At 38.6% G+C, this 108,771-nt stretch overlaps 3 protein-coding genes across 9 annotated transcripts in view; 2 read left to right on the top strand and 1 right to left on the bottom strand.

The window, feature by feature from the left end:
• Positions 1-10,059, bottom strand: part of CD274 (CD274 molecule) — a 20,953-nt gene extending 10,894 nt beyond the window's left edge. Inside the window, exons 1-3 of one of the 2 annotated variants that reach the window (XM_045772531.2) lie at positions 10,001-10,059; positions 4,593-4,658; positions 3,931-4,272 (exon numbers count right to left, since the gene is read on the bottom strand). In XM_045772531.2, the coding sequence (XP_045628487.1) occupies positions 3,931-4,272; positions 4,593-4,644 (394 nt within the window). In that variant the 5' untranslated portion in view covers positions 4,645-4,658; positions 10,001-10,059. The other variant, XM_045772530.2, reaches the window with a different exon arrangement.
• A 14,243-nt stretch (positions 10,060-24,302) lies between these two features.
• Positions 24,303-75,489, top strand: PLGRKT (plasminogen receptor with a C-terminal lysine). 6 transcript variants are annotated; one of them, XM_045772473.2, is made up of 8 exons: positions 24,303-24,433; positions 25,478-25,605; positions 26,778-27,044; positions 27,126-27,199; positions 27,433-27,519; positions 70,407-70,537; positions 71,105-71,214; positions 75,101-75,489. In XM_045772473.2, exons 3-8 carry the CDS (start codon positions 26,945-26,947, stop codon positions 75,220-75,222), a joined length of 624 nt encoding a protein of 207 aa, XP_045628429.1. In that variant the 5' UTR covers positions 24,303-24,433; positions 25,478-25,605; positions 26,778-26,944; the 3' UTR covers positions 75,223-75,489. The 6 variants fall into 6 exon arrangements, with proteins under 6 accessions (XP_045628429.1, XP_087715019.1, XP_045628432.1 ...); XM_087858893.1 differs by having other exon boundaries at positions 26,786-27,044; XM_045772472.2 differs by lacking the exon at positions 24,303-24,433 and adding an exon at positions 24,559-24,695.
• Positions 75,490-92,327: 16,838 nt separating this feature from the next.
• On the top strand, positions 92,328-97,149 carry LOC123776475 (prorelaxin). The gene is made up of 2 exons (XM_045772477.2): positions 92,328-92,675; positions 96,706-97,149. Exons 1-2 carry the CDS (start codon positions 92,342-92,344, stop codon positions 97,035-97,037), a joined length of 666 nt encoding a protein of 221 aa, XP_045628433.2. The 5' UTR covers positions 92,328-92,341; the 3' UTR covers positions 97,038-97,149.
• The last annotated feature ends 11,622 nt before the right edge of the window (positions 97,150-108,771 follow it).

A 108,771-nucleotide genomic window follows, 5' to 3' on the forward strand; every position in this document is an offset into this window, starting at 1 on the left:
GAAACGAAACAAATTAAGCATAGCAGAAAAAGAGAGAGAGAGAGAGAGGCAAACCAAGAGAACAAGCTGATGGTTACCAGAGGGGGGATGGGTGGAGGGCTGGGTTAAATAGGTGATGGGGATTAAGAAGGGCACTTGTGATGAGCATTGGCTGTTGTATGAAGTGCTGAATCCCTAAATTATACACCTGAAACTAAAAACAAAAACTCAAGATTGTCAAGAGCATCCACCTCTGTTAACAATGAATTTCACCTTGAACTATTAGCTAATGACAGTGAATCATCATAATTAGCAAGGCATTAAAATATGATTAAATTTTTATTTCTACCTTTAAAAGTTTCTATCTTTATACCTTTGTCAAATGTACAATGCTTTAAGTTGAACCATATGAAGTTAGTGATGTTCAACTTCTTTTACCTTTTAAAAATGTCGATTCTTTACGCTACGTCCTTTACATTAGCACAAGTATATCTTTTCTAAGTATACACACACACACACAAATACATGCATATTAGCTAACCTGTTTTACTGATGGAGTAGGTTATCAAAAACATTTGCAGACTCCTGTTTTACTAGATAGAGAGCACATGTGCTAATCCAATGGTCACATCAAGACCAAGAAAAGCTCACTGTAATTTTGAAGTCAATATACAACTTCATACACACTCTGGAGGTATAAATACAGGGAGTGAAACCTGATTGTTGAGGGCACAGATTTCAGAACTAGATTACCTGAGCTCAGAACCTGGCTTTACCACTTAATGGCTGAGTGAGCTCAGGTAAATTACTTAATTTCTTTGGGCCTCAATTTCCTCCTTCATAAAATGAGAATAACACCACACACATCATTGAATCTAAGATGCCATCTATTGAAAGACACACTTAGACACAGAGATAGCAAAAGGTGAAAACATACATCTTAGACATAATGCAGCCCCTACCCCGTAGAGTCATTTGAGGATTAAATGAGTTAGTAGAGGCAAAATGCTTAGGACAGGGTCTGGCACATAGTAAGTACTACCTAAGTGTTAATTACTACTATGATAACTACTGGAGCAGCTCCTTCTCTTCTTCTTACAACTACCACTTAAGTGTACTCATGTAATATTCTTCAGAAAGTACTGATAGTTCCTCATGAACAGACTTGGAAATAAGTTTTTACATATTCAAACCTGTTCATGTTTCAAAATTTTTAGCCCTATCCTATTTGAGGAAATATTTCATTCATTCATTCATTTAACAAATATTTTTTGTGTGCTCTTGTCAAATTCCTGTATACCAAGTCCTAGGGATAGAGCAGTGAATAAAACAGAACAGAATCTCTACCTTTGTGGAGTATATTCAAGAAAGAGGAGAGTGATAATAAACAAAGCGGGTGCGTTTATATGTGTTAGATGAGGCTGAATAGGTTACACGATACAGTAGATGGGGAGGAATGCTATAGAAAAAAATCTAAAGGCTGGCTGGTGAATTGGGGAGAGACGGGGTTGGTGGGGAATGAGAGCAGTGAATCTGGTTCATATGAACGAATTAGCATTATCAGGATAACTATGTAATACTTTGTTCTTTCAGTTGCCTAATCCCATTTAAGGTCTTTAAAGTATAAATGGTATTTGATTTTCCTTGCAATTAGGTTCGATGATTAAGGAAAAACAGCATTCCCAATTGGAAGTCAGATGCCTGAGAGTATGGTATTTAAACTGGTAAACATGAAAGGTGCAATAATACCCAGAGTGATAATAATAATTGAGTTAATCCAAAACTAAAGTCTTAACACATTTCAGTTTTGAAATGCTTCACCTATAAAATCCCATGGTGAGTAAACTCCCTCTGGGGAAGCTGTGTTACCACATGTTTGCAGTGATGGGAAGAGAAGTGTTACTGTGAAATCATTTGCATATAGAGGTGACTCAGGAATTGTACTTCCTTGAGTTGTGAAGCTCATGCAAGAGGACCATTTCTATTGGTGACGCTACCTCAGTGCAAGTGAAGCTTGGTGGTTGGCTTGCTCTCAGTGTAGCTCAACTCAACACCCAAGACCACTGTGTGCAAATGGCCACAAGATGGACTGGGACTAGGATGCCAGTAATTTATAATATAAATTAGTAATTTATAATATAAAATGGAATGGTCAAGACAAATCAGATCCTCAAATCTGGCTGGTCATCTGCTTTGCTCTATCAGGAATCCCTTCTCGGAAAAAACCTTGAGTGCCAAAAGGTTTCCTACTGCGTTTCCTAGATCAACAAAGGACATTACAGAGCCCAGAGGACCTGAAAAGACATCCTTCCTTGTTATAGGATAGCTGTCCTACTCTCTGCATACTCCCTAAAGGCTGATGACAGACCCTCTCTCCTGGAAGCAGAGACTTACACTCTATACTTCCTTTCACCTGACTGCCAGGCTTACATTCTTCCTGCCCAGCCCAGATCCAGCACTACTGGCTGTTCACGGGGCTAAGTGTTGATAATTTCTTTAATGCCATGAAACACAGTCAGTGGGTGATATTTGCTGATGGACTGAAGAAAGGTTGAAAATCCCAACTTGGGATCCCACCAGCTTGCTTTCATAAATACCACTGTTCTGGAGAAGTATATGGCAAAATATAATGAAAATTAAATCTACTTCCCAAGACAAGTGACATCTTCTTCACAACAGTAACATTAATTGATCCAGAATCAGAAACCCAGTAATGTGCCATAAAAATAGATGCATTTTTCCCAATGGCTATATAATTTGGACTGAGTTTACAATTATCATTTATCCCTTTATGATAAATGTAAACTTCTTCTACTTGTAATATTGATCTTCAGATTGAAGCTAGTTAGGCCAGGAATGGAAAGAACAAGGAGTGATGACTGCACTCTGGTCACATACGAAAAGGTCATCATGTAAACAAAAGAAGCAGGCATATAATCTCAAAACTATGACTAGAGAGGGCAGATATCAGCTCGGTATCAGAAAATAATTTCAAAAGGCTATGGAAGGGAGGTCCAAGTGACCGGGTGTCAGTGTGGAAAGTATGTGAGCAGAAGATCCCTTAAGGGGATTTCTGTTCTTGGGAGTCTGGATTAGTTGCTCTTACTTGGGATCCTTTCATCTCTCAATTCTATGAATCTTAACAGTGAAAGTAGAGGGGGTCAGCTAAGGTGTTTTCCTTTTTTATCTAGTGGCAACACATAACTTCGAACGCAGGTGACCTGATGACATATTTGTGGGTCAGTACCCGGGAATTTGATACTCACAGTTCCTCTACAACACTCCAAGATAACAGCAGTGTAGATTTTCAAGATGAATATATGCCCAGTGAGCATAGGTAATACTGTCTCTAAAGAATAGTTTCCTTTACGTTTGATAATATTTTTTGCCTTTATATATTGACTTCAAGGCTTTTTGAATGTGCACCTCACAGTGGGGTTTGTTTTTACTATATTAATTTGGAGTTGACATAGAGATGCATAAAGGAAGGAAAATGATGGCAGACTTAATAAAATTTTTAAAAAATTATACTTGAATAAAAAAATTCCTGGAGGGACACACAAATAGTGGCTACTATCTTGACATGCCATGGAAGATGGCAGTGACGGGAGAAGAACACTTTTGCAATTCATGTTACTCCCTTCCGTGGTGTCTGAATGATTTGTAAGTACATGTATCACTTTCATAATAGTAAAAAAGTAAAGACTAGAAATTTATTTTTAGGAGAACCGAACATACTGTGGAACATGGCCCCACCATGTCCAGCTCTGGATCTCCAGGGACTGCCAAATAGGAACTGTTTGAGAAATGCTCATTGGAGGTGTGTGTGAATGAATGAATGAGTAGATTGTCACTGTGGAGAGCAAGGTAGACTTCCAAGAAGGAAAAGTGCTCAGCGCTGGGGTATGGTTTTCATAAAGATTGGTCCTCTTCACCTGTATGCATTCTTACCATGAACTTTCAAAGTAATCCGCTTGTAGTCAGCACCGCCATAGCCGATCAAGCAGCAGTAAACCCCTGCATCCTGCAACTTCACGTCTGTGATCTGAAGTGCGGCCTTCCCCAAGAACAGCTGGTCCTTTAGCAGCTGGGCCCTCTGGCTGTAGCTGCTGTGCTGAACTTGCAGGTCTTCTTTCCCGTTCACAAACTGAATAATTTTCTTATCCTCCATTTCCCAGTAGACGATTAGTGCAAGCAGGTTTAACTGTTTCTCTATCGGGAACTTGCACTCCATAGTCACATTGCCGCCAGACTCCACCACATACAGGTCTTTGGAAACCGTGATCGTAAATGCTGAAGAGAGAGACAACCAATTTTCAGAAGATGGGAAACTCCTCAAAAAATTTACAGATAGTTTCAGTTATTATCCCTGGGAAATGGATAATAGGTAATGGATAAATAGATAATGGGTTAATTTTCTTTCTTTCAGTTTGACCATGTTCCCTATAGCTTTGTCCAATGAAATGGGTTTATGAGATACAGATGGAAAAACAGAATGTTCTCTCTACAAAAAAAAAAAAAAATCACATCCACTTTAAATAATTATTGTAGTTTTTAACTTATGGTTAAAATATTTAAAATATAGAACCTAATGAAAGGGTCTGGTGTCTTACCTTTCAGCAAATGGCAGTAGGCCATGAATGCAAAGACACTAAATATCTTCATCTTTCTGGAGTGACCTAATTATGGAAAACACAAAAAGAAAAATACTTTACTCAATAACTGAACACCCAGACATTATGGGTCTTGGCAGTTCTAAATGAAATAGTCTTCTGATAATCAGAAAAATGACTGATTTGTAATGGGGAAATGCAGCATGGAATTGAGAAGTTTAATACCTTTACTTAATATCCCACAGTCCTATAAAGCCAAATGGAAAAAAGTTACTATGATGACAATCTTTAAATGTAATTATAAGGCCTGAAAAAAACTTATAATGAACACTCGAAAGAGGCCAAGAAGAAAATATTGCACTAAAATCCTCTCAACTATTTCATGTTTTTTTTCTGCAGAACATATCTAGAAATCCAAACCTGCCCTGTGCAAAATTTCAAAGCAAAGACAACCTGACTTCCACATCTCCCACCTTTTAATGCTTTTTCTTCCACCCTCGCTCCTGAATACTTTCATCCTATCCTTAACTACTCAAGCCTTCCATATCACTATCCCAACTATGCTACTTTTCTCACAGGTGCCATCCTTCAGAAATCTCCTCTTCGGTCCTTGGCTTATTCCAAGCTATAAATCCTATTCTCTCAATAAACTGATTCCATTAGTAGCAGGAATGAGAAGGAGAAACAGTTGAATTTGACCAATTCATACTAAGATGTGAATGACTTACAGCCACTGTTAGGGGTATCTGCCTAGATTCTATTCTTCATTTTGTCATTCTGCTTGAAATTCTACTAATTCTTTAATTCAGCAAATATTGATTGAGCACCTTTCCTGTCCCAGACACTGTTTTAGGTACTAGGAATACAGCCATGAACAAGAAAGAAAAATCACTCTCATTTTGGACCTTATATACAAGTAGGGTAATAAAGAAAGAAGATTTATACTGCATTTCAGCAAATTTGTTTCTTTTTTAAAATATTTTATTTATTTATTTGACAGGGAGAGAGAGAGAGCACAAGCAGGGGAAGTGGCAGGCTGAGGGAGGGGGAGAAGTAGGCTCCCCGCTGAGCAGGGAGCCTGATGTGGGGCTCGATCCCAGGACCCTGGGACCTGATCATGACCTGAGCCAAAGGCAGATGCTTAACGACTGAGCCACCCAGGCGGGCCAAATTTGTTTCTTTATTAATACATTTTCCCTCTTGTGTTCTACATATATTTACACACTTCAAGAAGTCAGTTTTCCTCTTCTCTTTGACCTCTTTTATGCATACAAAAACTCACCAATGATCAATTAATCTATGCTACACATATCTAAGAAGATTTATGCTCCTAATATATAAATAGCTCCTAAAAATCAATTAGAAAACCACACACAACCTAACAGAAAATGAGCAAAAGTTTCTAGCATACAGTTCAGAGAGTAAGAAATACAAACAACACCTACACATTGGAAAGGATGCTCAATCTCAACAATTTTTAAAAAATATAAGTTTAAAACATTAGGTACTATTTTTCACTTATTAGCTTAACCAAAAGAGTCCTAATATTTAATGTTTGTAAGGATATGAACAAATGGGTTTTCTCACTCACTGACGGTAAGGATGTGAAGTTATATAACATTTTTTGGAAGGCAATTTGGTAATCTCCATTAAAATTTGAAATGTATATGACACATGAGCTTTCACTTCCTCTCTTAGAAATGTATCTTACAAAAACAAAAACATACACATAAACAATACATGTGAAGTGATGACATTGCCAATCCTAGCCACAAACTGGGAATATTCCAGATAGTCTAACTAGTTAAATAAATGTTGTTACAGTCCTACAGTGTAATACCACTGAGGACAGAATTGTATTGATTTTGCAAAGATGTTGGGAGATGAGATGGTTAATGATTTCTTTGGTGTTTTTCTGTGTCTACATTTTCAAAGAAATGGATATGTTTTCCTCTTATTAGAAAAAAATAAAAAACAAATTTGGTGAACCATTTCACCTTGCTAAGCTGCAGAACGTTCGGGACACAGAGTAGTAGAATGGAAAGAACCTCAGAAACTCACACATCAGTGTTGAGGTGGAATAATAATATTTGTTTATTTTTATCTTTTTCTTCATTATTTAAATAACATAAACACAATATAGAAAATGAGAAAAGATGGAAAAATCACCCACTATTCCATTACTTTAACCCAGGAAACATTTGCTAATGCCTAGAAATATTTTTAGGGGGCGCCTGGGTGGCTCAGTCGTTAAGCGTCTGCCTTTGGCTCAGGGCATGATTCCAGAGTCCTGGGATCGAGCCCCACATCAGGCTCCTCTGCTGGGAGCCTGCTTCTTCCTCTCCCACTCCCCCTGCTTGTGTTCCCTCTCTCTCTGGCTGTCTCTCTCTCTCTCTGTCAAATAAATAAATAAATAAAAATCTTTAAAAAAAAAAAAGAAAGAAATATTTTTAGTTGTCGAAATGCAGTAGGGTGGGGGTGAGGATTGCTACTTCTGGTGGTAAAGGCCAGGAATGCCACTGCTAAGCATCCTACAATGTGCAGGACGGCCGCCACAGCAGAAATGTATCTAGACTTAGTTGTCAATAGTGCCAAGGTTGAGAAACCCTGCAACCACTGTGAGCATTCCAGTATACACTTTTCTTCTAGTCTTCCCCCTACGAATCTTTGTAAAAACAATTATAACCTTATCATACATTTAACATTCATTTTTAATTTAATATTACAATATGTTTTCCATTTTACTGAATGATATTCATAAGTATTTTGGTGTTCCCATAATGTTTAGTTCCCTTATTGTTAGGTTTAAGATTGTTTCCACTTTTAAAAATATCATACATATTTGTGTATTCAGCAAATACTTGTTAAGTGCCTACTGTGTGCCAGGCCCTGAGGACAGATTTTCCCAAGTGGAATTGTTGATCAAGGAGAAAGAACATCTTCCTGATACGTGTGGATAATTGGTACCAGTTACACTGTATCTTTACTGGGTATGGTTTTAAAAATAGTTTTTCTAATTTGATTATTAAAAAGTTACAATTTGAATTTTTCATGGGTTTGTTATTTTGGTTCTTTTGTGAATTATTTCGTCATTTTCTGGCCTGTTTATCTTACTAGTTTCCTATCAATCTGTATGAACCCTTCATGTTCATAAATACATGTATGGGTAAAAATAAAAAACAATAAAGTAAAATAAGTCATTACTCTCTTGTTAGTGTTAGGCGCATAATTCCTATCTCTCTCCTTTCTCTCATGTGGGCCCGTGAGAACATGAAGATTGTTGAAATGAGAAAGCCACCCCCCTGACCTTTCCTTGGGCAAGAGTTGATTACACCATAGTTATAAAACACTGTAATATTATAAACAGAAATACACTTATTGGGCAAAAGAAAACTTAAGATATCCCTAACTCCAAGCAAAGTACTACTGAATAAAACAAAGGGAAGTAAAATCCACTCATGGGTTAAAACTAGTTTTGCCAATGTTAATGGCATACTCTGGTGTAGTTCCTATCCTTTAAATGAATTTGGTTGAAAATTTTAGGGGTCATAAAAGTTTATTGGAAGCTGATGGGTTAGAGCTGATATTTACATAATTCCTCATGATGCCACCTTTTGCCAAGGTTTCCTTCCCTTGCAGTACAGCTGTCATTAGTGTGGGGACAAAAACAAAGGACAGAGACCACGTGAATAACCATGGTCTTAGATCTCTAAACTCCACATCAGGGCAGTTGGTCTAAGAGAACACTGACATCTTCAAGTAAGAAACTATGATGGTAGATCTGGATTCCCAGACAAGAGCACTCAAAGAGCAAAGAAATGTGAACTAGGGAAGAAATGATGGTTCATTCAGGACGAGGAAGCAGGTTTGTCCCTGGGGAACTCAGTATAACACTATGGAACTTCTCTATCTCCCAGGGGTAGTAAGGGTAGGAGGAAAAGACAGGAAAAGAATTCAAGCTTCTTTTCTCAAAAGTAGGAGCAAGGAGTGTCTTGATAGCTGTTGGTTTAGGGTTTCCTTTGACTTTTCTCTGATATATATATAAACTATAATTTGATTTTCAAAAAAAAAACAAAAACCCTCCTAGAGTTTGACAATGTATCTCCAAGATGAAAACCCACCCCATTAATACATCAAGAGAGTTGATCTATTATACCCAACTAAACCCTGTACCCAAACTCCTTCCCCTCAGTCACCTTGAAACATTCTTGTATGTTTCCCAGATCGCTTCAAATGCCCACACTATCTCTGTGGCTTCCTTTAAGACTACACTCTAACTACTGTCCTGTAACCTCTACCTACTCTATTCCACTGAAAAAGGCTGATTCTTTTTTTCTTTAGACTATCATAGTTCTTAAAAACTGCAGGTAACTGTCAATGTAAACTGGCTCTTTCTTGAAGGTGATTTTCAATTTGCATCAAAAGGCCTTTAAAATATTCAGACTCTTTGCCTAAGTAGTTGAAAGAGTTTATCTGAAGGATACAATTAGTAATGTCCCAGAGATTTACAAGCAATGATGTTCACTGAATGGCTAAGACACTTAACCACTGTAAATAATCATGGGGTATTAATTTTGTACCATGGAATGCAGCCATTAAAAATATACGTATCACATTTTAGAAGACCATTTAATCCATAGAGGGGTGCCTGGGTGGCTCAGTTGGTTGGTTAAGTGTCTGCCTTCAGTTTAGGTCATGATCTCAGGGTCCTGAGATCAAGTGCCACATCAGGCTCTCTGCTCAGTGGGGAGTCTGCTTCTCCCTCACACTCTTCCTCTGTGCTCTCCCTTTCTCTCAAATAAATAAAATCTTTAAAAAAATAATCTATAGAAAAATCACACAAGGTATTTTTTTTAGGTGCAAACAAGGTGAAACAATGATACCCGAAGTGCTCCCTGTATTATAAGACAAAGATTATGGTCTTCCACCTTCAGGACTCCTGTAGGTCCTCAGAGCAGATAGAGCAAAGAGCTCGGGTTGGGGTGTCCAGGCTCTTACTTACAGCAGGAGGGAGCCTTAGGATATGCTGCAGGTGAGATGACTTACTCAGAGCATACTGCTAGGGAGCAGCTGAGGGTGGACAAGGATCCAGGTGACAGACCTCCAGCCTAGGAATTTCCCTCTAGACCCAGCTACCCACCTCAGGAACATATTAATGAACGGGCAGAAACATACTTACAAAACTGATATTAAGCAAAACTGAATTCCCTTCTTCCGCGAAAGACCAAACGTCTTAGCTGTTCCTATTAGCCTATATAGGGACCAGCTCTCCTGCCGCGTCAAACCATCGCGCTTTCCCCGGCCCTTCTCTTCTCTCCATACCATAGAAAAGGTCTTCAGACCAGCTGCTTTTCAAAGTGCCATCCTAGACGGCCAGAGGCACCTCTGCAGGGAAGGACGCTCCCTACCTGCTGGCGGGGGACCGGCGGCGGCGCGGAGGCTCAGCACTCTGTGTCGGGGCTGCCGGGGCAGCGGCCAGGGGAGCACGCTAATGACCCGGCGAGGGGCGGGGCTAAGGGTCCCGCCCACCTTCCCGCCCCCGCCCACCTCCCGCCCACCTCCCGCCCGCGCTCAACCCGCGCTTGGGTTTAGTTACTTCCCTCCTCCCGCCCAGCTTTAAAGTGGGGGGAATTAGCGGATTCTGCAGTCTTGGAAAAAATAAGAAATAAATGAAACCGAAGGTGAAACTTACCATTTTGGTTTCTTGTAAATCAGCTTTTAAAAAGGAAAGCTTCAACGATTAAAGCAAACAGTATCTCATATGTTTATTTATTTGAGAGAGAGGGAGAGCAGGGGGAGCAGCAGAGGGAGAAGCAGGCTGCCCGCTGAGCAGGGAGCCCTACCTGGCACTTGATCCCAGGACCCTGAGATCACGACCGGAGCCAAAGGCAGACACTTAACTGACTGAGCTACCCAGGCTCCCCCAACGTCTCCTAGTTTTAAAACAAAAGTTTAAAACAAACCAACTTCCTACGTTGTAAAGTAAACTACCATAAGGATTTCAGATAATTGAGACCTTAAATTCTGCCAGCAGGTTCCCCCCTCTGATAAAAAGCTTTTTCAAGATGAAGGAACATCTTGACATAACTTGATATAATTCTACCCATATATACAAAATATAATGACAGGTCCACATGGCTTTGGTTTTTATTCTAGAAAGTAGGTGTATCTATAATAGGAAATGTATTTTTAATACGTGGATTTTGAGGACTTCCTCAAAGTTCCTCGACATAATGAAACTTCAATTGGTTTGTCATTAAAGAACTTCCTATCACCAGTTATACCTTTTAAGAACGCTCTGGATCCCTGCTATCTTGCCATCTTTGGGATCCAGATTAGGTTAGCACATTTCAGGTGAAGATTAAGAAAACCCTTCCAGGGATAACTCCAGATCAATGGATGAGCCCAGGCAGAAACCACGTGACTCACACGGAAGGTGATGGCATAACTTACTTAAGCATTCCCCACTGTTGGACTTCTAGGTGCTTCCCTCTGTTTCTCCTTCCTTCTCCTTCTCCTCCTTTCTTTCTCCTTCCTTCTTCTCCTCCTTCTCTCTTTCTTTCTAATTTAAATTGACAAACTAAACTTTTCATTGTTTGACTTTCCTGCTTATTCATTTCAGCTACAATTCAAAATACTGCATAATGCAAATGAATATTGAGATGTCCATTGGCTTGGTTATGGCATTTGCCTCCCAAATCAGAATTTTCACATTCTCAGAATATCATATATTTTTATTTTTTTTAACTTGGAAAAATACTGAGGATGATACTGCCTTAAAAATCTGGTAGAGAGTATGAAATTCTCTTTAGCCTCAATAAAGTTGTAATAAACTTGGATTCAGCTGAGATGCTCCCTCTTTCAAATCTCTCTCTCTCTCTTTTTAACGATTTTATTTATTGATTTGAGAAGAGGGAGAGAGCACGAGCCAGAGGGAGTGACAGAGGGAGATGGAGACTGCTGAGTGGGGCTTGATCCAGGACCCCTGGGATCATGACCTGAGCCGAAGGCAGTTGCTTAACTGACTGAACCACCCAGGTGCCCCTCAAACCTCTTTTTAAGGCCACAGAGTGGAACGCAATAGTGTTATCTCAACTTCAGTCCCTCTGATATTTTCTATTTAATCTTTCATTTTTCTAAAAATGATAATCAAGACCCAGGACATAGATTTCATGACCTGGGAGTGTAGTCATGACCATCAAGTCAGAAAAAGCTGGCTCTAGAGACACCTGCCACTGACCAGCGGAGTTATCCTGAGCAACAAATTTACTGAGTAGGACTAAGTAATATCCTCTTAGAAGGCCTCTATGATCTATGAATAATGTTTAAAACTGAGTGAGTGTTTAGTTTTATGTTTGTTTTACCAATGCAATGTCCGGAATCTACATAATGATCAACAGAGAAGGCAGACAGTGAATGGAATTTGCCTTTCTTTGAAGTTGATGATGGTAATGGAAGGTATTTACTCAGCTTGCTGCTTTACATATTTGATTTACATATTAGTAATCTGATGATTGCTGATTTTGTTCATCTTACCCACCTGTTTGCACCATTCAGCCATTCATTTTCCCATATAGTTTATCAAGCTTCTTAACAAAGTTTTTGATATCCTCTGGAGATAGAAAAACAGGATGTGTTTAGAAAAAAAGAGATCTTATCAATTCAAAAAATATATGAAAATCTGTATGTAACTACACTGAAATTAAAATAAAAAAAACCTTAAAAAATACGAAAATCAAAACAATCCTGATTTTGCGATTTGGGCAAAGTCGATGGAGAAGTGCTAAGATAGGAGAGGACCAGTGGGAAGCTGGAGGTAGAGAATGAGATGCCCAGATCTTTACCACTGCTGTCTCCTATTCATGCCCCCTTTCCCTGTTCATTTTTAGAGGAAAAAACTCATCATTGCTGATGGGCTATTTCTCAAAGTTGCTGTTTCTGAGGTTCACCTGAATCACGGTTGTTGAGTTGGGGTAGGTGTTTAAATACAGAAGCCAGGTTTCTGCCCAAGACCTGTTGAATCCAGTTCTCTGGGGCCGGTCCTGGGAGTCTACATTTCAACACCACCCCTGGGTGGCTCATGTGCACACTAAAGCTTTAAAAACTGATGATATAATGTTTAAGGGAAAATTGAGCAAGAGTTCTTTGCAGGTGTAGTCATAACTCCCCTTCCTCTATCTAATTTTGTTAATTGGTATCAATACCACCCTTCACTCTACCTCTGCTTATCCCACTTCCACTTTTGCCCCTAAATTGAGAAATGATCTTTGTCCTGATCTTAAAAGGAGGATAGACTCCAGGTTCTTACAACTGAGCTTGAAATGCTGTTAGCCATTTCCTGAAGAAGGAGCAATTTCCTGAAAAAGGAGCAATTTCCAGTTAACTTTCTTAATCATCAAAAACAGGGTAAAATGAATATACTTTAAAAATATCAACACATTTTGTTTGCATTGAATGTTTAAAAATGCATTTTATTACTATATGTAAAGACAATATCCAGATTTGTCTCTATGTTCTATTTTTGATGGTGTCGGACTGTAAACCGCTGCCCTATGTCATGCCCATTTCTCTCTCTGTGTCCCCATCCAACTCCTACCTTCTGTTGGTTCCACCTTCACCTTCTATTCACAATCTGTACATTTGGGCCAAACAGATTTCATGTTCATGGAAAACCCTTTCCCAGGTTATACAATGCAAGTGTTTAAAATATAGGAGTAATTTACATGCATGGATGGCCAGAGAGTAACAGCTGTCATTACGTGACACCCACGCTCAGATGCTTCTCTCACTTGCACTGTATTTGTCTCCTTCCTTCCTGTCCTGAGCTCTGAGGAAGAGCTGGCTAAGTGAAGAGCTCTAGCCTTCAAAGGGCACTCCCATGCCATGGGTACTTTAAAACAAAGATGAGACCTCCAACAACTCATCCAGAGAGGAGACCTCCCCTGTCCTCAGGAATTCATAAACCCAGACATAAATAATTGTGACTTGAAAAAATGCTGTGGAGCTTTGGGATTCTATGGTAAATAATTTAATTCTAAGGAATCTCAATAAATGAACTGAAAATAAAATTTACAGTTGAGAGATACCCTTTTAGAGGATACTAGGAAATATTTTATTGACTTAATATCCTAGAACTAAATAACCTAAGTGAACGCTGTACAAATGAAACAGCCCCTTCGAGTCATTTCACTTGATTTAAGGATATGATCTAGTTCAAATGTCTCTTGTGGAATTGCCTCCAGAAGTATTATTTTATATTCACACTTAGATTTAAACTGAGAACAATATGAGTCTTAAATGTCTAAAAGTCTTTGAAGCTCTTCCTCTGAAGAAATAACTGATTTTTGCTTTCTGGTTTAAGTAAGGGGTCATTCAAAGATTAAGCTATTTAAAGGTTATTAGTCACATCCAAATTACTGGATTGAGAACCTTCTTAATCTGCCACTCATGACTGCAGACTCATCATAAAAGAATGAGAAGTAGTTTTGCTTTCCCCACCTTTTACTGAAAGGACATTTAGGCCTTTCTGTTTCAAGAGAGAGGTCAGGAAGATAAGCAGTTTCGCCAAAACGCAATGAAGGTTGGCCCAGGTTTGGTTTAGAAAAGGTAGTCCTAGTTTTGCTTCTGGTGTAGTAGGGCTGGTATCTGTCATCCTGTATTTCACAGACTCCAATAATTCTGGAGATAACCCTCACTGGATTGATTTTGGTAAGGGGGATAATTAATGCCTGCTGTAAGTAACCACAAACAACTTAACCCAGTTAGCTCATCATTTTTCATGTGTTTATGGAGGGCAAGGGGAAGACGGGGAGTTGGCATGGGGGAGAATAAATTCTAACGTTGAAATGCTTCTTCCGAGGTTTACTTAGAAGGAATCAGTGGGACTATACCAGGCCAAGTGCTGCAGCACTTCCCAGGGCTGCTTGTCATAGGAGGAGGAGAAAAAGAATTAAGACTGAGGTCTGGGTATGGTTTTTTGCTGTCCTTGGGTAGCACAAACATATGTTCTGCCCTTCTTGTGAAGAGCTGAAAAGGAGAGGGAGTAGATAATAAAGTGGATCATTTTATCCATCAGAGTTCAGAGATTGTTCTCAATTTTTTTAAAAAAGGCATTCATGCTGAATTTCTCAGGGGTGCAGGAGGCTGAGAGTCACAGGTGGAGAACAGGGTCATGTGAGCTGCATGAGGAGGAAGTTAACAGGGCTGTAGTCTAGTGGTACAGAGACCTCATAGTTGAGAAGGAAGAGAAATATAATAGCTACTGTAGTGGAAAAAATTGGGTAAGAGAGAAATACCTAGAGAAGGTTTTTGAGTCTGTTAAATATGCTGTGCCAAGCATTTGTAGGGACTTCTTAAGAAAGCTTAAGTATTATTTTTCAATATTTCAGGTGTCAGTTTATGTTTCCTTAGAAAGCTATTACATGCTTGGACTGAACTATGTGAAGCCTCAGCTTTATTCACGTTGCACTCCGAAATATAATTGCCCCCCTGCTCAAAAAAGCTTCCCTTGACTTTGTTGCCCCTTAAATTACGGTTATCTCTGATTACTCCATTTCAGTGGCAAACCACAGCAAACTATACCATCATTTTTCAACTATCAAATTAACAAAACAAAATGCAATAATTATAGTAAAGATTAATATAGTAATAGTAAAACATATAGCATTTTTTACATGTTAGACGGTGTCTTGGTAATTGACATATATTAGCACATTTAAATTTTATCCTATGACGATGGTACTGTTATTGTCCCTATTTTAGAGATGTGGATACTGAGGCATAGCGCTTAAGTAACTTGTTTAAGCTTTCACAGTCAGGAAGTGGCACAGCCAAGATTCAAACCCACGCATTCTGGCTCCAGTGTCTATGCTCTTAATTACTATACAAGTGTGCAGTGAGATTGGTATCCTTATTCACTGCCAGTGGCACTGTGTATTTATTCAGCCTCAAAAAGTGAAATACAGAGTCACCATATGACCCAGTAATTCCACTCCTACATTTATACCCAAGAACTGAAAACATGTACAAAACCATACACACAGGTGTTCATAGCAGCATTACTCATAATAACAGAAAGTGGGGATAATATAAATGTCCATCAATTTTGAATGGATAAACAAAATGTGGTTTTTATTATTTTTTATTTGTATTTTTTATCCGTATGTTTGAATATTATTCAGCCATAGAAAGGAATGAAGTACTGATAATGCCACAACTTGGATGGACCCTGAAAACCTTATACTATGTGGAAGAAGCCAGACGCAAAAGACCAACATATTGTATGACTCCATTTATGTGAAATGTCTAAATAGGCAAATCTGTTGAGAAAGGAAGCAGATTAGAGGTTGCCAGGGGCTGGGGGAAGTGGGAGAAGGTACAACGTTCACTGATGTTCTGCTGGTTCAAATCGTGCCTGAGCTACAAGCATACTCCACGATTGAAGTGTTAGGTTCAGATTTAGACTGTGTTCCCCACAGCATGGGGAACCATTCCAGAATAGCTTAATACTGAAAAGCTTCTAGCCTCAGCTCACACTGTGCAACTATTTGCCCTCCTTCACAGACTGAGAGGTTCTTGGCTAAACCTAGTTCCAGGTTAATGGACAAAATCACACTCCTTTTGAAACCGTCTCTGTTAAAAGGAAATACTACTATGCATATCTTGAATTTTCAAAAACTTCATTTTTTAAAAAACTACTTTATGGTGTACAAGGAAATACTGGATAATTTTATTGTCCCAAGGGAGAGGACTTTCACTGAGTTCATGATTTTACATCAATTCTCTCCAACATATTTATACTACTTAAACCAATATTTACAATCAACATGCTAAAAAGTTATATATATGACGTTGGTCATCACAGTGTTATTGACAGTAGCGAAAAAAAATCCAACAATGAAAATTGTATACATACTTGCAGAAATTCATACACCTTTTAAAAATGGGACATATGAATGCTATGTAACAACATGAAAATCATTATGCTATAATGCAAAATGATTAAAAGCCCCTAATTTGTGTGTTAAAATGTACACACATTCACAAATTCATAGTTAGAAATAATGCACATACCCATTAAATTTATATGTCATTTGATACTGAAATAAATTTCCTTTAATCCTCTTACTCCACATTCTATTAAGTATGTTCAAAATCTATACCTAGATTTTTCTCAGTTCCCAAGGTGTATATTCTTATGGTCATTTTTCACTTATATTTTAAAATTATGAATGATACCATACATACAAGAATATAATGTAGGTATACAGTTTAAATGGTCAGGGCTGAGAACATCAAGGCAAGCCTAGAAGGTTGGTTTGGTGTTTGTTCACAGGCTCAGCCTGGAGGTGATTAGACAACTTCTCCACTGATGTGGTGGTCAGCTAGGACTAAGGGCAGGGATGGACCTTCCTCAAAGCTAGAGCCTGCTAAAGTACATGCTATTCTCCCAAGTCATTTAGTAGCAAAGAACACAGCATCAATAGTTTCTCAAGCATTTTCTCCATGAGGCTAGCTAGGAGAGAGGCTTGACATACTCAAGATGGAAACTGCTGGTGAGAGTGAGAAGAAACAGGTATTTCTCAGAGCAGTGGGGGAGAAAGATGGTTTTGTACAAAAACAAAATTAGTAACACTGGTCAAATCTGCTCTTTTTCATTTCCTGCCTTAACCTTTTTGCCACTTCAGAGAGGAGGAGACTGAGGCTCCAACACATTGAATAAACTATGTCTGTGTTTAGGGGTGCCGAGGTGGCACAGTCAGTTAAGAGTATGACTCTTGGTTTTAGCTCAGATTCCTGAGATGGAGCCCCTGGTTGGGCTCTGTGCTCAGCGTAGAGTCCGCTTAAGTCTCTCTTCCCCTCAATAGTTCATTTTCGCCTCTGTTTCCCTTGCCTTTGGTGATGTGTCTAGAAGAAGCTGCTGTGGCCAAGGTCAAAGAGATTGCTGCCTGTGTTCACCTTAAGGTTTTTGATGGATTCCTATCTCACATTTCGGTCTTTCATCCATTTTGAGTCTATTTTTGTGTATGGTGTAAGGAAATGGTCCAGTTTCATTCTTCTGCATGTGACTGTCCAATTTTCCCAACACCACTTGTTGAAGAGACATTTTTCCATTGGCTATTCTTTCCTGCTTTGTCCACGATTTGTTGACCATAGAGTTGAGGGTCCACTTCTGGGCTCTCTATTCTGTTCCACTGATCTATATGTCTGTTTTTATGCTAGTACCATACTGTCTTAATGATTACAGCTTTGTAATATAGCTTGAAGTTGGGAATTGTGATGCCACCAGCTTTGGCTTTCTTTTTCAACATTCCTTTGGCTATTTGGGGTCTTTTCTGGTTCCATACATATTTTAGGATTATTTGTTCCAGCTCTGTGAAAAAAGTTGATAGTATTTTGATAGGGATTGCATTGAGATTGCTCTAGGTAGCATATTTGTTCTTCCAATCCATGAGCATGGAACATTTTTCCCTTTCTTTGTGTCTTCTTCAATTTCTTCCTTTAGTATTCTATAGTTTTCTGTGTACAGATCCTTTGCCTCTTGGGTTAGATTTATTCCTAGGTACCTTATGGTTTTGGGTGCAATTGTAAATGGAATCAACTCCTTAATTTCTCTTTCTTCTGTCTCGTTGTTGGTGTATAGAAATGCAACTGATTTCTGTGCATTGATTTTATATCCTGTCACTTTACTGAATTCCTGTATGAGTTCTAGCAGTTTTGGGGTGTAGTCTTTTGAGTTTTCCACATAAAGTATCACACCATCTGCAAAGAGTGAGAGTTTGACTTCTTTGTCCATTCAGATGCCTTTTATTTCTTTTTGTTGTCTAATTGCTGAGGCTAAGATTTCCAGTACTAAGTTGAACAGCAGTGGTGATAGTGGACATCACTGCTGTGTTCCTGACCTTAAGGGAAAAGCTCTCAGTTTTTTCCCATTGAGAATGATATTCGCTGTGGGTTTTTCACAGATGGCTTTTATGATATTGAGGTATGTACCCTCTATCCCAACACTGTGAAGAGTTTTAATCAAGAAAGGGTGCTGTACTTTGTCAAATACTTTTTTTTGCATCTATTGAGAGAATCATATGGTTCTTGTCCTTTCTTTGATTAATGTAGTGTATCATATTGATTGATTTGCGGATATTGAACCAACCTTGCAGCCCAGGAATAAATCCCCCTTTGTCCTGGTGAATAATCCTTTTAATGTACTGTTGGATCCTATTGACTAGTATTTTGGTGAGAATTTTTGCATCCATGTTCATAGGGATATTGGTCTGTAATTCTCCTTTTTGGTGGGATCCTTGTCTGGTTTTGGGATCAAGGTAATGCTGGCCTCATAAAAAGAGTTTGGAAGTTTTCCTTCCATTTCTATTTTTTGGAACAGCTTCAGAAGAATAGGTATTAATTCTTCTTTAAATGTTTGGTAGAATTCCCTTGGGAAGCCATCTGGCCCTGGGCTCTTGTTTATTGGAAGATTTTTGGTTACTGCTTCAATTTCCTTGCTCGTTATGGGTCTATTCAGGTTTTCTATTTCTTCCTGGTTCAGTTTTGGTAGTTTATACGTTTCTAGGAATGCATCCATTTCTTCCAGATTGTCTAATTTGTTGGCATATATTTGCTCGCAATATGTTCTTATAATTGTTTGTATTTCTTCGGTGTTGGTTGTGATCTTTCCTCTTTCATTCATGATTTTATTTATTTGGGTCCTTTCTCTATTCTTTTGTATAAGTCTGGCCAGGAGTCTATCAATCTTATTAATTCTTTCAAAGAACCAGCTCCTAGTTTCATTGATCTGTTCTACTGTTCTTTTGGTTTCTATTTCTTTGACTTCTGCTCTGAGCTTTATTATTTCTCTTCTCCTGCTGGGTTTGGGCTTTATTTGCTGTTCTTTCTCCAGCTCCTTTAGGTGTAGGGTTAGGTTGTGTATTTGAGATCTTTCTTGTTTCTTGAGAAACGCTTGTAGTGCTACATACACCAAGATAAAAAGCTTTTGCACAGCTAAGGAAACAGTCAACAAAATCAAAAGACAACCAACAGAATGGGAGAAGATATTTGTAAATAACATATCAGATAAAGGGCTAGTATCCAAAATCTATAAAGAACTTATCAAACTCAACACCTAAAGAACAATCCAATCAAGAAATGGACAGAAGACATGAACAGACATTTCTGCAAAGAAGACATCCAAATGGCCGACAGACACATGAACAAGTGCTCGATGTCACTCAGCATCAGGGAAATACAAATCAAAACCACAATGAAATACTACCTCACACCAGTCAGAATGGCTAAAATTAACAAGTCAGGAAACGACAGACGTTGGCAAGGATGCAGAGAAAGGGGAACCCTCCTACACTGTTGGTGGGAATGCAAGCTGGTGCAGCCACTCTAGAAAACAGTATGGAGGTTCCTCAAGAAGTTGAAAATAGAGCTACCCTATGACCCAGCAATTGCAGTACTGGGCATTTACCCCAAAGATACAAATGCAGTGATCCAAAGGGGCACCTGCACCCCAAATGTTTATAGCAGCAATGTCCACAATAGCCAAACTATGGAAAGAGCCCAGATGTCCATTGACAGATGAATGGATAAAGAAGATGTGTTATATATACACAATGGAATATTACACAGTCATCAAAAAATGAAATTTTGTCATTTGCAACAATGTGGATGGAACTAGAGGGTATTATGCTAAGCGAAATAAGTCAGTCAGAGAAAGACAATTATCATATGATCTCACTGATATGTTAAATTTAAGAGACAAAGCAGAGGATTGTAGGTGAAGAGAGGAAAAAACAAAGCAAGACAAAACCTGAGAGGAAGACAAACCATAAGAGATTCTTAATCTCAGGAAACAAACTGAGGGTTACTGGAGGGGAGGGGGGTGGGAGGATGGGGTGGCTGGGTGATGGACACTGGGGAGGGTATGTGTTGTGGTGAGCACTGTGTGCTGTGTAAGACTGATGAATCAGACCTGTACTCCTGAAACAAATAATACATTATATGTTAATAATAAAAAAGAAAAAGAAGAATCAATAATGGACAGTAAATTAGTGGATTAAAGTATAAGAAACAGGATATTGCATTTTTTAAGTATTTCTCCATAAGAATTTTATTAATTCCAAAGAGAAAAATAGTAACTTTACACTGAAAAAGCCCAGAAGACTTAATGTCTTAATCAAGTCATTAATATTAACATCACCTGTAATGAGACACATCTTCATTGTGCACCTCCTGATATGATGCACTGAGAAGGGCATCAATTACTTTTAGGGTAGTTTAGTCAAAAGATACATAACTTTAATCATGAAGAAATAATAGACTAACCCAAACCAAGGGACATTCTACAAAATAACTGGCTAATACTCAACAATGTCAAGGTAAGAAAGACTGAGGAACTGTTACAAATTGGAAAAGACTGAGAAAACATGACAAATAAATGAAATCTGAGATTCCAGATTGAAACCTGGAATCAGGAAAAGAATGCTAGTGGGTAATTCCAATAGATCAGTTGGTTGTATTCAGTCAATGTTGATTAAATTGTTTCAATAATTACTATCTAAAACATTTTCTGTAAGTCTAAAATAATTTCAAAATGAAGAGTTGATAAAAGATAATCACATATTAAAAAAAGACTCTCTTCCCCTCTCCCTCTGCCCCTCCCCATCCATGTGTTCACTCTCTTTTTCTCCCAAATAAATAAATAAATAAATCTTTGAACTGTGTTTAGATTCAAACAGAAAAAAAAGTCCACCTTCAACATTAAACCTATTCTGTAAATAGAAAAACCATTAAAATGTTTATAACTGTGAAAACTCTCAAAAAAGTGGGTTTAGAGGGAACATACCTTTTTTTTTTTAAAGATTTTATTTATTTATTTGACAGAGATAGAGACAGCCAGCGAGAGAGGGAACACAAGCAGGGGGAGTGGGAGAGGAAGAAGCAGGCTCATAGTGGAGGAGCCAGATGTGGGGCTCAATCCCATAATGCCAGAATCACGCCCTGAGCCGAAGGCAGACACTTAACTGCTGTGCCACCCAGGCGCCCCTAGAGGGAACATACCTTAACATAATAAAGGCCATATATTAAAAACCCACAGCTAACACTATACTCAGTAGTGAAAAACTGAGAACTTCTCTAAGATCAGGAATAAGTCTAGAATGCATGCTCTTGCCACTTTTATTCACACAGTACTGGAAGTCCTAGCCACAGCAATCAGACAAGAAAAAGAAATAATAAGCTTCCAAGTTCGTAAGGAAGACGTTAACTGTCACGATTTGCAGATGACATGATACTTTACATAGTAAACCCTAAGGACCACAAAAAACTATTAGAACTAATAAATTCAGTAAAGTTTCAGGATACAAAGTTAACATACAGAAATCAGTTGCATTTTTATACATTAATAAGTATCAGAAAGAGAAAATAAGAAACCAATTCCATTTATAATTGTACCAAAAAGAATAAAACTAGTAATAAACTTAACCAAGGAGATGAAAGACCTACACTCTGAAAACTATAAATCACTTATGAAAGAAACTGAAGACAACACAAACAAATGGAAAGATATTCCATACTCATGGATTGGAAGAATTAATATTGTTAAAATGTCCATACTACCCAAAGCAGACTACAAATGCAATATAATCCCTATCAAAATATTAACAGTATTTTACACAAAACTAGAACAAATTAATATTAAGATTTGTAAGGAACCACAAAAGAAAAGGCCCTGAAAAGCCAAAGCAATCTTGAGAAAGAAGAACAAAGCTGGAGGTATCACAATCCCAGATATCAAGATATACTTCAAAACTGTAGTATAAGTAGTAACAGTATGGAACTGCACAAGAATAGACCCACAGATCAATGGAACAGGATAGAGAGCCCAGAAATAAACTCACATTTATATGGGAAATCAATCTACTACAAAGGAGGCAAGAATATACAATGCGGAAATGAAAATCTCTTCAATAAATGGTGTTGGGAAACTGGATAGCAACGTGCAAAAGAATGAAACTGAGCCACTTTCTTACACCATACACAAAAATAAACTCAAAATCGATTACAGACCTAAGTGTGAGACATGAAATCCTAAAACTCCTAGAAGAAAACATAGGCAGTGATTTCTTTGACATCTGCCTTAACAACATTTTCTTACATATGTCTCCTCAGGCAAGGGAAACAAAAGCAGACATAAAATATTGGGACTACACCAAAATTAAAAGCTTTTGCACAGCAAAGGAAACCATCAACAAAATAAAAAGGCAACCTACCGAATGGGAGAAGATATTTGCAAATGATACTTCTAATAAGGGTGTAATATCCAAAATATATAAAGAATTTATGCAATTCAACACAAAAAAAATAAATAATCCAATTAAAAAATAGGCAAATGACCTGTATAGACATTTTTTCCGAAATAGATATACAGATGGCCAATACACACGTGAAAAGACACTCAATATCACTAATCAAAGGGAATGCAATGGAATGCAAATCAAAAACACAATGAGATATCACCTTACACCTGTAAGAATGGCTAGAATCAAAAACACAAGAAATAACAAGCCTTTGCAAGAATGTGGAGAAAAAGGAACTGCTATACACTGTTGGTGGGAAGGCAAACTGGTGCAGCCACAGTGATAAACAGTACGGAGGTTCCTCAAAAAAATTAAAATTAGAATTACCATATGATCCATTAATTACACTACTGGGTATTTACCCAAAGAAAATGAAAACACTAATTCAAAAAGATATACACATCCCTATGTTTACTGCAGCATTATTTACACTAGCCAACATATGAAAGCATCCATCAACAGATGAGTGAATAAATAAGAGGCGGATGGAATATTACTCATCCATAAAAAAGAATGAGATCTTGCCATTTGTAACCATGGATGGACATAGATGGTACAATGCTAAGTGAAGTAAGTCAGACCGAGAAAGACAAATATCATTCGATTTCGCTTATGTGTGGAATCTAAAAAAACAAAACAAATAAATAAGCAAACAAAAGTAAAAACAGACCCATAAATACAGAGAAGAAACGGATGGTTGCCAGATGGGGGGGGGAGGTGTAAGGGGATGAGCAAAAAGGGTGAAGGGGAGTGGGAGGTACAGGCTTCCAATGATGGAATGAGTAAGTCACGGGTATGAAAGGTACAGCCAGGGAACATGGTCACTGGTACTGTAGTCAGGTTGTGTGGTGACAGACAGCAGCTACACTTGGGGTGAGCATCGCATAAGGTATAGACTTGTCAGATCACTATGTTGTACACTTGACACTAATGTAACATTGTGTGTCCACTAGACTTCAATTTTTAAAAGATGTGTGCAACTGTGGATTATCTGTTTAAGTGACAACCTCTCATGAGACACGTTCTCTTCTGGAAAGCAGACCCAACAGTGGTGGTTGACACCGTTTCTGGAGAATACCAGCGAGGTGGCTCGTCAAACTCTGTAGAGGCTCAGCTCGGTGTAGGAACATGCATTTCTCACATGCGTGGGTAACTGAGGGACCTCACTGAGGCCTTTATGTGAGATTTTCATTCTGCTTCCTCTTCGTCCCCTCAAAATCTGACAGCTGAGCCGCTCTTAGTTTGAATTTGTCTCTGAAGTCCCGACCCCTGTGGGGAAAGCGCACACCAGGCCTCAGTCAGGCGAGCGGCTCCTTTAAGGAAGCAAGCGCACTGATTGGCCGAGCCTCGGAGTCACTGTCAAGGCCATCCAATCCTGAGGCTCTGCGGGGCAGTCCCGGTCCAGTCGCGGTCAAGGGGACCCCCGGGGCCTGCAGGCCTCTGCCCTGAGTACGGTCTCTCTGCACCACCGCCGCCCGCTGTCCAGTGAGTGAGCGCCGGCCGGAAGGCCCGCGGGCAAAAGGCTGGGAGGGTGGGGGGCCCGGGCCGCCGGGCCGCCGCTGCCCGGGAGGGCTCCCGGGCCCCGCGCATGCCGGGCGGCTCTGCGCCCGCTCCTCGGGAGCACCCTCAGTTGGCTCCCCTCCCGTCCCCGGTACTGACCGGTATCTCCAACCTCGCTTCCGAAGAGCCGGTTCTCCTCGCAAGGACTCCTGGCCCCTCCCGTATGGATGTAACCGAGTTGGGGAAAGTAAGCAGAGCATTATTAATGGAAATAAGCTCACGACTGCAGGAAATACCCAAGTTGCAACAATTGGGTCTACACTAGGGAAAACCTCCCGGAAGCTGTGGGTTGGTTCATGGCTGGAATACGCAGGGGAAGTGGCCCAGTTTGAATGAAACGTAAAAAAGACCAGAAACCGATTGTAATTATGCCACCAGTCATACATGTAGGTAATGTGTCATTCGATCAGGAAATGAATCAGCACAGACATTTGGATGACAAGAGGTAATGGGTCATGAACTTATCTCCCTCTCCCTCTCTCTAAGTAAAATCAAATCCTAGTTCCCGGGGTGACTGGAGGAAGGCTGCCTGGAGCTTGCAGCCCCTGCAGTCCTCAGAAATACCCCTTCCTATTGTAAACTACAGCACAGCTGAAAGGGGCTGGAGCATTAAAGAGCCCTTTCTAAGGTCTCAGGAGTAATCAAAGGAAAAATGAGGGCAGAAGGGACCAAATCCGCATTCTCAGCCCTCTGAGACGCACTTTTTAGTTGTAAGTAGCAACACATTTGTCACCAGTGATTAAGTGCTGGAATTTTTCATAGACTTACTTATTCAATTGAGTGAATTCAAAATTATCCCTATTGCAAGATCACTCTTGATTTCAGAGAGAGAAAGCTGACAGCATTCTGGCCATCCTAAGGAACATCCTAGACTTTGGAAAATGGCTTGGTTAGGATGGGGAAGGAGAGGGAAGTTGACACCACTGACCCCAGGGCATAGTTCACGAGGTGTTGTACACTCATTTTCAGGTGTGGTTTCCATTGAGGAATGCGGGGAAGTTCTTCATCCTGCTAGGATTTTACCTTTAACTCTTGGGAGCGTTCTCTAACACATCCAAACCACCATCCAGACCCAAGAAACCGAGGTCCAAAACCAGGTAAGCCCACCCTAACCTTCCAGATAGTTTTCTCGTCCCTAGATGGCTGACATGAGGACTATCTCTCCACTTCAGGAGAGGTCCCACCCCGTTATAAACAGGGGGACTGTAACAGACACAGTTCTGTGATATATGGTGTGCGTGTGTGTGTGTGTGTGTGTGTGTGTGTGTAGGAATGGCATTAGAGGACAGTTGTTTTCTTATAAACATTTGCAGCATATGTAAAAATTCAGTCATTTACTCCTATGTACAGAAAAAAAAATAAGAAATGGTAAGTGACCTGAGCTAGGTTTCTCTTGTACCAGTCATGCTCTATGCAAACATTTGTGGGAAAAAGACATTATGGGGACTGCCTAGATGGAAAATATATTGCTCCTTCCTTAAAGCAAGTCTGGTCTTCTGTTGGAGACAGCTGACTTGGGGGTGTCAAAGTCTGCAGAAAGGCAAGAACTTCTGTAAGGTCTCCCCGTCCTCACGGGGTGGCCTCTAACTCTGGACAGAGGATGGAGTGGGACAGTGGCACAGGGACAGGGAAACCTCATGACCTGCCTCTTCTCTACAGTTCAGCCTCCTATGTCCAGCACTGAGGCGGACTCTGGATCAGAGATCCCTATAATTCAAGGATGCATCTTTGGCCAGAATACAGGGAAGCCACTGAAGGCTGGCTAGTAGTTCCCACTCACCTGGAGCCAAATTAGCAAAGATAACCCATTCTACCTACCTGGCATGAAATGCCCTCCCCCCCGCCCCCCGTATCTTCTCCCCGGTTAGCTACTTCCTGATGAGGATATGGAAAATAGAAGCTCTTCTGGGTTTCTCAAAGAAGAGTGTGAATTCTGGGTAGAAAGCATTGAGACTGACCACTTTGACCTGAGGTTCACAACCCTTCTCAGTAGACTACCAAAGGGGATCAGCAATATTATTGAGAATAGAGCAGTTGTAACGTCCCTGAGTTTTGCAGTCTTTTGAAAGTAAAATTAATAACTCATTGAAGGCCTTCTGTATCTACCCAATTGGATTAAGAACAAAAAATTGAATTTGGGCCCCGTAGAAGTGATGGCTCACTTAAGAACTTCTTAAGTAACATAAATAAGATAGGCAGTGCCATGTATTCATTTAAAAATTGCTTTTCCCAGAACATTAAAGTATCATTTTGTTTTTCCCCTCTTGAGAACTTCAGTAGTAGCCTGAAGAGAACAAAGGTGGAAGCCAGAAGAGGATGGCCAAGGGATATCAGCAGTGAATGACAGAATAAGGGGTAATATAGGAGAGAGGTGGAGATTACAGGAAGAGTATTGATATAGTGACCTTGAGACACCTAAAACTTCCTAAAACACAAATGCAAGGAGCACAGGGAAATCTGTCCTTCAGGTGTACAATGCATCTTCTGAATCACCCCTTCTCAGAAACAAAGTTTCTGTCATCCAGCTGTACAGAAGGTAAGAGGATAGGTGGTATCCACCCTGTCCCTCACAGAAAAGAGAGTGGTCTCTTTGTTTGTAAGCATTCATTTCTTCAAGATTTACAGTGGGAAGAAAAATCAGGAAACACGGAGCTATATACCTACAGAGCAGGAGAAGATTTTGGAAGTCATGTAAGTTTAGCCCCTGGTCTTAGGTGAGCAAATGTTGGGCGGGCTGGTTAAGTTTGCCCAAGATCAGACAGCTAGTTAGAACCGAGGACTATAATCTACACCATGTTCCTGGGAAATTTGTCTTTTTTTTTTTTTTTTTACATTGTTATAAGCTTATGGTAGCCCAAAGCAGAGCATATGACGATATATGTAGAATATATTGTTTTAAGCCTCTTTGCTTTTTCACACTTTAGGTCAAGATGGGGTTTATATTCTCAAAATCTATGAGTGAAAACATGAAAAACCAACAGGAGTTTATGCTTATGAATGCTCGACTCCAGGTACATTTTCAAATAATTAAGCTTTTATGTTGTTACAGTGATTAAAGTTTCTACAACATGTACCCCAGCAGTACCGTTCTCTTTGACCCCAAAAGGTAAAATGTTCTTGGGGCTCCATCCTCAGAATGAAGATGAAATGCATTATTAATTATCTGGTGAATGGGTGTGCTTAGATCTCCAATCGGGATACTTGTGTAAAAATTTCCATACTGAAGTAAGACATAACTGCTTAGAGTGTACGGTAGGTAGAATGATGCCCCTCCCCTCGCCAAGTATCTGCATCCTAATCCCCTGTGAATATGTTGCCTTACATAGCAGAAGGGACCTTGCAATGTGATTAAGGTAAAGAGTTTGTGAGAGGGAAGATCCTGGGTTAACCTGAATTATCTGGATGGGCTCAATGTAATCACAAATGTCCTTATAAGGGATAGAGGGAGGCAAGAGGGTCAAAGTCAAAGCAAAAGAGAAATTTGAAGATGCTACACTGCTGACTTTGAAGACAGAGTGAAGGGCAAAGGAATGCAGGTAGCCTCTGGAAGCCGGAGAAGGAAAGGATATGGATTCTCTTCTAGAGCTCAGAGGGAACACAGTCCCACCAGCCCACTTCAGATTTCTGACTCCAGAAATATAAGATAATAAATTTATGTTGTCTTAAGCCACTAAAGTTGATAATTTGTTATAGCAACAATAGGAAATTAATATACTGTGTGAAAACTTAACACTAGATTTATACATAGGCTGGATAGAAAAGATCAAAGTAGAAGATTATCTAATTGCCTACTATAGGTTGTCAAAAAGGATTTTAAATTGGATGTCGTAATCAATTGTTAAAACAGTTTGACTAAAATTATTTTCCTAAGATTTCAAATGAAGATCTCTTGGCCTTTGGGGTTCATTATGGCCCTGGGAGTAGAAGATCCTACTGTGAGGCAATATGGCGACTGATTAAAAGTAAGGACTAAAACCAGACCAACTAGGTTTGAATCCCATCTCTACTCCTGACTAACAGTACGATGTGTGCCTCAGTCTCCCAGTCTGTCAACTGGAGGTGACAGTATCCCCTTCAGAGGGTTGTTTTGAGGAGTAATAATGGTAGTGTGTAGAGAGTATACAGAACAATGCCTCAAGTCTTTCAGAGTAGTGTCTTCCACTTTAAAAGTATTAGTTGTTGCTACTATTACTACTGCTATTAAGAGTGTCTTGTGCAGGATAACAATTTCTTTTGGGAGAATGGAACAATTTAAAGAATGGAAACTGAATTGTTGTAACAGAGCAGAGTGACCTAGGGGAGACCAAACATTGGGCATACACACCAGACAAGAATGTCATATACCCAGAGAGTCCTTGTTCAAGACCTTTGGAAACTACAGACTTTTACATCAGTGAAGTCAGGATATGTGAAGGTCTAGGATTTTATCCCACTCACAAGCTAGTGAATAAGCCTGTTACTATTTCATGGACGCTGGCAGAATACAGGAGACACTTCGTCAGAGACAAAGGCCTTCATTACTCACAGCACAGTAAGCAACATGATCATGAGGTTGGCATGAGTATCCCCATGCCCCTCAAGTCTCACGTGACAAAGATAGACTTAAATGGGTACTGTGCAGTCAGTGGGTTTATGGCACATTTGGGGAACACTGGGCTTGGGGAATCTACTGCTTTTATAGTGATCAGAGAGCCAGAAGAGTTGGGGGAGGACTTGACCTTATTCCTCAAGGTCGTTTGGTGTAAACACAACCCAGAGAAATGGCCTGAATGAAGAACAGTCTGGGCCTGGTATTCTTGGCCTTCTTGGCAAGAATGTGTGGGGACATTCAGGGCCCATAGACAGTTGACCTTCCCAAAAATCTGCCCCTCAATCCAGCTGACCAGAGCTTTGAGAACAGCCTTGTCTTCTGCTCACTGATCCCAGTGACCACCATAGCTAGTGCTGAATTCAACCAGCAGGAACACTATCAGCACCATCAGTTTTCAGCTTAGCTGAACCAGAGGTAAACCAGGCCCATGCATTTAGGAGAATCTCTGTGAATCCAAGGGCCCTATTAAGCCAGTAGCAGTACTTCATGTGGCAGAGTAGGAGATGAAGATTTTCCCAAAGGGGTAGCTACTACTCCTTTATGTAAAACTGAGATGACAGTAGGGCCAGGCCAGTCATACCCTCAAATACATTTTTATTTGACCAGCAAACAGTCCCCTTCCTTATAATTGTCGTGTCCTAGTTGACCCATGAGGCCTGAGAGTCACAAGCCGCCATGGTTCAGATACTCATTTTTAACAAGAGCTGAGTAGTAGTCAATAGCTTCCTCCCCCTTTTGAAAGGAGTATGCTATGGGTTGAACTGTGTGTCCTCCCCACAATTCATATGTTAAAGTTCTAACCCCTACTATCTCATAATGTGATGTATTTGGAGAGAGAGAGTCTTTACAGAGTCAATCATGTTAAAATGAAGTCGTTAGGATGGGCCCTAATCCAATATATGACCCTGTCCACTTAAAATGGGGAAATTTGGACACACAATGCCATGTGACTAAGAGGTCAGCTATTTATGAGCCAAGGAGAGAGCTGTGGAACAGATCCTAGCACATAGCCCTGGAAAGGAACCAACCCTGCTGACACCTTAATTTTGGACTTCCAGCCTCTGGAATGCAGACATTAAATTTCTGTTAAGCCACCGAATTTGTGGTGTACTTTGGTATAGCAGTCCCAGAAAACTAATACAGGAGGCCTGTGGTGCCTGTGTTTGCAGGTGGTGATGCTGTATAGGCAACAGCCTCTCTGGAGATTGGCTGTGATTTTCTCTTCTTCTCCTTGGGATTCTATATTGCTTCTAATAGACCGCCTGGAAGGGGTCAGGGAATCCCTGAATGAGAGAGTGTCTCCTTATCGCTATGAATATTTACAACATAAACATGTAACATAAATTTCATTACACATTTATATGCCGGGGACATAACTGCAGTATCCTGAATCAGCTCAAGGATCACTTTCATTTCCCTTCCTTACTGCAAACGTTGCTCAAACTCTTACCAGTTGAATTCCAGTGCTTTTTTTTTTTTTTTCCTATGGGAACACAGACCAAAGAATTTAACATGGGAGTTAAATAGTTGTCATAGCAGGGGTTATCTTTGTAGTTAAGGAGACTATACTGTCTCATGGCTGGGGGACACTGGGGAGTGCAAAGGGACAAGGACAGCTTTTTGCCCTTTGGCTCCTCGTTCCAGAATTGGTGCTGCTTCCTCGCCTGCACACCCCTGGCTTCTGGAGGACACTGGTGGTCAGGGGCATCATTCTTCTAGCCTCTACTGGTGTCACTGCTCTGCTCTGCATCCTCAGCTCTTTGGGCCATCCTGCTGCTGAGTTCACCCTCCCCACATGGGACCAAGTGTACTTGGGCACCTGTATCCAACAAAGCCATAAACATTTGAGTTCCTCCTCTCTCCTCTCTGAAGTTCCTCAGCACACCCAACCTTCCTCCCTAAAGCAGCTGAAGTTGGAGGGAGAGGGAGAGGGAGAGAGTAGCTGAGTGCCAGTGAGCAAGGCTTTGCATTTATTCTCCATTTCAAGGGGCCTCCCTTCAGCCATAGCCACATTGCCTGTTTTTTGGCTGGGCTGTGGGACTTGGCTGCCCCATCTTCGTGATGACATCTTTTCCCTCTCCCACAGCACAGGACCACATGCCACAATCACCGCACCACCAGGGCAGCTTATTTGGACTCTGCCTTTTGTTGTTCAGCCCCATTTAATACACTGGACAGTGAGAGACCCTTCCTCTGCCTTCCCACTCTACTACCACCTGGATGAGACTATTTCCAACCAATCTCAGAGAGTCTTTTCATATCTGATAACCCAAACAACGAGGGCCCTTGTCCTCTCTCTTTCAGAACGCCATGTCTCTATCAGTATCTCTTCCTTGTCACTCAAACTGGCAGGCTCTGTGAAAGGTCTGGGAGTTTACCCAACTCACAAGTTAACAATTTAGTCTGTTGCTGCTCCGCCGATACTCAGAACAATGAGGAAGACTTGTTACAATGCAGCAAGCAGCACAAGTATGTTCACTACAAGCATGAGATGCTTTATATGTATCCCACGTCTCATGGACGGCGTGGAGGCAGACTTAATTGGACAAGGAGGTGGATATAATGGTTTGTGGCATAACTGAGGATCAGAAAACTGTGGGATCTACTACTTTTACCATGTGTGGTCAGCAAGGCTGCCCTTAGGTTAGACATGTTACTTCATCTCTCGGGATTCCTTATTGCAAACACAACCCTGAGAAATGGCCCATGTAAACAGCAGTGAGAGCCTGTATCCTTGGCCTACCCAGTAAAAAGTACAGGAATGCTCATGGCCCATGCAGATTGATCCTCCCAACATGTGTTTGGTTAAGAAGATTAGTTTTTCCTTGTTGATTATCTTCTAATTTTAAGGAAAGATGACAAAGAAAATATAGATTAACAAGACTCAAGCAGCTTTCCAACCCCAAAGCTACTTAAGTTCTGATCCTAGCTGGGACAGCCTAGAGAGAAACATAATCTGTAGAAATTTTGGAAGATCAGGTGGGTCCTCAAATGTTCCCCGTTTAAAGGAATTAAACTTCTAACATCATTTCTAGGGTTTAGAGCTATTCTTTTATTGGAAAAAAAAAGCATCACAAAACATTTGATATATACTGGAGAGTATATTTATAATATAAGTTATGAAGAGTAATAAAATGAGCACCAATGATCAGAATACCCCTGAAGCTACCCACAGGTGGGTTCCATCCTACATGTTGAGTGAACCCAAACAGCTAAAGCTGGCCTGGAATTGACCTCATATCCCAGAGCCCCTGGGACTGAGCAGGACTCAGCAAATGTAAAGAATGAGCCACTGGAGCAGAAGATTACATGTCTTTGCAAGTTCTTCAAAAGATTTTTTAAAACCCCAGTTGAAACACCGTAGGTACTAATGCCTTTAGCTCATGATAACATGTCTTTTGGCTCTTTTCCTATTTAAGGGCATCTCAATAAAAGGGTAAATAGAAGAAATAAAGCAAAACTTTTATTAAAGAAAAGCCTAATGACTAAAATCCTTTTCCCAGTGGTTTTTTCTTAGTTCTACCTTTTTTTTTTTTTGGTAAAAAAAGATAAACCATAAATCAATAATCCCATATTATTGGATTTTTCTTTTTCTTTCTTTTTTTTTTTTTTTTTTTTGTCATTCAGGGAAAAGGACCAGAATTAGATATTCAGCTACATCTCATACCAGTGTCCAGGATCCTCATTGGCTGTACATTCTATTCACCCAGGGGCCTTGGGATGTTTAGTCCCATCCAGACCAGTTAGATCTCTTCATGGCCAGGCATGTTCTTATTGTTCTAAGCTCTCCAGGGGACAGTAATACACAGCCTAGCTTGAGACCTCTGCCTTTTCTTTTTCTATGATGCTACATAATTATAACTAATGATTGGCAGGGATTTAATATGATGCATATTGAAGATGAAACCAAATAAGTTCTCAATTTAAGTTAGCTAATCATGTCACTGGGGTCTGATCAATAAAAATTTATAAAAGGTCAAATCAGAGAGTTTTTTTATGAACAACTTTGGTTCAAGTTGGGCTGGAGGGGGTTTATACTACTAGTTATAAAGATGTTTTCAGATCATCAGCAAACTTCAGTTTCCCATTGCTCTGTTTAGCCTCTGTTATTGTGGATGGTAGATGGATGGCTATACTCAGTAATCTAAGGATCACTCAGATAAAAATGAATACTTCCGGGGCGCCTGGGTGGCACAGCAGTTAAGTGTCTGCCTTTGGCTCAGGGCATGATCCCAGCGTTATGGGATCGAGCCCCACATCAGGCTCCTCCACTATGAGCCTGCTTCTTCCTCTCCCACTCCCCCTGCTTGTGTTCCCTCTCTCGCTGTCTCTCTCTCTTCAAAAAAATAAATAAAATTAAAAAAAAATGAATACTTCCTTAAAATGCCATTAGATGGCATACCTAAACTAATTTTATATCACCTGAGTGGCCAGTAAAGCACTTTGATGTTAAACAATAGGATGGAAACTGGAAGTAGAAAGCAGAAAGAATGAAGGAAGATTCCATAGGTCCACGCCGTGCTCTAGTGCTATGTAGGCAAAGCAGATACGGTCCATGTAAAGATGAGTCAGTAGCCTATTCGCTGCTTACTGTGTATAGGCAACAAACTAAAGATTTAAAAACTACACGAAAGCCATCCTTTGAACTGTATGTCTATTGTTAGAGTTTGGTGTTAAGGAAATGAGGTATAGTTATAAACCAAAAAAATACAGTTATTTAATATTACAAAATAATGTGCTATATGCTAAGCAGGACTCAGAAATATATAAGGTACAGGCTCTGTATTCAAGGAACTTCTCATTTAGTTTGGTGGGAAGAGGCTGAGTTATTCTGCAATAACCAGATGTTTGTAAGTATGGTAAGCAGAACACTGGCCCCCTAAAGATATCCACACCCTAATCCCTGGAACTTGTGAATATGTAACCTCATGTGGCAAAATGAACCTTGCATATGTGATTAAGAGAGCAGACCTTGAGATGGGAAAATTATCCTTGATTATTATCCATGTGGACCCAATCTAAACACACAAATTCCTAAAAGTGTAAAGGTAAAGACAAAAAAGAGATATAGGGGCGCCTCGGTGGCTCAGTCCTTAAGCGTCTGCCTTCGGCTCAGGTCATGATCCTAGGGTCCTGGGATCTAGCCCCGCTCCCTGCTTGGCGGGAGGCCTGCTTCTCCCTCTCTCACTCCCCCTGCTGGCGTTCCCTCTCTCGCTGTGTCTCTCTCTGTCCAATAAATAAATTAAATCTTTTAAAAAGAGAGAGAGAGATACCATATGATTTCACTCATATGTGTAATTTAAGAAACAAAACAAATGAGCAAATAAAAAAAAAGAGAAACAACAACAACAAAAACCAGGCTCTTCACTATAGAGAACAAACTGAGGGTTACCAGAGGGGAGGTTGTGGGGATGGGTGAATTAGGTGAAAGGGATTAAGATACACTTATGATGAGCACTGAGTAATGTATAGAACTGTTGGATCACTATACTGTACACCTGAAACTAATATAACACTGTATGTTAAGTATACTAGAGCTAAAAAAAAAATTTTTTTTAAAGTAGGCTGCATGCCCAGCATGAAGCACAACGCAGGGCTTGAACTTACAACCCTGAGAAGGAGACCTGAGCTCAGATCAAGAGTTGGTCACTTGACTGAGGCACCCAGGTGCCCCTGGAGTTAATTTTTTTTTGAGAGAGAGGGGTGCCTGGGTGGCTCCGTTGGTTAAGGGGCTGACTCTTGGTTTGTGCTCAGGTCATGATCTTGGGGTCCTGGGATCAAGCCCTGTGTCAGGCTCCATGCTCAGTGGGGAGTCTGCTTGAGCATCTTCTCTTTGCTCTCCCTCTGCCCCTCCCCCCACTCGCACTCTCTCTCCTTCTTTCTCTAAAAAATAAATGAAATAAATCTTTTTAAAAAAGAGAGGGAGAGAGAGGTGATGTTGCTGGCTTTTAAGATGGAGGAAGAGAACCCCCAGCCAAGGAAAGCAGGTGACCTCTAGAAACTGGAAAATGCTAGGAAACACATTGTCACCTAGACTCTCAGAAAGGAATGCAGCTTGCAAGACACCTTGATTTCAGACCTGTGTCAGACTTCTGATGTCCAGAAGCAAGAGATAGTAATTTGTGTTGTTTTAAGCTACTAAGTTTGTAGTAATTTATCTATATAGCAGTTTAGGCTGTGATAGGATTATTTGTACAACATAAAATATAGTATGTACTCAATACATGCTTTTTCAAATATATAAAAGTTAAAACAGCAAATAACTGTTATGAGAACTTTTTGAAATTGCTTAAACTTCTATAACTCCCAACAATCTGCCATTCTTATGCCCTCTCATCTGTTTTTTTGAGGTGAAATCTGTACCAACATCTTGAAATAAGAAGGGCTTAATGTTCTGAGGCAAGCAAGAGAGTATAGTGTCTGCTTTGTAGAGAGTCTTGCTGCAACAAGGAACCCAAAATGTAAAGCAGGTAGTGAAGAGGGGAGGAAACCAGCCAACTCTATCTGTATGTAGAAGGATGAGCAAGTGGGAGTTGGCTCCAGAACCAGAAGTGACCAGAAAGTGCCTTGAAGAAAAGAGGCAGCCTGTCAACACAAGCTCACCAACAGTGGGGGAACCTGCATTTACAAGTCTTCAACTTACCCTCTAAAACTCACTTCTGTCCAGCCCCCATCCCTGCTACCTGCTCCTACCTTCCCTGTGCCCCTTACTCATAATCATTCTTCTGAGGTTTATTTTTATTGTGGTAAAACACACATAATATAAAATTCATCATCTTAAAATGTACAATTCAGTGACATTTACAATGTTGTGCAACCATCACTACTATTTAATTCCATAACATTTTCATCAAAAGGAAACCCCATGCCCATTAAGCAGTCAATCCCCATCATCCCCAATCCCTGGTAACCTTTCATCTGCTTTCTGTCTATATGGATTTGCCTGTTGTGGACATTTTATATAAATGGAATCACACAATGTATTTTTGTGTCTGGCATGAATCAGTATTCATTCCTATTTATGACTAAAAAACATTCCATTGTATAGATACACCACATTTTGTTTGTCCATTCATCAGTTTATGACATTAAGATTTCCATTTTTTGGCCATTGTGAATAGTGCTGCTATGATGATTCCTGTAAGTTTTTATTTGAACACTTGATTTTCAGTTCTTTGAGTATATACCTAGAAGTGGAATTGTTAGATCACATAATTTTATGTTTAACTTACTGAGGAACCACAAAAATGCCTCCCATGATGGCTGTACCATTTTACATTCTTATCACAATGTATGGGGGTTACTATTTTTCCACATCTTTACCAATACATGTTATCTTCCCCCCCTTTTTTTTCATTCTACCCATTCTAGTGGGTTTGAAGTTGTTTCTCTCTCTTTTTTTTTTTTAAGATTTTATTTATTTATTTGTCAGAGAGAGAGCACGCAAGCAGGGGGAGTGGCAGGCAGAGGGAGAAGCAGGCTCCCCGCTGAGCAAGGAGCCCAATCAGTACTCAATCCCAGGACCCGGGGATCATGACCTGAGCAGAAGGCAGACGCTTAACTGACTGAGCCACCCAGGTGTCCCTCATTGTGGTTTTGACTTGAATTTCCCTAATAACTAATAATATTTTTTCATGTGTTTGTTGGCCATTCATATATCTTCTTTGGAGAAATGTCTATTCTAGTCCTTTGCCTATTTTTAAATTGGGTTGTTTTTATTTTTGTTTTTGAATTGCACTGATGAAAGAAATTAAAGATGACACAAAGAAATGGAAAGACATTCCATGCTCATGGATTGGAAGAACCAATATTGTTCAAATGTCTGTACTCCCCAAAGCAATTCACACATTTAATGCAATCCCTATCAAAATACCAAAAACATTTTTCACAGAGCTAGAATAAGCAATCCTGAAATTTGAAAGAAAAAAAAAAAAAAAGTCCATCTTTACCCCCTGCCCCCCCCCCCCCCCCCCCAGTGATTTGAGGTTTCACCTTCTCTAAGCTGTATATACTCAATGCTGTCTCTGGACATGCTATTCCAGTGGCCAATTTGTCTACTCATGTACCAGTACCTCACTATTGTAATTTTAGGTGCTTTATAGTATGTTTTAATGCCTGCTTAAGCTAATATATCCTTGTAGTTTATTTTTTCAATGTTTATTGCATATTTGCATTTTCATAAAACTTTAGTATCAACTTGTCCAACTCTATAAAATAGTTTGTTGATTTTTTAAAATTAGGACTGCATGCATTTATAAATTTACTTAGGAAGAACTGTTGAGTCATTCTACCCAAGAACAGAGTATTTTTTCCCCTTATTAGAGTCTATTTTTATGTCTTCCAGGAGTTTATAAATGAATTACAGTCTAAACCAAAGTGGCTTTTTTTGTTTAAAAAAAAAGGCATTTAAGTTAAATTTCAAAATTTCCTGTAAATTATTATAAAAATAATCTTTCAGTTGAATTCCTTGCCTACTTGGCAAGGGACTATGTTAGCAGTGCATATGATGGCAGGACATTCTTACTCTGAAATGTGCAAGACTGAAGAGTAGGAAGACAGAGAATGGCAGAACTTCGATGGCACAACTGGAAATCTAGAAAGGAAAACTGAGCCCAGACTGCTGCCTACTGGATTTAAGGCCAGGATATGGCTGCTAAGGACTGTGGATTCACTCTCCTTGTATGCACTGGGAAAATCACAGGCACTAGGGGCAGACACATGTAGGGCCAACCTTGGCTCCATCACTTACTTGTTTTATGACCTTGGATAAATGATGTAGGTTCTCTGAATCTCAGCTTCATCACTATGATGGGGAGAAGGATACCCAACTACTATCCAGTATGGTAGAGGAGATGCTCAAAAATGTTCCCTTCTTTCTCATTTATCTACTTTCCTCTCTCTTATGTGCTCACAGTCACTACTTCATTCTTTATCCCATCTCTAATTTCATTCTCCGTTTTTCATTCTTCAACATTTTTTTATCTTTCCCCTTCTCTATAACTTCAATTCTGAAGTCAGGCATATGCTTTTCTAGTTCCCTTTCCCCTCTGCCTTGTAAGGTGTTTAGCACTTTAAATAATCAATCCTGATAATGGGGCTAGACCATTTAGCCTGTCAGCTCCATAACCTCTCATAGGCACTCCTGATCTCACTGAGCATGCTCAGCCATAAGACACTGAGATATTTACTGGTGTCCCTTCTAGAGCCATGGCAGAACCTAAGTCATTCCTGAAGGTTCCTGCAATCTGATCCAGAGAAAATTAAATATATTCCTGTGCCCACCTTAGTACAAAAAGGAATGGCTTCTTGGGGCGCCTGGGTGGCGTAGTCGTTAAGCATCTGCCTTCGGCTCAGGGCATGATCCCGGCGTTATGGGATCGAGCCCCACATCAGGCTCCCCCGCTATGAGTCTGCTGCTTCCTTTCCCACTCTCCCTGCTTGTGTTCCCTCTCTCTCTGGCTGTCTATATCTCTTTCAAATAAATAAATAAAATCTTAAAAAAAAAAAAGGAATAGCTTCTTGTTCATTCTTTTTGCTCATATGATATTTTAGGATTCTTTTGCCTTTTTTTCCCCCCAGGAAATTTCTGAACAAAGAAAAAAAAATCCCAGTTTAAAATTAGTTCACTAAATACTAATTTATTTGTGATGTACGTGAAATACAGCAAAGGAATTGTCATAAACTTAAGAAGGTAATGAGTAAGCACTATCCTGAAGAAACAGAGTAATTGGGAGGAAAATAGTTCCTTTCTTTTTTTTCCTCTTTTTTTATATTTAAATTCAATTAATTAACATATAATGTATTATTGGTTTCAGAGGTAGAGGTCAGTGATTCATCAGTCTTGTACAATACCCAGTGCTCATTACATCGCATGTCCTCCTTAATGCCCATCACCCAGTTACTGCCCCCTCCAGCAACCCTCAGTTTGTTTCCTATGAATAAGAGTCTCTTATGATTTGTCTCTCTCTCTGATTTCATTTTGGTTTTTTTCCTCTCTTCCCCTATGGTCCTCTGTTTTGTTTCTTAAATTCCACATACGACTGAGATCATATGATAATTGTCTTTCCCTGATTGACTTACTTCGCTTAGCATAATACCCTCTAGTTCTAGCCACGCCATTGCATATGGCAAGATTTATTTTTTTTTTTTTTGATGGCTGAGTAGTATAGATGAATGGATAAAGAAGATGTGGTATGTATACACAATGGAATACTACTCAGCCATCAATAGTTCCTGTCTTAAGTGCCATGTATTTAAATCTGATTGACTGTAAGAGCAATTTAAAGTATGCTTTTATTACAGAATTGTTGAATCGCTATATTGTACACTTAAAAACTAATATAATACTATATGTTAACTAAACTGGAATTAAAATTGAAAACTTACTAAAATTAAAAATAAAGTATGCTTTTGTTATAATCATTGAATAAAAATATTTCCTGTTCCCAATTTTTCTTGTCAAGAGATTTGGACATCTATTCCAATACTTAGCATTTACTTTACAACTAATATTGATTTGTACGTAACCATAATTTCTTATTAAAATTTTTTTAAAAAGCAACTTAAAATTTGTTGCCCATCTTCAGTGCTTGCTAAGACTTTGGATCTGATCTAAACCAGAACTCTGAAAACATTCTCTCTTACACAATCAAATCTTATTTCATATAAATCAGGTCACTGCTTTATTATTCTGTTTGATCCCCTCTTCCTACCCCTACTAGATCCATTCTCTGCCTTTCCCTGCCTGTGTCTGGGGGGTGTGAACCTCAGCCATGCGTCTCCCAGGCTCCCGTGCTCTCTGGCTTCAGGTTGGACTCAGCCGGTGGGAGGCACCAGCAGGAGCCTGGAGGGTGAGAAGACAGTGAATTTAGGTATATGGTTCTGGAGGTGGCAGTGGTTTCCTAGAGTCACAGCTCATTTCAGGCTTTGTCTCTTTCATAGCTCCAGGCCTCACAGGACTCTGGTTAACACTGTGTCCTTCCTTTTCCCCTTCCAGCCTCAGTGTTAATGGCTGCCAACCATTTGTCGCCCCTGGGTGCTTCACTGTCCCTTGTGGTTACCTTAAACCCTGCCCGCAGTCAGTGCAGTCTCTCCTTTAAATGAATTTAAGTGAGAAGAATTTAATGAAGGTGCCTGTCGACACCAGACAAACAAACTAATGGGTATGTTTATGTTTTTCTATGAAAAACTATCTAACATTTAGAAGATACCTGCATTTATTATGAACACTAAAAATACACACTTTTAAATTAATATGCATTAAACTCTAACAATGCTTCTGACAAGTGTAGATTGAGTGCAATGCCCTCCAAACCAGCTGAGTACAAGATAACTTGAATGACTTCACTGTCATTAATGTATATAAAAAGGCTGGTTATGTAAGATAGGGAGAAATGGAGACCATGGGGAACTGGAGATCCATGTCCTGCCTAACGCATAGAAACTCAAGTGGTTATAAAAAAACACTCTATTTATTTATTTATCTTAAAGATTTTATTTATTTATTTGTCAGAGAGAGAGAGCACAAGCAGGGGGAGCTGCGGGGCGCCTGGGTGGCTCAGTTGTTAAGCATCTGCCTTTGGCTCAGGGTGTGATCCCAGGGTCCTGGGATTGAGTCCCGCATCAGGCTCTTCTGCTGGGAGCCTGCTTCTTCCTCTCCCACTCCCCCTGCTTGTGTTCCCTCTCTCGCTGGCTGTCTCTCTCTCTGTCATTTAATAAATAAATAAAATCTTTAAAAAAAAAAAAAAAAAGCAGGGGGAGCTGCAGGCAGAGGGAGAAGCAGGCTCCTCACCGAGCAGGGAGCCCGATGTGGGGATCCAATCCCAGGACCCTGGGATCATGACCTGAGCCGAAGGCAGACGCTTAACCACTAAGCCACCCAGGCACCCCCTTATTGCTTAAATTATTATTACTTTAGATTTTTGCTGAGCTCCTGTTTATTTCCACGTTTGAGCTTATAGTGATGTCTATTGCGCAGGTTGGATAATAGAATACTAGATTTTTGTATTTGAAAATGATAGGTATTCATATCAATCACAAACACAAACACAGAGGTATAATCAAAGCCAGCAACAGCAAATTTTCTTTCCTTCTAAAAATAAAGTTTTAAAGTCAAAACATTTTTAAAATTCTAAGCCAGTTATTTTATGATCTATATAACTTGATTTCTAGAGTTTTTGAAGGTGAAATCTCCCAGGACCCTACTTCTACTTGTCCTTAAATTTAGGTATAAATTTGCAAAGCAATGCTTCAAGATGTTTTTGGAAAAATATGTTATAACTATATTATACTGCTGTGTAGCACTGTAATCGACATGTTGGCATTTCTACTTGCTTATTAATGTTTATGTAAAGTACAGAATGCCAAAGAGAATAGTCTGATATTCATTATTTTAGGGTTTATTGAGCTCTAACAGTATGCCAGGCATTGTGTTGGTCAATGAAGACAGAGAAGAAGAGACAAAATTGAGTAATATTATAGTATTTGTATGTTCTGAAATGGTTCATAATTTCACATAGTGCTTTTCTTGGAAAAAGAAATGTTTGGATCATTTTCAGTAAAGAAAAATTTTGTGTTCTCTTTGAATCTATTTGGCAAATTAATGATGTTAGTTTTCGGTTTATGGTTAGGTTCAGTTCAAGTATTTACCAATGATAAATTAGAAATATGTGGGCCATTAAATTTTGGATTTATTACATGAATAGTATTATAAAATTTAGGATTTGAATTTTTTAAAGATTTTATCTATCTATTTGAGAGGGAGAGAGAGCATGAGCAGGGGGAGAGGCAGAGGGAGAGGGAGAAGTAGATTCCCCACTGAGCAGGGAGCCAACATGGGGTTTAATCCCAGGACCCCGGGGATCATGACCTGAGCCAAAGGCAGACGCTCAACTGACTGACCCACCCAAGGACCCAGGATTTGAATTTTTGTTGTGTATGGACATTTTCACCTGATTTTTAAATCATTATACATGGTTTGGGTGACAAATTATATAGTATAAAATATTTATTTTCAGTTATGAACCAAAAAGGAAAAATATTAATTTGAAGCCATATTTATTTTAAAGAAAATTTGAACATGAAGACTTCAAAGCTTAAATTATACTGGAGTGGGTGATTATAGGTGATTTTCCTCTCTTGACAAATCTTTCTGCAAATATATATATATTTATATTTATTATTATTTATACATATTTATTATATTATATATATTTATTATTTATATATTATATATATAAAATATACAAAAACAAACAAACAAAAAACACACTGACAACGTTGCTATAGGCCTTAACATTAACAACTGCTGATCTACTCACAGGCTTTGTAAGGGTTTTTTTAGACATGTATTATAATAAAAAATCAATCCACCATAAAAGCTGATCGGGAATATATATTTTAATTAAATATTTTCAGCATTTAAATATATGCATGTTTAAAGGCTTCATGAACTTGAAGGCAAAGGAAATTCTATTTAGATATTTTTAAAAAAACTGTTAAATTAATGCATTTCTAAGTATCACTTTGCTAGCATGCCCCTTTAATAACATTGATTAGAACTTTTATTTGCAAGAACTGTCATTTTCAAGAACTGGAAATCCAAACTGCACAGCTATGAGGAAAAGGGGGAGGGGGATCTGCCTGCTATAACAGATAAAAGGAAGGATGACCAGTGTTTATCAAGATGTACATGCAATGTTCATGTCCAATGTTCATGCAAGAAATGTAAGGTTAAAATGAAGATGGCAGTGGTTTTGTCCACTTTATGTCTTCTGTTAGATAAAAAACTACTGCCATTAAACACCTTAACATGATTTAGTGTGCTCACATGCGTGCTCTGTCTCTATATCTCTCTGTGTACATATGCACGCATATGGGAGGGTGCATTTAGATATATATTTAAACAAATATATATCTATAAATAAATACACATATATATTTAAGTATGATATAATTTTGCCTAAAATTTATAATGTAAACAAAGGCATTTCAGATGTGGACCTCTCTAGTAAGAAGATCCCAAAGGCCCATCTAATTGCTTTTTGGCCCTCACATTCTACCATGGGGTGGGGTGCAATGGAAAAGAATGCTAGCATGTTCATAGCTTTATCAAACTGAAAAGTTAGAGCATCTAAGTAGTAATCACTTCAAAATGAAACTTCATCACAGGGAAGTTCACCAAATGAACTTCACCAAAGAGAATCAAATCATGTTGCTATAAAGAGGGAAGATCACTACTCCATTCCTTTAGTGTAAGCCTTGTGCCACTTTCTTGACTTAGCAGAATTAACTTTTCCCATTGGATCACTTGATGTGGTCCTTATCAAGAGTTCAGTGCCTACATCATTTTTGTGATTAAGAGCCTATAACTCCTGGTGATGGGGGACTGGGAGGAGGGGTGTCCCTGGCAAGCTAAAGTTCCATGCCTAGGCCATGGGTTTCTCAGTCCTCCTGAATTGGAGCAGCAAATCATTTCTGGAGGATAAGCCTTCCCCTGATGCTCCTCCTTTTGTGGAGGGAATGAGAATGCAGCTAGCGCCCTATAAGCTCACATAGTCACAAAGAGAACCTCACACTTGGATGGGACCTTATTCCTGTCTGCTCCCATTTTGCCGTTTATTCACTGACTATCCTTATCTCTCTTGCTGCATGCCTTCAGAAGATGTGTTCCAGGCTCAGCTTTAATCCATCTGCTCAAATTTTGGTACCTCTGCTACAAAGTTCTTATTTGCACAGATGTCAGCTAGGCCACCCTTCAAATTCTATATTCACAGTCCTACCCTTTAAATACAAGGAAATAAGATGGAGAAAAAAGTAACCAAGTAACTGCCTCAGAACTAGGGGTAGAAGTTTACAAACCTGAGCGGGTGTGCTGAGTACAGCTGACATGAATGTCAGCCAATATTCCCTCTTTTTACCCCATTCATTCAATAAACCTCAGGGCAGCACCTTGGACAATGGTCTGCAGCTACTCCACTTCCTCCTGCCCCAGCCACAGGCAAATGCCCGAAAGCCCCCTACATTGCTGGCCATTACTTCATGTTTTCCTTTGTTTATTCATTTATTCATTAGTCATTCAACAAATATTTATCAAACACCTATCTCAGTTGATGGGGATGTGAAACTGAACCAAATGACTGCTCTTATAAAGTCTACATTTTAATGGATATGACACACAAGGAAATAGAAGTTAGACTGAGACACACAACATAATGAACTAAGGCTGGATGTGGGGTCAGGGAAGAGCAGTCTCTGAAGAACATATTTTAGGCAGAGACCTGAGTGAAATGAGAAAAAACATGAACAAGATGGAGGGAATGGCAAGAGTGGTCACTTCATTCATCTTTCCTGGAAGTATATGACCTCATTTCCTAATAGGTTGGTTCATCTGTCACCACAAATAGGAAGCCCACAATTTCATTTTCTAGTCCTTACATACATACTTAGCACTAAAATATTTGCTTCCAGGGTAGAAATTTTACTTAGCAGAGAAAACAAGAATGGAATTAAATTTTAAACTTTTGGTTAAAACTATGCTTTTAAAAATTCTGCTTTAAGAGAAAAATGTTCTTATTTTTGCCTTGATTCTTACTATGAAGTGTGAATTACTTCAAAATTTCACATATTAAGAATGAGAATCATTCTGTGATCCCTCAACTTGCTGTAAAATAGAATGCCTAATTTTGGTGAAATAAATTATTTCAATATTTGTTGTAGCTTTAAATTTATCTAAACTGGCTTTTGTTATTTTAAGACCAATAATGATATAAATGCAACAAAATAATACTTATTTCTACACAGCCTTCCAGCACAGATTACCCAGACCACAAAAGAATTTTTCTGCTAGGTTTCTGTCCTTCTTAAAAAGTTCTTCATTTAATATTTTTAAATGCCCTCTACATATAAAGAGCTTTTAAGTATAAAAATAAAAATAGCCTTCCATATGTAAAAATGCTTTATTTAAATACATTTTTTTGGTCTTCCTGTTAGTATTCACGAATCACCAGACAGATTCATTTAGAATCCTAAATTATGATTTGAAGTGTTATATTAAAGAACACAGCCATAATGCATTCCTTAGTTGTATCTGGCCGAGTAAAAAATTCACTTTTTTGGGGAGGGGGGGTCAATGTGTACATGAGGATTTGGGGGGAAAATGAGAACCATGCAAATTAGGAATAAGAAACCATATCTCCATTTGGTCCTTATTGCCTATTCCAAGAGACGAGCTTCCAAATTATAATTCTGTCACACAGAAGGACAAAGGAAAATGCAGTGTGAGGTAGTGAACAGAGATTATTACACAAAGAAATGTGCACTGTTGTAAAGACATTCTTAAATGTAATGTTTTCTTCTTTCTCCTACATTATTTTCTGCTCCCTGAGTTGATACTTTTTTACTCCCTAATGATTGCTGCTCTTATTTTCTATTAAATTGCTCTATTTGTCTGTGGAGTTATGTACAGACAGATGGTTAGAACAGCTGACCAAGCTTTCAATGACTTCTGGATTGAGTGACTGACTGTGATTACTGTAAACAAACTAGTATCATGCCTCAGAGTAATGATCACACAGTCAGGTAAGATTCATTTTCACTTACATGGTTTTGTAGCTTACGTAAGTAATTTAGCCCAGACCCTAATAAAAGTTTGTCTTCTGGCCCTGATCTCTGAACGAATAGCACCCTTCCCGGCGTGCCTGCTGCAGCCAGCAGCACCTCTGACTGCTGTTTGGAAATAGTTCAACCCTAGCGTCTATCTCGGGCACAGAGAGTTGATCAAAAACAGACATGTTTAAGTCAATGCTAGAAGGAACTGAGGGTGAATTCTGTCTGCAGTATCCAATATGTGGTTCTTTTTTCTAAATGAAAAGTTACTTTAAAAAAAACTTCTCATGAAAGAGTCCCCATATTGGGAAGTTTCATTCAGTTTTATTACTTCCAATTATTATTTTATCCTTCTTTCTTCATTTCCTTACATCTGAACCATTCATTTTGGGTTCTTTTCTCAGGGACTATGTTGAAAAACTGATAGACTAGACGTATTTGGCTCCTCTACTTTCTTGCTCTGCACCCTCCCCCCCCAAATTGATCAGCAAGTAATGTGGGCTGCGTGTTCTTACTTCCCAGAAGTTTAAAAAACCTCAGTCACTGCATCAAAAAGTCCAGATCATTAGGCCTTTGAAACATTTTGAAAATTTCACTTAACAACAATAAACTATAACTAATGTTCACAGTTCTTAGGAAAGGTATATATTCACGAAACCTGGTGTTAATAACAGAAACAGCAACACTAACTAGATAGAGAGTGCTAGGCTAGGAAGATGGTCATTTCTATAGATTTACCAACTGAAGGAAAATGCATCTCAATAAATATAAGATTCTTTCCTTCCCCAATCACCAGATGTCTAAATACAGTTATCACAGTTCAGCTTTTCATGAAGCAGCATTTCCATGAAGGCATAGGCCTATACTTGATTAGGCTTTTTGTTATTGATGATCTTAGAAATCTTTAAAACAGAAATATGTTCTTTTTGGAAACTGCTCAATAAAACCTGGTTTGACTTTTTTTTTTTTTTTAGAGATTTTATTTATTTATTTGACAGAGATAGACAGCCAGCGAGAGAGAGAGAACACAAGCAGGGGGAGTGGGAGAGGAAGAAGCAGGCTCATAGCGGAGGAGCCTGATATGGGGCTCGATCCCATCACGCCGGGATCACGCCCTGAGCCGAAGGCAGACGCTTAACGACTGCACCACCCAGGTGCCCCAAAACTGGTTTGACTTTAAATCAACAAGTGGTTAATTAGAAGGGAATTACTTAATTCTTTGAGTTTACTGGTCCTTATTATCAGCTTGTTAAAGCAATAATAATAATTTAAAAAAACACCTGAGTACAAACTAGTAACAGAATATATGGAAACAAAAGAAAATAACAGATAAGAAAAAGTGAACATTGTTAGTTCTGTTAACCTACAGTTCTCTTTGAAAGCATGTAGCATCTGTTGCTAAGTAAAAAGTCAGATTGCGGTTGAAAAACCATATTAAATTATAGAAGGAACTGCTTTGAGGGGCAGTTATGAAAAAGTAGTTAGAATTATTTACACTAGCCTTATTGAGATTTTACAGCAACATTATTTCGCTGATAGAGCAACTCTCTTTAAGCCCACACCTTTCACAGTGACCATAGCAAAAATCAGCAGGAGTATAAGAAATAAGCAGAAGCTGAGGTGCCTGGGTGGCTCAGTTGGTTAAGCATCTCCCTTTGGCTCAGGTCATGATCCCAGGGTCCTGGGATCCAGCCCTGCTCACTGGGCTTTTTGCTCAGTGGGGAGCCTGCTTCTCCCTCTTCCTCTGCCTGCCGCTCCCCCTGCTTATGCTCTCTTTCAAATAAATAAATAAAATCTTTAAAAAAATACCCAGAAACTTTTATTTATTTCATATTATTATGAGATAGTCCTTGTTTAAACCATCTATTTCTTGTAACTGGGCAGATGACAGGAGAAGGAGAAAGGATATTGCTCCCCCGAGCATCACCAGGAGGGAAAATGAAAATGGCAGGGGGAACTCTTTTTAGTATAATGTTGCAAATAGTTTTTTTTAATCCATAAGTTTTTTGTTGTTGTTGTTTTTAAAGATTTTATTTATTTATTTGACAGAGAAACAGCCAGCGAGAGAGGGAACACATGCAGGGGGAGTGGAGAGGAAGAAGCAGGCTCCCAGAGGATGAGCCTGATGCGGGGCTCGATCCCAGGACTCTGGGATCATGCCCTGAGCCGAAGGCAGACACTTAACGACTGAGCCACCCAGGCGCCCCAGTCCATAAGTTATTTTAACAAAGAATCTTACCACTAATACTAATAATAACAGCTAATTTTTACTGAGTGCTTATTAAATATCAGCCACTATTCTGAACATTTTATGTATTTTCTTATTTTAAGATTCTATTTATTTATTTGAGAGAGAGGGAGAGTGAGCACTGGTGGCGGGGGACGGGGGGAGAGGCAGAGGGAGGGAGAAGTAGACTCCCTGCAGAGCAGAGGGCCTGATAGGGGGCTCTATTCCACGACCCTGAGATCCTGACCTGAGCCAAAGGCAGATGCTTAACAGACTGAGCCAAGCAGGTGCCCCTTAATTTCACCATAATCTAGTAAAGAGATCCTATTATTATTCTCATTTTGTAGATGAGGAAACAGAAGCCCAGAGAGGTTAAGTAGCTTGTCTAAAGTCACACAGCTAGGATGTAGTAGAGCCAAGCTTCAAACCAAGGAGTCTGACTACCGAATTTGCACTTTTACATAAAAGTATTTGTCTCTTTCTGCTTTATTCATTCATAAAACATATACAAAAGCCAGGACATTAACTAACATGAAAATATGAGTTAACCTTAAACTATCTGGCTTATGAATATCTATGTAACAATTACACAGTAGTGATAGAGTAAATGGGAAGTAAGACTAGTAAATTTAAGATGAAATTTAGGATAGGTGTGGAAATAAGAAATACACCCTTCTGGGACTTACTGTCAATGACAAGTTATATGAGTATTTCAACCCTAAGCAATTAATCAGAAGTATGATAGCACCTTTATTGTATGCATCTATAACCATTTGCCAAGTATCATTTCATTTATCCCAAGGGGCCCCTCCCTGGAGCAGTCCTGAGGACAGCAGATTATATAAGTGTTATCATAATGTCTGAAATATAAATGGGGGGGAGGCACAGAAAAATCAAGAGATTTGTTCCAAAATGCTCAGACTGCTTGAGTCTCGTTTTGATTAAACCCTAGTTCCCCAGTGTTGTTGTCCTAAGAGATTTGCCATCTTTCCCTCTCTGGATCTCATAGCGCAAATATCAGAGCCCTAAGAGCTGAGTTCAGTGCTGCCCAGGCCAGCAACTTCTCACCTCTGTGCATCTTTGCAGCAAAGGAGATTGGTGGAGGATTGCCCAATTGAGGAGAACATGCCCCCACCCCTTTTAGTAGCTTGGTAGCAGTGGGAATGGGGAAGGTGCATCCAAATTACCTGTGAGGCTTTTCCAACCAAACCTCCTTCCCACAAATTCTACACTGAACATAATAAGTCACCAGCTTTAGGGTGTTTGGCTTGCTAAAAAGTGAAAGACAGCCAAGCTGGATAAAACATGAAAACAAACGAACATACCAGGATACCTGTGGGGCTGTCTGCTTTGTTCCATGTTCAACACAGTTAAGGGCCAATCTTACCTTTGCTTTAAGGCCACAGACCCTGCCTTTAATTCTGGAGGACGATCTCAGAAATGTGTGCCACTGATCACAGGGTGATGAAGAGAAGGTAGCCCTGAATCAACACCAAGTTTATCACTGCTTCTGAGCAAGCACTCTAAAGAAAGCCAGTGTGACATCATCTATCTACCCAACAGCACAGCTCATTACATGTGACATACTACTTTTGTGGAATTTTCTGACATGAACCCAAAGTGTGCTACCCTCATGAAAAATACCATGATATTCTAGATAAAATTAGTATTATAGTTGGTTATGACTTCCTTCTGTTATCTTAGCTTTTTTTCCCCAACAATGTTTTTGGACATCTTGGCTGTTTTCTATTTCACCCTGAGTAACCAAATGTCATAAATTGCTACTCCTTCAAGAGTAAGTAATCTTATTTTGATTTTACACAAATCAAAACTATTTTGAATCATATAAAGTTGCCTTAAATCAATGACTGTAGATAAACTGAATGATGCTTTCAAGCACACACAAACATTTAATCATTGGAGCCAAATTTCAAGGTCTTTTGGTGGCAACATAAATTCAGCGAAGTATTTTTCTGGCTATTGGTATGTGTTGTATATCCTTCAATTGTTGTTCTTAGAAAAATCTGCTTCTTTGATGTTTAGGATAGGAAGACCTAATAGGGCAAAAGAACAAATACCTCCTTTGTAACAATTTTCTGACAGCTAAGCATTATGTTAGTCAATACAACTTTTTTTTTTAAAGATTTAATCTTTTTTAAATTTCAAAGCATTTAAAAAGTCCTCCTGGGAATGTTCCCACTTGACATGATATACGGACAGCAGCATCGATGTAGGTTTGACTGGCCATCACCCTCCTTTGTTTCCAACACCTGGGCTTGCCTTTTTACGAATATTATCTCACAAGAGCCTTGCAAGGTAGGTGGAATGGTCGCGTTTTATGGCTTGGGGAAACTGCCGTATAGAGTCCCATGGCTAAGATCACAGAGCTAATACCCAAAGGAGCCTGAGTTCAAAGTCTGGATCTCCCCGGATCCAAACTCACAAACCCCAACTTTCTTTGGTGAATTATGGAATGCCACTGAGAATATACACTGTAGAAGAAAGGTGACGCTGGTGTGCCAGTATTCACATTCTGCCCTTGGACCCTGTGGGGGGAGCCCAGGTAGGAAGGGTCTCCAGGCCTCACGGCCACCCTCTTTGAGTCTCTGCCTGAGGCCACTCTGTTTGGCCTCTTCAGATTCTGAAACTGGTCCAGCATCAGGCCGCCTTGGTCAATTCTGTCAACATGTCCAGATCTTCCCTTAGCCATCCCATGGATTTACAGATTAATTTTACATGGAGAAAGGCAAACAAAATATAAACAAGACCTTAACAAGGTACAGAGTGGGCAGTTGCTGAGTTTCTAAATCAAAAACCTACTAGCCTGAGGCAGAAGAAGGCTAGCACCAGGGTTTCAGAACCTTCTAGACAGACTGCATTGGTTTCTCCTGATTCTACTAGGTTTCTTCAATGAATATCTGATTCAAAAGATACCTTCCTAGTGCTTCTGGCCACACTAAACCAACCCTCCTGAGTATTTTACACTTCAGGCCCCTGCTAACCTCACCCTTGCTCCTCACTCCTTGACAGTTCTCTTTGATGGTTCAGTTTTCCTGATGTGCATTCTGGCTGGGAGTTCCCAAGGGCCCTGTCCTTCAGAGAAGGTCAACTAGCTACTTTGAAGCTAGTTCCTCCACTTCATGTTTGTAATGGCTTTAGGTCACCAAGAAGAATGCCATCATATCCTGTAGTGCATGCCAGACTCTCTTCCCTCCATGAGCCAGAAGCAAACTCCTGTCACTTTCCTGTTTTCTTTCTGGTATCATGTTGGGTGACCCACTAAATTTCTATCCCTTTCTGAGAGCTTCCAGAGGGTGGACCATCTGCAAAGCAGAGATGATGGGTACACCTAGATCTAAATATGCAGAATTTACCTCTCTGGCCACCTCCCCAGGTTCTCCTTGATGACTCCTTACTCAGATGTTGTCAGAAGAAACTTCAAAAATCTTCCCAGAGTCTTTTAATCACCCCCTCAAAGCACATGTCAGTTTGTACAGACTGAAAAAGAAAAACAGTACCCCTGACAGGCCGTGTGTTCTCCTATGGAATACAAACAATTTCGCAGATCACCACCATCAGACAGGACCACTCTATAATCATATCAGAACACAGACAAAGACGTGAGCATTGTCCAAACTACAGAAATGACTACGCATCCCCCCCATGCTGACTAATATGAGTGCTGCTGCTTCTTTACTCTTTACCCCTTACACCTGCTTAGTTCCTCCTGCCCTCTAGGTAAGAAGACTTAAAATATCCAATCATGGAATTATTCCCACTTTCTGACAACACCCAGTCCAATGATCTTTGAACCTTCTCCCAAATTATCTAACACATGTCCATATGCTATAAATCTCTTCTAATATCCTCTTACTGAGACACACCATGGCTCCCATTGTGTGTGTCTCTTTCACTGCAAAAAGTCAATGAACACTACTTTTTTAACTATAGGTGTGTTCCTGGGGGTCTTTAGCTGGAGGACACTGATATCACTATGATAAGATAATAAATATCTAATACTTAGTATTTTCTATGTGCCAAGTACTATTCTACTCTTTGTACAGATTAACCCTTGTAATCCTTGTTACACACTATGACATTGCTACTACTATTACTTCCAGTCTGTAGATGAGGAAATTAAAGCATAAGGAGGTTGAATAAGTGGCCGTCCTGTTTCCCAGGAGAGGCACATTCCATCACAAGTTTGGGCAGTCTTTAAACTGCAGAACAGGCCAAGAAAACACTTCATTTCTCTATGATCTGTAGGACCAGGATTACTGAAGGCTAGGCTAGCTCCCTAGGTCTGGTACTTGCTTATTTGAAGCCAAAACCTCAAGGTTTAGGAAGAAAGAATGAAAGAGTGAGCTCATTTCTGAAGAATTTTTATTTTCTTCACTGCAAAAATATCTCTTGCTAAGAACAGTGAGTTTATATTGGTTTTAATGTTTATTCCCCATGATATTTCTCCATATAGCCTGTGATATTTGAGTGCTTACTATATGATAGGCATGGTTTCCAATGTTCACTAGTCAACAGAATTAATCTCTCAGTCCTTGTCTCAATTTCTCAACAACTCCCTTTTTTTTATTTGTCAGAGAGAGAGAGAGACAGAGAGAGAGAAAGAGAGAGAGAGAGAAAGAGAGCACGCACAAGCAGGGGGAGGGAAAAGCACGCTCCCTCCTGAGCAAGGAGCCCGATATGGGGACTTGATCCCAGGACTCTGGTATCATGATCTGAGCCAAAGGCAGATGCTTAACTGACTGAGCCACCCAGGCATCCTTCTCAACAGCTCTTGACACAGTTGATCACTGATAACTCCCTCCTTGAAACACACTCCTCAGCGCTTCCTGGGAAACCACACTTCCTGTTTCTCCTCCTTCACTAGTCAATCCAGCTCAGTCTCCTTTGCCTCCTCTGTTCCCTGACTGTTACACATTCCTGGAGCAGCCCTGGATCATATCACAGTTGTCTTCTCTTCTCCATCTGTGCTCACTTCATAGGGGATCTCGTCCAATCTTGTAATTTCAAATATCACCTATATAACTGATGACTTCCAATTTCTATTTCTACCCCAGACTTATCATACTGTCTACTTGGCTTATCTACCTAGATGTCCATAAACACCTCAAGCTAACATGTCGAAACCACAATTCCTCATTCTCACCCCACTGGATCCCATTCTTATCCATCAAATCTGCTAATCCTGGAGGCTTCCCCATCCCCATAAGTGGCACCACCGTGCTGTGCTCAGGCTACAAAGCAAGGATTACCTCTGACTCTTCCCTTTCTCTCACACCATGTTACCCAGTCCATCAGAAAAATCACTTTCAGCTCTAAATTCCAAACATATCCTGAATCCAACCACTTCTCACCATCTCCATTGCTATCACTCTGCTCCAAACCCCAATCTTTTGCCTGGATTAGTGCTATAGCCTCCTAACTGCTCCCCTACAACTTCTTCTTTTCTTTTTATGTTGAAGTGTATCACAGACATAGTAAAGTGAACAAATCTTATGTGTACAGATCAATAAATTTCTACGTATGTTTATACCTACATAATTACCACCCAGATCAATATATAGAACATTTCTAGCCCCAGAAGGCTTCCTCCCGCTTCTCTCTCCCACTGCTAAAGGCAACCATTATCCAGACCTCCACCGTCATAAATTAGTTTTGCCCATGCTAATGCTTCATATGTATGGGATCATACAATATGTACTGTTTTGTGTCTTGTTTTTTCATTCAATATTATGTCCACATTGTTTATTCACATTGTTGCTTATAGCAATAATTCATTTTTTCCAAACATTTTTTCTATTACATAAAACCATGATTTATTTATCCATTCTACTGTTGATGGATATATGGATTGGTTCCGGTTTGGGTCTATTATGCTAATTGCTGCTATGAGTAGTAAACATATATGCTCATCTCTCTTATGTACGTATTAAAAGTCAGACTGATCCTGTTAAAATGTCAAATTACACAAATTCCTACTCATAATCCTCCAGCAGTTTCCCATCTTCCACAGAGTAAAAGCAAAAGTTCCAGAAGGGCCTATAAGAAGACTCTGTACTCAACCGTGGTCCCTTCTTTAAAAGCACTGACACTGGAGTACGTTAGAAATACAGAATTATAGAGGCACCTGAGTGGCTTAGTCAGTTAAGCATCCAACTGTTGATTTTTGGCTCAGGTCATGGTCTCCAGGTTGTGAGACTGAGCCCTGTGTTGGGCTTTGTGCTCAGAGCTGAGTTGGCTTGAGATTCTCTCTCCTTCTCCCTTTGTCCCTCCCCCTACTCTTGCTCTCTCTGTCAAGAAAGAAAAAAAGAAAGAAAGAAAGAAAGAAAGAAAGAAAGAAAGAAAGAATTGTGTGTCCTTCTAGGCCTACTGAATCAGAACCTGCTCTTAACAAATCCCTCAGGTGACTCACATGCATATTGAAGTTTGAGAAGCACTGCTCTTAGTGATCTGTCCCTTCACCACCACTTCTCTGACCTTGTCTTCTACTACTCTCCCCCTTGCTCACTCTACTCTGGCCATACCTGTCACTCTACCCTAAAACTATTAGAAATAATAAATAAATTCAGTAAAGTTGTAGATTACAAAATTAATTTACAGGATTTGTTGCATTTCTATACAATAATAATGAACTACCAGAAAGAGAAATTAAGAAAACAATCCAATTTATTTTTTTTTTAAAGATTTTATTTATTTATTCGACAGAGATAGAGACAGCCAGCGAGAGAGGGAACACAAGCAGGGGGAGTGGGAGAGGAAGAAGCAGGCTCATAGCGGAGGAGCCTGATGTGGGGCTCGATCCCATAACGACAGGATCACGCCCTGAGCCGAAGGCAGACGCTTAACCGCTGTGCCACCCAGGCGCCCCAACAATCCAATTTATAATTACATGAAAAAGAATAAAATACCTAGGAATAAATTTAACCAAGGAGGTTAAGACCTATATGCTGAAAATATTGATGAAAGAAATTGAAGATAACAGAAAATAAATGGAAAGATATACTATGCTAATGGATTGAAAGAATTAATATTGTTAAAAATGTCCAAATTACCCAAAGCCATCTACAGATTAAATGCAATCCCTATCAAAATACCAATGTCATTTTTCACAGAACCAGAAAAAATAATAAAATTTGTATGGAACCACATAAGACCCCTCATAGCCAAAATAATCTTGAGAGAAGGACAAAGCTGGAGATACCATGTTCCCTGATTTCAAACTGTACTACAAAGTTATAGTAATCAAAACAGTATGATACTGGCACAAAAAAATCAATGGAACAGAATAGAAAGTCCAGAAATAAATCCATACTTATATGGTCAATTAATCTATGAAAAAAGAGGCAAGAACATACAACAGGGAAAAAACAGTCTCTTCAATAAATGGTATTGGGAAAACTGGACAGATATATACAAAAGAATGAATGTGGGCCACTTTCTTACATCATACACAAAAATACAACTTCAAATGGATTAAAGACTTAAATGTAAAACCTGAAACCTAGAAGAAAACATAGGCAGTAAGCTCTATGACATCAGTCTTCACAATATTTTTTTGGATATGTCTCCTCAGGCAAGGGCAACAATAGCAAAAGTAAACAAATGGGATTATATTAAACCAAAAAAGCTTTCCCACAGTGAAGGAAACTATCAACTAAATGAAAAGGAAACCTACTGAATGGGAGAAGATATTTGCAAATGATATATCCAAAAAAGTGTTGATATCAAAAATATATAAAGAACATATACAACTCAATAACAAAAGAACAAACAACTCAATTAAAAATGGGTGGAAGACTTGAATAGACATTCTTCCAAAGAAGACATACAGATGGCAAACAGACACATGAAAAGATGTTCAACATCACTAATCATCAGGGAAATCCATATCAAAATCACAATGAGGTATCACCTCACACCTGTTAGAATGGCTAGTATCAAAAAGACAAGAAATAGTAAGTGTTGGTGAAGACGTGGAGAAAATAGAGCCCTTGTACACTGTTGGTGGGAATGTAAATTGGTAGGCCACTATAGAAAAAGTATGGAGGTTCCTCAAAAAATTAAAAAGAGAAATACCATATGATTCAACAATTTTACTTCTGGGTATTTATCCAAAGAAAATGAAAACTATAATTCAAAAAGACATATGCATCCCTATGTTCACTGTGGCATTACTTACAACAGCCAATATATGAAAGCAACTTAAGTGTCTACTGATAGATGAATGGATAAAGAAGAGGTGGTATTTGTGTACATATATATTTATATGATGGTGTATATATATGTGTGTGTGTACATATATATGTATATATATATACATATATATGTACACACACACATATATGCATGCCACATTTTGCTTATTCATTCAATTGTCAATGGACATTTGAGTTGCTCCCACCTTTTGGCTATTGTAAATAATGCTGCTGTGAATAGGGGTGTACAAATATTTATCCCAGTCCCTGCTTTCACTGCTTTTGGGAATATAACCAGAAGTGGAATTGCTGGATCATATGGTAATTTTGTTTAATTTTTTTTGAGAAATCCTCATACCATTTTTCATAGCAGCCGTACCATTTTATATTCCCAACAGCAATTCTAGTTTCTTCACATCCTTGCCTCTTGCCAACACTTGTTATTTTCTGTATTTTTTTTAAATGATAGCCATCCTAATGGGTATGAAGTAGTGAATTTTTCATTTTTAATGTATAAGATCTATTAATCTTTTCCTTTGTGTTTCCTGCTTTCCTTGAAAAGGTCTTTGCTTCTCTAAGGTTATACAAATAATCTCCAAATTTTACTTATAATATAGTTATCATTTCATTTGGTACACTGAGGGCTTTGGTTCACCTGGAATTCATTTTCTGTTTGATCTGACACAGGGAGTACGGTCTTCTTTCAGACTAAGAATTAATGATGCCAGTATCTTTCATGAAAGTGTACGCCTTTCCTTTTCCACCACATTCTTTTCTGTGGCCTTTTCCCCCCCTTCTGCCCATGTGGGCTGATACTAAGCCACTATCATTTTAATACTTCCTATCTTAGCTTGTTTATCAGTACTATCAAATTAGGCTTTAGTTTTCAAAAAAAGAAGTCAGTGTGAATAAACAGCCATAACAAAAAATGTACCTCTTTCTCATTAAGCAAAAACATTCAGGAGGATTATAGAAGAAAATTTTATGGCATAAAACTCTACACATTTATGCATATGTTTCCCAATTTGACCTCTCCCTATCTGTGGCTATTCAGTTTGGGTTTTTATTTAACATTATATTGCAGGAGGAATGAGTGTCACTGTGGGGATTAAACAGCAGCAAATCTAAGATTTTTTGGTTATGACTGGGTCAGGCTCACCTTTCTGTAGAACTCTTAGACCCATACACATCAGAAAAGGACAGAATATAAAAATAACAATTTTTTCCCTTTCAGGAATTAATGGTTATTTTCTTTTAATAATGAGATGGTATTTTATTTTTAAAACCACATGTGAACATGAGTATTGGAAGTATTATTTCCCAGAAATGGATAACTAAATGAATTCTTTCCACAACCTACTTTCATCTTTATGTTGAAATCAGGTTTAAATAAGAAACTTCTAATTTGAAGGTTTGCCTAAAATTCATTAGAATTGGAGATGACCTGCCCCATGAATTCTTCCTATTACTAATTATTATAGATCACTAGATTAACTTTCTGATATTAATTGGATTCTGATTTTAGCCACTGTCCAAATATATTTTCTCCTAAATAAAAGAATCTCCAGATGTAACAACCATACAAGCTGAGCTCCCCAAATTCGTTGCAACAATGGTGATGGGCTGATATTCCTGCAATGTTTTAAAGGAAGGCAAATCACTTCAACTCCCCCTCTTGACCAAAAATTTGCTGTGGTGTAGATTGCACCTCTTTGGGGTAAGTAAGCATCTAATAAACAGGGTGATATTAGTATTAGTGATAAGAAAACTTGAAGAGACTATAGAACCACTAATAGAGAAAAAAAAAAAAAACAGTATTCTCCCCACCTCTTGCAACTGCAAGGAAAATTTGGTGTGTTTTAGTATGAGAACAGAAAATGTATGGGATATGAAGCTTAAAAGTAATATTTATGAAGAGAAACATATATACTGCTAAACAGTCTTTCCTTCCCTCTTTAATAAATGTAAAGATGGAATGCTTTATTATAAAATTATAAAGTCTTTGCATATAAATAAAATTATTCCTTACCAAGTGGTTCAGATGTTTTGAACAATTACTGAGAATGGAACACAAAAGACCTTTTTATTATTTTATTTTATTTTTATTTTATTTATTATGGTCAATTAGCCAACATATAGTACATCATTAGTTTTTGATGTAGTGTTCAACGATTCACTGTTTGCGTGTAACACCCAGTGCTCATTGCAATACATGCCCTCCTTAATACCCATACCTGGTTACCCCCTCCCTCCATCCCCTCCCTTCTGTGACCCTCAGTTTGTTTCCTGGAGTCCAGAGTCTTTCATAGTTTATCTCCCTCTGTGATTTCTTCCCATTCAGTTTTCCCTCCCTTCCCCTGTGGTCCTCCACACTATTCCTTATGTTCCACATATGAGTGAAACCATATGATAATTGTCTTTCTCTGTTTGACTTTTTTCACTTAGCATAGTCCCCTCCAGTTCAATTCATGTCAATGCAAATGGTAGATATTCATCCTTTCTGTTATATGAACCACATCTTCTTTATCCATTCAACTGTTGAAGGGCATCTTGGCTCCTTCCACAGTTTGGCTATCGTGGACACTGCTGCTATGAACATTGGGGTGCATGTGCCCTTCTTTTGACTACATCTGTATCTTTGGGGTAAATAACTAGTAGTTCAATTGCTGGGTCGTAGGGTAGCTCTATTTTTAATGTCTTGAGGAACCTCCATACTGTTTTCCAGAGTGACTGTACCAGCTTGCATTCCCACCAAAAGTGTAAGAGCGTTCGCCTTTCTCCACGTCCTTGCCAACATTTGTTGTTTCCTGTCTTGTTAATTTTTGCCATTCTAACTGGTGTAAGGTGGTATCTCATTGTGGTTTTGATTTGTATTTCCCTAATGGCTAATGATTTTGAACATTTTTTCATTTGTCTTGTTAGCTATCACAAAAGACCTTTTTAAAGATGCAGGAATAATTATGTAGTCAGGCAACTATATCATCACATATCTTCCTTGTTTTTAATGATAATTCAAAATAAACACATGCTGTTACTTACCTATCATGACTGATGCTGAAAGAGTACCGTGTCCCATTTCTATTTTTTTAAACACCTTTGTTGAAGTGTAATTTATATAATACAAAATCCACCCACTGTAAGGATGCAATTCAATGATTTTTAGTGCATTTTATAGTGTTCTACATCCATCACCATAATCCAGTCTGAGAACATTTCCATCACCTCCAAAACTTCCCTTGTGCTCATTTATAGTAAACTTTTGATCCCAACACCAGACCCAGAAGATTGCTAATCTACTTTCTGTCTCTATAGATTTGCCTTTTCTAGACCTTTTACATAAATGGAATTATACAATACATGGTCTTTTGTGTCCAGCTTCTTTCAGTAAGCATAATATTTTTGAGGTTCATCCATTTTGCTGTATATTTCCTCCTCCAAGGAAATTTCAGAATCAGCTTTTCAAAAAAATGTTTAAAAAATTTCAGCCAGGGGCGCCTGGGTGGCACAGCGGTTAAGCGTCTGCCTTCGGCTCAGGGCGTGATCCTGGCGATCCGTGATCGAGCCCCACATCAGGCTCTTCCGCTATGAGCCTGCTTCTTCCTCTCCCACTCCCCCTGCTTGTGTTCCCTCTCTCGCTGGCTGTCTCTATCTCTGTCGAATAAATAAATAAAATCTTTAAAAAATAAAAAATAAAAAAATAAAAAAATAAATAAAATAAAAAATTTCAGCCAACCAGGTGGGAAGGCCTTTGCTCAACATAGCCTTTAATCACTCTTATCTGTTTCTTGCTCTGGATTTCTCCATCTTCTGAAGCAGGAAGACTTATTTTAGATTTAGAACATTTCTGGATGTAATAAAACCACATGAAAGTACAAAAGGACTTTTTATTGGATAAAAATCTTCAGTTTCAGGATTCCCTGAAGTTATCAAAATGTAGGATTAGAAGCACAACTCATTGAGAAGATAGGAGGTATTCAGGGGGGTTTAGTTTTGTCTTTTTGTTTTTTGTTTTACTTCTCTTTTGCTTTGGCTCAATTCCTGAAAATAAGTACTTCACAAATTTTCTGGCTATTATTATAAGAGGTGTAAGCAATATACTCCCCATTTTATTTTGACTATAATGGTATCTCATGAGACCAAAGTCATCTATTTGAAAACCTCTTATCTGGAACATGATGAGGAAGCAAGAAGAAATACTTAAAGACAAAAGAACCAAATAATTATAGCAAGGCCATGTTCTAAAATGCATGCAACATACCCATGGAGGCCCCTGACTTTCAGGTCCCTATTAGGATGTATTAGGAATGTATACATTTTTGTTTTATACAGTTCTAGCAAGCTTTGCTCCCTTACTGCCCCTCAAACAAATAAAAGCAACAGATCATTGAGAAAGAATGAGAGGAAGACAAAGAGTAGAGAGAGAATCCAGGAAAGACTGGTGCTTAGAAGAGGATTTACTACTAAGAATGAGAAATAACTACTTGATATAGGAGGAGACGAAGATAGACCCAGAGGCCTAGGGCTACTCAGCAAACTCTGGCAGCACCCCTGCATTACAGCACAGGAGAACTAATGATGACTCTGTATCTTTACAAAAAGAAGTCTCCTAATGTTCAAACTGCCTCCAAACCTTCCTGGAAAAGGGTATATAACCACTAACTAATTAAATTTATAAATAAATAAGCCATCAAACAACTTTGGTTTGCTATATTCTATTATGAAGGCAACAGCATATTATACTGTATACCAGAGTAAAAGCAGTATATAGCTTTTAGACAAATGTCTATTAAAATGGTTAGAAATCTTTTGCAAATCTTCTTGCTTAAAGGAGTATATTTTAGTTCTCTCGATAATGCTTTTAAATATGAACAGCTGATTCCCCGATATTGCTGAAAATGTAGCATTTCTGTATTTCTTTTTGTTTTTATTTTTTGGCCTGTTCTTGTCAACTGACAAAAATTAAGATGCTAGGCTAATCTTTGGAAGATTGTAACTCCATTTGTAACCAGCTATTACAACATTTAAAGTTCATTCTATAAAGAAGTTACTGATTATCGTTGGGTAAGTTACATTTGTAATAAAGTAAACATCTTGTGAATTAAGTAGGTTATGTAAAACATTCTATTCCTAACTGAACAGCGTGACCTATTATCTGAAAATAAATATTAGGGAAGATGTGTTTTATTGAGAACATTGGATTAACAGTCCAGAAAAGGAGCTCTAGCCTTGCCAAGCACTCATCCTACAAATTTGCATGTGCCTTTTAAACTTTGGAGCTACAGTTTCTTTATCTAAGAGGTAAAAGAAAACCCATTACATACAGAACTACACATACTGGTGAGTTACCTCATCATTCTTACCATCAGTTTCCTCTGCTGGAAAAATGGGGATGTCAGTAACATCTGCCGAACAGACTGTTATAGGAAGTAAATGACTCAATAGCCATTAGCATTTAGGAATAATATGTTCATTTCTGTGGAGATTTTATCTTTTTCCCCTGAAACACATTTTTACTTCCCTAGGCTTCAAGATTTACAGAAATGTATTTCTGATTGTACTATGTAAAGCTGCTTCTGCTCTTCCCGTACAAACATCCTTTCTTCCAATCACCCCAAGCAGGTTAAAAAAAAGAAAAAGAAAGAAAAGATGCTCTGTATACATAATTTCTTTTTTGACTCCTAAGTAAATAAACCCGTGAGGTAGGTACTGTTACTGTGCCCATTTTACAGATGAGAAAACTGAAGCTTAGATATGTTCTGACTTAACTGAGGTCACAGGGCTGGGAAGAGAGGACTGGAGTCCCATCCAGGAAACTGCAGGAGGCCAGGCTGACCACAGCTGGGAAGGGCTGTAGCAGAATATGAGGTTGTCTGAGGGCACAGACCTGGGCTGGAGGACCTGGAAAGCTGAGCAGAGCATTTACGTGTGATGTGGCAAAAAGAGAAGCATTAGAAGTTTTTGAGCAGGGCAGCAACAGGAGCAGAACTGATATTTATAAAAAATCAATCTTAAAATTTAATATCTATTTTCTAGGCAAATAATAGCAACTAACTTTTACTGAACCGTTATTAAAACTCTGCTCTGCAAGTATTTGCTCATTTAATCCTTGTACCAACTCTTTAAGAGGTAAGCATGGTCATTTGCTCCATTTTACAGATGAGAAAACTGAGGCAGAAAAATGCAAGAACTCACCAAAATCCAGACAGCTTGCAAGTGATGGAACTAGGCTTCACATGCAGGCAGTCTGCCCCAGAGTGCACATTAGTAATGTCTGGGCCACAGTGCTTTCTTAATAGACTTATACCACAGGCTAGACATATAAGGCTAGCATGGGGCCACTGCAGTAGCCAAGATCTGAGGTGGTAAGGACTTGTATTCCAGGGGAGGTGGAAGGAAAGGAAAACGGGGTTTTCAAAAGAAAAGTTGGTGGAATTTCTGAATTAGATACTTGGGGGATTAAGAAAAGGGGTAACCTGAAAACGAAACCAAAGTTTTCATTCCCTTGGGAGAATCCCAGAGCCTCTGAAGACTACAAGGAGCTGGCAGAGGAGCTGGTCAGGAGGAAACAACGACTGCAGTATAGGGACTTTTGAGTTCAGGATAGTGCCAGGAATGCCGCAGCTGGCAGCATCCAGAAAGAGATGTGGGAGCCTTCGGCAAAGAGGAACTTTAAAGTCAGGAAAACAGGTAAACTCTCCAAGAAAGAGAGAGTGAAGAAAGTGAAAGAATAAGGCTCTAAACCTAACTATCCACCAGGGACAGGAGATAAGAGCAAAAAACAAGACAAAGAGACTAACATACACCAATGGCTATGATGCACCAGTCCCTTGCAATATGCCACGTTATTTAGGAAAACAACCTGTAAGATAGCTATGTTGCTCCTAAAGATAGAGAAATTGGAGTCAAGACATTTAGGGGTCTTAACCACAATCACATAGCACGTAAGTGACATAACTAGAACTTGAACCTAGTCCATGCAACCCCAAAGTCTATCTCCTTCCATAAGCAAAAAACACGTGGAAAGGTGGATATGGTTGGGACAGGTAAGGGCTGGTGGCTGGAGTCTAGGAGAAGACTGGCAGGACATGAAGCCCAAGAGGTAAGCCAGAATAGGATTTTTAAAGGCCATGTCATGTCTAGGAGTTAAAGAACCAGTGAAAGGTTTCCAGTAGGAAAGTAATAGAAGAATCATTTTTAAGACAGGAATATAAATATAAACAAAGATAAAGAGAGAAGTATGAAAAAAATGGATGGGATGAGGAAGAAACTAGGAACAGAGAACACAGATGGTGATAATACTGTGCTTTTGTTGATGGATAATGATGGTCTGGGCTGGAGCTGGAGCAAAGACAGCAGAGAAGAAGGAGACTGGATTCAAGAGATATGCAGAGACATTTTGGTAAGACCTATGAAGTCCCAGGAGAGGTGCCCAGAAAGTAGATGGAAATAGTATCTACCACTACAAGAGTTCTAGGATGGAGATTTATAATTCATAAGTCATCAACAAGAGGTGGTAGTTGGAGACTACAAGGTGATGAGATCATCAGCTACTGGAAGACCAAGAGAAGATGGCTAAGCAGGAAATTCTGGGGGAAAGTAAACAGAAGATTGGAAGGACCTTTTCTGGAAAAGGTTCCAGTGCTTGTCCGTTCTTAGGAGTTGCCTTTTTCCTTTGTATCCCATTTATAGAAGGGGAGCAGGTCTTGATCTTTCAGAACTTCCTTAGCTTCTTATTCTGACCTCATCTTGAGCACAGACACTATTTTCCTTATAAAGCCATGGGCTGGGGGTGCCTAGATGGCTCAGCAGGTTAAACATCTGCCTTCAGCTCAGGTCATGATCTGCGGGTCCTGGGATGGAGCCCTGCGTTGTCTTGTCTGGTCCCTTCTCAGTGGGGAGTCTCTTCTCTCTCTCCCTCTGCCCCTCCCCACTGCTCGTGCTCAAGGGCGTGCGTCCTCTCTCTCTTTCTCAAATAAATAAAATCTTAAAAAAAAAAAAAAGCCATGGGCTGGCTTTGTTCTCCCTCAGAGCTCTTCACTTGGAGCACCAAACCCATGCCTGTGCCACAGAATAGGGGAGGCCACATTTCAAGAAATGTTTAGACAGTCAAGTCTGCAGACCATGGTCATTATTTGGAAGTGGTGGTGCCTCCCAGTTCTCTGAGGAATTAGATATGGCATTGAGAAGGGGTCTTATAAGGACCTTGGCAGGCTCACAATCAGAGAGTGGTGGTCACTGAAATCACTAAGGGAAGGGAGGCATGAAATGCTGGTGAGAAATTGGAGGCAGTGTGTTATTGAGGTTCTTTCAAAGAGATTTAAACAGAAGAATTCAAGTCAATCTGTACCCCAGGTCAATTCAGAGCTCTTTATTCAGTCTTTCTAGAATTCTGGCATTAATTAATTAATTAATACGGCTTTTCAGATGGTAATCACATACCCTATCCATTCACCCCGATTTTCTATACTGACTTGATTATTGCAAGTACACTTACAGTAGACTGCATATTTGGATTTTGGGACAGGCAGGTCTGGGTCAGAATCCCAGGTCTGCTATCTAATAGGTGAGGCCACAAGGAAAAATCACTCAAACTTTGATTATCAGTTTCCTCAACTGTAAACTGAGATAATACCTTTTGTGGCAGTTAATGCTGATTGGATCTTTTAACTTATGTTCCATTCCATTCCACCCTTATAGAGTGCCTGCCCATACAACAGAGGCTGGAAAGCCAAAGGCATATTTCCCAGACTCCCTTGCAGCTAGGTTTTACATCTGACCTGAGTCGATACATTTTGGAATCCATAACTTAACATAAAGGGTTTTTGCCAAACTGGCATTTGTATTTTTTACTTAGGGTGACCTTACTGTTTGCAAACATCTGGGAGTAAAAATGGATTTAATTGTGTTTAATCTTTATAGGAAGGTGTATAATGAGATGTTGTAAGCAAAGCTTTTAAGCTTCTAAATACTACTATAATTTTGTTTATGTTCAATTATTTTCTTAAGTCATCTGTAAAAAAAAATAGTGCCCCCCTTTTTTTAAAGCTCAAACTTATTATTCATTTCCCCTTCTGGATTCTCTCCAAACTACTTACTGGATGTTGAGCATTTAAAATATCTGTAGAAAAAAAATAAAATATCTGTAGAACAAATTAAGGATAAATCTACTTGTCACAGCTTTCATTACAGTTGCTTTATTTTAACAATCTTAGTTTATTTTCTGTTTACCTGAAATTCTGATTTTGCTTTTAGTTTAGAGAGTATCAATAATGTTTCTGTTAATTTAACAAAGTCATAGACAAATATGAAATATTTTCATTACTGATAAAAATAAACCTCTTTTGTGGCAGGACACATAGAATACTTTTTGTCATTGCCCAATTAGGCAAATAAAAACACAACTGTTCTGTTACTTGGGAATACATTATGCATAAGTTAAAAGATCACTGGAAACTAAAAACACAGAAATAATTGAATTTTTTCGAGAATGCCCTAATTATTTCTCAAAATAGAAAAGGCTCCAATTTTAAAAAAATGTAATAAAGACAACTTATAGGACAATGTCATTGCCTTCTTTGTGCTCTGAAAACGTTTTGTGTGTCCAAGTAAAAATTAATCATTTTATTATTGTAGTAAAGGGAAACTTGCATTAAGTGGTCTGTGGACCTTTATGTAACTGTCCCTTCTGAACTCAAGAGATCGACAAATAACTGAGATCAGTAATTTTGTGGCTGTTCTAAAAAATTTTTAAACAAAGAAACTGAAGAATTAAAATACACAAGAAAGAGCAGATATAACAGTTTTATGAAGATGGTCAGAATGTGGTTTCCCCTACTATGTACAACTGTTTCTAATAAGCTAGCTCCCTTTTATTATGTTCTGTTTAAAATTACCTGTGGTTCTATAATTGTTAAACTAGTATCAGATAAACCTATAAGGTCATTAGTCTGAAGTCATAATCTAAAACATTCTAATTTCAAATTGTTCTGTAAAGCAATACCGAAAAATAACAGAGACAAAAAAATTAGTATTATGAAAAGATCTAAAATTCTTTTAAAATAGAAATGGGCAAAAGACATGAACAGATGTTTCTCCAAAGAAGACATCCAAATGGCCAACAGACACATGAAAAAATGCTCAACATCACTAGCCGTCAGGGAAATACAAATCAAAACCACAATGAGATACCACCTCACACCAGCCAGAATGGCTACAATTAACAACTCAGGATCCAACAGATGTTGGCAAGGATGTGGAGAAAGGGGAACCCTCTTACTCTGTTGGTGGGAATGCAAGCTGGTACAGCCACTCTGGAAAACAGTATGGAGATTCCTCAATAAGTTAAAAATAAAGCTACCCTACAACACAGCAATTGCACTACTGGGTATTTATCCAAAAGATACAAACATAGTGATTCAAAGGGGCACATGCACCTCAGTGTTTATAGCAGCAATGTCCACAATAGCCCAAATATGGAAAGAGCCCAAATGTCCATTGACAGATGAATGGATAAAGAAGATGTGGTATATACATACAATGGAATATTACTTAGCCATCAGAAAGAATGAAATCTTGCATTTGCAACCACATGGATAGAACTAGAGGGTGTTATGCTAGGCACTTGATGTAGTGAGCCCTGGGTGTTGTATACAACTAGTGAATCACTAAATTCTACCCCTGAAACTAATAATACACTATATGTTAATTGATTTTCAATAAATAAATAAAGGAGGAAAATAAATTAACATAGATTTAGTTATTATTCCTGGGAATATGACCACAGAGTTATAATTAAACATTCTTGTAAACAAATCTTTTAAAATTACTTTAAAAATAATTAATTAATTAAAATAAAATAAAGAATTTTACATTTATGATTTGGGTTAAAGACTGCTAAGGAAACTTACTGTACATGTTCTCTTTTGCTCCTAGTTCTCATTAATGTCAACACTGGGGAAAGAAGGGTGAAAATGAATGTACACTTAGTTACATGATGCCTATAATTGGTAAATTAATAACTGCATCAATATAATTATCCCTTTATGGCTACTGAAAAAGTTTGGTAATAAATTATCAACTAAGTTGGTTTCTTTAAGATTTTATTTATTTATTTGAGAGAGAGAGAGAAAGAGAGAGCATGAGTAGGAGGACAGGCAGAGGGAGAGGGGAAGAAGACTCCCTGCGAAGCAGGGAGCAGGATGCAACTCCGGTCTCTATCCCAGGACCCTGAGATCATAACCTGAGCTGAAGGCAGACCTTTAACCAACTGAGCCACCCATGTGCCCCGTATTAATTAATTTGAATTTTTAAATATATTTAGATCTGGACCTGATTTTAAGCATAATTTTACGAAGTATGAGGTAGTTAATAAAGCTTTAATTGAGAATTAAAATTATAGCTCAATGATATCTTTCATCAGAAAATTTTTACCCGTGAAAAAGTTATGCATAGGTTTTTTTTTTTTTTACTCTAGGCTCAGAGTTTGTTGCTACACAATCTTGTTGATTTTCACAATTTATCTATGATATATGGAGATAGGTGCCTCTATTCTTTTTTTGTTTTTAAAGATTTTATTTATTTATTTATTTATTTATTTGACAGAGAGAGATGCAGCAAGAGAGAGGGAACACAAGCAGGGGGAGCGGGAGAGGAAGAAGCAGGCTTCCCACTGAGCAGGGAGCCCGATGCGGGGCTCGATCCCAGAATGCTGGGATCATGACCTGAGCCAAAGGCAGAAGCTTAAGGATTGAGCCACCCAGGCACCCCAGATGCCTCTATTCTTATCAGTAGAAGAGACCCAGAATATAAGATTTGTTCATAACCATTTTTAAAAATAAATTTTAGAACAGTTTTATAGAAAAAGAGGACAGAGTTCTTGAATACCTTACCCTTTGTATACTCTACAGTTAATGTCTTACATTACTATGGCACAGTTGTCACAACTAAGAAATTAACATTGGTATATCACTTTTAAATAAATTCCATATTCAAATTTCATTAGTTTTTCCTTGATGTCCCTTTTCTGTCCCAGAATCCCATCCAGGATGCCCCATTACTGTAGACAATGAGGTTCACTCTGTGCTGTGAAGTTTAAAGGGCTTTGACAAATGCAGTGTATCATGTATCCACCATGATAGTACTATACAGCTGAGTTCCACCACCTTAAAAAGCCCTCTGTCCCCAATCTTTTAAGAGTCCCAAGAGGATCAGTTTTCAGACTGATATTTCAGCTTGATCTTTGGTGGGAAAAAACTAGGTTGTGAGTTTCTTCAGGCAGTGGTTCTCAATCCTAGCAGTACACTGGCATTACTGGGCAACTTTAAAAAATACTAATGACTGGTCCTAACTCCAAATCCTGGTTTCATTGGTCTGACATGTGGGCCTGGGCACTGAGATTTTGAAAAGCTCCCTAGATGCTCACAATGTGCAGGTAAGATTCAGAACCACTGATTCTGCATTCATGTGTGTCATGATTGGATCCGGCTGCCTTTTGGTAACAACACAAATGATAAATTCATGCATTCTACATCACTTTGGAGGGATGCTATGAAATATCATTTAAGTTTTTAAAATAAGTAATATAGCAAGGAAGAATTTCACATGCTAAATAAATCATGTATGCAAAAACACTCCTTACTCTCTAACTGAACCCAAAATGAACGTCAATTTCTACTGCTGAAGGCAAATTTAATTTTGACAAATCAAAGTGACTCAATTACTTCTTCTTAAAACTCATTTCTTTGTGAATTCAGCTTGGCCCCCTCCCCTTCTCTGTCCATTTTTTTCCTGGAGCAGTCTAGGTTTGAGTCCAAGTGAGCTCGAGTGGCATGGTCACGGGGAAGGCTTATCTGGTTGGAAGAGGTTTCTGTAGTTATTTTCTGTTTGATCAACCTGCGCAGCGCCAGGTGATCTGTTCTGGGTGTTCCAACACGTTTCAGGTTGGTTTGGCCATCATCTCTGCACTCTATGGCGCTGCTAATCCTCTGACATCCAGCTTCTCTCTCTGCCCAGCACTTGCTTTATGGCCTCTACCTAAGTGTCTGCTAAAGGGTCCCAGTCTCTACGTTTTATTAACTACTTACTAAGCCACCCACTTTCAATTCTCAGCTACCTTCTGTGTCCCTCTAGAGGTTGATATGAGAACCTTGCAGACATTCTCCACACCCCTTGGCAGCTGAGGGCGTGGCCTCTCTCAGGCTGCTCTAAGCTTAGATCTGCCCTCCAACCATGGCTGCTCTACTTTAGTTGTCCCTTCCCAGAATTCTTGACAGAAGATAGGTCCACAAGTGCCCTCTGTCCAGGGATCCCCAAATCCCAAATCCACCACAACTCTCCAGAGTTTCAATCCTAAGAGAGGCCAAGGAACCATGCCCCATCTTTATATCTAAAGTCTCCTTTTTCCTCTTCCAATTTCTTCTCACAGTAGCAAGAAGGCAAGAAGTAAAAACTGAGTCACATTATTACTCATTCCTCCCCACCCTATGGTTTATATCATGAATTCTATGCTTGCTCTCCTCTAGGTTCTGCTAGTGATACACAGTGCCAAGATTTTAGAATTTAAAAACTTTTCTTTCTCAACAATCTTTCTCAAAATAATGAGCTTTTAGACTATTGCTTCTCTTGTGTGTTTTCTAAAAATCCATCCAGAAATCCAGTCTCCTTCTGTGTTCTGGACTATACCCGCTTTCTGCTCCAATGCAGGGAAAGACACTGACTAAAGTGACAAAGGACTTGAGGCATCAAGAGAATAGTGGCAAAGAAAAATCTCCATTGATGTCTCAGAAAAATATCCTCTACCATCATATAATAATATGATATGGACCCGCTACTCCAAATGAATGTCAATTTTCAGTTAGATAAATTTGGAAGGCAAAATTATTTCAGTGCAAGTTGTAATAAAGATCAGTAAGATGTACCTGCATTTAAAGGCACATAGATCTTTCCTCAGAACGACAGAATAGGCTGAACATGTATTTTAGGGTTGAATAAAAGCTCCAGATCACATGCATTCGAGACCTCAGGACACAGAAGAAAAATATCACATCCATTCTGTATATATTCCAGGAAGATCACTGCCAAGGTGACAGGCGGGGATAGCTATCCAGAGGAACTTTAGTCAAAGTCTACTGAGATTAAAAAAAAAGAGAGAGAGAGAAATCAAAGCAACTGAAGAATGACAGTCCCCTGGAAAAGCAGATTATTAACTCTGTGCTCAGAATAAAAAGATGAACAACCAGACTCTGTCATGTGTTTCATCCTCAGCTGGAAAGGCAGCTAATGATGCAGAATGAAATGAGAGAAAGACAAATGGCCTTGCAGATTGCTTGGTCTCGGGAATTCCTCAAATATTTTGGAACTTTTTTTGGCATCGCAGCCATCTCTTTAACAGCTGGGTATGTTTGCTATTTACTTTAAATTTTTCTTAATTTGCTTCTTTTTGTTTTTGACATTATCATATTACTATCAAGTTGGCCAAGATAGGACTTTGGTCCCAATAGTGTATATGTAACCCCTTATAGCTTAGTACTTAGAAGTAAATGTAGAACCAGGGTAGAAATAGTTAATTCTATCTCTAGTTCTCAGATTTCTTCCATCCTCGTCTCCATTTTATAAGTTAGAAAGAGGACTGACTTGACACCAAGATAGAACAAGGCCTCTGCAAATTTATCTCCATAATCCCTAAGGGGCAGATATCAATACTTAACCATTTTTTAAATGAGTAATCTGAGCCTCAACATCAAATAAGGATGGCCAAATCACAGATTCTGCCCTTGAGAATTGCAGAATCTGGTGAGGCGTTGTGGGTAAGAAAATCCTATTTCCACAGAAGACTCAAATGAACTAAGGAACTTCTAAAATGGAGGACATTCTTCCAAAAAGCAGGTTATTTTTTTTCATTGAGTATAGAGAGATGTATTTACAGGTCATTCTTGATACTTTTTTCTTTGTTCTTGAACCAGAGCAATAAGAAGGAAGAAGCCAGCCTTCCTCTTCCCTATTATTCCACTAAGCTTCATCTTCACCTACCAGTATGACCTAGGATATGGAACCCTTCTGCAAAGAATGAAAGGTCAGTCTTTGATAAACTAGAGTGTATTCCTGATTCATTTTCTGGTTCAAGGATCCTCTTCTTATGACCCCTTGATTTACGAATATTTTGACAAGACCTCTCCCCCTGAGCCTCCAATTGACCAACATTTCTGCTCCCTCTCACAGCAATACGCTGGAGTCAGCTCATACCAGCTCACAAGAACTGTCTAATTTTCAGGAATTTGTAAGCTGTTATTAAATATAGTCATGATTAAACATTAAATTAGATAAACTTACAATTAAATAAATTACAAAAAATTATATTTAATTATATTAAAACAATGGCAATAAATACTCAGAACTTATCAGTTTTTCATTATTTTACTATTATCTGTACTCTGAAGTTATATAATCTGTCCTGTGTATATCTATCGTATCTGTATGGTAGAAATGCAAATACAATATACACACACAATAAGATAACAGATACAATTCTAACTTCAGTGGCATGCCACTGGTAGCCTAAAGTTGGTCATGGTGGGAATATTTACACCATGGAATCTGCAAACACCGAATCAAGGACTGACTTATTGTTTGGTTGACTGTGTAAGCCAGCGCTTGGCAAACTATGGCCTGCAGGGTGGCCACATGTTTTTGAAAGTGAAGTTTTATTAAAACACAGACATGCCCATCCATTTCTGAATTGTCTATGAATGTGTTCCCATTACCATGATAGAGCTGAGTGACTGCAACAGAGACATAAGGGCACACAAACCTAAAATATTTACTGTCTGGCCCTTTTAAGAAAGCTTGCCAACCCATAAGTCTAGATTTAAGGAAGTGATAAAGCAAATGTTAATAATGCAGATTATGCTTAAATGTTTGTTGTGTCAGTAGCCATTACATTGTGAATACCACAAACAATTGAGGACATATTCTCCTAACATTTAAAAACTGTTATCTGATTCAGCCAAGTTGTTTACATCATTCCCAAACAAAAAAGTTCCAATATATGTCATTGTTTCCACTTCTGTCCTATTTGTTAGGGTAAATGAAAATACCAACCATCATTCAAGTTGGAATTATACTCTCTCATCAGTTGCAACTATAGGTTAGCTATGAATGTAAGAGTTCAGCAAAAGTCAATAAAAACATTCCGCGAGAATCCATTTGCTATGAGAAATCTATAATAAAGTATATCGAATACTTTATTTTTTATACATTATGTGCTACATCTATTTTATATAAGTAAAATTTATAATAAACTTATGTTCATAAGAAACTTACATACTTTTTCTGGAAAGCTGGTTGTTAAATATTCGCTGCACCGTGCTGTTGTCACAGAACTCTGGCTTTTATTACCCTAGAAAATAGCACCGCTGCCACAGAAGCCATTCCTCTACCAGGAAGACTCTCTCATGAGGGCCCCTGTGTCCCCTCTTCTTGAGCCTTCCACCCAAGCATATTGGAAACTGTGCTTTCCTGAGCCTTCATTTTTGCCATCCTTTCCTCTCCTGGGCTATCTCTAGGCACATCACTATCACTAAAAGCTCTGTGGGGACTCATTTGGTACAGGAAGGGAGGAAGTGCAGGCTCCTCTGCAGGTATTGGGAGTAGGCAGTAGAAAATCTCTTTCCCAGGCCTAGGGAGTTACAAGGATTATATGTTCTTAAAAATTCCCACTGAAGGGGCGCCTGGGTAGCGCAGTCGTTAGGCGTCTGACTTTGGCTCAGGGAGTGATCCCGGCGTTCCGGGATTGAGTCCCACATCGGGCTCCTCCGCTCCTCCACATCAGGAGCCTGCTTCTTCCTCTCCCACTCCCCCTGCTTGTGTTCCCTCTCTTGCTGGCTATCTATCTCTGTCAAATAAATAAATAAATAAATAATCTTTAAAAAAAAAATTCCCACTGAAGATGGCAATACGTTTTCCACACAGAAACTCTGCTACAAGGTCCCTTGGGGTCAAGCACTATTGGTATCATAGCTCAGCTATACTGTGGACTTAACAGTTTTTTGTTGGTGGCCTAGCAAGTGATTTATTGCATCATCACTATGGGAAAATGTATTCCGAGTTCTAAAACACTGAGCTACAAATTAAATTTTGGAGTACAATCCCATTTTAAGCTGGAAACTAACTACACAACTGATTTACCAATGTTAAAGCCCATTTCAATAACCATTCAGTTTCATGTTAATCATCTGCTTAAGAATTCATTAGTCCGAGTTCAACTCTGTTTCATTGCTTATATGGACATTAGAATTCTCAGTGCCTCATAAAAATTAATGTCAAGTCTATTACACAGTATTCACTTGAACATATTACTAATGGAGAACAAGTTTATTTTCTAGGAACATCATGATTGTATATTTGGGAAGTAATTTTATTACAGGTCCATCAGAGTCCACAGAACATACCATTTTAAACTTTCAAGACAGGTGGGAATTTCCTGTTTTAAAAAAAATACAACTTTATAGTCTACCAGGAAACTTGAGGTATTTGAAAGTTTAGGTTATAACATTTAGCCCTGTTAACTAGTGATGAACCCAAGATAAACAATCCTTTATCGGGATTGTACAGCCTTTCTGCAAATGCATGAGAATTTGCCATATGTGAGGCACTATCACATGGAAACATTTAGTCTGTCATTAAAGGCCTAATCACATATATTTTTTTAAAGATTTTATTTATTTATTTGAGAGAGAGAGTGAGCAAGAGAGAGCATGAGCCGGCAGAGAGACAAGGAGAAGCAGGCTTCCCACTGAGCAGGGAGCCAGATGTGGGGCTTGATCCCACGATCCTGGGATCATGACCTGAGCCAAAGGCAGACGCTTAACCAGCTGAGCCACCCAGGCACCCTGTGTCTAATTACATATAATTTATAATGATTTTTACTAACTATTTAAGACTGAGGGCAAAAAGAAAAAAAAAAGGTGATTGCAGATGGTTGAAATGTTATAATTTGAAAATTGCCGCCTGCCCTGTTGGGTCCAGAGTATAAATTAATAGTGTGCTAAAAAGAAAAGTGCTTAAAAAGAAACATTTGCTTTCATTCCCAAGGAAAGTTTATAGAATGTTAACCATGTATACTATAATTTTTAAAAAATTTTGCTAATTACTCTTTAACTGGGCCTAAGAAATTACTAGCTGTTACTTGAAAGAGGAATTGTTTATAAAAATGCTTATACTTGTGTGTATGTATGTATGCAGACTAAAGAACATTTAATATTATTTTGGGTATTTACAAGTGGTTTCAAGTAAAAGATCAGCTTTCCCGAAAAAGCAGAAATTTATTAAGCTTTATTTTCTCTCATGTCACTTACATATTCAGGGGCAATATAGCAAAGACTATATTTGGTTTCTCTGTCCCAAACCCCTCCAAACACAACTAATGCTTACCATCCTGACTTTCCTTCAAGGAAAAAAATATTACTTGGTATTCTTTCTCTTCTACATTTTAAAATGCTGTCTTCTGTCAAGTAAAACCTACAGCATCTATTTGATCTTTCAAAGATTTATTTATAATTTTATTTATTTATTTATTTATTTATGAGAGAGAGAGAGAACACCAGCAGGGAGGAGGGGCAGAGGGATAGGGAGAAGCAGACCCCCTGCTGAGCAGGGAGCCCTACGTGGGGCTTGATCCCAGATGACCTGAGCCAGAGGTAGAGGCTTAACCATCTGAGCTATCCAGGTGCCCCTGACTGATCTCTCTCTCTCTCAGTCTTCAGAATTCCTTTTCCTCACAAAGGATAGAATGACCTTCCTCTGGGAGGTGGCTTCTCCTGAGGACAACAGGTGAAATATTTAAGTGTGAGATTTAGAGGCATGCCTCCACACAATGTTACAGCTTGTCACTGTAGCAATTTGATTTTTTCACAAAACACTGACCTTTTTGTCACTTTGTATATTTCTGTACTTTATTTAAGGTGAAGCTGAGAACATACTGGAAACAGAAAAGAGTAAGCTGCAGCTGCCAAGAGGCATGATCACTTTTGAAAACCTTGAAAAAGCCAGAAGGGAACAGAGTAAATTCTTCATAGACAAATGAAATCATGTTTACCCACGAAATCTCAAAACACATCATTGTTAACTTGAATCATGGTTTTTACAATTTTTTAGATGCTTGAGATTTTGATATAATGGGTTTTATTTTAAAATATTAAAATGCAAGATGAGTTTTGTTAAACTATTTTAAAATAAAATTTATAACAACACAAAATCATGGAGGTACTCTAAATAACTTTCATATTTCCTATATATGTGTGTATTACAAATATCTAAATGTATAATAAATAAATTATATTGTTTTGAATTCCCGGAAGCAAATGTCCTGCTGCTCTCCTTTCTCTGTCACACACACTTTCCCCATCACATTTATCTCCCACAGATACTTCTTTTATTTGGATTTGCCAATTGTGTCCTGTCTCCACATAACAGAAAACAACTAATATTAATGACTAAGACGTATATTGTACTTATTATGGCCACTGTTCTGAGTGTCTTGCATATATTATTATAATCATCCTAACAGTCCCATGAGGCAGGCATCATTTTATGGACAAGTAAACTAAGGCACAGAGAGCTTAAATTACTTGCCCAAGGTCATACATGGACAGAACTAAGACTTAAAGCTAAATGGTTTGGCTCCAGTGAATATGCTCTAAAAGGCCTTGAAAAGGTTAGGTATTTAACACATTCTGGACATGCAAAGACAGCTGTGAAAGACAAAAGGTAAAAACACTCAAATGATGACTCAGGACAGAGTTGCTGAAGAGGTGGGAATGGGGGGAGGTTGATTAGGATGCCTACCTTTTTATCTTCACTCACCAGGAAACCTATACTCGTAACTGTATTTATACCCTTTCCCACAGTTGCAAACCCTACATATAATACAATAATTTCAAAGATATTTCATGAAACCTACTCTGTATCAAGCACTGCTGTAGATACTAGGGCTACATGAGTGAATGAGAAGACGAGGGTACTGCATCCCAGGCAGAGGAACATGTTCCAGTAAGGGGTGCGAGAACTGAGGAAAGGAACAAATAAACATGGAGATAAACAAGACCGTTTCTGATGGTTATGAATGCTTCAGCAGAAATGAAACAGGATGATAAGAGAATTATTGGGAGCATGTGGGAGGGGGGCACTATAGATCTGGGACAGACTGCTTCTCTGAAGAGGTAACACTTGAGCTGAGAGCTGAATGATGAATTAGCCAGTCCTGTGAAGAGCAGGTATGGGAACAAGGAAGGGATCTCTCCATAAAGAGAAGAGCCAAAGACTCAGAGACTTGGCCTGCGGAAAGAATAGAAAGGCCAAATGGAATAATAGGAGATGAAACCTGAAGGGAAAAAACAAGCATGAATACCATAGCCATTACCCTCAAGCAGCTGACCACATATCAACATATGGTTTTGATACTATCATAGTTGTAAAGAACCTTGGGTGAGGTCTTGAAGGATGCATTGAAGTACTCCACGTAGATAAGGAAGCAGTCTGGGCAGAAGAAACTTGATTAAAGTGATTAAAGGCAGGACAGGCAGTCAAGTCCAGGGATTTGCTGCTGGTTCCATTTGCCTGGGGCAAAGAATTCCTCCCAGAAGGGAGTTAAGAAATGAGCCTGGAGGCACAGTTTATCTCCTGACTAGCTCTGGGCTTAAGGAACTTGTGCTCTATCCTGAGGGCAAGGGGCGGGGGTGGGGGGGGGGTGCTGTGAAAGAATCTGCATTGGGGTTTTACTGGAATTAGTCTATTACAAGAGGAAGAGCCCAGAGCCCACAAGAATAGGAAAACTGGGAAAGTCCTTTGAGGTTGTGGAGGCAGAAGAAGGTAATTCCCCTTCATGGAGTCATTAGCACGGATTTTCTGGAGGATATGGGAAAGAAGTGATTGGGAGGCACACTGGTGGTCTAAGGGATGCTTAAGATCCATCATTGGTTTGTAAGACCATGCCAGAATCTGGAATTGTATCTCTTAAATTTAGTCCTGCTGTCCAAACATTCCTAACTTGGTCTAGCCAGAGATCACCAAGAATGGGTTTGGGTGTCCTGCAAGGGTTGACTGGCTAAAGACCTTACACAGAATTTGTGTTGGTATGCAACACAGCAGGCTCTGAACTCCCTCTGGACCACCAGACCATTCATTTGCATTGGCTTCTCACCTGGCATTGACCCTGAGCCCATTAATAATTGTTACTCAATAATGCCTCTGCTAAATACACACATTCACATTTTTGTTTGCTCCCAATTGTGAGGCAAAAGTCAAAGCAAAGCTATTAAATAATGGCTTTGCAATTCAACTATATTAAAATATATCCCAATTATCCTTTGTATTATTGATTATTCAAAGCTTTTCCCCTTATTTATTATTAAATATAATAATACTATTATTATATTATAAATATAATATTTATAATTGAAAAGACAAACATTTTAGCTCTGACACTGTTGAGCTGTTTCTTAGCCATTTATGTTAACACTTGCATTAATTACTATTATTACTATTATTAAGTTCTGATTACCAACCAGGCATCTGATATTTCTAAATACCAAACATGATGTGGTCTTTGTTCAGCTAGCTCATAATCACAGATTTTTGTGATATTACAAGAAAAATGAGGAAATTATTGAAAAAAAAGTAAATTAGGAGAGAAATAAGAAACTAAGGTCTGATTATAAGCAAAGATTTAGAGATTAGAATAATGGTACCCTCATCAGATGTCTTTTCAGTGATTAGGAGCAAAGCTGAAATGAGGGGATCTCATTCCTACTCCATGTGACTGTCCATCTTCCCCCAAGACACTGCTGGCCCAACCAAAGCAATGCAGGGAGTCCCTCTGCTTCACATGGAGGTTAAGTCATGGTGTAAAGGAAATAAATATGGGCCCAGAAGTTCTCTGCAGCAGAATGACCCTTCTTGGAAATCACTTTATAATAATAAAAAAATAGTAAAAATACAGTTTTTTAAGATCATAGTACTTAACCATTTTGAATATTTAAAATTCATATTTAAATGAGAGAACTGGGGACTAAAATTACAGGCACTAAAATTACAAATAAAGTTTATATGGTGTTCCACTCAACTCAGTTTGTGTTTGGGGGAATACTGAAGCTACACTTTGTAAAGATTATAGAAGCGCCCCAAATCTACTCAAAACAGTTTTAATGACAAATACTGGAATTATTGTCTAGATGTTAAAAAGAGAAGACCCTTAAAATGGTCTATGGTAAGCCCCCATTTTATATTTTCTCAAGAAAATGGAGGCCGTTAGTGATTTACCTAAAATTCCACATCTGGTAATGGTAGTTTGTACTAAAACCTTGGTGTTTTGAATCCCTAGCAGGAATTTGTCCAATGCAACATGCTGCATGACTCTAAAAGGACAGTGACAATGAAAGTAAAAATCAAAAATATAGGTTTAAACTATCATATATACTCAGCCTCAGAGTCTTAGAAGGGGGGATTAGAAGGGCAGGGATTAGAAGAGGATGGGGAGGGAGTAGACTCAAATTCCAAAAAAAAATCTATAACCAATATAATCTGAATATGAGCAATCTGAAATTCATAATATATTTTATAGATGTCAACAATATTAATATATGCAGGTTCAAATGCAATATTCTAGAGACACTAGCCAGACCCTAGATAGTTTTTTTGCTCTGCTATTCTGAGAAAGGAACAAACTCTTGCTAGGGAAATATTATTAAATAAAGCCTGTTAGGGGTTACACTATCTCTTGGCCTTGGAGTTGTGTCTCTTCTGCAAGAGGGTTGGAAATGCTTCTTAGGTTTGGCCTTGCGGATGCCTACAGGAGATTCCAGGAATACCCTGCATCCTACCAACTGTCCAATTTGCAGAAAGTAGTTTCTAGTACTCAGGGATGACTACTTAGCATCTCTGCTAATTTTTCTACTGGTAACTTTGGGTCACTCTTGGAGTTGATGAAGACTGGAGCAGTGCTTGGGCTGCAGGTGTACCAAGAAGCACAGACTCGCTAGAGACAGAGGAAGAAGATTAAGAAAGGCCTAGAAAATAAGGAAAATAAGAAGAGGGCCAGAGAAGAGTAGTCTTCATGAAGGGAGTAGCTGACTCAAATGTCTCTTACTGTAAACAGCCCAAAAATGACTGCCAAGGGAGCTATTGGTTGGGGGAGCTGAGCCCCCCCAGAGATCAAAGTTACCTGTGGGATTCTCTTGCAGGCCAGTTTGTTTTGCTGTGCTAACTTATTCCTTTGGCTACCTGGATGACAGTAAGAAGTGTGTCTGGGTAGAACAAATTCATCATGACCACCAATAAAAGCGACTGGAAACCTATATCCCAATTATAAAGACTCAATGATATTGCTAAGTTTCAGGTTTAGATGACATTTCTGGTTCACAATTTCTCAATCCACAAGTGTCATGGGGTTGAATGATGGATTGCTAAACTCAGTTTATTTATTTTTTCTTAGAGGACTTCATCTGTGGCCAGCAGCATTCTGTGGATGTTTTCTGCTCTGCCTGGACATGAGGGACAGGCAGACACTGACCCTGAATTGGTTTGGGCATTTCATTTGGTGTTAGAGGAACAGAGTTCAGGATGTGTCCACAAGAAGTCATGTCCTAGGGAGGACTGGCAATCTGGGATTCTGGCTTGGTGAAGGTTTCAAAAAACTCAAAGGAAACAGCTGTTGAATCCATGTGAAAGTCAATGGATCAGAGGTACCAGTAGACATTGAAATGTGATAAAGGAAGTCTGTGAAAAGCTGTCAGGATGTCAGGATAATATGATTGGGCTTTGAGGAATACAGGTGACTGTTTTTCCTTCTCTTCCTACAAACCCCTTACCATTAATTTACTGCTGATGAGGATCTGACTTGAGTAGAAGGTAGTACCATTTCTACCCACTAAGGTGATTTGAGAAAAAGAGAGAGAGAATGCCAGGAACCCAAGATGGATTGAAATACTTGACCATTTCACATCTTCTTAAATTACTCCAGAGAAAAGTTGGCCTCGGGAATGCTTTCTTTCCATCTTCAAGGAATTAAACATTTTGAAAGGATTCCAACTAATGCTCTTTCAAAAACCAGAAACCGTAAAAAGACACCTGGGGTTTGAATACAGTTTGTGCCTATGGATGGGCACTTCTCTGAATTCAGTAACCATAGACTATGGATAGAGTACTAGACTGACCTTCCAAACCATTTCCTTGTCTGAACTGGAAGCTTAGGACAAGCCTGGCGTCTCTGACACAGCCTGAAAATCTAAGTAGGCAGGCAAAGGGAGTTCTGTTCAACTTCAATAAGTTCTGTTCAGCAATTCAAGCAGAGACATCAATTTCCTACTAGGAGTATTTTAGGAAAAGAAAAAGTTCAAATAGGTTCATGGGTCATGGAACTAAAACAGTCCATTCTCCCTCCCATTTCTTCTTCCTCAGAGATATTCACTTTTATCTTTTTTAGCTGTCTCAGTGTAAGATCTCCCTGAAGCAAATTTTGCAATAGTAACTTAAGCAAGTCATTTACGCAGCAGGTAATCCCAGAAACGCTGGTGGGGAATTGGTGAAGTAAGATAGGACAAAGAAGAAAGCTAGTAAATAAAATCTTACCCAGGAAGTTACCTCTGTGAGCAACTTAATCCTGCTGGGGAACTCTGAGAAATGGTTTAGAATCCCCCTCACCCCAGAGTTATCCGACCCAAGGAATGAAGGAGCTGGGGTATTTATAACCTACTTTGGAGTTCACTGGTGGAGGGCTGTTCCTGGACCGTTATTTCTCCAGCACTTAGGGTGTTTAGGCAAAGTGGGTTCTGGAGGCCAGAGAAAACCTGCAGGCAAAAGATGCAGGTGCTACAAGTTGGAAGTCAGATCAGCTCAAACTGAAACGGTGAGGGCCAAGGGCAAGTAGTTGAAAGCAACTCCTATTTTAGTACTGACCATGTTACTTTGTTTAACTACATCTCTAAGTAACATTCCAGTGTAGCCAATTCTTAATGTTTCCAATTTTTTAAAATATTATTTCTTAATGTAACATACAAATCATGAGGAATTTAGTTTCAACTCTCCCACCCCCATCTGCACCACAACTACACACACTTACATCCTTCCCATCGCCCCATCCTTCCAATATTGTTACGTGATCATTTTTGTTAGATCAATATTCAGTGATTGCATTATAATGATGATGAACACTTTTCACAACTGCGCCATGTAATAAAGTATAATTACTTTCCCTTTCTTGCTTGACTTCCTGATTTTCTGGAATTAGTGAGTTTTGTTGTTTCATGTCCTTAATGTTCCATCTAGTTATTACTTCTTTGATTATGAACTCTTTGTCAATTTCTAAATCTCCCAAGACATCCATTCACATCAGTTAGTCTATCAGAATCTCCTTCATGAAGAAATTTGGAGACTTCTGACCTGCTCCTACCTGGACTATTTTCCCACTACATCCAGTCCTCAGCTCTCATCCTAAGTTCTCCCTTCACATATGGTGGGGGTTCCCTTCTCCCTATTCCTTTGTTGGGTCTTTTGTTTCCTATTCCCTATGCTGTGCTACCTCATTTGCTGGAACTCATCCTCTTACAGCTTTCTGAGAAAGAGTAAATGGAAGAAACCTATTGAGACCTCACATATCTAAAAATAACTTATTTCTCTTCTGATTCTTGATTGATAGATTGGATGGGTACAGAATTCCTGGTTATTAATAATTTTTCAGCAAGATTTCTAAGACAGTATCTCATTTTCTTTTTGCATTTCTCAGTCCATTTGAGTATCAGTACCCTGTGCTGGGAAGCCCTCCTACACAGATCCCCCTCTTAACCCTGCTTGAGCTCCGACTACACATGCTGGGTCACCCATCACATAGAAAGATGTGTTCATCATCCCACTCATCCCACTAGCCTGCTCCACTGTGCAGAAGCCAACCTTAACCAGTTAGGCCCACATATCTCTCACTACGCCACCTTCCCTTCCTTGCCATCCCCAGTGTGGATGCCCTACTTACTTTTCCTAGCCTTCAACACATCTCTCTGAGCCATCACTGGACACCTCCTTTGTTCTGCCCTTCCTAATGGCTTTAGCATGGCATTATTCAGAAAGAGGAGGGAAGAAGAATGAAAGAAAAGACTGAATTTTAACATTTGTCATCTAATGTATATATTCAGAATTTCTGAAACAAAATTACTATTAGATTTTATGTTAATCGTGTTGATTTTATAGGCCAGATCCTTTCATTTAGAATTTGGATATAAAGGTTTTCACTAAAGAGTATTCATGTTGATGGGAGAAAAGTATCCCAGTGAGTTGTTTTGGCAATGCCAGTGAGCAGAGATCAGGGTTTTAAGGCCAAAGCAATCAAGGAACAAAACCCCTAGTAACCAAGTCCTATTCCTCAACAGAATAGGACTGAGTCCTGAGCCATCAACCAGTTTCTTTTCTTTTTTAAGATTTATTTATTTATTTGAGAGAGAGAGAGCATGGGGAGGGGGAGAGGGAGAGAAAGAAGCAGACTCCCCACTGAGCGCAGAGCCTGATGTGGCCGATAGATCCCACAACGCTGAGATCATGACCCAACTGGAATCTAAGAGCTGGAAGCTCAACAAACTGAGCCACCCACTCATCCCTATCAACCAGTTTCTATATGGGATGCAGACACTCTGAAGAAGTATGTTGGCTCCTGAAATATCTAAGTATCTAGCACTCTGCCAATTAATTAAGAAATGAGTCTAAATACCAGCATAAAAGCAATATATTTTAGAACTCACCAAAATATACTATTAGACTCAATATGCCAGGCCATTAACCTCATAAATTTATTAAATGCTTGACATTTCAGCATTTGTAATTACTTGGATAATTCTAATAGTGTTCAATAGTATATAATTTTAATAGTGTAATCCAGGGCTTCTTAACCTCAGGACACTTGGGGCCAGATAAATTCATTGTGGTGGGGGCTGTTCCATGCATTGTCATTGCAGGATGTTTACCAGCATTCCTGGGCTCTACCCACTAGATGCCAATAGCAACCCCCCCCATCTTGACTGGACAATCAAAGATGTCTCCAAATCATTCCTAGTTGAGAACCACTGCTTTGAATTTACAGTCTAATCATTTAGACTCTTTTCTAACTTTGGAATGTATATTTTTTTCCTCAAGAGTGATAAATAACCATCACTTTTTAGCTTTCCAGGTATACAAAATTAACAGATGATTTTTGAAAGATTGTTAGTGATGCTAGCAGCATAAAATGCCAATTTAAGAGGTACTCAGCTTATATTACGTTTTCATTATTACGTGTAACATGATTGTTGGGTGGGAAAAATAAATCCATGTTTACAAAATTCTCAGGAAACTGTGCTCAGCATCCAAGGGTTAAGAGCCCATGCTCTGCAGACAGAGTCTCAGTATGAACCTTCATTCCAACTGCTCACCAGACCTGAGCATGTGACTGAATCTCTGTTCTTCTATCACCTCTCTGGTAGTTTGGTGGTACTAATATTAGCCAGCTTAGAGGGTTGCTGAGGAGGATAAAATGAGATAATATAGACCAAGTATTTGGCAGATAACAAGCGCTTAGTATTTCCTAATAATACTGTTCTGTGTTTACTGACATTCTCCCAAGTGTATCCCATGTCTATTGCTATTTTCACTCTACTATAAAACTTGATGAGGTTTTTTTTTTTTTTAAGATTTTATTTATTTATTTGACAGAGAGAGACAGCAAGAGAGGGAACACAAGCAGGGGGAGTGGAAGAGGGAGAAGCAGGCTTCCTGCTTAGTGGGTAGCCTGATGTGGGGCTCGATCCCAGGACCCTGGGATCAGGACCTGAACCGAAGGCAGACACTTAACGACTGAGCCACCCAGGTGCCCAAAACTTGATGAGTTCTATTTTACAAAGGAGAAACATTTGACTGCAAACCCTTCTCTGTTTATCAGTTGATTGTATATCCTATTTGTCAGAAAATGACTATTCATTTTCTATGGACACAATGAACATATTTGAGAAATAAAACTGGGGAAAGTGATGTGATCGGGGGTCATATCTGCTCAGTGCATTTAGGTGATACTTCAGAAGAAAAGGTATAAAAATTCAAATAACATTTAGTGATGTTTTAAACAATTAGTATTTACTGAAAAGAATAAAACTGAAATCCGGGCTGTTCTGGAAAATCCAGAATTATCTGAGATATCTGGACCTGTGGACAAGAAAACCTGAAAGTAGGAAAATAGGGTTTTCGGAGAAAATTGTACCTTTAGGGAAGTGGTCCTAGGCATTCTAAACAGCTGGTTATTGGGTTCAATGTAACCACTCTGGAGGCAAGTAAGAAGAAGGTCTCTTCATTCACTGTAATGAAATGAGCAGATAGTCTACACACACCTAACAGCAGGAAAACACCCTCATCAAAAATCAGTAAGTCACTTGTTAGAAACCACTGAATCATGGATGAAGAGAGTTCATAATCCTGTAGAGGCATACAACTCACCCTAGATTTTTAATCAATTTTCTTCTCCACTGCAGTCAGCTTAGTTCAGGATGATTCATTTTGTTAATGCTTTTGGGTACCACCCTTACTTTTCAAAAAAAAAAAAAAATACAGCTGCTCACATCTATCAGCCAATGTTAACCAAAAAAGTAGAATTAAGCAATCTTCACTTTATAAGAAAGGCAATTTACAATTCTGTTCAAACTTGGGCGCCTGGGTGGCTCAGGCGGTTAAGTGTCTGCCTTTCGCTCAGGTCAACCAGCCCAGAGTCCTGGGATCAAGTCCTGCATTGGACTCCCTGCTCAGCGGGGAGTCTGCCTGGGATTCTTTCACTCCCTTTCCCTCTGCCTTTCACCCTGCTCTCTCTCTCTCAAATAAATAAAATCTTTAAAAAAAAGAATTAAAAAAATTCTGTCAAACTTGCTTCTAGGAAAACAATACTTCTTAAATATCAACAGAATTATATGTACTTCTAAAGCTTTAATATGTCCTCTCTGGCGTGCTAATACATGCTTGAGAATTGTTTGAGAAGAGTTAGTAAGGATTATTCTGAGCTGTGTTAAGATTGATCTATTGAGCCAGATACAAGTAAATATAAAACATAACTTGTTAATCTCTTCGAATATATGCAAATTATAAGTGACATATGATGTCCTTGCACAATAAAAGGTTAATATTGAAAATCAAGTAGGAAGGAATAAAGTATGACTATTTGGGTTCAATAGTCATGACTGAACATCTTTGTATTAATTTTTCACATGTGTTCCCTAGATATAAGATTGAAGTAATTAATGTGTTTCTATAAAACAATGGCTAGAACTTTAGACAAGTTACAAAATACATTCTTTTTCCATACATACACATCTGTTTTCTACCATATTAGCATATCCTTATAATACTGACATTAGCTCTTTACAATACATCTTAAGTATTGCATAACACCCACTTATGCTAAAGACTGGTATATTTAGGAATTTTTAATTTATTGGTTTCTTCAGGGTTGCATAAGTAACAAATTAAATGGCATTATTCCTAAAATCTTTCACCAGAGTGTTTGGGCAGTGGCTACATGGTAGTTTGTCAACTATTTGGCACACTGTAGACAACTAGAGATCTTCAAAAATACTGATGCCTGGTTCCCACACCAGGATACACTGATTTAATTGTTTTGGCATGCAACATAACATTAGGATTTCCTAAAGCTCCCCAGGCAATTCTAATGTGCTGCAATGCTGGGGAAACTTTGGGTTGGGGTAAAGGCCCAGGTTGGGTGTAGGAGCCATAGGCCATTGGCTAATCCGAAGAATCAGTCATCTTAATGAAGAAAACATTCTAGATTATGAATAATGGGGATAAGGAGTACCGTGGGGCAAGTCTTACACAATAGCCCAAGAGTTTGTAAAAAAATGTGCAGATGGGTTAATGGGGTCCCATTTTGTCAAGCCAATTGGTAAGTACCAAAGACTTTATTTTCTTTATTTTAATGTATCATTTATTGTGTCAGAATATCTATGCTCACTAAAATCTATTTTAGAGCAATGGGTGCAATGGGTAACTTAGGTAAAACAACAGTCCTAGTGGTTAAGGTGAGACATACCTATTTGTTCTCTAATTTCATATGTAGTAACCTCTGAGGATTATAGTGGATACCATGTTAATATGTAGTGGGAGCCCCAGGTGTACCTTTAATGTGGGTCTAGTATTATGTCCAATTGGTAGCAATTGGTACATTTCAGCAGATGTTAAAATTAATTCAGAATCTGTGCTGTAGAGGTTCAAGAGCCAATCAATAAGTCTTTATTTCTTTGCCACTTACATTATTTTAGTAAAGTCTGGACTTCCAATTGAGTCTAAATATGGGTCTTTGTTTCAGGTTTTTTTTTTTTCTTTTTTTTCCCCTTCCCTTATAGTCAGGTTTGTTTGTTGGTTTCTTCCTTCCTTCCTTCTCTTTCTTCCTCTGTATCCCTTTTCTGGTTGGCCACTAAATATAATTTGATAGCAGGGGGTGTCCTCTCTACCCTATGCTTATTTATAAATTTCTTCTTCCAGAATTTCAAACCAGTATCATCAGGCTTAGGGGCAACCCCCATAGCAACAGTTGCTTTACGGGGTTTAAGGAAGTTTGAATTAACTCTTTTGCTGTGCCACAGGGATGCCATAGGTGTTTTTCCCTATAGCCCTGAGGATCAGGATCTTTGTTATGAAAGAAGCATAGGAATCAGCAGCAGGAGAGGTACTTAAGGGTCCTGCTGTACTGTCTGCTCTTAAGTATATGAATCACAGCACCCCACCTATTGGTTTTCTTTCTGCATCTCTCTTGCTCTCTATATACAATTTCTCTCAAAATATTACATATTTCTAACTGCAAAAAGTCATGGCTTTTAGTTTGTCTTGATCCGATTACTCATAGCGCGGGTGGTTATGGGAAAAGTTCAGAAGCCTGGCAACCAGCCTTATGGGCAACCACCTTTTCCTCCAGGGAATGCCAGTCAACCTCCCTAGGATCAGGGCCCACATACAATAAGGTCATTTTGTCTATGGCCTATGTGGGAGTCATCAAACTCTATGATTGCCAGATTAGCCCTTGATATGCTGGTAATCAGCAACACTAAGCAAAACCCGGGTACATTGGCTAGGGATTTTATATTAGAAGAGCAGCGGAATTAGTTATCCTCTGGTGTTCTGGCAGGAGCTTATACCAAATGCTCCTTTCCCTTTCCTTTTCTCATAAGCAACTGGCCATAGACCTGCAACTGGGGTGCTATGCTTAATTCTCCCCAGGACGTTGGTCTCCTTCTTTTTCATAAAACTCACAGAGGGCCAACTCTGAGCCTATCTCAGGGAGGCACAATCACAAACAATATTCACATGGCTGCCCCCAAGCTGCCAGTGATGGTCACCAGGCTAGATGCAGTGACCACATTGTTCTAGCTGGACCCTTGGTAAGTGGCAGTCAAGAGCCAAACAGTTAAAGCTAGCTGTGTCTGCCTTTACAGGTAAGAGACTCAAAGACCACCTGCCAAATACAGGCCAAACCCAACAACATGTCAAGCTGTGGTATAGTCAATTAACAACAATTCTTGTCTTGGGGATGAGAGCATTTTAGGTTAGGGAGAGATGGCAATATTGACAAAGACAAAAAATGTACCCAAAGCACAAGCCTGCAGTAATTGGTAGCTCTGTCTCAGGGGGCCTTTGCCATATCATGGAACCAGTTAGTTAGCCAAGAAGAGTTAAAGCTGGCCAGGTGTCCTTGGTCATGAATGGGCCACCTTGTTCACAATCCAGATGTTTTAATTGCCTCCTATTCACCCCATTGGTGAGGGAGGAAATTCTGCCCCATGGCTATAGGGATGCCACATACAACATTTGACACCCAACACTGGACATATGAGACTGGCAGCAGTTTATTAGTCACATACACTTGCAGCTCAGGGTAGGACACTGCATGCCACAGAAGGCTAAATGGGCGCTGAACTCAGAACAGAGCCAACAACCAGGGCTGTAGGAGTAAGGCCTTGTAGTAGCAAGAGGCTGAGGTAACCCCTGGTTACTGTGAGACAATGCGATTGACTTCTTTGCATAATTCCATGAGCTGGCAGGAAAATGAAACCCACTACTGAGGGATAAGAAAGAACTGTGCCTGGTCCTCTTGAGTAGAGCTGTTTGGCCAGGGGAGCCAGACTCCACCATGGGAGCAAGCAGGGTGGGGGACTTGTGGTTAGGACATTTAAGTCCGTCCCTGTTTCACCAGATGTCAAGGCAGCATATAAAGTTGGGCCTTAATTTCTGACCCAATATATCAACATTTATGGTGAGCAATAGCATATTTGGGGACCTATTATTGAGTGCCTACTACATGACAAGCATGTATCATCAGTGAACAAAACTAAGATATCTGTTCACAAGAATTATCCATCCAGTGGCATAATTCTTTCTGAACATTCCCTTAGCACATCTATTATTTGAGGAGAATAAGAAAATATTGAAGTTATTTATCTTTTCTAATCTCTTAGCCAAGAGATTTCCCAAAGATTTGCTGATAAGAGAACTTTCTGAAGATCCTAATTTCCCTTCATTTTTTATTTCAGTCTTCTTGATAAAACAGCATGATAACCTGAAGTAAAAGCACAAACATCTAGATTGGTCCCAAGGTTGTCGATGAGATATATAGTCAGCACTGATTTCTGATCACTATGCTTAAAAAAAATACAAGGGTTTACCTCTCCTCCTTCACCAGATCACAATGAAATGATGGAAGAAATATACAAACAAAAATAGATCTGAAGCAGCACTGATTATCATGGGGACTGAGTGGGACTGTTTGCTACTGACACATCAGAGAAAACAGTGAGAGTTTGCTACAAGACGTAAAGCTGCTAGAAGGAGATTAGTGGTGAAAAAATAGAAGAGCAGAGTCTCATGTCTTTAAAAAAGTGAGTTTCTCTTAGAAGCACAGGCTGACCCCAACTGGATGGAGTGGAGGTTAGATGGAGTGGAGTGCAGGAAGGAGACCATGAGCAAGGGAATTCAATAAGGGGCTGTAGAACCTCAGAGGTTGTCTGCCACTTGGGGCAAAGTTCTATGAAATGGAGATCCAACCCAGAAGAACAAGGGCAGTCCCCAGGAAATTTACAGCCTGGATAGGACAAAGATGCAGCCCCAGACACAAAAAGCAATTCCACAGAACTTGCCCTGGCCCAAGTCCCTCACCACATCTTCCGCAAAATCCCTGGAAGTAGGTCTCCTGGTCCCAGAATGTACATTCACTGCTTCTTACATAACTGGCTTTTAAGAGGTACAAAGATAATCTGTGGTAAACCATCTTGTAAAAGCACTCAAATGATTACTTCAATCTTTCAAATATCTAACTCAAGTGCTACTGAATTATGACTAAAACCTCATGAGAAACTAATGAATGTAAGCTTGTTTTTCATATAAAAAACTACTCCACTTAGACATACATATATCAACTAGGATTGTTTTCTCTGTAAATAACAACAACAAGAAACCCTGTGACAGGGGCCTTAAACAAGCCGAGGGAATAAGCCATCAACACTGTTTAGCATCTGAATGATAACCAGCAGGCTACTTACACCTCTCTAGTCAGCTGTGCTGAATATACGGTCTTCCTCCTTATGCTGCTCACCTCATGGTCCCAAGACAGCTGCTGCACCTCTGGATCTCAGTGTGTACTTTAGGCAGGAAAAGAAAGGAACAGAAGAAGGCTTACTGTCTGGATCAGAAAAGCAAGGCTTTGCCAGAAACGTCCACATTTGTGCTTATGTTGTATTGGCCAGAACTGTGACACATGGACCCTGCTACCAGCAAGAGACTTGGGAAATCATTTCTACAACTTACGGCCTAAGTTGAATCAATCTATAGTTTCACTTACCCCTTTGTACCTAAAATGACTGTCTTAAAGGCATTAATGTTTGTCTATTAACCTTCACCATGCAGATTAATTCCAGTTGGGGCTGGACACAGTAGAACCAGAGAAAGAGGGATTTGGAATCCAGGAGACATGGGTAGAAATCACGGCTCCAGCATTAACCAGACATGTGTATGGCATACATTTGGTTCTTCTCTTTTAAAAAGTTTCTTAGGGTTTTGTTGTTGTTTGTTTTAACAGCATGAAATGCCTTTTAGTTGTGCCTACAAAGCCTGTGAACCCTGCATTTGTCTGTTACTCTTAACAGTAGGGTAAGCCCACATCTGGCACATGTGCTGGACAGTTGAACACGTTACTTGAGTACTCTCAACTTCTTCTCTCCATAAAATGGGAAAATGGCCATTTCACTGGACAGCTACAAGGACTCTATAAGATTACACAGGTAAAGCAAAAATCCCACTGTTGACTGAAAGAAAACCAACCTCAAAGTGCTTTTGTCCTTTGTTTTACTGAGGACTGTAGCCCAGGAAATGGTCTTTCCGATTGCTCTGCAGAATTGCCCCGAAGCTTATTAGATACAGGGAATTATGTATGCAAAAGAAAGGGGTATGCGTGCTTGGAAGCAGTTCTTCAAGCCACAAGCACAAAGACAAGTCACAAGATATAATTTGCTATGGTTGTAACAATTAAGGTTTTCTGATTTCCACACAGACATGTGAAAGACCCTTAGATCATCTTAATACATGTTTCTATCATATCTGATTGTCTAAAAATTTTGCTTGCATGGCCCTGCTTAACTGGTTTTCTGGTTCTTCCTGTATTTGATTTCTCCTTGAGGTCAACTGAGATGGTCACAGGAGGCTGATTATCAGTCTCCTACTGCAGTTTTAGTGCACACCACCTACTGCCCCCCCCGGAAACTTACATTTTACACAAGCAATTACTTTGGAGGGCAGCCTTGAAAATGGATTATTTTTTGCAATAACTGTGAACCCACAAAAAAACCTTCAAACCTCAGTTTTGAGAAGGCTCTCCCAAACTGCTTATCTTAGCAAAAACCTGTGTAAAAGCACTACCTCTGACCCTCTCATTGCTTTGGTCAGGGTTGGTTGGGTTTTTTTGTTGTTGTTGTTGTTTTGTTTTGTTATTGTTGTTTTAATTATGCAATGCTTAGCATCTGACAAATGCCAAGTGGGTCCTACTGAAATTAGAAACAATCTAGAAATTAGACTTATTCTATCCCATAGCTGTATTTGTGATTGTTGAGTTATTACTTTAATCAAAGCTACCCTAACTTCCTCCAAATCTCTAATTTACCTGGTAGAACTGAGGTAATCTCGGTACATTATGAACACAAGTAAAGAAGTTATTGAAAAAAATGAACCTATTTACACTTAAAAGTTAATGTCCATCCAGAGAGATTGTTTAATGAGCATATTATCTCAAACTGTTAAATTAGGAGCTGTTAAAAATTACCTCACTAAATACAGTAAACAGAGTACAGTAAAAAAAATAAATAAACCTGATGTTTGTGCTGTAGCCTGTATTACCAAAATATTCTTTCTAGAATTGCAGGATCTTTTTTTTGGAAGGGGAGGGGGTTTGTTTCTGTGTGTGTGTGTGTGTGTGTGTGTGTGTGTGTGTGTGTGTTCTCTCTAGTCTCTAGGGATATAGAAACAACACAACCTAAAACTAAAATATTCAAGTAAGTGGTTACAATCCAACTATCTCCCAGAAGAGCCAAAGGAAAGTCAGTAGAGAAAGTGCGCTGTAAATTAAGATACTGTACAAGCTTAAAGTGATGCATTGAGAATTTTAATACTTTTACCAGGATTTAGATAAAAGTCATCAGTTCTCTCTCTTTTGTTAATTTATCCATTCATTCATTATATCTTTATGGATTGATATATCAGATACTATACTAATTAACTTATTTAGATTAGGTTATGCAACAAATATTCATGATAGAAGACTGAATTGTGAAATAATATGGGTGATTTCAATTTTATTTTTCTTGATATAATTTAGTGTAAGGGCCATGCCTAACTTTATAATAAAGGAAAACTTCAAATACTGACTAACTTTACCTAAGTATACAAAACAGTTTAAGGGTAAGAAAAGAAAAACATATACAACTGTTCCAAGAACAGAAAGATGGGCAAACAGAGGAAAGTTGTCAAGGGTGAAAGGTGGGGAGATAAGAGGGGGCAGAAGTGGGGGGAGAGAATTCCAGTGAGGTGGGTGGAGAAAGGGGTGGAGCTTGGACAATTGACTCAGGTCTAAGTGGTCGTCCGAGGGCTATAAAAGCTTGATGAAACCTGGCCAGGACAGCAGCCTGAGTCCAGGATTGGAACAGAGGCAGAGACCGGTGGGCGACAGCGGCTGCAGTCCTAGAGGAAAAACACCCAGAGCAGAAGCAATCTGGTCCAAGATGCCACAACAGTACTTGTCCCACCTGGCGAGAATCTGGCTGCTACTGAGCCAATTTCCCAGTGAGATCCCAGCCCGTAATGACAACGACATAATTAAGGCATGCGGCCGCGAGTTAGTCCGCCAACGTATCTGGATCTGCGGCTCGGTCTCCTGGGGAGAAAAGGCTCTCCAGCAAGTGCGGGAACCTCGGCAGGCACCTGAATCACCTACAGGTGAGCGCCCCGCCCCCCACCGCTCCGTACTTCCTATTATTGGTTGTCGGCGGACCGCCGACATTTAGAACGGCACCCGCACTCCCTGGCTCCAGACGGCTCGGGCTTCCCGCGCTTAGCCCTGACTCTGAGGCTGCTGATGCCTGAAAGTTTCGAGTTTTCCCTTGTAATTTGCTTTTCTAGTAAGGTCTCACCGCGGATCTCACCAGAGGGAGGGAAAGCAGCGGGAACAACGAAGGCCTCTCCTGAGAGGCACTCGGAGCCCTTCACCTCCTGGCAATCCGGATGATCCAGATGGGGAGAGGGGGAGCCACAGAGGATGTTGGTTACCCAAAGACCCGCTGCAGATGGGACCCATTCGGGCTGGACCCCCGAGTCAAGTCCGCGGGCCTTTCGGTCGTGCTGGGGGCTGGGGCAACTGAACAGGCCATCTACACTTGAGAGAGCTAGAGGCAGTGATGTGTGCGCTGGTTTGAGTGCCAAAGGGCATGGGAGACCACTGAGAGGGTCCTGGAGTGGTAAACACGAAGGGGCTTATTAACCACTCTACTCCTTTGCAAAAAGGCTGGGCTGTGGCCCACACCATCAAAAATTTCCTCTTTTAATTTTATTTTTATTCGTAAACTTCACCAAAGGGGAGAGCCTAGCCTCCCATCCTTTTTGCACTGGACCTTGAAGTTCATTTATGAGATAAGGGATTGAAGAGAAAGAAAAGGGCCTAATCTACAGGAGAGACTGAAGGGACCTAGAGTCAAGGGAAGTTTGCCCAAGGGAAGTTCTCAGCTGAAAACCTGATTGATGCTTCAAGCATTTGGAAGCTGCAGAATTGAGTACAGCTCAAATCTGGAATGGTTTAGAAAACAAAACAAAAACAACTTCGTTAGTAATAAACTATTTATAAAGACAAACTGGAAGCTAAGTGTAAGTAGAATGCAAATTTTCACAGACACGCTATTCTAAGCAGTGCAATGGGTCATATTAAATTCAGAAAATGCAAACTCAATTATGAATAACTTAGTGTTTTATGTTTCACAACATATATGCAATTTATGATATATCACAACTATATTTTATAGCCTATCCATCCTGTATATAAGTGACCCTCATATAAAATTATTGTGTACACTAACCACCATTTGCTTCTCTTTTATGGGATTTAAAGCTGATTATAAAGCTATTCCCTTTACTTTTTCTACACTGTTGGTCAGAGACCAATTTATTTAATGCAAGTTCTTACAGAATTCTTATATAATATTATAAGAGGACTACAAAGTTGAGGGATTTACTGATTCAAAGTAGGAATGACGAGATTGCATTGTGTTTCCTTTATTCACTTTTTCTGAATAAATAGTATATGTTCATATTACAGACTGAAACAGATACATAAATATAATAAGAAAAATGAAAAACACTCATAGATATTAAAGATTTTGAAAAAATATGTGAATTTAATGAGAAAATAAAAATATCTATATTAAATGAGGAACTGGAAAGCAATGTTAATGAGATATGTAGGGGCACCGGGCTGGCTCAGTGCGTAGAGCATGTGACTCTTGATCTCAGGGTTGTATGTTTGAGCCCCACCTTGGTTGCAGATTACTTAAAAATAAAATCTTTAAAAAAAAAATTTGGAAATGTGTACATGTATCTTCTGACTTTCACTTAACATTATATTGTGAGCAGTTTCTCACATTGTTATTCTCCAAAAACATAATTTAAAACTTCTTTATAGTATTCTATATCATAAATCTACCATATATATTTAACCATTCTTAGTGGACATTTAGGTTTTAACCATTCTTAGTGGACATTTACGTTGTTTCCAAATTGTTGCTTAAAAATGTTTTTTTGATCACATTTATATATAGCTATTTAGCCAGATTTTTATTTCTGTAGGAGTACTGTGATTTTAAAGTATTTTTGAAGAACACTCTTAACAGCTATCCAGTACATAATTTAATTATAAATAACCTACCATAATATTGCCTGCAAGTGAAGATCAAGAAAAATGTTTAAATTACTAGTTAAGAATATTTTGGAAGTATATGTCAATAATTTATGACTCATGAGTTTAAAACCTCTATTGTTAGTTTTTGTTTTCATATTATTAAATTGTTAACTAACCATTTTTTCCTACAACGTGTGCAGAAATAACACTCATTGCACCCCTTTTAAAAAATAAGACAGATATTTTGAACTAAAAGAGGTCTATGTAGTGAAATTTTAGTCCAAAATACAGTGGTTAAGATGTTTGTATGACTTCAAGTCAATTAGAATATTATCTTTTATTTAGACTTGAGAAGGTAAAGTTGTTGTTGATTGCAAAATGTTTCGAGTTAAGTTTAAAAAATACTTTTAATAAATGAGTGCAGCACAAGCAACAAAAGCAGTAGTAAAAAAGAGGAACTACATCAAACCAAAAAGCTTCTGAAGGGCAAAGGAAATAATCAGAGTGAAAAGGCAGCCTATGTGATAGGAGAAAACCTTTGAAAATCATGTATCTGCTAAGGGTTTAATTTCCCACATATGTAAGGAACTCCTACAACTCAATAGCAAAAAAGGCAATAATCCAATTAGAAAATGGGCTGAAGACTTGAATAGACGTTTTTGCAAAGAAGACATACAATGGCCAACAGGTATAAGAGAAGAAGCTCTATATCATTAATCGTCAGGGAAATGGAAATCAAAACCACAGGTATCATTTCACAGCTGTCAGGATAGCTATTATTAAAAAAAAAAAAAAAAAAGACAGGCCCCTGAGTGGCTCAGTCAGTTAAGTGTCCCACTCTTGATTTTGGCTCAGGTCATGATCTCAACGTTATGAGATGAGCCTCCGTGCTGGGTGTGGAGTCTCTTGACATTCTCTCTCTCCCTCTGTCCCTCCCCACCTAAAAAACAACAAGTATTATTCAGGATGTGGAAAAACTAGAACCCTTGTATACTGTTGCTGGGAAGGCAAAGCAAAATGGTGCAGCACTATGGGAAGCACTATGGAGATTCCTCAAAAAAAAAAAAAATACCATATGATCCAGCAATCCCACTTCTGTATATTCATCTAAAATAAGTGAAATCAGGATCTTGAAGAGATATTGCCTCTCCCACATTCATTGTAGCACTATTCACAATAGCCAAGATCTCAAAACACCTTGTATGTCCATCCACAGATGAAAAAGAATGCAAAAAAAAAAAAAAAGGCTATGAATAAACACAACAAAAACTACAAATGTTTTGCCTAATTAATTAACTGGCTTTAAGTACATGGAAAGTTACTATTAGCTTTTCTCTGTATTCAATAAGGCCCCAACTATAGAAAATTTAAATTAAAGCAGGGGGAATTTTATGAAGAGGTTGAATTAAACTTAGGATATCTTACTGAAGGAAAATGCAAAAACTTCTGACTACCAAAAATGGTATAAATTCTCATCTGTCAGCTTAGAACTTGAATGAGAAGGAGCGCTAGGAGGAAAGATAAAGTCCTAAAGTATAGTTTTATTTGAAGTTAATACTCTGGGGAAAAAAGATCTATTTACATCTATTTAACAGATGTCTGAGGGACATCAGAGACTGGTTATCTCCTGACGTTTAGATGAGAGCAGTTGAAAATTCTGCCTTTTTAACTTTATCCGGAACCAGTAATTTGCCCCCATGGAATATTTGATAGGATTACTATAATAACTCAGAAGTTAGTAACAAAAGAAAATTACCCAGGTAAGAAAAATTCATCTGTGGTCAAACTGGGTGTTTTCAATGACCAAGATGACTTCAGAAATCAGGGAGTCAAAACTGCTAGGATGAAAGCATAAAGAAAGATGACAGAAAGTCTGTGGGATAAAGCAGAATCTTGGTGATGCTGTAGTAATTTTAAGCCACCCAACTATAATACTCAAAGTTGTTTAATCAGGATATTTGTTGATTCTGTTTTGATGTTTAATTCTATTAAAACAATGCTTTCCTTTATGTCTATCCAAAATTTTGTTTTCCTGATGTTCTTTGACTTGAGTATTTTTCTCTCTCCCTTCTCCCCTTTTAGAACTTGTGTCATCCTCCGTCATCAATACAAAAACCTTAAATACAATATTGGAACACATTCCTAATTTGTCACAGGAGCTGAAGGCAGCACTGTCTGGGAGGCAGTCATCATTACAAGAGCTACAACTTGTACTGGAAGATCCAAATCTTACCTTGAAAGAATTGAAGGAAATTATTCTTATTGGACAAAATGAAGCTAAAGACAAAAGTCTTTCAGAATTAGAAAACTCAGGCTTAGATAAACATTCCCGAAAAAAGAGACAGTATGTAAACTACAGTGAAAAGTGCTGTAATGTAGGTTGCACCAGAAAAGAGCTTTCTTCAATATGCTGAGATGGAAGTATTGTGTATTTCATCTACTGTTTACATGATTCTTTATGACACATTCACTGATGGCTTTGTCACCCCACTGATTACTAAAATATGAGAAATCATCATTTAGTGTTTGGGCTTTTCATTTGGTGTGTAACAAACTATTCCTTGTATTATTATAGTTTCTGCTAATAATACTTTTTATTCCAAAAACTATTTTTGCCTTTTTTATTAATGGTATAATTATTATTGCTTTTTTAATGCTGTTAACTTAGGGTGACACAATCTTTATCATTTTAGCCACACACAATAACTCAAAAAAATTTTTATAGCTTAGTAAAACACTTTGCTTTGCACTAATGAAGAAAGGATAAGCCTATTTTTAAAATTTGTATTTGATATATTATAATCTGTCACCCACTCTTTTTTCTCCAGATTTAATGCCCAAATGTTATTTCACTACTTAATATTAAACACAATAGCAAGAAATAAAAATAAAAAATAACTTACACAATGCCTAACACCTGGTACACAAAATGGACCAAAATGTTTTTATTGATATTAATTCAGATTGGATATATAAAGAGTCACAAAACTTGGACTTTTCTAATAGATTTTAAAAGATTTTTGTGTCTTATTGAACTATTAATTGCAAATAATCATACTGGACACTAAATCCATTTAATTGAGTTGGGGCCATATAAACTCAAGTATTTTTTGAAGTAGGGTTCTTCTCCTAATTCTATCATCTAAGACACTAAAAGTAAATTATGTTTAAGGAAAAAAATGAATAGATATATAGAAGAGAATAAACAACTGAGTGTCATATATTACAGAAGAACTGATTTAGCAAGGGAACAAACCTTATGTTTATTATTTGAGAATTTACAAACCATTTCTATAACAAAATAGCTGTGAAATGATATGAAAACTTGTGAGAAAAGTAAATTAACAAGTATCTTGGTATTTAGCTAGTTCCTTTGACTCACATACACATACATTTCTAGGCAGCATTTATAGAAAACTTAAATAGCGAGTTAATCTCTATCAAATATCTAAAAACAGAATTTTAAAAAATTCTCCCCAATTTCAAACTCCATAATGGTTAATCATAATGAGGTCTTTAAGGTATATTAAGTCCTAACCAAGGCCACCTTGTAAAACTTCATAAGTGGCTGCAGAACCTCACAGGCCATAAGCCACCTTGGACAAAGCCAGGAAGAATGCTATCCGAAATGCAAACTCCAAAAAAGGAGAACAAGAGCAGTACTCAGGAAATTTACAGCCCCATCAGAATGAAAAGGCATTCCCAGACACATAAGGTATCTCCCCAGACCCTGCCCTAACCCCTATCCCTCATATGCTCTTTCAAAAAAGGCCTGGAGGCAGGGTTCCTGGTCCCAGAATCTGAATTCATTACCTCTGATAATATGACCACATTTAAAGGGGTACAAAGACAATCTATGGCTAACCATCTACCATACACACTCAAATAATCAGTTAACACCTTTAAGATATCTAATTCTTGTGTTACCAAAGTCCTACTAAAATTCTCATGAGAAACTCATGGTTGTATGCTTAATTTATTTCTCATATAAAAGAATTTACTCTTTGTATATGTGTATCAATTAGGATTGTGTTCTCTGTAAATAACAAAACCCTATAATGGTGGCTTCAAAGAAGCCTATGGACTAAATATCCAATCCTGAATGCAGCCTCCTCACACATTTCCGGACAGCTATGCTGAGTATACAAGTCTTCCTCCTTAGGCTGCTCACCTCATGGTCCCAAGACAGCTGCTGCACCTCTGGATCTCAGTGCATACTTTAGGCAGGAAAAGAAAGGAAGAGAAGAAGGCTTACTGTCTGGATCAGAAAAGCAAGACTTTGCCAGAAACCTCCACATGTGTGCTTATGTTGTATTGGCCAGAACTGTGATACATGGACCCTGCTAGAGACTTGGGAAATCATTTCTAGATTCACTTATAGCCTAGAGAGTTGAGGTAAGCCAGGGAAAAGGGTCTAGAAAGAAGACTGAAGTAATCAACCTATACCTTCACTCATGCTTTCTGTTCTTGTACCTACAATGACTGTTTCAAAGACATTAATCTTTATTAGCCTTAACTATTAAGATTAAGTCCATAATGATGTACTATACGTTGGCTAATTGAATTTAAAAAAGATTAACTCCAACCAGAGTTGGATCCAAGAAATATCACCAGAAAAGAAAGAGGTCTTTGGAATCTAGTAGACATGGGTATGAACTGAATTCCAGCACTTAGCAGCTATATGCATGGGCACATTTATTTTTTCTCTTTAAAAAAGTATCTTTGTTTCTTTCGTTTCGACTGAAAACATATATTTATATTTTTAATTAATTGACATTAATTTTTAAAGCAATTTTCATACCAATTTTTGTATATGTGATACCAAAGCAAATACAAAGCAATTTTCAGTTTACAGAAAAATATAGCAAAAAGTACAGACCATTCTCATCTACCCCTTGCTCGCAAAAAGTTTCTCCTATTATTCATCTTGCATTAGTGTGGTTCAGTTGCATCAACTGATGAACCAATAAAGACATATTATTATAATTATTATTTATTATTACAAAAGTCTACAGTTTCTTAGGTTTCATTCTTTGTGTTGTACATTCTATGTTTTTTTAAAAAAATTAACTGACTTTTTACATCAGTTTTAGGATCACAGCAAATTTGAGTGGAAAGTACAGAAGTTCTTACAGATTCCCTTTCCCCTATCAACCTCAGCCACCATTTGTACATTTGTTATACTTGGGACATTTATTATGATTATGAACCACCAGTGACGTATCATTATCAAGCAAAGCCCACAGTCTACATTATGGTTCAACTTGGTGTTGTACATCCTAGGGTTTTGACAAATCTATATAACGCGTACCCATCCTTAAAGTGTTGTGCACAACAGTTTCCTTGCCCTGAAAATCCCTTCTGCTACATCTATTCATCCCTTCCTCCCCTCATGTCCCTGGCAACCAACCAATAATCTTTTTACTTTCTCCACAGTTTTGACTGTCTAGAAACTCATAGAGTTATCACACAGCCTTTTCAGATTATCTTCTTTTACTTAGTAATACACCTTTAACATTCTTCCATGTCTTTTCAAGCCTCGATAGCCCATTTCTTGATAGCACTAAATAACAATCCATTGTATAGATACATCAGTTTATCCTTCACCTATTTTTTTATTTTTATTTATTTTTTTTATAATTTTTTATTATGTTATGTTAGTCACCATACAGTACATCCTTAGTTTTTGATGTAGTGTTCCATGATTCATTGTTTGCGTATAACACCCAGTGCTCCATGCAATATGTGCCCTCCTTAATACCCATCACTGGCCTATCCTAGTCCCCTACCCCCCTCCCCTCTGAGGCCCTCAGTTTGTTTCCCAGAGTCTATAGTGTATCATGGTTCATTCCCCCTTCTTTTTGCCCCCCCTTCATTCTTCCCTTCCTTCTCCTATCGATCTCCCTATTTCTTATGTTCCATAAATGAGTGAAACCATATGATAATTGTCTTTCTCTGCTTGACTTATTTCACTTAGCATAATCTCCTCCAGTCCTGTCCATGTTGCTGTTAAATGTTGGGTAATTGTTCTTTCTGATGGCTAATATTCCATTGTATATATGGACCACGTCGTCTTTATCCATTTGTCTGCTGAATGGCATCTCAGCTTCTTCCACAATTTAGCTATTGTGGACAATGCTGCTATGAACATTGGGGTGCATATGGCCCTTCTCTTCACTACGTCTGTCTCTTTGGGGTAAATACCCAGTAGTGCAATGGCTGGATCATAGGGAAGCTCTATTTTTAACTTTTTGGTCCAGGGACCTCCACACTGTTTTCCAAAGTGGCTGTACCAACTTGCATTCCCACCAACAGTGTAAGAGGGATCTCCTTTCTCCACATCCTCTCCAACATTTGTTGTTTCTTGCCTTGTCCATTTTTGCCATTCTAACTGGCGTAAGGTGGTGTCTCAATGTGGTTTTGATTTGAATTTCCCTGCTGGCTAATGATTTTGAACATTTTTTCATGTGTCTGTTAGCCATTTGTATGTCTTCATTGGAAAAGTGTCTGTTCATATCTTCTGCCCATTTTTTGATTTGGTTATTTGTTTCTCATGTATTGAGTTTGAGAAATTCTTTGTAGATCTTGGATACCAGTCTTTTATCTGTAGTGTCATTTGCGAATATATTGTCCCATTCCGTGGGCTGCCTCTTAGTTTTTTTGACTGTTTCCTTGGCTGTGCAGAAGTTTTTATCTTGATGAAGTCCCACAAGTTCAGTTTTTCTTTTGTTTCTCTTGCCTTTGGAGATGCGTCATGAAAAAAGTTGCAGTGGCCGATGTCAAAGAGGTTGCAGCCTATGTTCTCCTCTATGATTTTGATGGATTCCTGTCTCACGTCGAGGTCTTTCATCCATTTGGAGTTTATCTTTGTGTATGGTGTGAGAGAGTGGTCAAGTTTCATTCTTTTACATGTAGCTGTCCAATTTTCCCAGCACCATTTATTGGAGAGACTGTCTTTTTTCCACTGGATGTTTTTTTCCTGCTTTGTCAAAGATTAGTTGCCCAAAGAGCCAAGGGTCCATTGCTGGGTTCTCTATTCTGTTCCATTGGTCTATGTGTCTGTTTTCTGTGCCAGTACCATACTGTCTTTGTGATCACAGCTTTGTAGTAGAGCTTGAAATCCGGCAATGTGATGCCCCCAGCTTTGTTTTTCCTTTTCAACAATTCCTTGGCGATTCGGGGCCTTTTCTGGTTCCACACAAATTTAAGGGCTGTTTGTTCCAGTTCTTTGAAAACTGTCATTGGTATTTTGATCGGGATGGCATTGAAAGTGTAGATTGCTCTGGGTAGCATAGACATTTTAACTATGTTTATTCTTCCGATCCATGAGCATGGAATAGTTTTCCATCTTTTTGTATCTTCTTCAATGTCTTTCAAGAGTGTTTTGTAGTTTCTAGAATATAGGTCCTTTACGTCTCTGGTTAAGTTAATTCTGAGATAACGTATGATTTTTGGTGCTATTGTAAATGGAATCGATTCCCTAATTTCTCTTTCTTCAGTCTCACTGTTCGTGTATAGAAATGCCACTCATTTCTGAGTATTGATTTTGTATACCACCACATTACTGAATTGCTCTATAAGTTCTAGTAGTTTGGGGGTGGAGTCTTTTGGGGTTTTCCACATAGAGTATCATGTCATTTGCAAAGAGAGACAGTTCGACTTCTTCTTTGCCGATTTGGATACCTTTTATCCCTTTTTGTTGTCTGACTGCTGTTGCAAGGACTTCTAGTACTATTTTGAATCCAAGATCTACAAAGAACTTCTCAAACTCAATACACGGGAAACAAATAATTAAATCAAAAAATGGGCAGAAGATATGAACAGACACTTTTCCAATGAAGACATACAAATGGCTAACAGACTCATGAAAAAATGTTCAAAATCATTAGCCAGCAGGGAAATTCAAATCAAAACCACATTGAGACACTACCTTATGCCAGTTAGAATGGCAAAAATGGACAAGGCAAGAATCAACAAATGTTGAAGAGGACGTGGAGAAAGGGGATCCCTCTTACACTCTTGGTGGGAATGCAAGTTGGTACAGCCACTTTGGAAAACAGTGTAGAGGTCCGTTAAAAAGTTAAAAATAGAGCTTCCCTATGATCCAGCCATTGCACTACTGGGTATTTACCCCAAAGAGACAGACGTAGTGAAGAGAAGGGCCATATGCACCCCAATGTTCATAGCAGCATTGTCCACAATAGCTAAAATGTGGAATGCCCTTCAACAGATGACTGGATTAAGAAGAGGTGGTCCATATATACAATGGAATATTACTCAGCCATCAAAAAGAATGATTTCACAACATTTGCAGCAACATGGACGGGACTGGAGGAGATAATGCTAAGCGAAATAAGTCAAGCAGAGAAAGTCAATTATCATATGGTTTCACTCATTTATGGAACATAAGAAGTAGGAAAATAGGCAGGAGAAGAAAGGGAAGAAGGAAGGGGAATAAAAAGAAGGGAGAATGAACCATGAGAGACTATGGACTCTGGGAAACAAACTGAGGGCTTCAGGGCGGGGTGGGAATGGGATAGGCTGGTGATAGGTATTAAGGAGGGCATGTATTGCATGGTGCACTGGGTGTTATATGCAAGTAATAAATCATGGAACTTTGAAAAAATTAATTAATTAATTTTAAAAAACTACAATGCGATATCACCTTATACCTGACAGAATGGCTAGAATCAACAACACAAAAAGCAACAGATGTTGGTGAGGATGTGGAGAAAAAGGAATACTCATGCACTTTTGGTGGGAATGGAAGCTTATGCAGCCACTGTGGAACACAGTATGGAGGTTCCTCAAAAAGTTAAAAATCAAATACCCTGTGATCCAGGAGTTGCAGTACTGGGTATTTATCCAAGGAATACAAAACCACTAAATCAAAGGGATATATGCACCCCTATGTTTATAGCAGCAATATTTACAATGGCCAAGATATGGAAGCAGCCCATATATCCACTGACTGATGAATGGATTAAAAAAAGATGTGGAATATTATTCAGCCATAAAAAAGAATGAAATTTTGCCATTGGCAACAACCTGGTTGGAGCTACAGAGTATATTGCTAAGTGAAATAAGTCAGAAAAAGAAATACCATATTTCACTTATATGTGGAATTTTGACAAAACAAGCAAAGGGAAAAATAGAAGTAAATCAAGAAACACATTCTCAATTATAGAGAACAAACTGATGGCTACCAGAGGGAAGAAGGGTGGAGGGAATAGGTTAAATAAGTTATGGGGATTAAAGAGTGCACTTGTCACGATGAGCAGCAGGGGATGTATGAAATTGTTGAATCGCCATACTGTATACCTGAAATTAATATAACAGCACAGGTCAATTAATGGGAATTAAAACTTAAAATTTTAAAAAGAAGAAACAGGATCTGAATACACCTATATCCATTAAAGAAGTTGAAACAATAATTAATAACCTTCCAACAGAAAGCAGCGGCCTAGATAGGTTCACTGGGGAATTCTACTACATTTAAGAAAGACATTTTAGCAATTCTCTATAATCTCTTTTGAAAGGTAGAGAGTATATACTTCCTAAATCATTCTGTAAGGCCATCATTGCCCTAGTACCAAAACCAAAAAAAGACATTATATCACAAAAAAACTACAGACTAATATTTTTCATGGTCATAGTTGTAAAAATCCTCATCAAAATATTAACAAATCAAATACAACAATGTTTAAAAGTTGACTACCATGACTGAGTAGGGTGGGGAGGGGCAGAAGGAGAAGCAGACTCCCCACTGAGCAGAATGGAAGGCTGGTTCAAGATTTGAAAATCATTTAATGTAATCCATCACATCAACTGGCCAATCTTCTTGAATTTATTGAGACTTGTTTTGTGGCTTATCATGTGATCTATCCTGGAGAATGTTCTATGTGCACTTGAAAATAATGTATATTCTGCTGTTTTAGGTGGAATATTCTGTATAGATCTGTTAGGTCTATTTGGTCTAATGTGTCATTTAAAGCCAGTATTTCCTTGTTGATTTTCTGTCCAGATGGTCTATCCATTGGTGTGAGTGGGGTGCTAAAATTCTCTATTATTGCATTACTGTTAATGCCTCTCTTTATGTCTGTTCATAACTGACATGTATTTAGGTGCTCCTATTTTGGGTGCATGGATATTTACAATTGTTATATCTTCTTGTGGGATTTTTCTCATTATCACTATGTAGTGTCCTCCTTTATCTCTAGCTATAATCTTTCTTTTAAAGTCTCTTTTGTCTGGTATAAGTATTGCTACCTTGGGTTTTGTGGTTTGTGTTTGTTTTTTGTTTGTTTTTGCTTGCATTGGCATGGTACGTACTTTTCCAGGCCTCCACTTTCAGTCTACATGTGTCTTTAGGTCTGAAGTGAATCTGTTGTATACAGCATATAGTATACAGTATTATTTTTTTATCCATTCCACTACCCTATGTCTTTTTATTGGAGCATTTAGACCTTTTACATACATACATACATTTATTTATTTATTTACTTATTTATATTTTATTTATTTTATTTTAAAGATTTTATTTATTTATTAGACAGTGTACAAGCAGGGGAAGCAGCACGCAGAGGAAGAGGGAGAAGCAAGCTCCGTTTGGAGCAGGGAGCCTGATGTGGGGTTCAATCCCAGGACCCTGGGATCATGACATGAGCCGACAGCAGATCTCAACCGACTGAGCCACCCAGGTGCCCCTATTTACTTACTTATTTATTTTTAAAGCTTTTATTTATTTGAGAGAGAGAGCAGAAGCCCCAGACCCTTTACATTTAAAATAATTATTAATAGGTGTGTACTTGTTACCAGTACATTACTTGTTGTGGGTTTTTTTTTTTAAGATTTTATTTATTTATTTGACAGAGAGAGAGAGATAGAGAGCACAAGCAGAGGTAGTGACAGGCAGAGGGAGAGGGAGAATCAGACTCCCCTGTTGTGGTTTTTTTTGTAGTTCTTCATTGTTCCTTTCTTCTTTTCTTGCTTTCTTCCTGTGATTCGATGGTTTTCTTTAGTATTGTGCTTGGATTCCTTTCTCTTTATTTCTTGTGTACCTATTGTAGGTTTTTTATTTGTGGTTATCATTAGGTTCAAATATAGCATCTTATGTATGTAGCATTCTTTTTTAAAAAAATTTTTATTATGTTGTATATAACATTCTATTGTGAGTTAATGGTTGCTTAAGTTTGAGCACATTCTAAAAACACAAAGTTTTTCCTCACCTCTCCACATTTTACATATGTGATATCATATTTTGCATCCTTTTATTTTGTGTATTCCCTTGACTGATTTTTGTAGATATAATTGATTTTACTACTTTTGTGTTTCAACCTATGTACTGGTTTTATAAATAATTATTTTACTACCTTTATTATATATTTGCATTTACCTGAGAAACTTCTTCCTTTCATAATTTTCTTCTAATTATGGCCTTCCCCCCCCCCTCAGAATTCCCTTTAATGATTCTTGCAAGGCTGGTTTTGTGGTGGTGAACTCCTTTAGCTTTTGTTTCTCTGGGAACTCTTCGTCTTTCCTTTTATTCTGATTGACAATCTTGTTGGTTGCAGGTTTTTTCCCTTTAGCACTTTGAATATATCTTGTCATTCCCTTCTGACCTGAAAAGTTTCTGCTGAAAAGTCAGCTGATAGTCTTGTTGAGTTTCCCCTTTGTGTAACTGTTTTCTCTTGCTGCTTTTAAAATTCTCTGTCATTACTTTTTTGCCATTTTAATTATTATAGGTCTTGGTGTGGACCTTGATGGATTAATCTTGTTAGGGCCTCCTCTCTGGGCTTCCTGGGTTTAGTTGTCTGTTTCTTTCCCCAGATTAGGGAAATTTTCAGCTATAGATCTTCAAATACATTTTCTGTCCCCTTTTCTTTCTATTCTTTTTCTGGGAGTCTCTGTAATGCGAATGTTATTACACTTGATGACTTCACTGAGTTCCCTTAACCTATCGTCATTTTTAAAAAATTCTTGTTTTCCTTTTGCTGTTTAGCTTGGTTGCTTTCCATTACCCTGTGTTCCAAATCATTGATCTGCTTTGCATTCTATAATCTGCTGTTGATTCCCACTAGTGTATTTTTTATTTCAATTACTGAATTCTTTATCTCTGACTGGTTCTCTTTTATGTTTTCCACCTCTGTTGAAGTTTTCACTAAAACCGTTTATACTTTTCTCAAGTCCAGTGATTATTTTTATGGCCATTACTTTGAATTCTTTATCAGGCATATTGTTTATCTTCATTTCATTTAGCTCTTTTCTGTTATTTTGTCCTAGTCTTTCATTTGGGACATATTCCTCATCTCCTCGGACTTTCTGTGTTTGTTTCTATGTATTTAGGGAGGTTAGCTACTTCTGGTCTTGAAAGTAGTGGCCTTGTGTAGAAGGAATCCTGTGGTTCCCTGTAGCACAATGTCCCCTGGTCACCAGAACCAGGTGCTCCAGGGGTGTCTTCTGTTGGGCTTCATACATCCTACTGTTGTGCCTGAGCTGCATTTGCCTTCAGTTCAGTTGGCTGCAATGACCTACTTTGCCTGCTGTGGGTGCACTGGACAGGATTTGGTCCCTGTGCTGTTGAGAATCCTGTACTCTGCAAGCTCATAGGTGGGTAGGGTCAGCAGTCAAACTAGCTTTTAATAAAACAGTTCCAATTAAAATAGCTTCAAAAAGAATGTAATATTTAGGAATAAGCTTAACCAAGGATGAAAAGATTTGTATAATGGAAGCTACAAAACATTCCTGAAAGAAATTAAAGAAGACATAACTAAGTGGAAAGAGAGCCCATATTCATTAGGTTGAAAGACTTAGTGTTGTTCAATGTCAATACTACCCAAAGCAATCTGCAGAGTCAGTGCAATCCCTATCAAAATCCCAATAATGTTTTTTTGCAAAGAAGAAAAACACATCCTGAGATTTATACATGATCTCAAGGGACCCTGAATAGCCAAAACAATTTTGAAAAAAAAAAAAACAGAATTGGAGGTCTTGTATTTATTGATTTCAAAACTGGGTGTAAAGCTATAGTAATCAAATAGTGTGGTAGTGACATTAGAACGACATATAGATCAAAGGAATGGAATACTGAGCACAGAAATAAACGCTCACGTATATGTTCAAGTTATTTTTGACAAGGACACCAAAACCATTCAATGGGGAAATGACTTTTTTTTTCAACAAACAGTGGATAAAAACTGGATTTCCACATGCAAATAGAAGAAGTTTGACCTTTACCTTATACTGTCCACAAAAATTAACTCAAACGGATCAAAGACCTAAATCTAAGAACTAAGACTGTAAATCTCTTAGAGGAAAACACAGGATAAAAATTTTATGACATTGGGTTGATTCCCAATGGAATGATTTCTTAGATGTAACACTAAAAGCACCAAAAGCATTGGATTGAATTCCAATGGAATGATTTCTTGGATGTAACACCAAAAGCACAGAAACAAAATAAAAATGGGTAAATTTAATTACATCAAACTTAAAATCCTTTATGCAACAAAAGACTATCAACAGAGTGAAAAGACTATTCACTGGAATGGAAGAAAATATTTTCAAATTGCATATAAGAAAAGGTGTAACATTTAGAATATATAAAGAAGTCTCCTGCAACTCAACAACACAAAAACAAATAACCCAATTAAAATAGGTGAATGACTTGAATAGACGTTTCTCCAAAGAAGATGGCCAATAAGCACATATAAATATGCTAAGTATCACTGGTGATTACGTAAATGCAAATCAGAAGCGCAGTGAGATCCTACTTCACATTCATTAGAGTGGCTGTTATTCCAAAAGGAAAATAACAAGGGTTGGCAAGGATGTGAAGAAATTGAAAAACCTGTGCACTGCTAATGGGAATGTAAAATGGTACAGCTTCTGTGGAAGTCAGTATGATGGTTCCTCAAAAAGTTAAAAATAGGATGAGCATATGATCCAATCATTCCCCTCCTAGGTATATGCTCAAAATAATTGAAAGCAGGTACTCAAACAGATATCTGTATACTCATGTTCATAAGCAGCATTATTCACAAAAGCCAAAAGGTGGAAAGAACCCAAATGACCTTAATGGATGAGTGGATAAAGAAAATGTGGTATATATACAATGAAACATTATTATACCATAAAACAGAATGAACT

Source organism: Ursus americanus, chromosome 34 (genome assembly GCF_024610735.1).
Source record: "Ursus americanus isolate L20-20 chromosome 34, mUrsAme1.1.p, whole genome shotgun sequence".
Classification (NCBI taxonomy): domain Eukaryota; kingdom Metazoa; phylum Chordata; class Mammalia; order Carnivora; family Ursidae; genus Ursus; species Ursus americanus.

Bases quoted from the DNA above. Each gene is read 5' to 3' on its own strand.
- LOC123776475 (XM_045772477.2), top strand. From the start codon at position 92,342: ATGAAACCTGGCCAGGACAGCAGCCTGAGTCCAGGATTGGAACAGAGG. The intron at 92,676-96,705 runs GTGAGCGCCCCG...CTCCCCTTTTAG, and splicing joins GGCACCTGAATCACCTACAG to AACTTGTGTCATCCTCCGTC.
- PLGRKT (XM_045772473.2), top strand. From the start codon at position 26,945: ATGCAAGGAGCACAGGGAAATCTGTCCTTCAGGTGTACAATGCATCTT. The intron at 70,538-71,104 runs GTATGTTTGCTA...TTCTTGAACCAG, and splicing joins GCCATCTCTTTAACAGCTGG to AGCAATAAGAAGGAAGAAGC. The intron at 71,215-75,100 runs GTCAGTCTTTGA...ACTTTATTTAAG, and splicing joins CCTTCTGCAAAGAATGAAAG to GTGAAGCTGAGAACATACTG.